The 127,510-nt window shown below is 42.4% G+C and overlaps 6 protein-coding genes and 1 long non-coding RNA gene across 10 annotated transcripts; 4 read left to right on the forward strand and 3 right to left on the reverse strand.

Annotated features, from left to right (window-relative positions):
* Positions 1-36,311: 36,311 nt before the first annotated feature.
* Positions 36,312-37,761, reverse strand: LOC111610918 (protein turtle-like). The gene is made up of 5 exons (XM_023346019.1): positions 37,672-37,761; positions 37,303-37,338; positions 36,851-37,129; positions 36,526-36,771; positions 36,312-36,434 (listed from the first exon to the last, which is right to left on the reverse strand). Exons 1-5 carry the CDS (start codon positions 37,697-37,699, stop codon positions 36,340-36,342), a joined length of 684 nt encoding a protein of 227 aa, XP_023201787.1. The 5' UTR covers positions 37,700-37,761; the 3' UTR covers positions 36,312-36,339.
* Positions 37,762-40,527: 2,766 nt separating this feature from the next.
* Positions 40,528-48,864, forward strand: LOC111610877 (protein turtle-like). Its single transcript, XM_023345924.1, has 8 exons — positions 40,528-40,616; positions 40,950-40,985; positions 41,159-41,437; positions 41,517-41,762; positions 41,854-41,901; positions 41,976-42,130; positions 42,227-42,322; positions 48,587-48,864. The coding sequence occupies exons 1-8, from the start codon at positions 40,589-40,591 to the stop codon at positions 48,590-48,592; spliced, it is 894 nt and encodes a 297-aa protein (XP_023201692.1). The 5' UTR covers positions 40,528-40,588; the 3' UTR covers positions 48,593-48,864.
* Positions 48,865-63,719: 14,855 nt separating this feature from the next.
* On the forward strand, positions 63,720-77,789 carry LOC102226858 (Fc receptor-like protein 2). Of its 2 annotated transcripts, none has more exons than XM_023346500.1 (6): positions 63,720-63,785; positions 63,967-64,002; positions 75,306-75,575; positions 75,655-75,900; positions 77,099-77,254; positions 77,344-77,789. In XM_023346500.1, the coding sequence occupies exons 1-6, from the start codon at positions 63,758-63,760 to the stop codon at positions 77,430-77,432; spliced, it is 825 nt and encodes a 274-aa protein (XP_023202268.1). In that variant the 5' UTR covers positions 63,720-63,757; the 3' UTR covers positions 77,433-77,789. The 2 variants fall into 2 exon arrangements, with proteins under 2 accessions (XP_023202268.1, XP_023202269.1); XM_023346501.1 differs by having other exon boundaries at positions 77,347-77,789.
* Positions 77,790-81,368: 3,579 nt separating this feature from the next.
* On the reverse strand, positions 81,369-92,621 carry LOC102226597 (nephronectin-like). The gene is made up of 13 exons (XM_023347150.1): positions 92,189-92,621; positions 90,815-90,915; positions 88,838-88,930; positions 88,252-88,371; positions 87,677-87,796; positions 87,471-87,602; positions 86,568-86,642; positions 85,071-85,715; positions 84,322-84,405; positions 82,891-82,989; positions 82,633-82,819; positions 82,457-82,541; positions 81,369-82,155 (listed from the first exon to the last, which is right to left on the reverse strand). Exons 1-13 carry the CDS (start codon positions 92,329-92,331, stop codon positions 82,069-82,071), a joined length of 1,971 nt encoding a protein of 656 aa, XP_023202918.1. The 5' UTR covers positions 92,332-92,621; the 3' UTR covers positions 81,369-82,068.
* A 15-nt stretch (positions 92,622-92,636) lies between these two features.
* Positions 92,637-104,814, forward strand: LOC102226340 (atrial natriuretic peptide receptor 1-like). The gene is made up of 24 exons (XM_014473839.2): positions 92,637-92,670; positions 94,438-94,538; positions 94,814-94,925; positions 95,386-95,518; positions 95,595-95,727; positions 95,967-96,068; positions 97,060-97,162; positions 97,249-97,394; positions 97,486-97,558; positions 97,831-97,975; positions 98,851-98,937; positions 99,009-99,152; positions 99,228-99,349; positions 100,152-100,290; positions 100,809-100,857; positions 100,942-101,043; positions 101,135-101,254; positions 101,446-101,539; positions 102,085-102,172; positions 102,681-102,820; positions 103,268-103,420; positions 103,491-103,589; positions 104,193-104,284; positions 104,355-104,814. The coding sequence occupies exons 1-24, from the start codon at positions 92,637-92,639 to the stop codon at positions 104,502-104,504; spliced, it is 2,661 nt and encodes an 886-aa protein (XP_014329325.2). The 3' UTR covers positions 104,505-104,814.
* A 6,978-nt stretch (positions 104,815-111,792) lies between these two features.
* LOC111611019 lies at positions 111,793-113,574 on the reverse strand. Its single transcript, XR_002753861.1, has 3 exons — positions 113,477-113,574; positions 112,677-112,862; positions 111,793-112,038 (listed from the first exon to the last, which is right to left on the reverse strand). It is a non-coding gene; the product is annotated as an uncharacterized LOC111611019 (long non-coding RNA).
* Positions 113,575-114,242: 668 nt separating this feature from the next.
* On the forward strand, positions 114,243-121,644 carry LOC102226089 (E3 ubiquitin-protein ligase Topors-like). 3 transcript variants are annotated; one of them, XM_023346585.1, is made up of 4 exons: positions 114,243-114,457; positions 115,421-117,822; positions 117,992-118,120; positions 119,599-121,644. In XM_023346585.1, exons 1-4 carry the CDS (start codon positions 114,383-114,385, stop codon positions 121,232-121,234), a joined length of 4,242 nt encoding a protein of 1,413 aa, XP_023202353.1. In that variant the 5' UTR covers positions 114,243-114,382; the 3' UTR covers positions 121,235-121,644. The 3 variants fall into 3 exon arrangements, with proteins under 3 accessions (XP_023202353.1, XP_023202354.1, XP_023202355.1); XM_023346586.1 differs by having other exon boundaries at positions 117,995-118,120; XM_023346587.1 differs by lacking the exon at positions 114,243-114,457 and adding an exon at positions 114,468-114,839.
* The last annotated feature ends 5,866 nt before the right edge of the window (positions 121,645-127,510 follow it).

Raw genomic sequence — 127,510 nt, forward strand, 5'->3', positions numbered from 1 at the left:
TTGAACAGGGTGATGCTGGTGCTAATCACATCATTAGCGCCTTTTCACATTAGCTGCCTCGCATGCTGTCATGGCTGCATCTCTGAAGTTTAACTCAACATGGAGATTTTACTCAAAACTGACGAGAAGAAGATCAACAGAGTCTCCAAACTTCTGGACCGACTCTCAGATCCTCTTTTTGTATTCCTCCTTCGTTGCTCCAGATTTCAGGATCTTCTGTCTCTGGTATCTTCCAAGGTTCCTGTTCCATCATCACCACCCATCTTCCTGCTAAATTATTATTTTTTTACCCCTCCAGGGGTCTTTTGTGGCTCTAGTGTCCCTTATATGATAGTAGGCTGACAGGAAACGGGGGAAGACATGCGGCAAATGTTGTCGGGTCCGGGAGTCGAACCCGCGACGGCCGCGTTGAGGACTCAAGGCCTCTAAATACGGGTCGCGCTAACCGCTACGCCACCACAGCACGCCCCTTCCTGTGGCCTTTTTGAACTGATTAAAAACTATCTAGTTTGTTTTTCTCTCAGACTTTCCTTCCACACTCTGGTTGGGTTAGTTTTAGTTTTTGACTACACTTCTGGAATCTGTCAGTAACTGAAAATACCCCCAAGCAGACTTGCTACCGCTGTTGCTGTGGCCAGTCAGATATATGAGAAAAGTTGTTTGGAGTTTGATTTGAGGTACCGTATTTTCCGCACTATAAGGCGCACCGCATTATAAGGCGCATAGAATAGACGCTACAGTAGAGGCTGCGGTTACGTTATGCATCCATTAGATGGAGCTGCGCTAAAGGGAATGTCAACAAAACAGTCAGAGAGGTCAGTCAAACTTTATTAATAGATTACAAACCAGCGTTCTGAAAACTCCGTTCATTCCCAAAATGAACAAACAGCTGTTTTATTATTTTCCCCGAGGTAAAATCAGTGACGTGGTATTTTGGTGACACAGTTTATCTTTTAACAACAGCAAGGTATAACATATAGTGGAGGGGAACTTTTCCTCGATTCAATAAACATGTAAAAAACAGTCTGATACTGTTACGGTAAATCAAATCACAATATATATCCACTTCCACTATAACCATTGATTGGTTCATGTTAAATTCTCTGGCTGCTGCTCTGTTCCCGTGTTTTACTGCGTGACTGATCGCCTTGAGCTTAAACTCTGCGTCGTAACGTGTCTCTTAATAGGAGCCATTTTGGGGTCTTTATACAAAACCCAGCGTGCACCGCGCGCTTCTTCTTCTACGGGGGGAAATGAAGTCGGCGGCTGCTTACCGTAGTTGCGATACCTGTTGCTGCTCAATATTGGTCCATATATAAGGCGCACCGGATTATAAGGCGCACTGTCGGCTTTAGAGAAAATTGAAGGTTTTTAGGTGCAACTTATAGTGCAGAAAATACGGTAATAATGAGCCAATCAATGAATGTGATCAGCTGTCAAATGGTTTCGGTGCCGAACTCTGACTTGGTGCTGCCAGTTCTACCCCAGAAGTTGGTCCTAAAATCCTGAGAACAGCCGGACTGAGTCGTGTCGGACCTACTAATGGCGAATTAATCTGTTAGGGGTGAACCGGGACCGAACTGGGACAGAACCGGGACCGAATCGGGACAGAACCGGTTAGCAACATTCTAGTGGAAAAGCGTCTTTAGGAAGCCAAAACCATCGGCACCAGTCTGAGTTACTGGTGATCTTTGTACTCTAGTGGAAGTTTCCCAGTTAGACCTTTTGCCCTAAAGACACAACTGGCCATTTTATTACTGCATTTAAAGACAGGAAACAATATTTACTGTCATAAATTTACATAGTTTAAATCTGGTTCTGATTTTTGGTCCATAAGTAACAATGGAGTTCATGAGGTTTAAATCAGTCACTGCTAAATGAAAGAAAGACTCATTACTATACAGAACAACTATTGTTAAGACTCTACATTCATTAAAACATTTTATCTGACATTATGAAGAAAACCTGATAAACAGCAGCAAGTTTTTAAAACTGAACTTTTGATCCTGACAGATTTTAAAAACCTGCAAGAGAAGAAAAAGTTTTAAACAACTGTAATATTTTTAAACAGTGAGTCACTAAAGATGTGATGGAAACTGATCTGAAACTAAGATCACAAGATTCTTGACCATCTTTAGAGATGAAACTTTTCACCACAAAGTAGAAAATAACAGGAAACCACTAAGACCAGACCACAGAGAGGCCCAACCAGTCTGAGCTGCTGGAAGTAACAAGGTAAAGTTTCACTTCTCACTTCACATCAGAGCAGCTATGAGTCAGTAGAAAAGGAATAAAAATAAATTTAAACTCTGGTTGTTCTGCAGGTGAAGACACGACTAAATGTTTCTGAATTATTTATTCTATTTGCTTTTTGCAGCTCAACTTTACAATCAGCCATAACATTATTAAGCCTCTCACTAAATCCAAAACAAGTTACTTTTTAAAACAACTACAGTGTTTCTAGCAAAGATCAGAAGTTTGTAAATAAACTGAAATCTTTCACTGCTTGTATTGTTTCTTTGGGTTTTAATGTTTATTTTAATAAGAACTGTGCAGATTTATCCCAGATTAAAATAAATGCTCCATGTTGCAAACATAATGTTCCCTGATCTAAAAAGATCAAGGAACATTTTCCGTGCCTTGATCTGACCCCAGCCTGGGGTCTTTCTGTCTGCATGTTCTCCCTGTGCATGCTGGGTTCTCTCCGGTTCTCTGGCTTCCTCCCAAAAACATGACTGTCAGGTTAATTGGTCTCTAAATTCTCCCTAGGTGTGTGTGTGTGTGTGTGTGGTTGTTTGTCCTATCTGTCTCTGTGTTCCCTGTGACAGACTGTCTACCTGTCCAGGTGACCCCGCCTCTTACCCAAAACGTTAGCTGGAGAGGCAGCAGCTCCTCCTGACCCCAGCAGGGACAAGGTGTTAGAAAATGGATGGATCTACTGAACACGTGTGAATATGTTGAATTTTCTGTATTCAACAATTCATAACAAAACACTTAACAGCCAAATATCTCCAGCAATGACTTTGGAAAGCAAAAATATCTTTACTGTTATCTTTACATTTAAAAGATTCTGTTTTGTTTTACATTTTAGCAGCATGAATGTCTAAACAGTGACCAGTTCCTCCATTTTGGATGTTGAAGTTACGACACAGAGGACGACTGTCTCCATTCTCACAGTTTGCTGCTTGTATCCTGAACATTTGAAGCCTGATGTGACTTTGACTGAATTCCCTTCATAGAGAGGCGCAGGCTGCAGCAGAGCTTTGGGACCGGACTCAGGTCAACCTACCAGACCTGAGATGAAGATGTTATCATGTGACTGATGTTTTTCTGTCTCATATCAGTTTTTGTTATTTTGTTCTTAGAAGTGTAGCCGGGGCATTTTGTCCCGGAAGTATAGTGTTGTGCATTCTTCCTTTTGGCCATATTTGGAAGATGCCGTGACAGAGCGCAGCTGGTTCGTTAGCCAGACAGGTAATCAGCAGTTGCATTTAAAAGCAGGTAGATCGCTGAGGAGATCAGATGGAGGTTGACGGAGACGCGTTAAGCAGAGGTGTGGCAGGCGCAACAGCGACTCGATATTTATGGTTAAAAAGTTGAAATTAAGAACTGAAAGAGAGGAAGATGAACATAAAGAAGTAAGATTATCTCGGACTCATGGAAGTCGGCGTTGAGGAAATGTTCAAGATGCTATCGGGAAAACCCGTGGATTGGTGAAAGAGCTTTGGACAAAGACTACGACTGGTAGACACAGCTGTGCTGTGATTGGAGCAGAGTGGGAAAATAGTATAGATACGGAGAGTGATGGAGCAGTGAATCATCCAGTAGTGAAAGGATGAGTCCAAAAAAAGGAAATTCTTCAGCGAAGGCTGGTGTAGGAAAGAGGGGGAGAGTGGTGAACAACTGGGATGAGTCTGAAGAAGAAATGGAGGGAGAAATAAAGGAGTTCAAAGTAATTGTAGAGTTAACGAGGAGAAGGCATTGCAAACGACAAGTCCAGTTAAACTATCCACGATTCTGAAGAATCAAGTGGGGGACAAAAGTTCTAAGAGATGGAAACTTAATGATAAGTTGTAATACAGAAGAACAAAAAGACAGAACATGTAGGATGAAAGAAGTAGGAAAGTATAAAGTGACAAGCGTCACAAGAAGGAAGTAAATGGAGGAAGGGAGTGATTCAGGGATCCTGACTGAGGTTTCAATTGAGGAAGTCAAATCAAATCTCAGAGGAGGAAGAGTTAGAGATGTAAGAAGGTTTCAGACCTTTAAAAATGGAGAGAAAATGAAGAGTGAAAGTGTTTAGTTTGATGAAGAAAGACTTCCAGAGAGTCTATTTAGGATATTTAACCTACAATGTAAGAGAGTATATATCCCACCACCGATTAGATGCTTTAAATGTCAAAGATTTGGCCAAACAGCACAGACATGGAAAGGAAAGAGAAAATGTTCAGAGGATCATGAATATGATCAGTGCAACAAGAGCAGGCAGCCAAAATGTTGTAGTTGTGGTGGCAGCCACAGTGTGTGTGGCATATGGGGCTGTGAAGTAATGAAGAGGGAGGTTCAGGTTCAACAAGTCAGAATACACAACAACATATCCTATGCAGAGGCTGTTAAAGTGGAAAAGCAAAGAACCGATGCTGGGGTGGAAAACAGGACAAACACAGAGTTAAACCAAACTAAAGAAAATAAAGTGCATGTGGATTTAAAACAGCTAGTGATATTCATTGCAGGGGTAATAAATGCAACAATGGAAATTAAATCAAAAACAGAAAGAATTCAAGTAATTGTGAAAGCAGCAGGAAATCATCTCAACATTAATGAATTAAAATGGGAGGAAGTGAGGGATGATCTCAGCCAATCAGGAGGCAGCATGGAGAGGATAGTTACACTATGGTCTTGCTTCTTCAATGGAATGCAAGAAGTTTGATAGCAAATGGACAGGAATTAAAACATTTTATTGATAAATTAGAAGAAGCTCCAGAGGTTATTTGTATTCAAGAAACTTGGTTAAAACCCCAATTAGAATTTAAAATCTTAAATTATTCTGCTATTAGATTTGATCGGATTGAAGGTAATGGTGGGGGATGTGCCACCTTTATTAGGGAGGGGCTGTCGTCAGATTAGTGTACGAGAAAATACAGAATGTTATTAAATCTGTTGAAAATTGGGCTTATAGCTGGGGAGTTAAATTCTCAGTAGGTAAAACAAAGACTGTTGTATTCAGTAGGAAGAAAATTGAGGAAATTGATTTAAAATGTATGGAGAAAAAATAGAAAAAGTAAGTAAATTTGGTTTTTTAGGAATCATGATTGATTCCAAGTTTTTATGGGGTGAGCATGTAAAGTGTATTGAAGGGAAATGTAAAAAAGTTATAAATATAATGAGGTGTTTAACAGGATTTGTCATGTTCTGTTAGAATAATTATCTAAGTTCATTTACTTGTGAGTTAATTTGAAAGGTTATGTTTTCATATTATTATTTTGTCTGATGTTACTTGACTTCTTTTCTTCTGTGAAATACTATTAACCATTTGTTAGGTGAAATGTATATATTATCATATATTTGTTGTTTCCTTTATAACAATAGTGTTTCATATTTGATGTTCCTTGATTGTTTTCTTTTCTCTAAACATAAAGACTGTTTCTGTATGTTTTGATCTACTTTATCTCCGTCTTCACAAGAGGGCCTCCCTGAAGAGAAGCAGTGATAACCGAGCTCACAGGGTTTATTGCTCACCAGAACTTCTTCTTCCTTTGAACGGTTAGATAGCTGAAGAATCGTCGCCTTGAAGATATACGACCTGTTCTTTTTTTACTCTGTGTCTTAATGCAAGATAACATGTGTTTAGTTAGTGATTGTCATTTAGCACTGCAACTAAAATGCGTTGACCCCACCCCTTTAGAGTTGCAGTGCTCTCTGTGATAGGGTCTCTGAAAGTAATAAAAAGAGAGGAGCGGACAAAATGTGTTTCAGAGCGGTCGGAGATTTGTAACTGTAAACACATCTCTGTCCGTTCTCCTCGCGAGATCAAAAAGAATCTAACTCTCTTGTCTTTTCTGTGTTGTTCAACTTGTCTTTAATAGGTGTCAAACCTGACATTTACTTGGTCCTTCGATTGCCGGTCGCCAATATACCAGAAGGATTCCTGCAGGCATGGTCGACCCCAGTACAGACCGTGCGCACGGCAAGTTTCCTAGTGGAAACTTATCAGATCCTGTTCAAGGGCTGGAGCTCGACCTGCCTGCTGGGATCTGACGGTTGACGGTGCTCCAGGGAAAGACAACGGGGGTGAGTGATTCTTGTTTAAAAAGTGGCGAGTGACTGAGGGTCATTGCGCGCACAGAAAACCCTGTCAATTCTAGACTCTAACAGGTAACAAATAGAGCACGAAATCCGTGGAGGACGGCGGAGTCCATCCGTGGTTAGGTGGACGGAGCCTGGTGCCTTCCTGTTCAGGGAGACGGGGCCCGACGAATACCCGTTGCAAAAAAGGACGGCGGAGTCCTGCGAGAACAGACGCTTAAATTCCACGACAAAATAAAAAATAAAAAAAAAAGTGTGTGACTGTGCGAGTGATTGGAGGTAGAAATACCACTTGGTATTTTACCTCATATAAAACAGTAGGACTGTAACCAGCAAACCTCTTGAGGATGCAGAGGTAAGAACCCCCACTCGAAAGAGTTGAAGCGTGGGTTACCTCAACAGGTTATTTCAATTGCTGGCCTACTGAACAGAACCCCAGTTTTTAGGACTCCCTAGGCGTCGACAAACTGGGCCAAATTTTCATAAAAATGGGGAAAGGGATAAGAAAAAATAAGCCGACAGACAGTTTAACATCAAATGACTGGAAATATGTCAAAACCCAGGATCCTGGTAAAATAAAACATTTGGATAATTGGATAACAAACTATAACTTTGACGGCCGTCTTAACTCACAAAAACTTTACTGCAGGATAATATCAAACAAAAAACAAAATCAAATCCAAAGCAAATGCGCGAACAGGGGTATGACGATGTGAATTTTTGGTTAGAATTAGCGCTAAAAAGAGAAAATGGGCAGAATAAATCTAAAAAAAAGGAGTGTAGAACAGAATAAAGAAAGGAATGTGATGTACTACAGCAACGAGGATAATGAAACTGGGTCAAGGAGGCAGATAACGCAGCAACAAGCAGCGGGTGGGGGTGGAGAACTAGATGGTGATTCTACAAAAAAAAAAAAAAAAACACAGAGAGGGTAAAACCGGGAGGGCAGAGTAGAAGTTTATACCCAGCTCTGCCATCGCCCCCTGAATATGAGGACAGCGATAGTGACAGGCCTATCACTAGATCAAAAGGAGAAAAGTTTGCATGGTCTAGAACATTAGGGGAGAGCTTGGTGCAGGGGGCCACTGCTTCCATCGCGCCTTCTCTCCCTCCCCCATTTTGTCCTTCAGTAGGGAAAGATAGTCCGCCAAATACATCTGAACTGTATCCAATGATACAAGTGGCAAATCCTAATGCAGGGGCAGAGGGGGCAGCAAGAACAATTCAAAAATATAAACGCAGAGCAAACTACACTGAGATAAGCAGGATCAAACAGAAGGAGGAAGAAACTTTTGATGATTTTAGAACAAGAATTATGACCACATTTAAGATGCACAGTGGACTGGTGGAAAATGATGATGAAAATGGTCCATATAAACAACAGTTAATAAATGCATTACATGCAGGGTCAAAAGACGCAATAAGATCATGGGTGACTAAACATTGGGGACTGGAACCTTGGATGAATACATTAATCATGCTATTCATGCCGAGAAAGTAGTAAAAGAGAAGAAAAAGGTTCCAGGGGTTTTCCTCCAGACTGAGGAACAAGTTTTTTATCAAGGGGGTCGGGGCAGAGGAGAATTTAGAGGCAGAGGTCAGACCCGCAGGGGGCAAAAGAGGGGAATGGGAAGAGGAAACTATAGGCAGAGCTATTCAGGATGCTGGTGTTGTGGGAAGGATGGGCATTTAGCTAGAGACTGCACAGAAAGAAACTCAGACCAGTCAGCATGACTAGGATCAGAGGGGTTGGGGAGTAAAGAGGCTCAATTAAATCTTCAGGATTTACTATCTATGGACAGTATAAGACCAGAAATAACTCTTCTTATAAATAGTAAACCTGTAGTTTTCCTTTGCGACACTGGTGCATGCAGAACAACATGTAGAGAAAGCATTCCGGGGCTAAAGCACAATGGGGATCATGTCCTTGTGAGATCAGCTGGCGGGAAACTAACTCAAGCTAATGAATCAGAGCCAGTCTGGCTTAGGGATCCACAGGGACAGGCCTGTCAGTTGTCAATTTTAATACTCCCAGAATGTCCGGTGAACTTGCTAGGGAGAGATGGCCTTTTGCAGCTTTTTGCAGCTTTGATCCCAGCCACTGATGGCCACATAGCCGTTAAAAGGCGGTCAGAAGTAAAAGAGGAAGATTTCTTTGTCGTCCAGGGATATGGGGAACCATATTATCACTATTCATTGGATGTGCCTAACAGGCCTCCACACAACATTGCACAGACTCTTCTGGCTGAGGGGCGTAAAGCCATCTCTGCCCCGCAGGATCAAAGATCTCCTGAGAGTCTTCACATCAGTCTTTGGGTTAAAACAACTCCGGGGCCTGATAAGAACTATGAAGCCAGGCTCAACAAGGTCACCCCAGCCAAGATAACAGTGACCTATCTGTACACTGACACAAAACACACCTCGGTGGCAGCAGTGAGCCTCCCAGAGGAATTAAAGTTTTTGAACAGAACATGGACACCTCCACATGTGTCCCTGTTTAAACATAAAAGGGAACAGTGGGATAAATTGGGCAGGGTCGTTGAGGAAGGAGAAGCTGCCACTGATTGGGTGGCAACCTCCGCAAATGTGGCAACTAGTGCGTCTACTGGGTTAACTAGAAAAGCACTTTTTTGGACACCATGAGTTCAAAAGGGGCAGCGTTTGCACTCTAGACAACACTGACATCTGTTGCTTACAGAAGAAGAGGAAGTTCTCTTAAAGGACATTCCTGATAAATTATGGTCCAAAGGACCCACGGATGTGGGCCTCGTGAAAGGAGCCTTGCCAGTGCAAGTCCGACCTAAAACTGAATATAGGCCAAAGGTGAAACAGTACCCTTTAAAAAAAAAAAAAAAAAAAAGGGGATGCGCAGGAGGGTATAAAACCAGTAATTAAAGACCTTATTGAGGCAGGAGTCGTAGTGCAGTGTGAAGATTCTCCGTGCAACACTCCTATTTTTCCTGTCAAAAAACAGCCCCCTTCTGTCGGATGGTTCAGGATTTACAAGCAGTAAACAATGCTGTAATCCAGAGGGCACCATGTGTACCTGACCCACACACATTATTGAATTCCCTTAGATCAGATGCAAAGGTATTCACTGTTGTAGACATCAGCAATGCCTTTTTCTCAGTACCTGTTGATAAGGAGAGTCAATTTTGGTTTGCTTTTACTTTTGAAGGGAACAGGTACACATATGCCAGACTGCCCCAGGGCTACTGTGAAGGCCCTACAATCTACTCTCAAGTGATGAGTGCCAGTATGTCAACATTTCAACCCCCAGGAGGGAGCCAAGTGTGGTATGGAAACCTGTAAGCAAGACACCTTAGCGCTTTTAAAACATTTAGCTGAAGAAGGTCATAAGGTCAATAAAAATAAACTCCAGCTATGTAAAGAACAAGTAAAATATTTGGGTCATGATTTGAGTGCAGGGGGACAAACCATAATGGAGGATAGAAAAAAAACAATTCTCCAAGTGTCAGGATCTGTGTTTTTCTGTGTATTTATTTAGAGTTTTCTGTGTCCTTAAGTCTCTTCGTTGTCCTGTCCTCCCCTTGATTGTTCCCAGGTGTGTCTCGTCTCTGTGATTACCCTCCCGTGTATTTAACTCCACCTGTGTTCCTTGTTCCTCGTCGGGTCCTCGTCAATGTTAGCTTCTGTTTCGTCAGTGTTTCCATGTGCCTGCTGCTCGTTGTTTGGACTGTTTTCTTCATTAAAATCACCATACTCATCATTCCTGGGTCCGCTGCATCTGCCTCACCACTCCACCGCACCGTTTCATGACAGAAGGACCCGACCAAACCGAACGGTGAGGCTGCCCAAGAATGGACCCAGCTGGAGTGAGGTTCCCTCCAAAAAAGCAGAGCGGAAGGAGGCGGAGATCCGGCAGGGAGGAGAGGGAGCTAGCTGAAGCCCTCGCCGACCTGCAGCGGGAGCTTTTCCGGGGGACAAGACTGGTGTTGGCACCCCCCGGATTCGGCCCCCGTCGATACCTCCATCCGGGAAGTCAGCGACCTGAGCCGCCGGTGAACCCGGCCCCTCGTCGCCTTCCAGATCTGTCACCTCCGCTGTCAGCCCGGAGACGGCGACGTGAGCCGCCGGCAGACCCGGCCCCTCGTCGCTTTCCGGAGCCGCCACCTCCGCTGCCTGCCCGGAGACAGCGACGTGAGCCGCCGGTGGAGCCGGCCCCTCGTCGCTTTCCGGAGCCGGCACCTCCGCTGTCTGCCCGGAGACAGCGACGTGAGCCGCCGGCAGACCCGGCCCCTCGTCGCTTTCCGGAGCCGCCACCTCCACGGTCAGCCCGGAGACAGCGACGTGAGCCGCCGGTGGACCCGGCCCCTCGTCGCCTTCCGGAGCTGTCACCTCCGCTGCCAGTTCCAAGGCTTCGCTGCGGCTCGCCCCCGCAGCCGGTTCCCAGGCTTCGCTGCGGCTCGCCCCCGCAGCCGGTTCCCAGGCTTCGCTGCGGCTCGCCCCCGCAGCCGGTTCCCAGGCTCCGCTCCGGCTCGCCCCCGCAACCGGCCCCGAGGCTCCGCTCCGGCTCACCTCCAGCCGGCGCACCCGAGGCCGAATCAGCCGGCGTTGCAGCCGGCGCACCCGAGGCCGAATCAGCCGGCGTTGCAGCCGGCGCACCCGAGGCCGAATCAGCCGGCGTTCCAGCCGGCGCACCCGAGGCCGAATCAGCCGGCGTTCCAGCCGGCGCACCCGAGGCCGAATCAGCCGGCGTTCCAGCCGGCGCACCCGAGGCCGAATCAGCCGGCGTTCCAGCCGGCGCACCTTCCGAGACTCCCAGCGTTCCTTCCGAGACTCCCAGTGTTCCTTCCGAGACTCCCAGCGTTCCTCCTGAGACTCCCAGTGTTCCTTCCGAGACTCCCAGCGTTCCTCCTGAGACCCTGACCTCCAGCGTTCCTCCTGAGACCCTGACCTCCAGCGTTCCTCCTGAGACCCTGACCTCCAGCGTTCCTCCTGAGACCCTGACCTCCAGCGTTCCACCCGAGACCCTGACCTCCAGCGTTCCACCCGAGACCCTGACCTTCTGCGTTCCACCCGAGACCCTGACCTTCTGCGTTCCACCCGAGACCCTGACCTTCTGCGTTCCACCCGAGACCCTGACCTTCTGCGTTCCACCCGAGACCCTGACCCCCAGTGTTCCACCCGAGACCCTGACCCCCAGTGTTCCACCCGAGACCCTGACCCCCAGTGTTCCACCCGAGACCCTGACCCCCAGTGTTCCACCCGAGACCCTGACCCCCTGTGTTCCGATTGAGACCCCCTGTGCTCTGACCGAGACCCCGACTCTCTGTGCTCCACCAGAGACCCTGCCTCGGGGGGCTCGTCGTCGCCGTCTGTGGGCGGCCCCAGGGACTCATCATTCCCGCCTCCAGCGCCGCCGACGGCCGTCGGACCGCCTCCGTGGTTCCCGCCTCCAGCGCCGCGGACGGCCGCCGGACCGCCTCCGTGGTTCCCGCCTCCAGCGCCGCGGACGGCCGCCGGACCGCCTCCGTGGTTCCCGCCTCCAGCGCCGCGGACAGCCGCCGGACCGCCTCCGTGGTTCCCGCCGCCGCGGACGACCGCCGGACCACTTCCGTGGTTCCCGCCTCCTTTGCCTCCGCCCACCCTGTGGGTAGTTTTTTGTTGTTTTTGGACTCTTGGCCCTCCCTGTGTTTCCGCCCACAACGGTGGGTTGTTTTGTGTTTTTCTGGACTCTGGCCCCCCGTCCAGCGCCCCTCCACCCACCCTTGTTGTGTTTTTGTTTTGTGGGCGTCTGGTAGCCGCCCTTGAGGGGGGGGTACTGTCAGGATCTGTGTTTTTCTGTGTTTAGTTAGAGTTTTCTGTGTCCTTAAGTCTCTTCGTTGTCCTGTCCTCCCCTTGATTGTTCCCAGGTGTGTCTCGTCTCTGTGATTACCCTCCCGTGTATTTAACTCCACCTGTGTTCTTTGTTCCTCGTCGGGTCCTCGTCAATGTTAGCTTCTGTTTCGTCAGTGTTTCCATGTGCCTGCTGCTCGTTGTTTGGACTGTTTTCTTCATTAAAATCACCATACTCATCATTCCTGGGTCCGCTGCATCTGCCTCACCACTCCACCGCACCGTTTCATGACACCAAGCCCCCAAACCACAAACAAAAAACAGATGATGTCCTTTTTAGGACTAACTAACTATTGTCGGACTTGGGTGCCCAATTATGCAGAACTTGTGGCTCCTTTAAGCAAATTGATGTATGAAAAAGATCTTAAAATGTCCTCTCCGCTGAGTTGGACGGATGAAGCAGAAGAGGCCCTTTGCAGAATAAAACAGGCCCTTGTGTCAAGCACCGCACTGTCTCTACCAAACTATAAAAAACCTTTTGTTCAAATGGTAGATTGTAGAGGTCATTTTATGACTTCTGTACTGGTTCAACAACATGGTGATAAAATGAGACCAGTAGCATATTTCTCTTCTAAACTAGATAGTGTGGCGTGTGTTTGTAGATCTTGAATAAGTCCTGTTGTCCACCCTCGGGCTTCAACTTGAAGTGTTTCTGTTATATAATTGTTTAGTTTTTGTTTTGTTTAGATTTTTTTCCCATTCTGTCTCATCCTGATGTAATGATTATTGTTTAAGGTATTTTAGGCTGCACCTACCAGCTATCGCAGATGTTCCCACATCTGTACATAAACACCTGGTTCAGCTCAGCTAAAGCTTTTTGTAGGATGGTGTGATGGCTGCAGTTACAGCCACACAAATGTGGTAATATTCACTCTCACCACACGCAATAAGTTCATTTCACTTATATTTGGATTTCTTTAAGTTTAGGATTTAATTTACAGAATAACTGGTTTTGTTTAGAAAGCAACACATCACAGTGTATTCTAGAATAAGTGCGCACATTTTAGTTTATATTGTTGTGTTTTGCTTGATTTAATCTTTGTTTTGCTTCTGAGTTTAAGTGCTGGCTGCCCAATCCTTAGGAGAGCAGAGAGGTGGAGAAGGGGTGGAGCAAGCCAGCTGAGACTGCAAATTGGTTCACACCATTACTCATCATCCAGAGGGGGGGAATGGGATTTGCTATGTTAGTTTCAGTTAGGTTTCTGTGTATTTTCCCCTTTGTGTTTTGTATGTGGCCTGATCAGCCAGTATTTAAGTCCCTTTTTGTCTCTGTTTGGGAGGTCTGTTTTTTGAGTTAGTCTGAGTTGATGTCTGTTACTTTGACCTCTTTTATGGGCCCAAATTTTGTCATTTTTTCTATTATTTACCCAAGTTTTGTTTTGGGTTAAATAAAAAACAATTATTTTTGACTTTGAACCGGTGCCTGGCTGTTCCTTAACTGCTCGGTCCATCACAGATGGGAGAAGGAGTTTTTATGAATGTTTACAAATGACTACTAGAAATGGCTTTTTTGAGGTTTTCTTTGTGTTTTTAGACAGTTTCCTAACTTGTCTCAGAAACAATCAAGTATACGAACAGTCAAAACTTTTGTATGCTCTTTTCTAAGCTGAAACTAAAGTTTAAAGTGCTTTCCTCTGCCTTTTGAGTTGTGATCATGTACTTGCATGTACTTACTGTGCATTTATCTGTAGTTTTGTTGCACATTGTTTTTGTTTTTCTCATTTCTTGATGTTTCGCAGTTATGAAGGGCTACGAACTCATTGCAAGAAATTTTAAGGGTTATTTATGAGGTATATGTAGCGATAAGTGAAGCACTGCCGTGGAATGAAGGCACACCAACCTCACAATATGTAACGTAGTGTGAGAAACGCTGACCATCACTATTTACTTGATACATTTTATTGCATTGTAAAGGACCTAATTATGTGTGTATTCATGAAATGGCCATATTCAGCCTTGTTATGTTGTCAGAGGGGTTGGGTTGTTTAACATTTAATCACAGACATACTCGACGAGGTTTTTTGTTGATACTGATTTGTTGTTCTCCTTAAGTTCTGACCTTTGGTTCAGGAAAACATGCTAAAAGTTAATTGACAGAATTAATCATTTAAAATCCATCACAGAATTGATTAATTGGGTCACAATAAAGATACATCTCAGTAAATTAGAATGTCTTTCAAATTTTTTATAGAGACAAATTGTTTAATGTGTTTTTAGGAGCTGAACAAGCTTGCACTTTTAATGAAATGGCGAGTAAATATGTTATTTTTGTTTTTATTTTGTGTTTTCATCAGGGAACGACTGTTGTATTGTGTAGTATGTATGGAACCAAGGCCTCTACTTCGTGTGACTCCAGCAACAATCACAAAACAAGGTTTATTAGAAGTAATGACTAAGACTAATCTTAATAGCACCTGTGTGATTTATGATTCAATATTTCCCCTTACAGCAGCAGATGGAAAGAAACCTTTTGTTTCTAAAAAGATAGCTCTGGGTAACTTCTCATGTGTAAATATAACAGGGTCTGGGAAAAGATTGGGAAATCTTTCCGACACCATGTGTTCTAATGTAATCACTGTAAACAATGACTTTAGCCCTGTTTCTCGTGCAGATGTTGTTGGTGGTGCGGTGAACAAAAACGTAGACAGAATTAATTGCATCCATTACAAAGTACAAAAACTGGGCAACTGGACACAGGCTGGTTTCGAGGCGGTTCATGAGCAGCTGGCCGCTACCTCACTGATGGCTTTCCAAAACCGCATAGCTCTTGACATGCTGCTAGCTGAAAAAGGGGGGGTGTGTGCTATCTTTGGAGAAAGGTGCTGCACATTTCTGCCAAACACAGCAGCTGATGGGAGCCTGACGAAGGCCATTGCGGGTCTCCGTACCTTTAATGGCAAAATGGCAGAACTCTCTGGTGTGAATACTTCCATGTGGGATGCATGGATGGATGTTTTGGGAAAATACCGAACCCTTGTGTCCTCTGTCTTAGTATCAATTGCAGTCTTTGCTGCAAGTTTAACCTTGTGTGGATGTTGTTGTATTCCTTGCCTGCGTTCCTTGTTTAACCGTCTCATTACCACAGCAATCTTTCCCATGGAAGACCAGAAGGCACAGATGTATCCATTGTTAGCAAAACATCCTGAGCCTGACGAAGAATACACTGATGACGAATCTCTTAACCTGTATCCAGACCCTAACCTGTGGGCTGAATATGATCCCTGAGTGTTAGCATGTTTGCGTTCCTAAAAATGAACTCCCGGCTGAAAATCGTTTGAAGTGGCTGCCTTTGGAGGGATATGAGAATTGGAACAAATATGTGATAAACAGGCGGGAATGTTAGGTGAAATGTATATATTATCATATATTTGTTGTTTCCTTTATAACAATAGTGTTTCATATTTGATGTTCCTTGATTGTTTTCTTTTCCCTAAACATAAAGACTGTTTCTGTATGTTTTGATCTACTTTATCTCCGTCTTCACAAGAGGGCCTCCCTGAAGAGAAGCAGTGATAACCGTGCTCACGGGGTTCATTGCTCACCAGGACTACTTCTTCCTTTGAGCTGTTAGATAGCTGAAGAATCGTCGCCTTGAAGATATACGACCTGTTCTGTTTTTACTCTGTGTTCTAATGCAAGATAACATGTGTTTAGTTAGTGATTGTCATTAGCACTGCAACTAAAATGCTTTGTCCCCACCCCTTAGAGTTGCAGTGCTCTCTGTGATAGGGACTCTGAAAGTAATAAAAAGAGAGAAGCGGACAAAATGTGTTTCAGAGCGGTTGGAGATTTGTAACTGTAAACACATCTCTGTCCGTTCTCCTCGCGAGTACAAAAGAATCTAACTCTCTTGTCTTTTCTGTGTTGTTCAACTTGTCTTTAATAGGTGTCAAACCTGACACCATTTGTAGGATGTTTGCCTGGAGGCTAGAGAAGTTTGCACATTCCTGTGGTATCAGCTTCCATCTGTAATTGATTAGTTGTGGTCAGCCATGCCCTTTTAAGGGCATGCCCACAGAAGGTCCCAGGACACCCTGTAGAAAAAGGTCATTGGTCAAATTCTTTGTGTGACTGTGAAAAAGCCCAACCTCCTTCCTTGTATTTTCTAATAAAACCAAATGCAGAGAAAGATCTGGCAGAGTTGATCCCAGACAGTGTTTTACAGCGATTCGTCGCGTCTGCTTTCAAATCTCTCTCTTTCTGCAGAAAGACAATCACGACTGGTCTGAATCTTTGCTAGATAGGAATTAAAATAAACCTATCATGTTCTGTGTTGTCTGTGTATTTAATTAGAGTTTTCTGTGTCCCCGAGTCTTTGTGTTGTCCTGTCTTCCCCTTGATTGTTTCCCAGGTGCGTCTCGTTTCTGTGATTACCCTCCCGTGTATTTAATGTCTCCTGTGTCCCAGCGTCTCTGTCGGGTCCTCGTCTCGTTTGGAGTCTTGTCTAATGTGTTCCGAGTCCTTCGTGTTAACCATTTGTTTTAACGGTTGCTACCGGCATCGAGCCCTGGTTTCTGCTCAGCCGTGCTGCCCGTTGTATTGGTCCAATGTTGGACTGTGTTGTTCTGGACATTATTCATTAAAATCATTCATTTATCGCATTCCTGGGTCTACAGCGTCTGCCTCACCACCTCTCACCACCCGCACTTCATGACAGGATTAGATTGGGGCACAAATAAAAGTAGTTTAAAAAAGATTTATGCTGCTTTGATTAGATCAGTGTTGGATTACAGATGTGTAGTTTACAGGCAGGCTGCAAAAACAGTGATTAGTAAATTAGAAGTAATTCAGAATCAAGCTTTGAGATTATGCTGTGGAGCTTTGAAGACATCTCCATCTTTGGCAGTGCAGGTGGAAATGGGGGAGTTTCCTTTATATTTAAGACAAAAGCAAATTATACTGAATTATTGGGTGAGTTTGCAGGGACATAAGGAGGAGAATAATCCAGCAGTAAGAAACCTGAGACCTTGCTGGGAGAGTGGAGAAGCTAAAATAGACTGTTCTGCATGGGCAGCAGATAAATGTGTTACGGAAATAGGGATACAGGGAAAGAGGTACTGTGCTGCGGTGACTTATCCAAGTACATCTTTTTATTGTTTCTATATGTCAATGTTGATCTAGAAGTTTATAACAAAATGCAGGTTAATAAAGACAATAACTGGGTAAGTTTGTAAATGATAGAATTAAGAATATGTATAAATCCTTTATAATTATATATACAGATGGTTCAAAAGATTTAGTTTCAAATAAAACAGGATTTGTTTATGTTATTCCTGAACTAGATATATTTATGAAACAAAGAACATTTTTCTGTTTATACAGTGGAAATGTTAGCGATGCTGATGGATAACAGTGGGTAGAGCAAAATAAAACTGGAAAAGTTCTTATATGTTCAGATTAATTATCTTCACTAATGTCTATTTTAAATATATCATCTGAAAGTCGTATGGAGTTGGTATATAAAATTTATGAAGTTATATTTAGAATGACACAAACTCAAATAGAGATTAGGTTTATGTGGATAGCAGCTCATAAAGATATAGAAGGAATGAAATGGCAGATCATTTAGCTAAGATGTCCTTAAAACAAAGTATAATTATGGACATAAAGTATTGTAAGTCTGAGATAAAATCAATTATTAAGAGCAAAATTAAATCTGAATGGCAACAATTATGGGAAGAAGGAACTAAAGGTCGTCATTTATTTCATATACAAACTAAAGTAGGGAATATGGAAATAATAGGAGAAAATCAAAAAGAGCAAGTAGTTATGACAAGATTGCGGCTCGGACACTGGATTAAATAAAACTTTACATTTGATGGGTAAACATCCAACAGGTAGATGTGAGTGTGGTATAGATATGGAAACAGTAGAACATGTAATAATTCATTGTGGAAAATATAAAGCAAGTAGAGAGAAGCTAAAACAAGAAATTAGGAAATATGATATAGAGACATTAAAACTTAAGATATTAATTAAACATAAAATAAATAAAGCAGTTATTAAATTTTTGAAGGTAACAGGATTATATGTAAGAATTTAGATTGGGGGAGATGCTCTGGTCCAAACTCCAGCACAGTAGATGGCGATAAGACATCTTAACGTTGGATGTCACCCGCCAATAAAAATCACAAAGAAGAAGAAGGAGAAGGAGATCAGATCCCAGGCTGATTCCTGGAGAAGAACCTCGCTGCAGCAAACAGAAAGGGGCGGGGACGGACCTTTCCGTCAGTCCCATACCTTATTTGGAAATGGGACTATTGCATTCCGGAAATGAAGGGGGCGCTATTTTCATAATCACTAGTATAAATACCTTAAGACGCGGAGTAAGAGGAACAGAAGAAGAAAGAAAGAAGTTTGAGAGGTTCTTCCACTGGTGTTCGGTACACGATCAACAATGCAAAACTCACAAAGTCAACAAAAGGTATTTTTACCTTCTTAAATTTTTTCACATAGTAAATCAATACGCTTTTCTAGATTAGGTTGAAAATATAATTAAGAGCTAGTGAAATTCGTAATTCATACAGGGGAAGGCTAATTTTAGCATGTAGCATAGCTAGTTATTATCCCGCAGGGCACCATTAGATAAAAATAGAAAAGTAGTATTAAAAAAAGAGGTAATTATTTAATGCTAGCTTTGGACAAAACGTTTGGCTCCTGCTTCCTCTTTTAATTTTGCCCGGGATCTTCGACGAGTGACGTTCTCAGTGGGCGACGTGCAGCGACCGCGTGCTGGTAAAACGAAACAACAACAAAGTGTGTTGACGTCACAGATCACAGAGTTTAATCTCATACAAAGCAATGAACAACAAAGCTGCAGAGGAACAGAGATATGCATTTTTCATAAGAATAAAGACACACAAGAGAAGACAAACGAACACAAAGACAGACAAAGGCGCCCACGTGGAGAAAAGATGAAAAAAACTCTTTCGCTGGCTTGCTGACCTGTATTTTTAAATGTAAGAGGCGTTTCCCTATTTAATATATGCAAAAAAGCGTTCTGTTGTTTTGACCAATCAGGGACCTGTTTCGGCCCCCCAGAAAACCCCGGAAACTCCCCTTCTTACAGCTCAGCTTCTAAGGTGATCTGTTTTTTGTCCAAACGAAAGGGGGAACCACTCCGTGTCCCTCTCTGCCTGATACGGGAGAGGCGCCAAGAAGTCTCCAACCCCTTTCGGACTGTAAATTTTATTGCTGTGTCTGTCAAAAGGGGGAGGAAAAAAGGGCCCTACTTTGTCTGCTGAATTCCCAAATGCTCAACAGAAACTGTTCCAAATTAAAATGTTGGCTATACCTTTACACATGTCGTGGATTAGCTGTATTAAACACCAAAAAATAATCATTTTTCTTAACAGTAGATAACATGTATAATTGAGAAATGTATTTTATGCTCAAACTGTTTTTTATTTTCATTATACAGATCCACGTATCTATTTGCAACATGAACATAAATATTGCTGTTCCCTTTGCTCATACAAGCTACAGAACCATTTAGCACAAACTGCTATGGTTCAACATAACGGTATGTATAACTACACTTGAAAAATATAAAATATGTTTTACATACTTACCAGTTTTCTAGTGTTTCTCTTTTATTTTTAAAGGTTAATCTTTTTAAATATGTTTTGTACACCAATGTTAAATTTCTGGAAAGTCTAATATATTTTATAAACTAACAGCAGCCATTATAGGTGGGTGTAGTACCCAGATGTGATACCCTAATGACGAGTAGCACTACTTCAATATAGTTTTAGTAAGTAACTGCAATAAACTACACTAGTAAGAGTAACAAAGTATTTGGTGAAATGGCTATTATTAACTACTGTTTTACTGATCATAATGTGCAATGTGATTTTTTATTTTGTTTGTTTTTTTGTTTTTTTCAGATGCCTCTGAATGTTCTTGAAGCTGTTCTCCAGGAGGTGATACCAGCGCAGGGAGACTCAGGTTACCTCACCTTGGCATTGACCTGCAAGTGCTTTGAAGCCGTTGAGTCTGAGCCAGTTTTCAGGAAGAAGACTCACTTTGCTTGGCTGGATGGTAAGGACCTTTGACTTTTTTCACCTAAAACATGTGAAATTAGATTTTAACTACATGAAATCGATTTTTCATTAACAGGTGAGATCAACTGGGGCAAATTTTCAAAAACATTCAAGGCAGAAAACCGGATTCCTTTTGCACTTGTAACGTGTTTTTCCTGCCACCGGTGATATAAAGACTGTGGGCTTCACCGGCAATGGAAGACGAGGAGAGTACCCTGGTTACTACTGTGATGGCCGACCTGGACACTGCACTGGCTGTCAATACTGAATGCAAGGAGAATATTAGTTGCTTTCCTCAGTCTTTCACACATTTCAGTTGTCACACATTGTTCGTTTTTTTTGTGACATGCCATTTTAAATCATTTCTGCTAAATAATATTTGCCTTTTGACGTGTGCAGTCATCCTTTTTAATAATGTGTTCTTTCAATATTATTTACATTTTTGAATGTTCCTTTTGTTGTAGCTCAGTTGATTTGCATTATTTAGTTTTCACAGAAATGGTGCCGTTTCCACACAAAGTTACATTGTGGCTGTAATTTGTTGGAGAGAGTAGAACCAATAAAGTAGTTGTAAATATATTGTAACAGCGTTATTTAACAATAGGATAACCTTGTTTTAAAAATTTTAAATGCAAGCAAAGCTAATAACTTGCAATATTTTATATGTGTAAATACAATGTTTCCTGACATACAGCTAAGTTGTTTATGTTTTAACAGTCAGAATCAACTGTTGGGTTTTTTGTAATAAAGTAAGCACATACAGAAACATGTTGTTCGGTTACAAAGTCATAATACAAACATAAGACTAAAGGTATCCTGAGCCGGACTTTATGAAGAGAGATGAGCCCGGCGCCGTTAGACTGAGATGGAGACACATGATCAGGTGATTGGCTGAGCAGGTGAGATGAAGACAGTTATAGTTAGAATTTACACACTGGTTTAATTTATGTAACCAGTGACTTTATTCAAAAAGGTTTTCATATAGAAAAAAGATTATTCTCTCTGGCGGTTACCAGCGCAGTGTCTACTGCCGGGGTCCGAGCCCCAAAGATTATTTCTTGTCAAATAAACTTTCTAAAACCTACTTTCTCTCTGTGTGAGTCTTTCCAGATTGAAGCTACATTTAAAGTTTTAATTAATCTCTTTGGGTTTTGCAACAATTGGATATTTAAGGGCTTTATTTTATGAATCGATTGCAATTGATAGAATTGATATGGAATTTATAAATGGAATAGTGGGACACCAGTCAGTTTACTGGTTGAACTGGAGTCCTTATAGCAAAAGTTTCCAATGAGACATTATGGTAAACAATGATAATTGCTGAGCCAGGTCACCTGCAACCAAAAATATTCTAGTTTTCTGAACTTCACTTGTTAGAAGTTCAGAAGTCCTTTGGTTTGTTTGTAAATTATATTCACAATGTGAATAATAAGAAAAATATTTGGCAAATAAACAACAAAAGTGCGCTGTGAATGGACGTACTAAGTTGGCCAAAATTGTTGACTAAATGTTTTACCGACCAAACCTCTTTTCCATCTAGTTCTTATTTAATAAGCCAGAGGCTATTATATTTTAGATTGTAACTTATTTATTTTAAGAGTACCATTCACAACATCAAAATATATTATTTGAACTTCATTTGTTTATATCTGTTTTCTTAATCTGCGATGGACAGGCGATCTGTCCAGGGTCAGCAGCCCTCATGACCCACTATAGGGATCAATCATGATAATTAATGGATGGATAAATGTGCTCTTAATGTAATGTACATTTGTCTCCAAAATATTGATTTGATTCATGTTTTATTACTTTTGTTTGAGATAGATTGGGTGTAAGGATAGATAAATACATCTCCATAATGTTTCCTTATTGCTTATTCTAGATTGTTTGTTACTAATATAATTTTAAATAAAGATTTAATAAAGATTTGAAAATAAAAAAGTGACTTACCACGTGACAGACATACCACGTGACATATCACGTTTTGTAGCCATTTCTTTACTATTTAATTTGTATTTTTAATGTTGAAAGTCTTCTTGGGTGTTTTAAAAGGCGTTGTCAAATAAAATACGTTATTATTAGTATAATTATTATAACACGGTCGGTACAGGAAATAGTGTCACTAGCGCCCCCTTCATTTCCGGAATGAAATAGTCCCATTTCCATATAAGGTATAAGACTGACAGTGGTCCGTCCCCGCCCCATTCTGTTTGCTGCAGCGAGGTGGACTTGGATTCCTGCAGAGGTTTGTTTAGCATTGAGCATCAGGTGAGTTTAGAATTATTTCTGATTCCTCCACTTGATTATTGTAGGAGAGAAACTTCTAGAGCGAGTGACGTACAGAGCACCACTGACTGGTTTAAAGAAGGTAAAGACAGTTTCTCATAATTATCTAACTACTTAAGGTGCTTGTCTAATTTGATGTCTTTGTGTAGGTTGGTCTGCTTCAGTTTCAGTTTCCTTTTAGTTTAGAATTTCTTTCTTTTTTTGGGATAGTTATTATTTATTAAAAGTATTTTCTTTTTGCTAGTTTTGTTGAAGGAAGGGGAGTTTTTATTGTCTTTTTAAATAATATTAATTATTAATTAATTATAATTATTTTTAAACAATAAAAAGGACCTATGCTGTCCCTGTGTCCCAAGCTATTATTCAGATTGAGGAGACTAGTGGAAGGGAAGTTTTTCTTTCCTTTGCTGTTTCACCAGGGCTTTTTGTGTGAGTGTGTTTTTGCTGGGGAACATTTGGTGCATTTAGTTGTATTTGTGTTTTCTTTATTATTATTTATCCCCCAAACAGTCTAACTTTATTTAATTGGGTTTTAACTATGTCTCTTTACTTGAGGTTTCCAGGGCCAGCATAGACTTTTACTTTTAATATGGTCATTTTTGTATAATAAAATAAACTGACTATCTTTGTCCAAAGGAACTTGTGAATCCAATAAACTGTATTTAATTTGCAACAGTGCCTCTGATCATTTTTACAAATGTATCTGTGTGATCTGGTAAAAAGAGGATTTAAGGTTCTCCACACATAACAGAAACTGTACCCCCAAGGTCACAGAAGGAAAAAATCTTTGTCCCTGTTACTTGTTTTTGTTGGTATTACATGTTCATCCACTAGGGGCACTGTTATGCAAGGAGTATATGTTTTTGCATTTGTACTCTTCTTCTGCTCTGGTTGTCTGTTCGGTTGTGATACTTGGCAGAAGAAATTGGTGCAAACAAACAAGTTATTTTTACTGACTAACATTGGTAGCAGAGGATGGTTAGTAACTACAGAGTTTGAAGGAGGAAAGCTTTACTAAAGCTGGAAGAATGAAGTCAACATTTGGACGAGAGTTACAGATTTGGAGAAGAAAAACCAAGCGCTTGCTGTCGCCCTGGGACTGTCTGGAAGAGCGCGGGACACGGCGATGGAAATTCCGGTAGACGATCTGAATAAAGACCCTGGAATGACCACATTGTTGGCTAAACTAGATGACTTGTTCCTAAAAGAGGAAAAGGACAGGATCTATGAGGCGTACTCGGATTTTGACCAAGTCATAAAAGAAGTTAACATGTCGATGGCGGACTATATTATTGATTTTGAGCAGCGTTACTCGCGCATGAAAAAATACAACATGGCGCTACCTGACGCAGTTTTGGCTTTTAAGCTTTTGGACACCGCGTGTTTGGATATAACAGACAGACAGTTGGCTTTAACGGCTCAGATGTAACATTTGCTTCTATGAAGTCCGCTTTGAAGAGAATATTTGGCCAGAAAAGAGGTGCAGCAGCAGAAGCCATTAGCCAGGAGTTTGTGTTTGCAACGGCGGCAAAAAGGCAAATACTGGCGGCAAAGTCCCCATCAGGAAACTACGCAGCCCGGTACAAACCCGCTGGATAAGAACGGACACGATCAAAATGTGCAGTGTGTCAAAGTAGCTACGTTTCACTGGGTTAAAAACTGTCCGCACAAAGCTGATAGTGTTAAAATTGCTGAGGATGCAAAAGACGTGGAAGAGTGCAATTTAACTCTATTCACCAAAGAATCACCAACAGATGCAGAAATATTCATGACAGAATGTTTTGGCTCGGCAATAATAGACACTGCTTGCACCAGGACAGTTTGTGGACAAGAGTGGCTGGACAACTACAGTACTGTACTACACAAGAAAAGTGTGAATATTATGAAAGAGACAGAAACACAAAGTCACAGGCCCTTCAAGTTTGGAGATGGAAAAATCGTCAATTCCATAAAAAAGGTAAAGATACCTGCTAAAATCGGCAACACAAAGTGTAACATAGAAACTGAAGTAGTACCTGCTAACATCCCGCTGCTTCTGAGTAAAGCCTCATTAAAAAGGGCAGGGACTGTTTTTACATGGAAAGGGACAGTGCAGTGATGTTTAACCAGCCTGTCAAACTGGACTTTACTAGTTCAGGTCATTACTGTGTGGACATTGTGGACAGTGACAATAGAAACTTTATTCACTCTGATACGCTATTAGAAGCTACTGAGGAAGAAATACTGACTGCAACAGACAAGATGAACATAAGTGAAAAGATGAAAGTTCTGGAGAAACTTCATGAGCAGTTTGGACACACCTCTGCTGATAAAATACAGAGACTTTTGACTAATTCTGGCAACAAGGACACAGAATGTGACAGCCTGCTGGAAAAGGTCGTGAACCAGTGTGAAGTGTGTCAAAAACATTGTAAGACCAAACCAAAACCTGCTGTCGGCTTACCGTTGGCATCTACATACAATGAAACAGTTGCTGTAGATCTGCACGAACTTGAACCTGGAGTTTGGTACCTACACATTATTGACCAGTTCACCCATTTCAGTGCTGGTAGTGTCTTAACCACCAAGAGGCGGTTCTGAAATAGTCAAACGTTTTATCCATGATTGGATCAGTGTGCATGGCCCACCACAAAAGTTGTTCAGTGATAATGGTGGTGAGTTTAATAACGAGGAAGTGAGAGACATGGCCGAGAACTTTAATATTGAAGTTAAGACAACACCTGCCTACAGTCCGTGGAGCAATGGACTGTTAGAGAGCCATAATCAAACTCTGACGGAGATCCTACTGAAAGCCAAAGCAAGTACTGGATGTGACTGGAGCACTGCCATGGACTGGGCCCTGATGGCAAAGAACTCTTTGCAAAGTGTCCATGGATACAGCCCACATCAGCTGGTGTTCGGGCAGAATCCCAACCTGCCCTCTGTATTAATAGACAAAGTTCCAGCTCTAGAGGCACCACCAAGAGTGAATGGGTTGCCAAGCACATTTCAGCCCTGCATGCTGCAAGAAAAGCTTTTACAGAAGCAGAATGTTCAGAAAAGATACGCAGAACACTAAAGAAACAGCTGCAGCCCATAGACGAGCGATATGAAACTGGAGACAAAGTCTTTTACAAAAGAGTGGATTGTCCAGAATGGAAAGGACCAGGAGTGGTGATTGGTCAAGATGGTGGACTCGTTTTTGTTAGACACGGAGGAACCTGTGTCAGAGTGCATCAACTCAGATTGACAAAAGTTACTCAATAGAATGAAGCACCTCAGATTATCTGCAATGAGGAGAACATTCAAGGACAACATACAGTGGACATCATTGAAGAGAATGGAGGAGGGGACACTATTGCAGTAAATCCTGAGAATTATCCTTTGCCTGCTCCTGAAAATGCAGAGGCCACGAGACAGCACACTGGGAACACCATCATAAAGACAGGTCAAATTGTGACATTCAGAAATGAAGAGGGTGTCTCACGAAAAGCCAAAGTGTTGGGCCGTGCCGGCAAAGCAACTGGGAAATACAAGAACTGGTTTAACTTGGAGCTGCTTGAGCCTGCAGGAGTGGCTGACAACAGTGAATCAGCTGATCTGTCACAGTTGGAGGATCTTCACGTCCAGGCAGCTGATGAGGATACGGATATGCATGAGGATGTTTTTGTGAGTAAGGACATGTCGTTTGATGAAGCAAAGGAAAATGAAATAAAAAGCTGGAAACAGAACCAAGTGTTTGAAGAAATTGAGGACAAAGGACAAAAGTGTGTCTCCACTCGTTAGGAGTGCACTCTGAAAGAGACTGAAAATGAAATAATACCAAAAGGAAGATTTGTTGTACGAGGATTTGAGGAGCTACAAGTTTACAAAAGGACTCTCCAACCTGTGCCTCAGAGTCACTGAGACTCCTGGTGGCAGTTATATGTCAAAAACAATTTTTACAAGGTATGAACTGTCCAGAGACATTTTCATCAAACCTCCCCCAGAGGCTAATAGAACAGGTGTGCTTTGGAAACTGAGAAAATGTGTGTATGGTTTAGCTGATGCTTCACTGTATTGGTATAACAGGGTAAAAACCATCATGATTGAAGCAGGAGGCATCATGTCTAAGGTTGACCCTGCAGTTTTCTATTGGCTGGATGAGCACAAAAATGTAACTGGTGTACTTGCTTGTCATGTTGATGATTTTATATGGGGTGGATCACATATGTTTTCAGAGTCAGTCATACCTCACCTGAGGTCAAAGTTTAATGTCGGCCGTGAAGCACACAATAGCTTTTCCTATGTGGGGGTAGATCTCGTTACTAAAGGTAAGAAGGTACAAATACACCAAGAAACATACATTCAGCACCTGCAGTCCATACACCTCTCACCCTCACGAGCAGCAGAGTCAGCTTCACCTCTCACTGAAAAGGAGACAGAGCAGCTCAGATCGAAGATAGGACAACTTCTGTGGGTGGCGAGACAGAGCAGGCCTGATGTCATGTTTGATGCTAGCGATTTAGCATCTCGTCTCAAACATGCTACAGTACAGACCATTAATGAAGCAAACAGAGTTGTGTGTAAGCTCAAGGCCAAGTCAGTTGAATTGAATTTTCAACACCTTGGGGAAGACAGTAACTTAAAGATGGTGTTGGAGCTATTTATTCTTTATTTCTTTATGTATTTGAATTTTGTTAGTTTATTTTTAAATTTCTAGTTTTTGTATTATTTGCAGGTTAATAATTGTCAATTCTATTTATCTTTTGTTTTTATTATTTGTTCTTATTTATTTGTTTTCTAAAGACAGGAAGTGAGGTGGATCAATCCACTTTCTGTAAGTGTAGGGGCCTGGTAAAGGACCAGCAGGCATTTGGGTTTGGGGCCTTTGGTTTTTACCAGAGCACCAGAAGTAGACAGGAGAACAAAGGAAAGTTTGAACGTTATAAGTGTTTTGCTGAAAAGGAAAATAAAAGCAACCAAGATAATCAACAAGTTTGGACATTAAACTTCTTGTGCCTGCGTGAAGAATCTGGACCCCAGTACCTCATAGTGGCGGATGGAACTTTTTATTGGATGTTTGGTTTGACAAACAATTGCCACTACAGCAAGTAAAAACCTCCCCATGGATCAAGTAAAGAACCAACTCGTGGACTAAAAGGAATAATCCCTCATCAATGGACATGTTGGATGTATGGATCTCAAGGATTACCGTCAAACAAAAGGTTTTGGATCGTCGTTGAAATCAAACGTCAGGCCTGGATCGACACGTCACTCATTCATTAAGCTGGTATGTGGCAATATTGTTCAAGCCGTAAAGGAAAACGGTGAAACTACTGGAGTTTAAAGACATTATTTCACTGCAAAGACTGATGAGATGAGTTTGATGTGACAAGTTGACGCTTAATTGGATAAAGACGTGTGCCGACGCCCATCATGGAAATGTTTGTTCACACGAATCAACCTCTTTAAACAAAGAGACACGTTTGTGATTTGTCCTGTGGATTCCTTGTGGATTATGCTGCTTTTAAATGTTTGAAATAATTCAAAGAATCGCTAAAAATGTCCGATGTAAAGAGCAAAGAGGATGACACTCAGATGTCGCAAGAGAAAAGAAACATCAAATTCACACCAAAGGGTTTGGAGTTTTATGTAAAAACATGTCAAGAAAAACGAAGTTTAAAGTGTAAACAAGCTTCAAAATTAGTGGAGAAAATTTCCGCATTAATGACGTCACAAGAAAATGTTAAAGTTTCTTCTGACTTTGTCAAGTTTATTAAATGCTATCAAGATGCAACCGATTTACATGAATCCTTTTTAAGCTTGCCATTACCAGAAGAAGAAGTGAAAAGGCAATCTGTGTATTTTCAGTCCAAGGTGACGACATTCTCTGATTTTATGGACAATGTAAAGGTTTGGTTGCATGAAGCAGGAGATTCATATACTGAACAGAAAAATAATGTTGATGATGATCAGGTTGCAGATCTGGATGAAATAAATCCTGAAGACAGTGTCTCTAATATTTCAAGTGTAAAGCCACGTTCAAAAACATCTTCACAGCAGTCTCGGACTTCATCTACCTCTTCTGCTCGCATTAAAGCTGCGGCTGAAAAGGCAGCGCTCATGGAGAGATTGGCCGCGTTGGACAAAAAACATCTGATCCAAGCTCAAGAGGAAAAATTAGACTTGGAAACAGAGTTGGCAGCAACTAATGCAAAACTTAATGTTTTGAACATAAACTCAGTTGCTAGTTCTCAACGATCTGATGGAATGAACTCTTATTTTGAAAGAGCCCAAGTAAAGGACACGCCTCTGCTAAATCCTGGCGCTGATGAGTTTGTTCCGAAAGAAAGAGCAAATTTTTCATCTGACTCTCCTGTCGTCAGACCTAAACAGAGGCAGAAACAACTTCAAATGGATCAGATGAGAGTAAAAGTTGATTCTTCAACTCAAGCAACACAGCAATTTCAATCTCCCTCTTTGACTGAGAACTGTCAGAATGATATTGTGAACATCATGCAGAGACAAAATGACATAACTGCCTTACTTGTAAAACAAAACTTATCGTCTGTTCTCCCATCCAGAAACATCCCTGTGTTTGATGGGGACCCCCTGCAGTACAGATCATTTATGAACGCCTTTGAAAACGGAGTGGAAGCTAAAACTGACAACTGGAACGACTGTTTGCACTTCTTAGAGCAGTTCACTAGGGGGCAGCCTAAAGATCTGGTGCATAGTTGTCAGCACTTACCTCCTGATCAAGGTTATTCCAAAGCCAAATATCTTCTTGAAGAACATTTTGGAAACGAAAATAAAATTGCTTCTGCATATATGGAGAAAATTATGAGTTGGACACCAATAAAAGGTGATGATGTGAAAAGTCTTCAATCATTCTCTCTTTTCCTTCAAGGATGTTCAAATTTAACACAACAAATTGTTTATATGAAAGAATTGGACTTACCTGCAAATATGAGAACGATCGTCCTGAAACTTCCATACAAACTGAGGGAAAAATGGAGAGTTACTGCTTATGAGCTGCAGGAACAAAATGGCCACCGAGCATTGTTTACTGATCTGGTTGCTTTTATAATAAAAGAAGTAAAAATAGCATCAGATCCAGTGTTTGGCAACATCCAAGACCCACAAACTGGGGGCAACTCTAAAGTTTCAAGTTCCAGCAAGCAAAGGAAAAAAGGAAGCAGTTTTGCCACTAATGTCAGCACAATTCCAGAAGCCAGAACTCACTCAACTGAAAACAAGATCAAGTCTACTGTTCTTCACAGCTGCTTGTTTTGTTTACAAAAAAATCATCTATTGGAAAACTGTATGCAGTTTAAAGCTAAAATGCATCGGGACAAGTTGACCTTCATTAAACAAAAGGGGATTTGTTTCGGTTGTCTGAAAGTTGGTCACACAAGCAAAGACTGCAGGAGTCGTTTGGATTGCAATGTGTGTCACCAAAAGCATCCAGAGGTTCTTCACATAGAGCAAAAGGAGCCAGGAGCCTCTTCAGAACAAACCCAACAGACAACAAGGTCTCATGTCAACTTTTCAACTGCAACCACTCAGACATGTGGGCATATTGGGGCCGGTCATAATGATGATGCTGTTTTTTCTATTGTTGCAGTTAAAGTTAAAAGTCAAAAGAGCAACAAAGTTGTACAAATATATGCATTTCTTGATCCAGGAAGTTCAGGTACGTTCTGTACAGAAACTCTGGCAAAAAGTCTGAACTTAAAGGACAAATATTCTGCTGAGAACAATGAATCAAAATAAGATTGTTAATGTACAAGTTTTGTCTGGTTTGGAAGTCTCTGAATTGAAAACAAATGACTTCATAGTGTTGCCAGATGTTTTGACTCAAAGTACCATGCCAGTTTCTACATTGAATATTCCCCAACAAAAGGACATTGATCAGTGGCCTCATCTTAAACCTGTTAAGCTTCATAACATCAATGCAGATGTGGAACTACTGATAGGAACTGATGCTTCAAATGTTTTAGAGCCCTGGGAGGTGATAAACAGTGTGGATGGTGGGCCTTATGCTGTAAAAACTAAAGTTGGCTGGGTCATAAATGGTCCTCTACGCATTGGAAGCAACAGCAGAAATAAAAATGTCTGCACTGCTGTAACAGCCAACAGGATCTCTGTTGAGCATCTTAAAGAAATGCTGGTTAAACAGTACAATCATGATTTTAACGAAAGATCCTCAGAGGAGAAAACTGAAATGTCCAGAGAGGATCTGCATTTCATGAACATTGTTAATAACTCAACAAAACTTGTTGAAAGTCATTATCATATTGACTTACCTTTCAGGAGTGAAAGTCCCAGCTTGCCAAATAACATCTGTGTTGCAGAGCAGCGCCTCCAGCGTCTCAGGAGGAGATTTGAAAAGGATGCTCAGTACAAGGAGGAATATACTGCCTGTGTAAACAACATGCTGCAACAAGGACATGCTGAAGCCGTACCAGCAGATGAGCTACAGAAAGGTGATGGACAACTGTGGTACATTCCTCATCATGGAGTGCATCATCCCACAAAAGGCAAGTTAAGAGTTGTATTTGATTGTGGATCAACTTATAAAGGAGCATCACTGAACTGTTAGCTTCTACAAGGACCTGACCTCACAAACTCTCTGGTTGGAGATCAGATTTAGAAAAGAACCTGTTGCACTAATGGCCGACATTGATGCCATGTTTCACCAAGTTTATGTCTCTGAAAAACATGTCAACTTTCTCCGTTTCCTGTGGTGGCATCATGGTGACACTTCAAAACCTGCACAGGAGTTCAGGATGTTGGTTCATTTATTTGGAGCAGTGTCTTCACCCAGCTGTGCAAATTATGCTCTGCAAAGAACTGCTGATGATAACGCACAACAGTTTCCAGCTGAAGTGGTTGATACAATCAAAAATAACTTTTATGTGGATGACTGTTTAAAATCTGTTCCCACAGAAGAAGATGCAGTGCAGATGGTGAAGAGGCTGACAGAGCTCTGCTCTAAAGGAGGATTCATGCTTTCAAAATGGGTCAGCAACAGTCGCACAGTGCTCATGTCAATCCCAGAGGAAAGGAGAGCAAAAGAAATTAAGGATCTGGATTTGGACAAAGATCAACTTCCAGTTGAGAGAGTACTGGGTTTACAGTGGAGCATTGAAACAGATGAGTTCAAGTTCAGAACGTCTGTACAGGACCGCCCACACACCAGAAGGGGCATTTTGTCTGTGGTTAGCTCACTGTATGATCCTTTGGGAATCCTGGCTCCCTTCAGTTTGCCAGCTAAACTGTTGCTACAAGAACTTTGTCGACAAAATTTGAAGTGGGATGAAGTTATTCCCCACTCCATTTCTAAGAAGTGGCTTGATTGGCTGAAGGATCTCCAGCTGATATCCAGTTTTAAAGTGGACCGTTGCATCAAACCAAGCTGCATCAGAAAACCAGACAAAGCACAACTTCATCATTTCTCTGACGCAAGTCAAGATGGCTATGGAACAGTGTCATATTTAAAACTGGAAAAGAATAACATCTCACATGTTACTTTCATTTTAGGAAAAGCAAGAGTTGCTCCTATGAAGCAAACGACAATCCCCAGGTTGGAATTGACAGCTGCTGTTCTGGCTGTCCGAGTGAATAAATTGCTGCAAATACAGTTGAAAAAACCTGTTTTCTGGACTGATAGTACAACTGTACTAAAATACATCTCCAGTGAAACCAGAAGATTTCACACCTTTGTTGCAAACAGGATCTCTGTCATCCGAGAGGCAACAAATGTGAATCAGTGGAGATATGTTTCCTCCAAGGAGAATCCTGCAGATGATGCATCCAGAGGCATGAAAGCTGAGGAGTTCCTCAAATGCAGGAGATGGATAAATGGGCCTGAATTTCTCCACAGATCAGAAGAGGAATGGCCTAAACTGGAGGTGGATCACCATGTAATTCCTGCAGATGACCCAGAGGTCAAAAGGGACCTAACAGTGAGTGTTATTGTGAATGAATCACAAAATGCTACAAACTATCTGATTCATTATTTTTCAGCTTGGACAAAGCTTAAAACCTCTGTTGCTTGGTTTTTAAAGTTGAAAAACATCCTGATGTTGCTGCAACAGAAAAGGAAAGAGTTTGCTGCTGCAGACCTGAATAAAATGATCCAGAAAACCAAAAGAAAGAACTGGAAAAGCAGATGGAAAGGTTCAAGACCACGCTGAAGAAAGAAAATCTGACTCCTGAAGACTTGGCCAAAGCAGAACTATCTATTATTCAGTTTGCACAACAACAGAAATTTACAACTGAAATAGCTTTAATCACTAGTGGCCTTAAAACAGTATCCAAGAGAAGTTCTCTATACAAACTTGACCCAGTATTGGATGCTGGGGTCCTCAGAGTGGGTGGCAGGTTGAATAAAACAGCCATGCCTGTAGAAGCAAAGCATCCTGTAATTTTGACAAAGGATATGTATATGTCTACCCTCATTTTACACCATATTCATCAACAGTTGGGACATGCAGGAAGAGCTCATATGCTGTCAAGGTTAAGACAAAAATACTGGATAATAAATGCTAATTCAGCTGCTAGAAAAATAATTTCTCATTGTGTTGTTTGCAGACGTAACAGAGGAAAGTTTATTGAACAAAAGATGGCAGATCTGCCAGAAGAAAGAGTTCTGCCAGCCACCGCTCCTTTCACAAATGTTGGAGTGGATTATTTTGGTCCTATAAGTGTTAAAAGAGGACAAAGTCTCCTGAAAAGGTATGGAGTTCTGTTCACTTGTTTCACCAGCCGTGCAGTACATCTGGAAATTGCATACACCCTCGATACAGATTCCTGTATAAATGCAGTTCGCAGGTTCATCTGTAGAAGAGGCCCAGTTTCCACCATCAGATCTGATAATGCCACAAATTTTGTTGGTGCAAATCGAGAGCTGAAAGAGAGTTTGGCTGAACTGAACCATGCTAAAATTCAACATGCTTTTGTGCAGGATGGAATCAAATGGAACTTTAACATCCCAGCAGCCTCTCACCAAGGTGGAGTTTGGGAGCGTCTGATTCGTTCCATAAGAAGCATTTTAGTCTCAGTTCTTAAAGAACAAGTTTTGGATGATGAAGGACTTCAAACAATTTTTTGTGAAGTTGAAGCCATATTAAACAACAGACCTATTACCAAAGTTTCAGATGACTCAAATGATCTTGAGTCACTCACACCCAACCATTTGTTGTTGCTGAAAAACAAACCAGTTTTGCCACCAGGACTGTTCAACCAAAAGGATCTGTATGTCAGGAAAAGGTGGAAACAGGTACAATACATGGCAGAGCTGTTCTGGAAAAGATGGCTTTCTGAGTACTTACCTCTGATGCAGGAAAGACAAAAATGGACAAGAACTAAAAGATGTCTCACTCCTGGAGATGTTGTCTTAATTGCAGACTCTACAGCCCCAAGAGGATCATGAATGATGGCCAAAGTCTTGAGTGTAAACCAGGACGCAAAAGGCTTGGTGCGTTCTGTGCGATTACAAACCAAGACCAGTGTTTTGGAAAGACCTGTGACCAAACTTCTTTTGCTGCTGGAAGCATCACCCTGAGGAATTAAGGAGATGTTTGAGGGAATAGCTCCTTTTTCCTTTTAAGTAATTGTGACAGTATTCACAATTAGGGGCCGGAGTGTTGGAGCTATTTATTCTTTATTTCTTTATGCATTTGAATTTTGTTAATTTATTTTTACATTTCTAGTTTTTGTATTATTTGCAGGTTAATAATTGTCAATTCTATTTATCTTTTGTTTTTATTATTTGTTCTTATTTATTTGATTTCTAAGACAGGAAGTGAGGTGGATCAATCCACTTTCTATAAGTGTAGGGGCCTGGTAAAGACAAGCAGGCATTTGGGTTTGGGGCCTTTGGTTTTTACCAGAGCAACAGAGCAACAGAGCGACAGAAGTAGACAGGAGTAACAAAGGAAAGTTTGAACGTTATAAGTGTTTTGCTGAAAAGGAAAATAAAAGCAACCAAGATAATCAACAAGTTTGGACATTAAACTTCTTGTGCCTGCGTGAAGAATCTGGACCCCAGTACCTCATAGTGGCGGATGGAACTTTTTATTGGATGTTTGGTTTGACAAACAATCGCCACTACAGATGGTTACATTCACTGATGCATCCTTTGGAAATCTTTCAGATGGGGTACTCAAGGTGGGCACTTCATCGTTTTGATGGGTGACAATGTTCTCTCCCATTTCATGGCAGTCAAAGAGAATTAAGAGAATTGTCAGAAGCACACTGGCAGGTGAAACACTCGCTATGTCTGAGGGGATTGATAATGCCATTTTTCTTTCCACACTCTTTTCTGAACTCAGTGCTGGTAGTACTGCTTGTCCTCCACCTATAATCTGTGTGACTGATCATTTCTCTCTTGTAGATGCACTTAAGTCAACTAAGTTTGTTACAGAGAAAAGGTTACGCCTGGAAATCAGTTCAATTAAAGAGCTGATTCAAACTAAGAAAGTTCATCCAGTGTTGTGGTCTCAAACAAAAGACCAACTCACAGACTGTTTAACAAAGAAGGGATCATCCACAACCTCAATCCTTAAGGCTCTTTATGAAGGACATTGGATTCTTCAATAAATTCATTCACAAGATGTTTCACGTTCCATCATGTTAAAACTGTTCTAACAAAATCCTTAACGGCTGTGCTTTGTGATGAGTCTTAAAATATATGTAATATTTTTTTATTCTTCTAAGAAAAGTGGGAGATTGTTACTTCTTTGTTTTTGTTGGCATTACATGTTCATCCACTAGGGGCACTGTTATGCAAGGAGTACATGTTTTTGCGTTTGTACTCTTCTTCGGCTCTTGGTTGTCTGTTCGGTTGTGGTACTTGGCGGAATAAATTGGTGCAAACAAACAAGTTATTTTTACTGACTAACAGTTCCAAGTTGTAAAAGAATCAAATTTAGAGTTTCTACTGTTGAAGTTTCTCTGCCAGCGCTGGGTTCAGATCCAATATGGCCGCCCTGCCTCAGCATGTAGAGAACAAACTGAACTGTGCGTCTGATCAGATCCAGACTGAATCAGTGAGGATGATTGTTCACTGCTGGACGGAGACGACATTCCCAGATCTGGGATCAGAACCAAACATGGCTGACCAACCCAACTGGACCAGAACCAAACATGGCTGACCAACCCAACTGGACCAGAACCAAACATGGCTGACCAACCCGACTGGACCAGAACCAAACATGGCTGACCAACAGCAGCACTGGACTTCACAAGATGGAGGAGAGGAAAAACATTGTTCTACTGTAACAAATACAAAATGTATTTATATACAGGAACAAATGTATAGTGATCAACATTAAAGGTTTAATTTAATTATTAACTATTTCCTTAAACTTTATTCTCAACATGACATTAAAGAGACTTTAAATGTAAACCAGATTCTAATTAAGAAACATTTTCTGATCAATCTGAAAATCTAACAGAAACAAAAACACATGAACATAATCACCATTTCCTGTTCCTGGTTTGGTTTTCTTCTGTTTCCTCTGGAACATCCTGATGTTTCTGGAAGTGATGTCATCCTCTCCTCTTCCTCCTTCATCACCTGAAATAAATCCAAAGTTACCAGGACGTTTTTCAGGAAGATCTGAAAAGTTTCACTGAATGAAATCAAGAGATTTAACCAAGAGGTTTGTCTCACCTTTAGGTTTGTTATGAAGTCGTTTCACCAGTAAAACCACAACAACCAGCAACACCAGGATAACCAAACCACTAACAGATCCAACAATGGGAAGTCTGGAGGAAGAACCTGGACCAGGTGTGACTGTAGAGTCAGAGATGTTGGTGAGTTTCTCTAGAAAGAAGAAGCTGCTAAATAACCGTCTGCTGTAAACATCAAGACTCAGAGCTGAAGGAGAAGCTGCTCACCTGAGGAAGAGGAGGAGGAGGAAGGTGGAGAGGAGGAGGAGGAAGGTGGAGAGGTGGTTGGAGGTTTCTCTAGAATAAAGAGGTTTGATTAAATATATCACCAGATTGTGGATTCTCAGACATTATCAATGAGATTTACTGTTAGAGGATGACCTCTGACCTTTGACAGAGATCCTGCTGGATGGAGACTCTCCATGACCTTTGACATTACATTTATAGAGGCCTTCATCAGATTTCTTCACTGAGTTGAGAATCTTGTTGCCAGTAGTTTCATCACCAATGAAGGAGCCATCTTTATAGAAAGCAGCTGGGAGGTTGTGGGTTTGATTCTTTGCTCTGCAGCTCAGAGTGACGTCATCTCCCTCCATCACAGGGAGGACAGGACTCTGCAGGATCACTGATCCACCTCAACACAGAGACAAACTACAGCATTTCATCCATTTCCACACAGCTTCAGCAACACTAACTCCACAGTCTGATCTTACCAGAGACAGAGAGCTGGATGCTGCTGCTGCTGCTGGAGGATCCAGACATGGACTCACACCAGTACAGACCAGTATCTGATGGATACAGGTAACTGATGGTGCAGGTAGAAACAGCTAAGTTACCAAATCCATCTCCACATCGGTTCCTGATCTCTCTGCTTGTGTTTCTCCTCACAGTCCATCCATCAGATCTGTTTTCATCCTCACAGGTCAGAATCACAGGTTCATATAGAAAGAACTGAGATCTGCTGGGACTCACAGTCAGACGAACCGGGAGGACTGGAAAGATACAATTATTATGATTTCACTTCTTAATAATAATAAATAACATTATATTCAGTAATTATCCAAATGAACTTTTTTCCACTATTTATAAATTCAGATGTAACCTTTAATCCAAACTACATCTCTGAATATTAAAAATCATTTTAATGTAACATAAATTTCCCAACCTGGATCTGTTGAGCAGCTCAGCAAGAAGATCAGAACTAGAGAGAAATAAAAAGATGTTTATTAGAAATTAAAGCTCTGAAACTGTGTAATTCAGACTATTTTTATTTTGAAAAGCTTTACTTTAGTATTGACCTGCTTTTATTTCTAACATTATAACTGATTGTTTTGTTCAGTTGTTTATTGAAACAGCTGATTCACTAAATTCATCTCCTGGCCCTTTATTAGACACCAGATCCATTTTATACACAGAAACATAAAGTCCACAGTAATTCTATTATCAGATGATCATTTAGTCAAATGTTTCCAGTGTCAGTCAGACAGAGAGAAATGCTGATCCAGCAGAAAGAGACTAAAACTGCTCTACTTACAGATCAGACAGTGAGATGTGCCTTCCATTGTTCTTCTCAGTGATCTGACCTGACGATGTTTCACTGAAGCTGAGAAGCTGAAGCTGAGCCCGCCTTCTTCCTGCTGCTAGTCCGTCTGCTGCTCTATGGAGACACTGAGAGAGGAGGGGCTGCAGGTTACTGACACTTTCATCACTCATGGTTCCTTCACAAACTTCACTTTTCTTCCACTCTAATAGACCAAAGCAGTGTTTCTGCTGCTCAGGCCTCCTGACCAGCATGTTGGACATTTAGTGTCTCTGTCCACAACAGCTGGTTCTAATGACTGCAGAAGCTCCTCTGCAGCAGAATCAGGCAGTAGCCTGATCATCAGCCACTGATTCAGTTCAGCTCTGTGACAGAAGGGGAACATAAAACCTGCAGGACAAAAGGACCTGAGGACCCAAATGACAGAAACACTGAATGAATCTGGACTAAAGGAACATGGAGGAGCTTCAGCTGACAAACTGAGGAAGACTATGGAGAAGGTGATGGAGGTGATGAAGAAGAAAATGCTGAAGGCTGCTGATGCAGTAGAGATTAGGGAAGAGACGCAGACAGGCGCCCCCTAGTGGTAGCAACTGGAAGAAGATTATAATTGAAAATCATTTTATAATAATTATTATGATGATATTAAACCTTCTGGGCTGGTTCCACTCAGGACCACAGAACCCACAGCAAGCTTACTGGTTTCTCATTGGTTTGTTTTTGACTTTTTCTCAAATAAGTTTCTAAAAAACACAATTTCTCATCTTGGACTCGCTGATAACTGAAATATGTACATTGTAAATGTTTTTATTATAGTTGATAATGTTGCTTCTCATGTCTCCTTTATTTCCTTTTTCCTGTAATTGATAGAGATGCAAATATATTATTATGGTAAAGACATAAATCATAACTCTAACCCTGCTCTCCTCAACGCTGGAGCTTCACTCAGGGACCGTCAACAAATGTCCGACCCAAACTCTGCTGACAAACTAATGTTAATAAAACCTTTGTGACCAACTGACACTAAAAGTGCTAATTCATGCTGTTACATGAGACACACTGTCCTCTATGAAACTTGAGTCATATTCAATATTTTAAAAAATTTTAATATTAATAATGTTTTCTTCAATAGCATCCAAGTCTTTTGCCCCATTGACTCAAAACCACAGTGAAATTATAATACTAGTCTGAATAGATGCTGTACACTTATTTTTATTACATTTTAAACCTTTTTATACCTTTTAGAAACATTTTTTTGTCAAAATTTAGTATTTTTCTTCAACAGCTTCTGGGCCATGTAACATATTGACTCAAAATGATTATGAAATTATTCTGCTAGTCTGTATAGATGAGATGCATTGATTACTATTTGATTTGAGTCCTTTTTATATATATTTTTAGGTATTTTTTATATTTTAAAAATATGTTTTCCCTTCAATAACTTCCAAGTTATGTAACTTATTGACTGTGAAATTATTCTACTAGACTGGAGAGATGAGACGCTCATTTTAATCCATTTTAATCTGACCAGGACCAGAACCAAACATGGCTGACCAACAGCAGCACTGGACTTCACAAGATGGAGGAGAGGAAAACATTGTTCTACTGTAACAAATACAAAATGTACCCTCCTCCTCCTCACCATGGAGTCTGAACAACATGGAGGCTCTGAGAGTCATTATTAGCCTGAGGGCAGCCAGACTAGTTTATTTTACTACATTATTATATTTAGAGAAATATTATTGCTGAGGGGAACAAACAGGCCTTCTGACATACAGATTAAAAATAAAAATAAAAATGAAAAATTTTTGAAAAAAAAAATTAAAAAGGGCAGGGGCCCAGGGTCAGATTACCAGGGTCCTGCTCTCGGCCTCCCAGGGTCTCACATTGCACCAGCCCTATTGGCTCATCCCACATGGGAGCCCACATCTCCACTTTGGGCTGAGCCTGGCCAGATGCCAAGATGCCCAACCTCCAGGCCCGGCTCCAGAGTGACCTGGTGACCTGCATCCATTGATTGTCCTCTTCATAAAGAGTCTCTGGGCTGCTCTTCGTCTGGTTCTTGACAAAGAACCAGATATATATTAAAATAAAATACTATTTTATTTATATTATAAATAAAAGCAGGTCAATACAACAGTAACAGAGTAACACAGTTTCAGAGCACTTTATACTCGTTATGGTTTTTAGAAACTTATTTGAGAAAAAGTCAAAAACAAACCAATGAGAAACCAGTAAGCTTGCTGTGGGTTCTGTGGTCCTGAGTGGAACCAGCCCAGAAGGTTTATTATCATCATAATAATTATTATAAAATGATTTTCAATTATAATCTTCTTCCAGTTGCTACCACTAGGGGGCGCCTGTCTGCGTCTCTTCCCTAATCTCTACTGCATCAGCAGCCTTCAGCATTTTCTTCTTCATCACCTCCATCACCTTCTCCATAGTCTTCCTCAGTTTGTCAGCTGAAGCTCCTCCATGTTCCTTTAGTCCAGATTCATTCAGTGTTTCTGTCATTTGGGTCCTCAGGTCCTTTTGTCCTGCAGGTTTTATGTTCCCCTTCTGTCACAGAGCTGAACTGAATCAGTGGCTGATGATCAGGCTACTGCCTGATTCTGCTGCAGAGGAGCTTCTGCAGTCATTAGAACCAGCTGTTGTGGACAGAGACACTAAATGTCCAACATGCTGGTCAGGAGGCCTGAGCAGCAGAAACACTGCTTTGGTCTATTAGAGTGGAAGAAAAGTGAAGTTTGTGAAGGAACCATGAGTGATGAAAGTGTCAGTAACCTGCAGCCCCTCCTCTCTCAGTGTCTCCATAGAGCAGCAGACGGACTAGCAGCAGGAAGAAGGCGGGCTCAGCTTCAGCTTCTCAGCTTCAGTGAAACATCGTCAGGTCAGATCACTGAGAAGAACAATGGAAGGCACATCTCACTGTCTGATCTGTAAGTAGAGCAGTTTTAGTCTCTTTCTGCTGGATCAGCATTTCTCTCTGTCTGACTGACACTGGAAACATTTGACTAAATGATCATCTGATAATAGAATTACTGTGGACTTTATGTTTCTGTGTATAAAATGGATCTGGTGTCTAATAAAGGGCCAGGAGATGAATTTAGTGAATCAGCTGTTTCAATAAACAACTGAACAAAACAATCAGTTATAATGTTAGAAATAAAAGCAGGTCAATACTAAAGTAAAGCTTTTCAAAATAAAAATAGTCTGAATTACACAGTTTCAGAGCTTTAATTTCTAATAAACATCTTTTTATTTCTCTCTAGTTCTGATCTTCTTGCTGAGCTGCTCAACAGATCCAGGTTGGGAAATTTATGTTACATTAAAATGATTTTTAATATTCAGAGATGTAGTTTGGATTAAAGGTTACATCTGAATTTAAAAATAGTGGAAAAAAGTTCATTTGGATAATTACTGAATATAATGTTATTTATTATTATTAAGAAGTGAAATCATAATAATTGTATCTTTCCAGTCCTCCCAGTTCGTCTGACTGTGAGTCCCAGCAGATCTCAGTTCTTTCTATATGAACCTGTGATTCTGACCTGTGAGGATGAAAACAGATCTGATGGATGGACTGTGAGGAGAAACACAAGCAGAGAGATCAGGAACCGATGTGGAGATGGATTTGGTAACTTAGCTGGTTCTACCTGCAGCATCAGTTACCTGTATCCATCAGATACTGGTCTGTACTGGTGTGAGTCCATGTCTGGATCCTCCAGCAGCAGCAGCAGCATCCAGCTCTCTGTCTCTGGTAAGATCAGACTGTGGAGTTAGTGTTGCTGAAGCTGTGTGGAAATGGATGAAATGCTGTAGTTTGTCTCTGTGTTGAGGTGGATCAGTGATCCTGCAGAGTCCTGTCCTCCCTGTGATGGAGGGAGATGACGTCACTCTGAGCTGCAGAGCAAAGAATCAAACCCACAACCTCCCAGCTGCTTTCTATAAAGATGGCTCCTTCATTGGTGATGAAACTACTGGCAACAAGATTCTCAACTCAGTGAAGAAATCTGATGAAGGCCTCTATAAATGTAATGTCAAAGGTCATGGAGAGTCTCCATCCAGCAGGATCTCTGTCAAAGGTCAGAGGTCATCCTCTAACAGTGAATCTCATTGATAATGTCTGAGAATCCACAATCTGGTGATATATTTAATCAAACCTCTTTATTCTAGAGAAACCTCCAACCACCTCTCCACCTTCCTCCTCCTCCTCTTCCTCAGGTGAGCAGCTTCTCCTTCAGCTCTGAGTCTTGATGTTTACAGCAGACGGTTATTTAGCAGCTTCTTCTTTCTAGAGAAACTCAGCAACATCTCTGACTCTACAGTCACACCTGGTCCAGGTTCTTCCTCCGTCTCTCTCCCAGTGTTGCTTCCCAGTGCATCTCTTTGTGTTTTGGTTTTCCTGTTTTTACTGGTTCAACTGGTCGTATATTTGTACAGCAAACCTAAGGTGAGACAAACCTCTTGGTTAAATCTCTTGATTTCATTCAGTGAAACTTTTCAGATCTTCCTGAAAAACTTCCTGGTACCTTTGGATTTATTTCAGGTGATGAAGGAGGAAGAGGAGAGGATGACATCACTTCCAGAAACATCAGGATGTTCCAGAGGAAACAGAAGAAAAGCAAACCAGGAACAGGAAATGGTGATTATGTTCATGTGTTTTTGTTTCTGTTAGATTTTCAGATTGATCAGAAAATGTTTCCTAATGAGGATTTCCTGGCCTCCATCTTAGATTCTGTTCATGTTATTTTTTAGAGTCTGAAGAAACAAGTAATAATGAATTCAAAACTCAAATGGGGATTATTTTACAGATGTTCATGCATTTAATATATCTGTCTACATAAACAGCATCAGGTTTTATCTCCTCTCAGCAGCTAATAACCAAATAATGAATAAAAATGTTTTATGTCGACATGTTTAAACTGAGCAGAGAAACTGATCAGCTTCTCGTCTCTATCAGCCTGAATCTCATTTCATCACAGGAACAGAAACTATCAGTTTCTAAAATTAGGATCAGAATAAATAAGCAGAGAAACGATCAGAAACCAGCCGACATCAGCAGGAAGCTGAACTTCTGACAGGAAACCAGAAATCAAACAGAAAAAGTTGAGTTTAAAGTTTCCTGCCATGATGGACAGATTTAACAGATTCATCTGGAAACAATTAGATTCATGTTAAACAGAAACAAGACAACCAGGCAATGCTGGAGATGACAACTACAATGAGGAAGTCATTCATAAAACATAATGTGTTTTATATTATTACTGCCTTTTATTCAGTCAGTGTCTCATTTTTCAGAGCTGCTTTAATTCTTGCTTCATTTTTCTGCTGTAAACTTTTCAACTTTTCAGTTTCTTGTTTTTGGGTCTGAAGTTTTGATTGAACAAGTTTTATAACAAATCTAATAAAGTAGAAATGAAGTTGACTTCACAGAAACACGTCATGCTGCAGAGTGACGATGCAAACCACCGACCACTTCTGCTTCTGTTCTCAGAGCAGAGCTTCTGGGACTTTGACTGGACCGTTTGGGTCTGAAAAAACTCCAAATAAGGAGAGAAAAACGGCTGGTGATAAAAATAATTGATGTTCATGTGGTGGGCGGGTTGCAGGCGGCCTGTGAAGGCGGCCAGTGTTTACTGGTTACTGGTGGAAATGTGTTGCAGACCGCCATGTTTTCTGCTTTCACAGCCTTTTCCTTCAGGGCGGTTCTAACCTGTTCAGAACCTTCAGCGCCCCCTGGTGCTGAACAGAGGTAGTGTGGTTGCTGTTAGAGAGTCCAAAGTGTAAAGAAATATATATTTAATCTCTGTGATGTTGGAAATAATCAGTTATTGGCCCAAGTTTTCACACCGGTGCATTCCTGTTTAATAGGATCTAAAACTGCAGCTAAGAAGCAGCATAGATAGATAGATAGATAGATAGATAGATAGATAGATAGATAGATAGATAGATAGATAGATAGATAGATAGATAGATAGATAGATAGATAGATAGATAGATAGATAGATAGATAGATAGATAGATAGATAGATAGATAGATAGATAGATAGATAGATCTTTATTGTCATTGTCACAAGAACAACGAAATTTAAAAGGTGCCATCAGTCAGTGCATAAGCTTAAAAACAAAAAATAACTGTCTCACAATTAACACACAATGTAAGAATTAACAAATAACTGGAAAAAAAAAACAACAAACAAATAAACAAGAACAGCCACATTCTCACATCCATCATTCATGATGATTAATGGTTGTTTTTGATTGCGTTTAGTTTTGTTATTGCTGTCGGGTAGAAACTGTCTCTGAGACGGTTGGTTCTGGTTCTGGTTGCTCTGTATCTTCTGCCTGAAGGCAGCAGTGTGAACAGAGAAGGTCCGGGGTGAGAAGTGTCCTTTGTGATGTGTTGTGCTTTTCTTAGACAGCGGTCGCTGTGCAGGTCCTCCAGTGAGGGGAGAGGGCAGCCAATGATTTTTTGGGCTGTATTCACAACCCTTTGGAGAGCTTTCCTTTGAGCCGCAGTGCTGCTGTTATACCAGACGCAGATACAGTAGGTCAGTATGCTCTCTATGGAGCACTTGTAGAAGGACACCAGCAGCTTCTCCTTGATGCTGTTCCTCCTGAGAACCCTCAGGAAGTTCAGTCTTTGCTGGGCCTTTTTTATCAGCTCCAAGGTGTTCATGTTCCATGTGAGGCCCTGCTCAATGTGGACCCCCAGGAAACGGAAATCAGCTACCCTCTCCACACATTTTCCCCCAATGGTTAGTGGCGTAATGTCCGTTTTATTCCTCCTGTAATCTATTATGAGTTCTTTTGTCTTTGAGTTGTTGAGGAGCAGATTGTTCTCCCTGCACCACTGCAACAGCTGCTCCACCTCCCCCCTGTAGGCGGACTCGTCGCCTCCTGAGATGAGCCCCACCACTGTGGTGTCATCAGCAAACTTGATGATGGTGTTGCTGTGGTGGGCAGAGGTGCAGTCGTATGTGTACAGACAATAGAGCAGGGGGCTCAGCACACAGCCCTGTGGAGAGCCAGTACTAAGGCTGAGGGCAGTGGATGTATGTTTTCCCACCCTAACTCTCTGCTGTCGGTTGGTCAGGAAGCTCAGAATCCACATGCAGGTGGAGTGAGGGAGGCCCAGGTCCCCCAGTTTGTCCACCAGTCTGTGAGGGAGGATGGTATTAAAAGCAGAGCTGTAGTCTACAAAGAGCATCCGCACATAGCTCCCCTGCTGCTCCAGATGTGACAGAGCAGCATGGAGGGCTGTGATCACAGCGTCCTCTGTGGATCTGTTGGCTCTGTAGGCGAACTGGTGGTGGTCAAAGCCAGGAGGGAGAAGTGCTGTGATGTGACCCCGGACCAGTTTTTCAAAACACTTCGTCACCACAGGGGTTAGTGCCACTGGCCGGTAGTCGTTGAGGCAGGAGATGTGAGGTTTCTTGGGTATGGGGACTATGGTGGAAGATTTCAGGCAGGATGGGACTGTAGACAGGGCTAGGGACTGGTTGAAGATCCTGGTGAAGACTCCAGCCAGCTGATCGGCGCAGTCTTTCAGGACACGTCCAGGGACGCCATCAGGTCCAGCAGCCTTCCTTGGGTTGACAGCCCGCAGTGTGCGCCTCACCTCGTGCTCCTCTACAACGAGGGGTGTGGTGTTGTGGGTCGCTTGGTGTAGTGTGGCTGCCTCTGTTGGCTTCACCTCAAAGCGGGCAAAGAAGAGGTTCAGCTCCTCTGCCAGCGTGGCGTCGCCTTCCACAGCTGTGAGGTTGGTCCTGTAGTTGGTGAGATGCTGGATTCCCTGCCACACCTGCCTGCTGTTGTTGCTGTCAAGGTAGCCCTCTATCCTCCTCCTGTAGTCGGACTTAGCCATTCTGATGCCGCTCTTCAAGTTAGCTCAGGCTGTACTGTAGACGGTCCTGTCCCCAGACCTGAAGGCGGCATTCCTGGTCTTTAGCAGTCGCTGGACCTCCTGAGTCATCCAGGGCTTCTGGTTTGGGAAGACCCGGATGCGTTTATCCACAGCTACATTGTCAATACCGTTCTTGATATAGCACAGTACACTCTCCGTAAAAACCTCCAGGTCCTGATGTTCAAAAACATCCCAGTTTGTCGAAACAGTCCTGCAGCTGCTGTGTCGCATCCTGGGGCCAGGATTTGATGGTTTTGGTGATGGTTGGAGCAGTTCTCCTGAGGGGGGCATAAGCAGGAATTAAATGCAGCGACAGGTGATCCGACTGACCCAGGTGAGGAAGTGGTCTAGCCCTGTAGCCTAGCTTGATGTTGGAGTAGACTTTGTCCAGAGTGTTAGCCTCTCTTATAGCACACTTTACATGCTGGTGGAACTTGGGGAGCGCCGTCTTCAAGTCTGCATGGTTGAAGTGCCTCGCTATGATGTGCACAGCATCTGGATAGATGCTAATGCTGCCATGCAAAAGCTGTTTTAGCATTAGCATCCGGTGGGATGTAAACAGCGGTTACCATGACTACGGTGAACTCTCTGGGGAGGTATATTGGTCTGCATCTAACAGTCACAAACTCCAGGTCTGGGCAGCAATGGCTGATGACAGTCGCTGTGTTAGTAACCAGGTGTTGTTCAGGTACACACAGAGCCTCCTCCTCTGCTCTTACCGGAGTCTTTCATTCTGTCATGGCACTGTACTGTGTAGCCTGCTAGCTCGATGGCAGAGTCCGCTACGTCTGGATGCAGCCAGGTCTCCGTGATCAGAAGAATACAGCTGTCCTTCACTGCGCTGTGAGATGCAGCCTGTAGTCTCAGTTCATCCATCTTGTTTGCAAGGGATCTGGCGTTGGAGAGAAACAGGCTGGGGAGCGGTGGTTTGTGTGGTTGCCTCCGTAGCCTAGCTAGCAGGCTGGCTCTGCAGCCCCGCTTCTGCCTTCTCTCTCTACGCCGCCGTCGCTTCCTCCCTGCTGGGATGGTAATCCACGGCGCCCCGGGGCTCCTCGCTATGTCCCCGGAATATTGAACAAGCGTTGAAAATCAGCTGTAACATCTCGTTCGTAGCGGGAACCGATCGTCAGGAGATCGTCCCGACTGTATATTTTGTTTGTCCGACATGACGGAACACAAATCAACACGTTCACAAGCAGCCAAACATAACATAGCACCGACCGAGAGAGCAATGGGCCGCTGCAACTGCGTGCGCCGCCATCTTGGGGAAAAAAAAACAGTCTTAGTGACTGAACTGATCAGACCGATCAGAAATCAATCAGTTTTATCACTGATTCTGTTTTCTTGTCTGTTTGCTCTTTTCTAACAACCTGTGTTATAAAACCACAAATTCATTTTGGTTTTCTGTCAAAATGACTGAATATTATTATCATTTTAACATTATGATGGTAGAAAATATTATAAATGTTAAAATAATCAGACTGTTACTGTTGGATTGTTCCTTTAGAGCGCTGTTCTAGTTTGATAGAAAGGCCTTTAATAGACCGTTGCAGCGATGAGGTGATTAGAGAAACGACTGATAAAGAAACAAACATATTTTAACTAAACATATTTAGTTAAAACATATTTTAACTAAAATATGTTTGTTAAAACATATTTTAACAAACATATTTTAACTAAACATATTTTAACAAAATGCATATTAGCATGTAGCAAACTCCCTCCATTGAAGGACGACATTTACTGATCATTTCTAGGTTTGATAGAAATTAACCCTCTTAGCTTGAAGTAACGTTTATAACGTAAATAACTTTAGTTTCCTCATATAATTAAACAAATGAGCAATTTAATTCAAACATCTTTTAAACAAATATTTATTTACATCATAAAAATACCTTGTGTCTCTATGAAGTGTTTATATGTTAATGAATTTGAATCTGTTTTGTTCTTAAATCCCCTCATGGAGACTTACTAACATCTTCTGACAACCAGCCCAACTTATAATAACATTGACTAAGTTTGCTGTTGGTACACTTTACCTAAAAACCAAAAGAACATACTGACTACACAACCATGCTCCAAGAGTTGCTCCCAACATGGTGAATTGTTTTGTTAGCTTTAAAATGATCTGCAGCTTTTGCTCCTTGGTCCTAATGATGCATCTGTTCACTAATGTTCACTAACTAATACAGTTCACTTCTAGTGGCTGATAAGGTTCCAATGCTAAAGCTATAAATGATCAATGCAAAACATCCGTATGGGTTAAAAAGATCATATCAGTCAGATTAAGGAAAATATCATCAAACTCAAAGCAATAAAACATATTATCTTCTCTAACAGGTAATTTCTCCTGTTCATGGATCCTGAACTGTATGAACAGAATGATTGAAATATATTATGAAATATTGAATTTGCAGAATCCTGGTACTATGAACATTAATGAACTTCTCTTCTTCTGCAGCTCCTGGATTAACAGGAACAACTGATGTTTGTCTGTAGGAAACAATTTCCCTGCAAAAAAAAGTTGTTTTTTTTACATTGTTGTTTTTAGAGCAGGCAAACGATAGAGTACTTATTAAAATAAAAGTTGTTCATTTCCATTATATTGGTTTAAAATGTTTTATTGTACAGTGAGTCCAGGTTCAGCAGACGGCTGAAGGAATCTGACCTTCAAACTCAGAACCTGTTTTGCTCCAAGGCAAAACTTTATGGAGGTTAAATTTAGTCGGTTAAAGAAAGTCAGACTAAAACTAAAACTTCAGGAATCCCTTCAGGTCGTCAAGTTTCTCGTTTGTTCAGATCTTGTTAGTCATTTATATAATATGATTACTAATTATTGATTCTTTTGTGTCTACATGCAATCTAATCATTCAGTTCACAATTTAAGTTTTATTACCAGGATCAGTCAGATTAAGTTTAATAGCAGTGATGCTAAAGAGGCTAGCTTAGCTGCAGCTAAATGATTGAGCTTCAGTGATTGGATGTTTTCTTCTTCTGCAGCTCTGAGGCGGCGCTGCTTCACTACTGTTCTGTACGCCACCATGACAGAAGAAGAAGAAAAACTTTGATGCTGAAACTCCTGGAGACAGAAAATGTTGTTGATGTGAAACTGGATCCACTGACAACAGGAAGAAAACATCAGTTCTGTTACTCAGAGAGCTTTCTTTAATAAACTGGAAACATTAGAAAGTTGTTCATTCAGAACAATCTGATTTATGATTCTTACAATAAATTAATGCAGGAGAATAAAATCAACTCCAGAAAAATGTTCACCTGTCCATCTGAATATGTTTGAGTTTTTTCTCTGTAAGCCTCATGAATGTATTTAATGTTTCATTCTCAGTTTTCAGTCTCATGTTTTCAGAAACTGTTTTTATTTGAAATGTCTGAATGTTAAAACCTCAGCAGCTCCATTGTTTCTCTGCAGCTTCAGCCTGTTGAACCTGCAGCTCTGCAGCTTGTTGCTAACAAACATGATGATCCTGTCTGTCTGTCTGTCTGTCTGCCTGTCTGTCTGTCTGCCTGTCTGTCTGTCTGTCTGCCTGTCTGTCTGCCTGCCTGTCTGTCTGCCTGCCTGTCTGTCTGTCTGCGGTAAAAACATTAAAGAGATTACCTTTATGTTTTTAATGCTTTTATGTAGAAATGCTTAGAAATAAATCTAATAATGCGATAAACTGCAGTTAACGTTAAATTCAGTGTTTGTGCATTTATTGCATTACATTATTTCTAACTGGGTGTTTTAATGACCAGTACAAAGTAATTCTCAGAGATTGCTTGCACTGAAATCTTTAAAGAATGAAACATGGACATCATAAACCAAAAGAAAATTTTTTTTTATCAACGAGTCAGTAATAAACTAAAGAAAGAAGCAGAAGGAGGTCAAAAGACTGTTTGGCTGGGGCGTGCTGTGGTGGCGCAGGGGTTAAGCACAACCCACATATGGAGGCCTTGGTCCTCGACGCGGCTGTCGCGGGTTCGATTCCCGGCCTGGCGACCTTTGCCGCATGTCTTCCCCCTTCTCTCATTGCCCTCTTTCCTGTCAATTCACTGTCAAATTGAGGTCACTAGAGCCAATTAAAAAAAAAAAGACTCTTTGGCTTCACTTCCCTTCTTGTCCGTCTGAAACTTTCTTTACTTTTTGCTCCACCAACATCATGAGTAACACGTTAACAACCTCAAACCAGCAAAAAGCAAATAACTTCAATTATGCGTAAAATCTTTACAAAATTTAGTTTAGGCTTTTAAATCACCGGCCGCTAATTGTTAATGTCTTTGGAACGAATACTTAAACTCTTAGCTAAGATGCCTAAACTCATTTTAAAGACAAACTATTCAAATAGTGTGACCCATCTTATAATGTCCATAACAAAAACCTTAAATGTATCCATCTTCAGGTTCCTGAAGGACACGGCTCTGTCACAGGTTGGTCTTGGTTTTCACTTTAACCTGACGGACGAATCCTTTGCTGTCAGGAAAGTTTTAATTGACCTTTCCAAGAGGCCAGGAGTTTCTTGGTGAGGCGTCATCAACTATTAGCACCACATCACCAACATGCACGTTTCTTCCATCACTGTCGTTCTTGGAGTTGTCAGGTTTTCTTTACACCATCGTTTCCAGAAGACATCCAAAATATACCGGATCTGTCTCCATCTGCGATTACCATACTGGTCATCTTAGTTGAAGACTCCAGGTGGCAGATCAGGTTGGACTTTGAGTAGAAGCAGATGATGAGGTGTCAGCACTTGTAAATCATTCAGACCCGAAGAAGCTGCTGTTCTGGGCCTCCTGTTGGTGACTGCTTCAGCCTCACACAGTAAAGTATGGAGCCCATCTTCATCCAACATCTGCTCCGTAACAGTGGTGTTCAGAACCGTTTCTCACGTCTGCAGCGTCTTCATCATCTTGCTTGTGTTCGACTCACTGATAGATTTCTTTAACTCCAACTCAGCTGATGGAAAGTTTGTTCTCCTGTCAGAAAGCAGCTCTTTAACTCGTCCTCTCCTGGCTGTAAATCTCCTTACAGCGTTGAGACAAGCATCTGTGTCGAGTGATGGTGCAACTTCTAAATGTGCTGCTCGTATAGCGAGACGTGGAAAAATGACCTCATATCTTTTGATTTGTCCTCTTCTCCTTTTCACCATCCAGCTGTGGATGTCAGGTTGGACCCGACATTTTGGCAGGTCTGCCATCAGTTGGTTGCCAGGTGTACGATGTGATCTTCTGCTTAGCACACCTGGACCATGCAAAGATAGTCTGCTGGCTCAGACAATCAGACGGAGACTTTCTGATGGCCCCGTTTGCTCCATGGATCCAGAATCTCTGACGTAATTCAGCCAACATGTGATTCCTCCCTGTGTGACCCGTCATGTTATGAACGTCTCCATCAGTCTAGTGACGTGGGAATCATGCTGCTTAGGATCATGTGGCAAAGCTGCCCGACTCACTGAGCTGCTAGTTACTGCTGAGAATGAAGGAGCAAAGACACGCCTCCTGGTTCTGATTGGCTGGTCTTGTTTCTGATTGGGTGGCCTTGTTTCTGATTGGGTGGTCTTGTTTCTGATTGGCTGGCTATGCTTCAGGAGCAGCATATGTTTATAAATGGTATTAGGGGCACAAGGAAGAGGTGGGGGGACTTGATTTTCTCAGATTATCTCTCTCATTTTCTACTTTCAATATGTAGTGAAATATTTAACAAATATGAACCTAAAAAATTACATACTGTAGCTTTAATGCTTATATTAAATGCCTCCTTACGATGATTGAGCAGGGGTAAATCCAGGTAGTTCTTAAAGAGGGCTAAAAGGGGGCCACTGATGATCTTGGGCTGTTACACCAAAATAAGGTTTAAAGTATAAAATATGTAAAAAAAAAAATGTTTAAAAAATACAAGTGCAGTGCACAGTGGCGCTGTTGGTAGCTCTGTTGCCTTGCATCAAGAAGGTCCAGGTTCAATTCCCGGCTCATGGAACAACTTATCAACGACTTGGTAATAAACTAAAGAGAGAAGGAGACGGAGGTCAAACTCTGCATGGAGTTTGCATGTTCTCCCTGTGCATGGTGGGTTCTCTCAGGGTTCTCCGGCTTCCTCCCACAGCCCAAAAACATGTCAGGTTAATTGGTCTGTATAAATTCTCCCAAGGTGTGTGTGTGTGTGAGAAGGGGTGTGCATGGTTGTTGGTCCTGTCTGTCTGTGTGTTGCCCTGTGATGGACTGGCGACCTGTCCAGGTGACCCCACCTCTCACCTGTTCACAGCTGGTAATAGGCACCAGCACCTCTCCTGATCCCGATGGCATAAGGGTGTAAGAAGATGGATGGATGGATGGATGGACGGATGGATGGGTGGAGTGTAAAGCGTGAAAGTGCTCAGTGGTTCTTTACAGTGATGTTGAGCTGAACTCTTAATGCTGAACTGGTTCACCAGCCCTGATAAAAGCTTACAGCCTCGGCTAAATTCATGGAATAATGATTTAACATTCTTTGACCTGCAGTTGGTTAAAATGCAGGACTGCAGCAATCTGCATTATCTCTGCATTATCTCTGCATTATCAGCTAATAAAAAGTTCAACCGCAGTTTGCATAAACTCTAAAGGCACAAAACATTTCCAGATTTTCTGTGGTCAAAAGCTCCAAATTTTAGACTGGAAGTAAAAATTGTGAAAATTTTTCCAGTTTGTGTTTGAATAGAAGAGAAAGTGATGATGGAGAGGATGATGAAGATGATAATGCTCAGGAGGTTCAGGCTGGTCCTGGATCAGAGTTTTAATGTTCAACCTGCTGCTGGTCTGACTGCAGCCATAAAAATTCCCACCATTTCTCTGCTCCTTAAACACATCAGTCCTCCAGATGTCTGTCCCAGGTTCTGTGTCCAAGTTGGACACCAGGCTGTTAGAGAAACAGGCTTCATACTACTCTGGATTCTTCTTCTCCCTCTGGACCCTCTGGACCCCATGAACGCTATGGACCCCATGGTCCCTATGATCCCTCTGGATCCTCTGGTCCCTTTGAATCCCATGGTCCTTATGGACCCCATGGTCCCTATGAACGCTGTGGTCTCTCTGGACCCTCTGGTTGGTCTGATCTGTCTGGTCCCTCTGGTTCCCCTGGACCCCATGGTCCCTTTGGACGCTGTGGTCCCTCTGGACCCTCTGGTCCCTTTGGACGCTGTGGTCCCTCTGGACCCTCTGGTTGGTCTGATCTGTCTGGTCCCTCTGGTTCCCCTGGACCCCATGGTCCCTTTGGACGCTGTGGTCCCTCTGGACCCCATGGTCCCTTTGGACGCTGTGGTCCCTCTGGACCCCATGGTCCCTTTGGACGCTGTGGGACCACAGGTCTCTTTGGACCCCATGGTCCCTCTGGACCCCATGGTCCCTATGATCCCTCTGGATCCTCTGGTCCCTCTGGATCCCATGGTCCCTATGAATGCTGTGGTCCCTTTGGACCCTCTGGTTGGTCTGATCTGTCTGGTCCCTCTGGTCCCTTTGGACTTCATGGTCCTGATGGATGCCATGGTCCCTATGAACGCTGTGGTCCCTTTGGACCCCAGGGTCCCTCTGGACCACATGGTCCCTATGATCCCTCTGGATCCTCTGGTCCCTCTGGATCCCATGGTCCCTATGAATGCTGTGGTCCCTTTGGACCCTCTGGTTGGTCTGATCTGTCTGGTCCCTCTGGTCCCTTTGGACTTCATGGTCCTGATGGATGCCATGGTCCCTATGAACGCTGTGGTCCCTTTGGACCCCAGGGTCCCTTTGGATCCCATGGTCCCTTTGGACTCTGTGGTTCCTCTGGACCCTCTGGTTGGTCTGATCTGTCTGGACCCTCTGGACGTCATGGTCCCTATGTACGCTGTGGTCCCTTTGGACCCCAGGGTCCCTCTGGACCACATGGTCCCTATGATCCCTCTGGATCCTCTGGTCCCTTTGGATCCCATGGTCCCTTTGGAGCCCATGGTCCCTTTGGACTCTGTGGTTCCTCTGGACCCTCTGGTTGGTCTGATCTGTCTGGACCCTTTGGTCCTCATGGACGTCATGGTCCCTATGTAAGCTGTGGTCTCTTTGGACGCTCTGGTCCCTCTGGTTCTCCTGGTCCCTCTGGTCCGTCTGCTCCCTCTGGTCCATTTGGATCCCATGGTCCTTATGGACCCCATGGTCCTCATGGTCCCTATGTAAGCTGTGGTCTCTTTGGACGCTGTGGTCCCTCTGGACCCTCTTATCCATCTGATCCGTCTGGTTCCCCTGGTCACTCTCATCACTCTGGACCCTACGAATGCTATGGTCCACCTGGCCCCTGTGGTCCGTCTGGTCCACATGGTCCCTGTGGTCCGTCTGGTCGCTTTTGTCCCTCTTGTCCGTCTGGTTCCCCTGGTCACTCTCATCACTCTGGACCCTATGAATGCTATGGTCCACCTGGTCCCTGTGGTCCATCTGGTCCACATGGTCCCTGTGGTCCGTCTGGTCGCTTTTGTCCCTCTTGCCCATCTGGTTCCTCTTGTCCGTCTGTTTTCTGTTGTCCGTCTGGTTCCTCTTGTCCGTCTGGTTTCTGTTTAGTTCTAGGAAAACAAGGAAAAACATCCTCCGTTGGACAAACAGCAGCAGCTCTGAGGGTCACATCCTCTCTGTCTGTGTCTCCTGGTGGTGGACGACTCTCAGACTGAAGACGGTCCAGCAGGTTGAGGACGTGGACCAACCAGGGAGCAGAGACTCACCAAAGGCATTGTGGGTAATGCAGTTCTAGAGACTCACCTGATTTCCAATGGCGCCAAAAAAAAAGTACAAGACCTGCAGCAACAACTTGAGCCAGAAGCAGTAGAACCAGTAGAACTGTGGCCCAGACTGGAAGTGGTTCTGTGGAGACAAATGAAGACGGATGAGTTATAATAACAGAATATTTTCATAATCAGATGATTTTTATAGAATAGAAGTACTTTATTCATCCCAGCAGGGAAATTACTTCGCAGTTACAGCATAGAGACAAGACACAATAACAACTACCACTGAGTAGTAGTTGTAGATAAAATAAAAAATAAAATATAAAATGCTATAAATTGTAAAATATAAAATGCTGTTAATATAAAAAGCAACTTAGAGCAGTCCTTGCAAAGATTCAAAAAATGCAGATATGTATCTGTAAATATATGTACAGCAGTGTGCCACAGTGCAGCTGTGCAAAATCGGACTGATTAGTGCAGAACAATGATTTAGCTTTTATTGTACAGTGAGATGGCATGTGTCTATTAAATCTGAGCTTCATTAACAGACAGGAAACCTGGTTGACTCAGAGTTTGACCACAAGAGATCTGATTGGTGGAGCCAAACCAGAACATGATCTGGATCAGTCCTAACTGCTTCTGATTGGTTGATATTGATAGAAGGTCAGGATGAGGAGCTGATAGAACCAGAACCGGTTCTGGATCAATTCGTCTCCTTTACTGCATCGCTGTTTATGCTGATAACTGATTCCTCTCTCGTCTTCTGATTGGTCTAAATGCTGCTGCCGTCTTCTGATTGGTCCACTCAGACATGAGGACGTCTCTCCTGTCCTCCATCAGCTTCCTGTTCATCACAGAATTTATTTTAAATCTTCATGTCTCCTAAAAACCTCAAAGCTCCTCTGGTTCTTACAGCCGGACCTTCCTTTGGTCAGACCAGCTGCTGCTGGTTTGGACCAGAACCAGGAGGAAACTACAGAACCAGGAGGAAACTACAGAACCAGGAGGAAACTACAGAACCAGAACCAGGAGGATCAGTGATTAGAACCAAATGATCCACCCGTCAGAATATTATTGATTCATCAGCTCTGGTCACTGGAGGTCAGGGGTCACGATGTCATCAGCATACCTGACCTTCCTAATAACGTATGGGCATCATTAGATAAATAAAGGTAAAAGATTTAATACAATTTAATTAATCATAATTAATAGGAATTAATAATCATAGTTAAAGGTCATAATTAATCAAAATTGTTGAAATACATGACCTTTAACCTCTAGTCTGATCTGACTGAAGATCATCATCATCTGATCTGAGATCCAGAACAGGAAGCTGCTGGTTCTGACCCAGAGACACTCCTCACCTGGAGGAGGAGGCGGAGTGGGCGGAGCAGGAGGAGGAAGAACATCCAGGTTGACGGTCAGGATGGTTTTCTTCTCACTGTTTGCGTGAACGATTTGACACTCGAACATCCCGCTGTCGGTAATCGATGCGTTCTCCAGAATCAAAGACGCGTCTCCGTTGTACATCTGATTGGTCAGCAGATCCACCCGGTTCTTGAAGGACGGATGCTGGTTTGCTGGATCGATCTGCTTGTTTCTGTACAGCAGGACGTATCGTGACCCCAGATCCAGTCTCCTCCACTCTGCCACTGTCAGACGCCCCTTATCAGGATCTTTACATGGCAGAACGACTTCATGTCCAGCTGTAGCTGTGATGATGGTCTGACCTTTAGGAGGGGAAGCACAGAGCAGAGAGGTCAGAGGTCAAAGAGTGATCAGTGTAGGTCTGTGTGATGGAGGTCAGCTCCATCAATCTGAAGATTCATCCAACAGCAGAAACATCAAAAGACTGGATCAGGGTCAAAGGTCATGGTCAGTATAAACATTCAGAAAAATAAAAACATTAATACATTACCATAAATTTAAATGACTAAAAATAAATATCAATCAAATTTTATTAGTATAGCACATTTCAGCAGCAAGACATTTCAAAGTGCTTTACATCATAACAAACACAGAAACACAAAGCAATATAGAATCAATAATCAAAACACAGCATTAAGTCAAGTTCCATCAATAAATTTGTAATTGATTACATTTCAAATACAATTCTAAACAGGTGGGTTTTTAGTCTAGATTTAAAAGACGTCAGTGTTTCAGCTGTTTTACAGTTTTCTGGAAGTTTGTTCCAAATTTGTGGTGCATAGATGCTGAAAGCTGCTTCTCCTCGTTTGGTTCTGGTTCTGGGGATGCAGAGCAGAACCAGAACCAGAACCTGAGAGGTCTGGAAGGTTGATACAACAACAGCAGATCTTTAATGTATTGTGGTGCTAAGCCGTTCAGTGATTTATAAACTAACAACAGTATTTTAAAGTCTATTCTTTGAGCTACAGGGAGCCAGTGGAGGGACTTTAAAACTGGTGTTATGTGCTCTATCTTCCTGGTTTTAGTCAGAACGCCAGCAGCAGCATTCTGGATCAGCTGCAGCTGTTTGATTGATTTGTTGGACAGACCTGTGAAGACGCTGTTGCAATAATCAATACGACTGAAGATGAAGGCATGGATGAGTTTCTCTAGATCTGGCTGAGACATTAGTCCTTTAATCCTGGAGATGTTCTTCAGGTGATAGAAGGCCGACTTTGTAACTGTCTTTATGTGGCTCTGGAGGTTCAGGTCAGAGTCCATCACTACTCCCAGGTTTCGGGCTGATCGCTGGTTTTCAGTTGTAATAACTAAAGCTGTGCATTGACTCTAGATCTATAACTCTAGATCTATAACTCTAGATCTGTAACTCTAGATCTATGACTCTAGATCTATAACTCTAGATCTATAACTCTAGATCGTTCCTCTTTAGGTTCAAAAATAATAACTTCAGTTTTGTTTCTGTTCAGCTGGAGAAAGTTTTGGCACATCCACACATTTATCTGTTCTAAGCATCTGTTCAGTGATTGGATGGGGTCAAAGGTCACCTGGTGACATCGTAATGTAGAGCTGTGTGTCATCTGCATAGTTATGGTAGCTAATATTATTTCCTGTTATAACCTGAGCTAGTGGGAGCATATAAATATTGAATAAAAGGGGTCCTAGGATTGAACCTTGGGGTACCCCACATGTGACCTTTGACCTCTTTGATGAAAAGTTTCCAATTGAAACAAAGAAATCCCTGTTCTTTATGTGGGATTCAATCCAGTTAAGCACTGGACCGGAGAGTCCGACCCAACTCTCCAGTCGATTCAGTAATATGTCATGGTCAACAGTGTCAAAAGCTGCACTGAGGTCCAACAGAACCAGCACTGTGGTTCTGCCACAGTCTGTATTTATATGGATGTCATTGAACACTTTGACTAGGCCAGTCTCTGTGCTGTGGTAACCATGGAAACCAGACTGGAAGGAGTCAAAGCGGTTGGTTATCGTTAGGAAGCTAGTTAATTCTTTAAACAGCTTTTTCAATAACTTTGCTGATGAATCAGAGGTCAGAGGTCAGAGGTCGGCCTGTAATTCTGCATTAGTGATTTGTCCAGATTGTTCTTTTTTATCAGTGGTTTAATTACTGCTGTTTTCAAAGCCTGGGGGAAAACGCCTGATGAGAGCGATGAGTTACTATCTGGATCAGATCAGTAGCAATAACAGGCAGGACTTTCTTAAAGAAATGTTCTAGAGTTATAGATCTAGAACATCCAGACAGCAGGAACTGGAGCTTAGTTGACTTATAATTTCCTGTAGGGTTTTATAATTAAGTAGTTGAAATTGGGTCATTTTTCCTGTATTTGTTTTGTTTGGGCTCAGCATTGGTACTGACTTTATAGTGGATGTTCAGATTAATCCTCTGATTTTATTAATTTTCTCTGAAAAGAAGCTGAAAACTGGTTGCAGGCGGCAATACATTGGAATTCAGGCGGTAACGTCACAGGAGGGTTTGTGATTCTGTCAACTGTTGCAAATAAAGCTGGAGCATTGTTAATGTTTTTGTTTATGACATCTGCAAAGAAAGCCTCTCTTGCATGTTTTAGTGTTAAATGATAGTTACGTAGTCTTTCTTTATAGATGTCACAATGAACGTGGAGTTGAGTTTTACGCCATTTTCGTTCTGCCCTACGGCAGAGTTGTCTTGCAGATCTAACTGTTTGTGCATTTCTCCATGGAGATTTCTTTTTATCAGACACAACCTTCATTTTAATGGAATCAATAATATCTGAGACTTTAGACTGAAAATCATTTACCAACTTATCTACATCATTACAGCTTAAGGGTGAGGAAGAAGAGTAGATTTGATTAAAAGTTTCTGCTGTGTTTTCAGTGAGAGAACGTTTTGTGATGGTTGCTGTTTGTCCAAGTGGGTAAAAAGATAAAGAACTTTCAAAGATAACAGGAAGTGATGCGACAGGCGACATCAGTTACAGAGACATTGGAAATATTCACACCCTTACTGATAACCAGGTCCAGTGTGTGTCCTTGAGTGTGTGTTGCTTGTTTGACATGTTGTGTTAGACCAAAAGTCTCTAAAATATTAGCGAGCTTTTTTGCCCCTCTGTCTTGGGGGTTGTCAACATGAATGTTGAAATCACCAACAATTATTAAACAATCATAATCAATACATATGAGAGATAGAAGCTCATTCAAGTCAGTAAAGAAATTTTCCACAAAAGTTGGAGTTTTGTATAAAGTTACTGTCAAAGTTCGTTTGTGGCCTTTAACCTCAATTCCAAGATACTCAAAAGAGGTGAAGTGACCCAAAGAGATTTTACTGCAATTTATGGTATTCTTAAATATTGAAGCCACGCCTCCTCCTTTTTTGTGTTTTCTATTCTCACTGAAGAAATTGTTGTTAGGAGGCGCAGATTCAATTAGTACGATCGATTCATTATTATCATTCAACCATGTTTCTGTCAGAAACATAACATGGATATTATGCTGAGTGATGAAATCATTAATTAATAGAGCTTTAGCACAGAGAGATCTGGGATTTTAAAGAGTTTAAGTGACTTGGAGGCCAGAAGTCACTAAAACTATGAATAAAAAATAATTGTGTTTATAATAAAAACTCTCTAGGATTAATTTTTCTGCCTTCCTCTCAATAAGGAAAATGTTTGGATCAAAACATTTGATCCAAACATTTGATCAAAACAGCCATAAAAGCTTCATGAAAATCCAGCCACCCAGTTATTAATATCTCACCTGTTTATTAAAGGAACTGAATAAATTAATAAAAAATCTGAAACTATCAAGCAGAGTTTCTGAGGCTCATTGAGGCTCTCAGCTGGATAATAAGAGTCACGATATTTAATTTCTCTTCAGGATGAATAAAAGATTCATTCAAAAGTCTACACACGTTGGCAGACTTCTGGGTATTTAAACTTATTTACATTAATATGTATTTATGGAGGCAACAGGTGGACCAGCAGCTGCTCGGTTTCCCGCAAATTGGGATTTATAACGGAAAGGTGCTCAGCCACATGCGTAAACACTGATTTATACATACAGATTTTTTGGGCTCTGCACTTTTCTAAATTTGCCCGTATGCCAAGTTTTAATGTGAAAACTGTGCCGTCTTTTATGCATGAGGCCCCAGAGCAGTTCTGTACACCAGGAAACTGTCTGATGGATGAAAACAGTCCAGGTCATTTGGTAACTCTGTACTTCGAAAGGGAACATTCATGTTCACTTGACTTGTGTTTCCTATGGAAGTCCATTTCTGCCACTCTGGTCATCATTAAGCAGTACTTCATTAGTAGTTTTACAGTTTCTGCAAGTTTTGGAAGAATCCCGTAATATCAAAAAGAAAGCCAAAGAACCATTTTTGGCGATGGAAAATAAGGCTCATTATTTTTTACTGCATTTAAAATGTAATTTAGTAGCATCAAAGGGAGGCCCTCTGTGTTTGAGAGAGTGAACTGATGCCATGTTACTATAGAGACAGATTTGTGAGGCAGCTGCACTGATACATACAACTTGTCTTACTTTATGTGTGTGAAAGTATTATAACTGCTGTGGAGCATTTCACTGACGGAGCAGAATTGTTTCTGAAGTTTAGGTTAATAGTTGATGCATTGAACACGGACGGCCACAGAGGGCGCAGTCACGGCTGGACCTGGTTGAACCGCGCGCGCCTCCTGTGACTCAAACTGCAGTGCATTCATACCAACCCTCTGTGAGGACTCATGTTTCTGTGAAGACTCTTCATCACGGTATGAGTCGAGTTTAAAAGCCACCGCGTTTGCTCTGCTTGTGAACCAAAACAAATACAACACAAATATATACAGTGAAAAGAAAATGTCAAGCTATTGTTGTGGCCATTTATGTTAAATTTTGTAAATTGTTATTTCTATCTGTTTAGTTTTCCTTTGGGCAGTTAGAATATATTTAAGTTAGTTTAGAACCAAAATCCACAGTTAACTCTATATTCGGAATTGTTTAGATTACTTTGATAACTTTTAGACCCTCCCATTAATTTAAGTGATTAAGAACACACCGGGTGTTTGGTGGAGGACTATAATTTTGACAAATGTCTGGTGTGCTGAAGGGAGGTTTTTGTAAAATGTTTTTTTTCTTAAATGTCTTTCTAGGTTCCAAAACCAAAATTTTCCAACAAAGTCCGTGATGGCGACAGGTGGTTTGGTTCTTAAACACACCTTTTGAACTTGAAACGTCAGATTAACTTTTGTTTTCATATAAGTTATAAAAGATTTTTAGTAATTGTTCCGTCTATATTTTTTCAAGAAATAAAATATCTATATTTTTTCTAACAATCAAGTTGGAAGTACATTTTAGGCTTGGGTGACATTCATCCAGCTGGGAAGGGAAGATTTCACCACCAGCATGTTACACTTTGAAAACCAGTGCTAGAGTACTAGCCACCATATTGTGAGTGGCATGTTCTCCTATGAAACCAAACCAAATATGCTTGAAAACTGGATTTTATCATTTCAACACTTTGTTTTCAAATACTTTTATTGTATCGTTCTAAAACACGATGTGCTTGAAATGGATTAAATATGATCATTGATCAATATTACGGCAGATCACACAGCTAAACAGAACAACTTAAGTCTTGAACAGCTTTGATTTTTTAATGCCACTCACAATATGGCGGGAGCTACAATAAAAGTCGTTATTGATTCAGAGCCGAATAGATTCATTGAGAACGTTCTCTCTGTATGTGAATCACTAGGTTTTCCAGCTGAATCTCACCTGCAGCAGCGACAAACTGCCAGAAAACCACAGACAGCAGGAACAGAGACGCAGGAAGAGAAGAAGCCATTTCCTGGTTGCGTCGATCTCTCCGTCCGAAATTAGATTCCCACATTCCCGTTTCTAAGTGGAAAATGTTTCCAGAAACACCAAAAAAACTGACGTTTAACTGAAAACACAACAGTCAGTTAGAAATACTGAGAAAGTGTGATAAATGAAATAAAGACAAATAAAACTAAACAGAAAGTGGAAACAGAAACCGGTGATTATGTGCTTGGTAAATAAACTATCTGTTCAGTGACTTGGTGCAGCGCTGCGGTGTGTTTTCTCACTTTAGCTTCAATGCTAGTTAACACACACAGAGGCTTTACGTTACAGTTTTAACATATATTTATTCCAGATACATTTGATATTTTTCATACCTAATGCAACTCGACAAAGGTGGTGAACGAATTCAACATAAAGAAAGGAGAATATTACACAAGCTTAGTTTATGCACTTTAGCTAATGCTAACATTAGCTAGCACGATATGCTAACGGGGATAGCGGCAGACAAGATATGACTGTCCTCATAAATTGTGTAAGATTTCTTCTTTGGACTCTTTAGTAGCTGTTAACGGTGTAATTTTGTGAAGATTACTCACCATTCTGTGTTTCCTCTTCACCACCTGGACCTGGAAGCCTCCATCATCCATGAAGGCAAAGCCGCCCGAGGTGATCAACTGGAGGAGGATGGAGATTCCCGGGTTCAGACTTCCAGAGGAGGTGAAGCAACAAACGTTTCCACTGGATTAAACTGTGTCCATCTTAGAGCCATGGCGGACATGATGTTCGGCCAACCGGGTGACCCGTCAGCTCTCCAGTCCGTGAAGCAACAACAAAAAACCGCAAAAATAGTAATTATTTACAGCAGAGAGAGTCCATGGTGTAAACGAAGACTCCGCTGTTATCTGGTTTTAAAACTAGACAAGTTTCTCTAAGTTGGTTAGACGCAATAGAGGCTGTTATTTTTTCATAATATTGGATGATTTTCCTGTCAAATTCACTTTTTTAAATTCAATTAAGAATAAGAGTAATAACATTAAGAGTATTGGCAGTATTGTGGTTTTCTTTGGCAGCAGCAGGAATCTGTGCAGGACAATAACAGAGATAAATAAGAAACAAAAATGTTTAAAATGAATGTTTGTAAATATTGCATTTTATGTATTTATATCAGATGCCAGACCAGATAATCTGCTGGCTCCAGATTATCCAGATTATCCAGTGCAGATTGTAATGCTGGTCAGAGTCCTGGGAACCTTCAGACTCCAGACTGAAGGTTCTGGAGTCCAGCACGGTGTTTGTGGTGGACTGGACTCGTGTTTCTGCGTTTGGAAAGAGAAACTTGCAGCTTGTTTCTCATGTTTTGCTCAGACGGCGGCTGATTGCAGATGATCGTTTTCCTGCTGCAGAGTTTTAAAAATGCTGATTCTGCTGCACCAGCGGATCATAAATGTTATGATTTTTCCCACAGAGACGAGCAGGAAGTCGGTTTAAGTCTCATTTCTTTAGACATCCGACCCAGAATGTCGCTGACGTATAAACATGAAGCTGAAGGTGATTGAAACCAACCCTGAGTCAGACTGTGGAGGAAACATCAATGTGTGGAAACTTTGACTAAAGTGTTTTTGAGCAGCAGATAAACAGTTTTTGTTGTTTTCTGTTGGCTGAGTGATGCTGTGTTGACTTATTGTGATCAGATTTTCACTGTTTGGTCTCATGTTGTTGTTTCAGTCACCAGTAAATGAAACCTGCAGCTGAAGCGTCTTTTCACCCTGAGCAGCTTCAGGTGTTGTTTTTTTCCGACCGCAGGTTGAAGTGTTGAACGCTGACAGAAAGTGTGTGACCTTCACTTCCTGTTGCCCACATTCAGACACAAACAGGAAGAACTTCTTCTGCTTATAAAATACATATTTTATTATTTAATTAACAGGAGAAAAAACTCAATCAATCTAAAATAAAAGTTCTGCTTTTGGTGTTTCATTTAAAACCTTTTTTTTTCTTTTTTTTTTTAAGGTCACTGAATGCAGCATAAACTTGTTCAGATTAAACCTTTGTTTTCAGATTATTTTAATCTAAGGTTTGGTCTCATAGGTTTTCTGTTGCTTCTATAGAAAAACGAGGTGCTGTTTCAGCATCACCAGTGGAGTCAGAGGAAACCAGTGGAGGAAGTGGGAGGTTTCTGGTTTCTGAGACTCTCATCGTTCTGAACTCGATTTCACTGTAAGTCAAGATGCAAATGGTTTTTCTGCGTCTGCTGTGTGAGTAAAACCTGCTTTCAATGTCTGGATTATAGTTTTTATTGATAAAACAGATTAAATTAACAGATTTATTGAACTGATTAGGCAGGAAGTTGGTGATCAAAGTGTCAAAATGTATAAAATTACTTTATTAATAATGTTTCAATTGTCTAATAAAACTAATCTTGTTGTTTCTCTGTAGTTTTGACGTCTCTGCTGTGCAGCTCGACACATCAAGGTCAGTAAACTTTAGAGAAAATTTACTTCCTGGTTGCTACGGTGACACAAAGCATCAGGAGAACGGCCTCACAGACTGCATGTGGGTTAAAATCACATCATATTAGTGATGATTTATTCATGGCAGTGATGTAAACTAAAAGAGGAGGTTTTCTTTTGCCTGAATATGATGAAGTTTAATTTGCTTTCTTGTGTCTAAAAGTGGTTTTTGTGTCTCTTCTGCTCTGAAACGGACCTGAACCAGGACCATAAACAGGATGAGAGTCCTGGTCAGGTTACAGCGGCGCCACCACGAGCGTCGACTCAGAGAAAATGTCAGCTTCACAGTTTGATTATATTTAGCAGCATTCTAAAATCATTTGTTTTGATGTAATGTGTAACCAGTTGGTGTCAACAGAAACCAACTGGAGTTGAGATGGCAGCTTGTCTTCAGGCTCTGAGCCAAAAGCAAATGTTCTGGATTTACCGTGAAATGTTAGGTAGTATGCAAAAATGAACACATTGTTAGAAGACTAAACGGTGAGATTTCTATGTAATATGTAAAAGTTAATGAACTACGAAAAGGATGCAAAGTTAAACGGAATGAAATGGTAAGAAAAGCTTAGAATTCTGAGTATTGAAAGGCACAGAACAATGAACACCTTCGTAAAACATCAAATCAATAAAGTAAATCAGGATTAAAGGCAGTACACTCAAAATACACTGGCATGATTAAACTAGGATTAAAAGTAAGTAAAAATGTTTTCTGATCAAACTTTAATCATTGTAATGAAATCAAATCACTGCAGCCTCTCTATAGCGAGACCTATCAACGTCAAATCAGTTTCTGCGTGTGTCCAGATGTAGAGCCGGCGCGGTCGCTGGGAAACCCCGACAGTGCCTGGAAGGCTTCAGTGTGGGATCTCGGCTGTAACTCGGTCCAACAATCGTGGAAGGCGCCCACAGTCTCACACCAAGGCACACCCAGAAAGGATTGGACTTCATTCTGCAAGAAAAAACACAACAAAAGCGAAATCAATGGATTATATAAAGAACATTAAAGTAAAGGAAAATTTTCTTTTGTCACTGGATACTAGTACTGCCCTTAAACTCTGGCAATCTGGAATTTCACGGTTCTTTGACGTCTCCGGGAAAACATCTGATAGGCAGGTGGATTTCCATCACTACTGCTGCCTTTCTCTATGGTTGAGGTGATGCACCGCACCGCCAATGACCTCAGACAGGGGACACAGCAGCAACCACAGGTGATCAGGAGGGCAAAGAAAGTCGCTGCAGAGACCAGTAGAGAGATAATAATGCCCTTGTACTTCCCGAACATGTTTGTGAACCATTGATCCAAAGGGTTGGTCACGCCAGACTGCTCGTGCATGGTTTTACTCAGGGCTTTCAGTCCTTCCAACGCCTTGGTCACCTTGCCATCAGGAGAGGTATGATTTGGAACGAAAACACAGCACAAATCGCCAAAAATCGCACAGACCCCCCCTTTTTCAGCTAGTATCATGTCTATTGCTATCCGATTCTGGACAGCCATCAATGAGGTGGGGGCTAATTGTCCAGCCAACCCTTCAACTGCATCTCTAGTCAAATTTGTGAGCAAGAGCGTGTTGTAATGAATATAATTGATCCTGTCTACGTTTTTGTTGGGTGTTATAAGTAGAAGAAGACTTTCAAAACCTGCTGCAACCTGGTCCGCTAGTTTGTATCGGTCTGGTACCCCTCGTGGAACACCAATGCTGTCCATATATGTGGGTGAGTTTGCCTGCAAGTCAAAGGCGCTGCGCTTTTTACGTGAGGACATACTGTCCTCCACCGGTTGTTTTTCTCCCATCATGATCACATGTGCTCTAAGTCGGACCATGGCACAGACCCCTCTCATGGTTGGCTCAAGTCTCGCAAATAGTTTGCTTCCTCCGCAAAGGTAGAATAACCCATCTCTCGCCCATGTACCTATTAAATGTCCTGGGAGAGTGGTTTTACACCAGCTCGCCTCCATCTGGCCTACACGGACATTACCTTTTGTTAAATTGAAGCAGACATACTTATCTTTGTCTGGGATAGCTGGCACCACCCGGGTTCTATTGTTGACTGGAGGAAATAACGCTGTTAAGTTTTCACATCCGGAGGGTTGTTTCATTTTAGTCATGCTAAGCATACAGTTAAAGCCCCAAACATCAGATTGAATCAAAGGGGCAGGTTCAGTGTACATTTTAGGTCGCCCTGCTGCACAGGCCACGCAGTTAGACATATGGTGTTCTCGAACTGTTGCTGTTAACCAGTCTAACCATAAATTGGTGCCTGTATAACCGGTAGCTAGCATTAGCAGGTCAGCAGGGGTCGATTTAGAGTAGTCAAAAGTAATTACATTGCCATTTTGCTTATCTAGAAATCCTGAATCATTAATTTCAGGGGAGGAGTCTGGTGGAGTCAGGAGACTAATTAAGATGACTTTTAGGGGGTCCCTTCCGCTTGCTTCAACCCCCAGTACAATGTACATCCGGTATGGATTGCCGTCGTATACTGACTTGTGTACGTCATGCAAGGCCAAAATGAGTGGGTTATCTGTGTGTGAATGAAGTCTGGAAAAGGAAACCTTATTTACCTGAGCACTGGGCAAATGGGAGTGTGTTGGAGTCCACCACTCCCCTGTGTAATGAGTGACCCCGTCCCAGCTAGGACAAAGTTGACAGCGAGGACACCACCCATTTCCGCAAGCTTCGTAGCACCTGTTAATGTTAGGGCTCATACACAGGTACACCTCCCAGCTTTTCCATCCCAATGGATTACCCCCGCAGTCAATAATGTCACACAGGTCAAATTTAAATGCAGTGTCAGAGCCCTTGTAGTAATTCAGTGTCAGTACAGGTTGTTGGTTGTTTGAGCTGCGTTTGCTGCCGTCAGTCGCATGTTGTGAAGGGATGTCTCTAGGTACTATACGGTGTGATGTCAGGGTCGTCTGTGTGTTATTCATCCCATGTACCCGTATGTACTCTAAGCTAAAAACCATCCATGTTATCACCAGACTTATGGTGCCCAACACTGCTGCAGTGTACCAAGGGTGTGTCTGTAGCACCTGGCGCATGGATATGCGAGCGGGTGGAGGCATGTTAGGTGTGTGTTACCGTTGCTGGTTCTGGGGCGGCTGCACACTGTGACCAATGGTACCAGGTGTCACCTTTGGTTTTAAGTTTTACTGCGTGGGCTGTTCTCTCCAGCACCTGGTAAGGTCCAGTGAACCTAGGTTCCGTCCACTTTCTTCTGATGACTTTTAGCCACACCCACTGGGTAGTGGGCTCTGTGAGAGTCCCTCTCTCTGTGCGTTCTCCTTGGATCCTACACCACTCTTTCTTTAAAGTCTGTAACTGAGAAAAATAGTCTTTCCTCGTTAGAGGTTGTAGGTCACCTGGATCCTGTGTTGGCGGTCGGGGTCCTGGGAAGCTTTGTCCAGTGGTGATCTCGTACGGCGTCAATCCTGTCCCGGAGTTGACCGAGCACCTGATGGACATCAAAGCCAGAGGTAATGCATCAACCCAGTTTAATTTGGTCTGTGCACAGATTTTAGCCAATTTCGTTTTCAGGTTTTGGTTCATTCTCTCCACCTTTCCTTGAGATTGCGGATGATAGACTGTTCCAAACCTGTGTTTGAGGCCGAGATGGGCCTCAACTGTTTGCAGATCCTTATTTTTAAAATGGGTTCCATTGTCTGACCTGATTCTCTCTGGGAATCCATGTCTGGGAATGTAGTGGTTGATCAGGCATTTTATGACAGTTTTACTGTCTTCTCTCGCTGCTGGCCACGCCTCTGGCCAACCTGTGAAAGCATCAACACACACCAGCAAATATCTTTTCCCTTGCACCGTGTTTATCATGTCAGTGAAATCCAACACAACCTCTTTCCCTGGACATGTCAGTGGAGGAAACCTTCCCTGTGGGGGATTCATAGTTTTCTTAGGATTGAACTGTCCACACATTTCACAATTTTGCACAAAATGTTCCACCATGTCGATCATGTAAGGGTGCCACCATTCTTTGAGGTTGTGCAACATCTGTTTAATTCCCACATGTCCAACCCCATGAGCTTCCTCAAACAGCTCCTGTTTCCTCCCAGGAGGCAGAATTAACCTGCCGTCTGGGCCCCTCCAGCATCCATTTGTTTCAGAGGCCCCTCTGTGTTTCCACATGTTTTTCTCCTCTGGAGACGCCCCCTTTTGACATCTTTTCACCTCTTCCAGAGTCAGCTTGTCTCTTAATTCCTCCTCAGAGGAACACACCATCATGAAGTCTTTGTATCCTGCAGCCACTTTTGCTGCTCTGTCGGCTGCCTGGTTCCCTTTAGCAACCAATGTGTCTGATAGGTCATGACCTTTACATTTTATGACTGCTACTCTTGCTGGTAACAGTAATGCTTCTGCCAATTCTTTTATCTCACGCTCATGTTTTATGGGCTGCCCACTTGCAGTCAAAAATCCTCCTCTCATCCATTGGCAAAGTTCCACATGGACTGTTCCCGCCACATAGGCTGAATCTGTGTATATGTTTGCCTGTAACCCTTGTGCGAGCTTTAACGCTTCCGCCACTGCTTTTATTTCTGCCCTCTGTGCAGATGCTGTTCCTTCCAGTCTTTCTGCTTTTCTTGTGAGAAAGCCTGCTTTTGTGCTTTCTACTACTGCAAAACCAGCTCTTAGTTCTTGTGTTTGGTGTCTGTAACAACACCCATCTGTGAAGAACTGTCTCACCTCTGGTCCAATCAAGGGAGTTGCTTCCAGGTCTGGTCTTACCTTTTCTGACTTTGCCACCAACTCTGCACACTCGTGTGGTTCTCCGTCTGCAAAACAGTCTGCCATATTTATGCCTTCATGAGTGAATGAAATGTTTGGAGCTTCCAGAACTTTGGAAAGCCTTTGTTGTCTCAACGCCGTCATGGTGAAACTCTGTGAGTTTACATATGCCACCACGCTGTGTGTAGTTAACACTTGCAGTGTATGTCCCATGACAATATGTGCGGTTTTTTGTATGAGTTTGGCTATCCCAGCTGCATGTTGCGTACATGGGGGATGCCTTTTTTCCATATTGTCCATCATTACAGATAAGTACATCAGTACTTTTCTCTCTCCCCCTTTTTTCTGGAACAAAACTCCGTTAACAGCCATTTTTGTTACAGAAACATCAAGAAAAAACGGCAAGGTGTAATCTGGGAGGGAGAGTTCCGCTGCCAATGCCATGTTTTGCTTTAATGAGATAAAAGCTTGTTCCGCCTCAGTTGTCCAAATGAGGGGATTGTTCAGATTTCGCATGCCTTGTTCTTTAACCAAGGCTCGAAGCGGCTGGGTCAGGTCAGTGTAGGAGGGAATGTAGCTCCTGCTGTAGCCAGTTAACCCCAGAAAAGAGAGCATGTCTTTAACTCTGGAGGGTTTAGGATGTTGCAGAATGGACTGCTTGTGGGAAGGAGACATGCTAGTTGTGCCTGCAGAAATTATCCTGCCCAGAAAAGAAACCTGTTTTCTTGCAATCTGCAATTTATTTTTACTAACCTTGAAACCCGCCTGATGTAGGTGCTGCAAAACCAGAGAGGTCGCTTTAACGCAGGTCTCCGCGGTGGGGGCAGCCAGCAAAAGGTCGTCCACATATTGGATGAGGGTCGTTTGTGGAGGGAGAGGACAGTCCTGCAAAACATCCTTCAAAACCTGGTTAAACAGCCCTGGAGACAGGGCAAAACCTTGTGGCAGCCTGGTGTAACGCCACTGTTCTCCCCTGAAAGTGAATGAAAAGTAGTCCCTGCAGCTTTCAGCTAGTGGGACACAGAAAAATGCATTTGCCAAATCAATACAGCTATACCACTGCTGGCTGGGAGTCAAAGCAGCAATGGAGACATATGGATTAGGAACTGCCACCGTTTTTGTTTTCAGAACTGCATTTACTGCTCTCAGGTCATGAGCCATTCTGTATTTGCCAGTACCTTTTTTCTGCACTGGCAAAATGGGTGTGTTCCAGTCAGACTGTGAGGGTTCCAGCACTCCAGCCTCAATCAGTCCTGTTATTGTCTCTGCGATGCCCTGTTCAGCTGCGGGTTTGTGTGGATACTGAGGAATCCAGAGGGGTCTCTCAGAGTCCACCTGAAATGAAATAGGAGAACAGCAGACAAGCCCCACATCTGTAGGCGACTCTGCCCAGAGAGATGTGGGCATGGATGTGATTAATTGAGCCGCTAAAGGGTGGTCTGATTTTTCCCTACCGTGATGTCTGGACACCTGTTCATGATGTAGCTCCACCTGTTCAGAGCTTGAAAAACTGATTCTATATGTGTCAAGAGAGGGTGAGAATGACAAACCTGGTGCTGCGGTGACAACCCAGTCTGTTGCTGCGAGAGACTGCTTAACCATGCCGCCCAGCTCTTTAGCTTGATGCTCAGGGTGCAGAGAGAGAGAGATGTGAGGCACAGCTTCTTCAGACATTTCATACCATTTTAATTGTTCTTCTGTGAGACAGACAGCAGCAGCCACACCACCAGGAGCCACAAAAATATCTGAAGTTTTTACCTCCCAAGTTTTTTCCTCCACAGAGGAAAGGAAGGCTTCCTGGTACCATTCTGTGTTTTCCCTGTCGTAGAAGAGGGTGAGATGGGGCGGGTCAGCCGGCGAGACATAGGGACGCAGAGCCAGGATCCAGGGCTTCCAGGTCATGAACGTTGACAATAGGCTGCTGGAGGGTAAGTTCGTTAAGAGGCCCCAATATATGTCTGCATACTCAGAAACAACTGGCTGCATGAGAAATTGTCCATCCGTGTGAAAGTTTGCACAAGGGAGGGACGTGCCATCGGGAAATGAAACAATTAATCCATTCACAGAACACATAATTGTTGCTCCCAGTTTTATCAGTAAGTCTCTTCCTAGCAAATTGACGGGAGTTGTGGGAGAGCTGACAAAAGAATGTTGCAGGTGCTGATTGCCCAGTGTGAAGGTCAGAGGCTTAGTGAAAGGCAGACTTTGTTCTGTCCCTGAGAACCCAGTTAAAGATACAGTTTGTGACGTCAAACTAAGGGGAGAAACAAAGTTCAATGTGCTGTGTGTAGCACCTGTGTCCACCAGGAAGTGTGTTTCTCTCCCCTCCAGTGTTGCTGACAGCATGGGGTCTGCAGTTCCCATGCTGTGCTGTGGGTCTCCAGGGGTGTGTCAGTAGTTACCCTGAGTGGGGTCCGCATTCCACTGAGAGTATTGTCCGGGTCCCTGTGGTGCGGGAATGACACCTGGGTTGTGGGGTATCATACCTGGTTGGCCTTGTGGAGGAACAGCTGGCTCTTTCACCCAGCAGTCGTAGGCCCAATGTCCAGTACTCCCACAGTTGTAGCACACATCACGTCTCCCAGCCTGTGACCATGCACCCCTCACTCCGCGGCCCCGTCCCATGCCTCTCCGTCCACGGCCAGCCCCTCGCCACCCTCCTCCACGAGGGGGTCCTCCGTATCTGTTTTGGGGATACATATAAGGATAGACAGAGGGAGGAAGAGGTCCTCCCATATATTGATTAGTATTTTGCATGTAATTTGGGGTCACAGTCTGTGTGGGTGACACCTGTGGGGATGGTCCTGATACTGCAGCTGCTACCATCATCTGATCCTTTCTCTTTTTCCCTACGTTTTGTTTTGCCTCCTGAAGTTGAAGTTTCAATAGTTGGTTTTCTAGATCCTTAGTGTCAGACTGTTTTTTCTTCAGCTCATCCTGTGCCCTGAGCAGGTGATGAAGAAGATGTCTCTCCCATCTCACATGTTCGCACCCCATAAGATCAGGATTATTTTTTATTGAGTCAACAACTTGTTCAGGGACACCTCTTAAGATTGCTTCCCTAAACATTTCAGTTAGGTTGGTATGTGGGCCTTTAGGATTAATTGTTGTTTGTTTGAGCCAGGTTTCAGCAGATTTATTTATGTATTCTTTCGGATCGATGGTGTAGTCCCACTCGAATTTAGTAATAGGGACAGTGGTGGCTAATGGAAACTCTTTTTTTATTGCTCGAGCCAAAGGTGTCATGACCTGATGCACAGCAGTTGAATTATTTACATTTTGTGTCCCTGCTGCGTGTTCTACCTCTTTCATAACCATGCCTGACATGCATCTGCTCATTATTGCTCTGAAATCACCCATAGCCAGTGTCATCCCTGAAGTCAGCAGCTCTAACTCTGCCAGCCAAAGACTCCCACCAGCTGTAATGCTGGGCAGTTTATCGACTATTGCATCCCTGTCACCTAGAGGAAAGGGAACATATTTCTGACCCTCAGTACTGTTTTTCAAAAGAGGATAAGCCCCTGTGTTGCTCCCAACCAGGGCGTGCTGTCCTTCTGCTGTGTGAAGGCCTAAGCTACGCATGCTCTCTAGAGGGCACGAGATGTGATAGACCTCTCTCAGTTCATCAGTTTTATCTGTAAGGTTCTCCTCTGAAACCCACGTTCCATTTGCATCCATTTTAATTTGAACGTTTTTGGCTGAATTAGATTTTATCTCTCCTCTCTCCATCTGTTCTGCTCTGTCACACAGGTTCTGCAACCTCTGAGCAGATCTGACAAAGGTGTCATTTAACTGAGACCAAGCCATGGGATTTGGTGTGGACGGGGTCTGATCTAATATTGTCCACTGTGGAGTTCTGGCACCGCTCAGGCCTCCTGGTGTGCTTTGTGGAGGAGCTGCCGCTCCCTCCACCGCCAAAGTACCCTCTGTGATGTTGATTATCGGATATATTCCCTTCGCAGAGTGAGCTCCGTTCTCCGCATACGGAGGTGGAGATAATGCCTGTTTACTTGATTTGTGTTCAGAGTCGGTGGCAGCGTCCTGTTTTTTCTGTTCAAAGGCATGAGATATTCCCTGCCATGAAACTAGTATTTTTTCTCTCAGCCTGACCTCTCTCTCTGCTTTTTCTCTATCTTTTTTGCGGCCTATTTTATTGAAAACTCCTGCCTCTCCTTCTCTTTCCATAGTTTCAATTAATGCTTCCTTTGCGTCATTTATTCCGTCCAGCAAGTATTTTCCCAAAGGCTGCCTGTTTAGCAGGTCGCCTCCTTTCTCCCGCACCAGGGATCCCAAGCCTGTTTTCAGCTTTTCTTTTTCTCTCTTATTTTGATATTCGTCATGTTCTGCCAAATAGGTTATTAGCGCTTCTATTTGCTCACTGAGCGCAATCCATGGCCCGATGCCCCACTTTGGATCATATTTCTCCATGTCGACCTCCTGCGCCATATTCAAACCCAGAAATCACCTCTCCTCTTTCCTGCCTTTTTTTACTGCCTCGCACTGCGGCGAGGAAATCACACACAGCAGAAAGATTTTGCTCGCGCGGCGGCGAGAAAATCAAAGACCACAGATGAGATAAAGAAACTTCCCACAGATTATAATCCCCGAATGTTTACCATGGTTTTAAAAGACATTGCAATAAACGAAGGAGAGTACATTTAAACACGCAAAGTCTGCTCAGCGGCAGACGTTTACATACACACAGCTGACAGACACACACACGGCTGACAGATACAAAGAAATGGATCCACGCTTTTCAGCTCCTATGATGTCCTCTTTTTTCACTTATTTTCTTCACTTATTTCTCTACAGAGGAACAGATCGCGATCAATCTTTATCTTATTCTCTTATCTTTTTCCTATGGTGGACCCCTCTCAACACTTTTGTGTTTTTTGAGCAAGTCACAGATTGGCTAACGCGTTCTTTTAGGGGGCAGCACTCCCCAAGGATAGAACCGACAAAACCTAGTCTTTCCTTTTCCCGCGTCCAGGAAAAGTCGGAGACGACCAGTTCTCACTACAGAGCCAATCGACCTTTTACTTTGACTATTAACTGTTTAAGTAACCTTAACCTTTTCTCCTATGAATAACTCGAAAGCCTTTAGACAAACAAATCAAAAGCAGTACGAACAACAGCTGACAATCGAACAATGGTTGACCACTTCAGACAACTCAGTAACACACAATATAACAGCAATCGATAGCTGGAATTCAGAGGTTTAAGAAGAATGCAACACCATCCACTGCTGATTTCTGGAATTTAGACAGTCCAACAGAAACAATGCTATGGTGTTTATTAAGGAAAATTTTCCTCACCTTATATTTGGGCCCAACACCAGAACACTGCCTCCGTCAGGCTGCGCCGGAACGGCCTGTTCAATCTCTGCTCGTGTCTCAGCACAAAACCATCCTCTGCTACCAATTGTTGAAAATGGATCAAAAATGTACCGCACACAGAGCAGAAAATCAGCCAGTACAAGTAATCAGACTTTACTTATTTTATTCTTTTTTAGCGCTAAAAAAGGAGACGCTTACCCTTACAGACTAGGTGTGAATGTGACCGAGTCTATACATCATCTGATCAAAAACGGGAAGATTCGTTTACTATACTACGGATGCACCTGGTGGTCATCTGATGCCTTACGTCATTTTATCAACTAAGTTTCTATTTCCTGGGAGACGGGAGTCTCTAAGTTTCTATTTCCTGGGAGACGGGAGTCTGAGGAGTTTCTATAGATGTTACAATTACAAAGGGCTTTTGTGTGAGAATATTAGTGTGTGAAAGCATGTGAATGTATTTGAGCTTGATAAGCGCCTCAACACGTCGAGGCATCATGGATCGGAAGTGAGAGACAGGAAGTGACTGTTTCTGTTTCCCAAGTTGTTTCTGTCAATATAGTCATGACTTGTACTTGTTCAAGTTAAGCTAATATGTCTGTGGAAGCAGCGGTGTTCACTAAAATGTGAACTAGTTATCTTAACCAACCCACATCTTCTCCTTTCTGATGTGTTTGTTGGTTTGATCATGATCAACGTCAACCGAATTTACACAGCATGATTTATACCACTAAGACGAAGCAGCAAGACCTTTTACACTGGAGCAGATTTAAAACACCTAAAAGTCTAACTTGCCCGTTTTTTGAACATGCTAGGCTACATGATGTTTGGGGCGTTTTCTGCACAGCTACTAATGATTAAATGTGAGCCTTCTCCATAATGCAGTATTGACTGCCTCTTACTAATCTTTCCTATTTATGAAATATATGAATGTTAATATTCTCATCTCGAAATCCAGAAAGACACAGAAAGCTGTCAGTCCTTATGACTGACAGCTGTATCGCTGTATCTTTCCTCATTAAAAGGTTTACAATAAAATGAAAAGTTTGGTTTGCATCCTTGTCTGTTTGTGCTGCCGGCTGTGCAGCACCACTTGCAAACGGTCAATAGTCCATAATTCAGAAGCAATAAACTTCTGAGTCCTGAAGTTCGGCTTTAAGCATTGATCAGACTTTCCCTTCCTTCCTTCGCAGCTCGTCTTGTTGTGGATTTCAGCTCCTCTCAGCTTTTTGAAGGAACCCGAGTGGCTCTGAAATGTGAGGCGGACGACGCCTCTGAAGGCTGGACCGTGAAGAGAAACACAACCAAACGGCTGTCAACGTGTGGAGAGGGCTGGGGGAAACGGACCAACTCCTCCTGCACCATCGAATTCCTCTTCGTACAGGATACTGGTCTGTACTGGTGTGAGTCCATGTCTGGATCCTCCAGCAGCAGCAGCAGCAGCATCCAGCTCTCTGTCTCTGGTAAGATCAGACTGTGGAGTTAGTGTTGCTGAAGCTGTGTGGAAATGGATGAAATGCTGTAGTTTGTCTCTGTGTTGAGGTGGATCAGTGATCCTGCAGAGTCCTGTCCTCCCTGTGATGGAGGGAGATGACGTCACTCTGAGCTGCAGAGCAAAGAATCCAACCCACAACCTCCCAGCTGCTTTCTATAAAGATGGCGTCTTCATCGGCAACGAGTCTTCAGGCAACCTGACCCTCCACCATGTTTCCAGCTCTGATGAAGGCCTCTATAAATGTAACATCAAAGGTCATGGAGAGTCTCTGTCCAGCAGGATCTCTGTCAAAGGTGAGAAAATACAAACAAAACACAGAAACATGAAAAACTACTGAGAGAAAAGAGATGAGGTGATGTTCTCAGTGAATAATGACAGTTTTCTTCTTGAAAATGTCACATTTTAAGTTTTTCTTGATAATCTAGAAGTCGTTGTGTTTCATAAGCCATACCTGAACTGGTGGATCCTTCAGGGTCCTCTGGATACCACAGACAGACCTGCTGATGTAGACAACACACGTTGTGATGTAGAACTGGAAGTGGAGCTGAGCCTCATCCTAAGAACTGAACTCTTCAATCAGACGGTTGAGAAGAAGTCAGGATGAAGGTTACTAACTGGAATCTACACCAATGTAACATTATGATGGTAAATGGCCTGAATCTGAGCTTTATCAAGTTCAGAGGACTCCAAAGCACTTCACACTACATTCAGTCAGTCACACACTAGTGGTGATGAGCTACTGGTTAGTAGCCACAGCTGCCCTGATGCAGTCTGACTGAGGCCAGGCTGCACCGGCCCACTGACCAGCAGCCAGGCGGGTGAAGTGTTTTGTCCAAAGACACAACAACAGAGATGGACGGAGCAAAGCACTGATGCTGGGATGAACTCCTACTACTGTCATCAACGGTTTAGTGACTGAGAGCAAATATCACTTCTTTGTGCCGGTTTGTTAAGACATTGCCCTGAAAGTTGAGGTTTGAAACTGTTAAAATAATCAACATGGAGGTTGTAACGTGTTTGCTGAGGCCCAAACTGTTTGGTGGATGACTGAACCTGTAAACATCAGAACCTCTCAGCAGCTGCTGTGGGTTTTCCTGCTCTGCTGCAGTCGGGGCAGAACGAGTTCAGGCCAGCATGTAGCAATACTGAATTATTCTGACTCTTTTATTCCTTTAGTTTGATCAAGGTCTTCTCACTTGTTAGGATTTCCATCTAAGCCACTAATATGCGCAACATTGTCCAACATTGCACTGCCACACGTTAATAATCTCATGATTTAAAGAGATGTGGACAGTAGTTTCCCAAAGTGGTTCAATGAAGTCGCCGTTTTGAACCATTGATGAGGTCATGGGGGTCATACAGGCGAAGGCTGGCCTGCAGCGTCCAACCCAACCAATGAGCTGCTGTCTCTCAGATTCTAGATGAAGATCCTTCTCCATGTTGCCTCTCAGCTCCTGGTGAACGTTAATTTAAAAAGTGTTTTATTTACAGCTAAACCTCCAGTCACCCCGCCGTCCTCCGGAGCCGCGCCCTCCGCCTCGGGCCCAGTACAGCTCACATACACAGTGCTGCGCCACCTGGTGGTGTTCTGTCCATACTTCATCTCCACCATCATCCTGGTGTCGTTATATCAACCCAGACCATTAGGTAACTCTTTATCTCTAATCAAAGATAAAACTCCTGACTCACAATAACATCTGAATTGACTCTTTTAACACTTTCTATGTCTTTGACAGCAGAAAACAACCTGGAAAATTCTCCACCCACAGAGTCTGAGCAGGGAACAGAGGTCAAGGTCGAAATTACCACAAATAATTACGTGTAAATGCAGAGATAATGTTCCTATCAGACTGTGTCAGTTTCATATTCAGTTTATTAAGCTTTCATAGATATTGAAGAACGACGGAGTCCCAGAGTGAAATTCAGTGAAAGAGGTGAACAGAACCTGGTACCAGAAGCCCATTAAAATGCTGTTTACATCGTTTTAAACTGTGTGATTGTGAGTGGGAATAAAAATAGCAGCAGGTATGTTGTTCCATATAACACAGTAGGAGTGTAACAGGTAAACCTTTATGGATGCAACTCAACTAAAACCCAAATGTTTAGAATTGTTTTTGAAAAGTGATCGATTACAAATTTATTGATAGAACCTGAATTAATGTGGTGTTTTGATTGTTGATTCTATGTTTCTTTGTGTTTCTGTGTTTGTAATGATGTAAAGCTCTTTGAAATGCCTTGCTGATGAAATTTGCTATACAAATAAAATTAGATTGAATTTTGAAGCCTCCCTTTGTTCTGAAGGGGAAACTTTGTTCCTTCTAACATATCAGAGATTGTAAATATAAAAGGCAGATTTATATTTAAAGGAGAAAACCTCAGAAGGATAGTTTCTTAATTAACTGTATTATGAGAATAACACAATATCATCTGCATAGAGCAGCGGTGGTCCTGGTGCTGGAGGTCCGGTGTCCTGCAGCTCTTAGACGTCTCCCTGGTCCAACACACTTGAATCCAACAGCTGCATCACTTCCTAAGTGCCGTCAGGTTCTCCAGGTTCTGCTAACGACCTCAGGATTTGACTCAGATGTGTTGAAGTAGAGAAATATTTAAAAGTTGCAGGACAGCAGGCTGGATCTGAGAACCCTGATCTACAGGATGTGAATGTTTTACACCTTAATGAATCTCAGAAACAAGTTAACTATGTCTAGCATAAAAAACATTTACCACGTTATTGATATTATGAGAATAAAAATGTTTTTAAGATGCATTCCTCTAATTTATTTTATGAAATTAGCAAATTAGTCTCCCTTAAAAAGAAAATCCACAGGCGACGGATTTTACAGAATAGTAATTAAAACTTAATCAGAAAGATGTGAATTTTTATTACATATTGATTTTACCTGCATCATGTCTAAATAAAACATTTCAACAAGCTCTTTACAAACTGGATATATTTGAAGTTGTGTCTTACAACACAATGTGTTTAAGCTCCTAAATTATTTATGTTGAATTATATTAATATCTAAAATACCCTGGAGTCATGTGCAAGAGATCTACAGTACAGAAGAAGAAAAGCAGCTGGAGAAAAATAATCATGATTATTTGTTTAGAACATTTCAGCAACAGCAGTTCAGCGTTTTACACCAGAAAACACAAAAATAAAGTCAGAAAAACATCAAACAGTCACCAAATGAAAACCAGCAGCAAACATTACATTTTAACGAGTTAATCATCCAGACACATCAAATATGTTGAGAATGTTTCAGTTATTATGGTTCAAAAGCAGGCAGGATTCTGATTCAAACATTTACTAAGCAGGTTATTGCAACTAAAGGAATACAGATTTTTATGGGAGCCATTTGTAAAGTTACATAATTAAACATTAAAAGCAATAATTTGGCTTATTTAACAAAAAAAAATATGAATATTTTGTTCTGACCAGAAGTTTAGTCACCAAGTTACATATTTAGCTTCAGATAAGTATTGATGAAGTTCTTTGTAATTGCCAAAAATTCAACTCCAAACTAAATATTTAGTGTTTTAAAGTTTGGTGACGTTATGTAAACTGAGTGAACACGTGACCCACTGACAGCCAATGAGCATGCAGCTTCTCAGACAGAAGTTGTTTTGCTTTATTTTGACACATTTACACATCTACTCAGTTATTTACACTCATTTACATGTTCTGCTCTCGGTTCAAATGACCAGCAGAGGTAAAACTCGGAGCTGGTTCCGGTGACCCAGACAGCAGGCAGAAGGCCGAGCAGAGTGTAATTTTCAGGGAAGCCATCGGAGACGGTTCCTGAGGGAGAACCCAGCAGAACAGCAGACAGCAGGGGCAGAAAGGCGCCGCTCGCAAAATCAAACACAGTCCGGATAGTTCGGCTTATTGGTCCGTTTAATGAACAAAACCAGCTTCCCCAAACATTCATGACCAACGACCCGTGGCGACGAGGTCCAATAATTAAACAAACCGAACCGAACCCGCCCGGTACCGGCTGCCCACCGGCTTCCTGCCATTTAACATAGAATCACCTCCCGCGTCACGTAAAAACCACCAGAATCATCGAGAAAAGGTCCAAAAAGCCAAACCGGTACCGCTGCTGATAGAGAGAGCAGCGACCTCCTCTCAGACCCGGCTCGTCATGACCCTGGGGCCGAAAGCAGACACGTCTTCCGCTGGGTCGGCTGGCGCTGCCGCCCCCTGGTGGCCAGGAGGAGAAAAACCAGGCCAACAAAACAAGGTTAAACTTCTCTTTATTTACCATTTTATTATTAAATCACACATATTTTTAAAACATTTACAGAGCATTATTTAGTATTTTACATTTCTCTTCAACTAGTTAACAACATTTATACTTTTTACACAATATCTGATACGTTTTTGTATCAGAAAAAAAGAAAAAAGAAAAAGCAGTTCCTTTCATTGAAATGTGAAAAGTTGTAATTCAGGCTAATTAATAATTGTTCCAGTAAAGGCAGGTCGAATCAGGTGGGTCTTTAGATTTAAATAAAACAGTCACAGATGGAACAGAAGTTCAAACATCTGGTTAATAAAAAAGAACTTATTGAATTGTTTTACAGAAACGATCAGATTTTTAATGACTACCTCCACGATGTAACTCCCATCATCCGCCACCAGGTGGAGCTACAACGTGTCTGCTGATCTCCACCCGGAGTTCAGACTTTTTCCAAGTCCGAGTTAAGTCAAGTCTTTAATAATTCATATGATCATTTTACACAGCTTTAATAATTTTACTTAAAGTGTTTTTACATTTTAGCACCAAAATGTTTTCGTAGAAAGAAAAACTGCTGTAATGCGTGGAGCCTGCAGCAGGGGGCGCTACTGAATGTTTACCAGAAAACTTTAAACATTAATATGAAATCAGAAACCCTCCTCATCTTGTTGGTCTACTGTTTATCCTCCTCATATGACGTCACGTGATCGTCAGCAGAAAGCAGAGAAGAAGAGGAGCCTTTTAGTAATTACAGGAGGGAACCGGCTGTAAATCACAGGCTGAGTCCATAAACCCAGGAATCCAGATGTGTTCTGGTTCTGTTCAGCAGATGTTTGACATGAATCATCAGGAAGTCCCGCCCTCCTGCTGCGTCACAACCACCAGCTGCATTTACCCTCTGAATCCCTGGTAGTTTCATCTGTTTAACAAAATATTTATTAATAAATCATAAATATAAGCTTTAAACCAGCAAGAACCCAAAACTCAATCAATTTAATATTTATATCTGTTTTTTTAACTATATAAACATTAAATAAAGATATTGTATCAGTTATTCATCAGGTAAATGAATAAAAATTAAAATTTGACTCATCTATCATCACAATTCAATAAATAACTAAATTATCAAAATAATATTAGTTACACAACCAGCCAATCACCTTGTTTTAGCAGCGTTAGCCCCGCCCACCCAGGTAAAGCAGACAAATAATATAAAAACAGGATTATAAAATGATTGTAAACATGCTGATGTAAAATATTTTTATCATGATGAATTCAAAACTTGTTTCATGATTTTTGCTTCAATTTGTTTATTAGAAATTATAAAAATGTTGATTAGGGATAAATGTTTGCATTTGTATTGCATTTACTAATTTAATTAGTAAACACCATTTATTTAGCTATTATTATATAAAATACATAAATTTGAGGTAAAATATGAATATAAACCACCAGATTTGCTCAGATTTATATTCACTGTGAGAGAAAATCTGATTAAAAAGAGAAACAGGTTTATTGCTTCACAAACAGCTTTTATTTACATAAACATTGAATATTACAGTAAACTTTTATGAATAAACATGATTTAATGCAGATTATTTAACAATGTTTTACCATCTGGGTTGAAAACTGTAAACATCAATAATCTGTAATTATTAATTTATTGGGATTATCAGCAGATTATTTCATTTCTAAGTTATAAATCTGGTCTGCTGTTTGGAAATATGTTTAAATAAATAAAATGTATCGATGGGAGCTCAGTCACAGTAACTCATCATATTTCATCCCAACAGGAACCAGAACCAAAACAGGGCGGGACTTAAAATCACCATGGAAACAGCAGAGGCAGTGAGGCGTTAAGGCGGAGTCTGTTCAGGTTTTACTCCACCTGTAAACGGCTTCATCACCTGAGGCAGTAAGAAAACGCCTCGGCCTCAACGACCGCTGGCGGCTCCTCCCCACAGCTTCCTGCTGACCTCAGGTCACTCTGAGGTCACTCTGAGGTCAGACAGAGTGACCTCAGGTCATTCTGAGGTCACTCTGAGGTCACTCTGAGGTCACTCTGAGGTCAGATGGAGGCGACATTTTAAAAGTAACGCAAACAACCAAACCAAAACAAAACAATCTGATCTGAGCATCGAGGTCTGCAGCCAGAGATGGAAAAGTTTTTAACCAGTTAGAAAATAGCAGACCGCCCCTTTAAATGAGATCCCAGTGATGATGTCATCGACACGAACCGCGTCTCAGTGTGACATCATCAACCGCCATCTGACCTTGTCGACCGGGCCTTCGCTCGGCCTTCAACAGCACCTGCACACATCATCATCATCATCACCATCATTACCATCATCATCATCATCATCGTCATCATCACCATCATCACCATCATTACCATCATCATCATCATCATCATCGTCATCATCATCATCGTCATCATCACCATCATCACCATCATTACCATCATCATTACCATCATCATCATCATCATCATCATCATCATCATCATCATCATCATCGTCATCATCATCATCGTCATCATCACCATCATCACCATCATTACCATCATCATCATCATCATCATCATCATCATCATCACCATCATGTAACTTACTTTGTCCACTGACTCCGTCTCCAAGGTAACCTGTGTCTGCCTCCAGCCGTGCCCACCTGTCCGGCTCCAGAGGGCGGAGCCATACCTGAAACAGCCAATCAGGATCAAGGTTTCACCCAGCTCTCTGCAGCAGCAGCAATCTGGTTAGAGGTCAGAGGTCATGGCCGCTGCGGTACCTTTGGTCCCGTCCTTTCTTGCGGACGAACAGCTGCAGGACTCCCACCTGACGCCCCGTCAGCCAATGGGAGAAGGAGAAGCAGGCGTCGCCATGGTTCCACAGAGGGAGAATCTGGACGGCCAACCGGGCGCCTCGGACGCCGCGCTGGCCCTCCTTCAGCTCCGGGACCGACAGGTACCGCCCACCTGGGCCGGGAGTCAGAATCATTCTGGGTTCATGACGCCTCACAGAGCCGCTGGTCTCCAGGTGTCGTTACCTGTAGGAGCCTCCACTACTTCCCAGGACAGATCGCCGTCTCGCTCAGAGATCCAGGCGCAGACGCCACGACTGAAGCTGCAGCGCAGATCACCGGCCGCTGCAACAGAGCAACTGATTCAGAGCAACGTCAGAGTCAGAGCAACATCAGAGTCAGAGCAACATCAGAGTCAGAGCAACGTCAGAGTCAGAGCAACATCAGAGTCAGAGCAACGATACAGTCAGAGCAACGACACAGTCAGAGCAACATCAGAGTCAGAGCAACGATACAGTCAGAGCAACGTCAGAGTCAGAGCAACATCAGAGTCAGAGCAACGACACAGTCAGAGCAACATCAGAGTCAGAGCAACGACACAGTCAGAGCAACGACAGAGTCAGAGCAACATCACAGTCAGAGCAACGACACAGTCAGAGCAACGACACAGTCAGAGCAACGACACAGTCAGAGCAACATCAGAGTCAGAGCAACTACAGAGTCAGAGCAACTACAGAGTCAGAGCAACGACAGAGTCAGAGCAACTACAGAGTCAGAGCAACGTCAGAGTCAGAGCAACTACAGAGTCAGAGCAACGACAGAGTCAGAGCAACTACAGAGTCAGAGCAACGACAGAGTCAGAGCAACTACAGAGTCAGAGCAACGTCAGAGTCAGATTGGTTTCTGTTTAGTTTCTGTAGAGAACCGTTTAAGGTAAAAACAGTTTCCTCACTGTGTGGAAACTGTACAAATATGTACTAATAACATTAAATATGTACAAATCTGAAAAGCAGAGTAATTTTTATTTGATTCATGTTTGGTGTTGTAGAAGGTTGAGTTGGTCTCTGGGCTGCAGAACCATTTCTGGATCTATTCAGTTTGGTTCGGTTCAGTCCAACTGCAGCTTGTTTGTCTAGAAAGTCCAGGATGTTAATCGAACCAAAACGATCAAACTCTGTAAACCTCAGTCTGGGTTCTGTTGAAGGAGCTCAAATGCTAAATGGACCAGAGACCGCTCCAACATCAGGAAGTGGACTACAGCACAGGGCATTCTGGGTAAATAAAACAAATGCGACAGTCTATCGCTAGCAGAAGAAAAATCTCATGGTCTTTTACCAAAGACAAAATAAAAATCCTAAAAATGTTAAAATGACACCAATACATTTTTGGCTGTTTGCTCAGAGCCAGCGGCTTTGTTCAGTCTTCAGTTAATGATCAATCGATTTCTAAATTAGTTGAAGAATAGTCAACAACTGGTTTAATAATAATCTGATTGTTTCAGTTTAATGAATGGTGCAAATTTTTCATCTGATTAATCGTCAGAATAATTGATTCCTAAAATGATCATTAGCTGTGGTTCTCCTCTGTGTCTCCAGTTGTTCTAATATTTAGTTAAATATTTAGTTAAACTGAGTTTTATGTTCTGCTGTTTTTCAACAGAAACCCAGGAACCGGTACCGGGGTCGTCCTGAGCGTCCTGGGCCGTGGTTCCCAGCTCGATGTCAAACTCCCAGACGTGGTTTCGTCCAGGTTGCCGAGGAACTGAAGCACAACGACAGACGACAGTTAGCCAACGGTAGCTCTGACTGATTTATCTACTAAAACTAATTTAACTGAAACTAAACATTCAGATGAAATGTAAACATTTAAAGCTGCATTATGTAACTTTGATTAAAAAAGAGTTTTTGTTTTTTTACATAATTTTATAAAATGTTAATTATTTTGTGACAGATAATCTGTGAATAAAGTCAAGCTACTCTTCAAGAATCAACCAATCAGAGCCAGGAGGAGGGTTTTAGTGCTGCCAATCACTCTCGTGTTCATCCCCTGCTCCTTTCTCTCTGCTATGCTACAGCTAGCTAACCACAGCAGAACCTGATACAAATGCTAAGGCTAGTTAGCGTAGCCATTAATGACAGCGAATGAATGGTTTTCCTGTAACAGTAAGTTGTTTCTCTACTATTAGTACATTTTGCAGCAGGTACACAAGGTTGATTGACAGCACTAAGCCCTCCTCCTGGCTCTGATTGGTTGTTTTTCACAGATTATCTGTCTCATTCCAAACTGTCACAACATGGTGACAGTTTTAATAAATATGGAAAAAAATTATATTTATGTCAACCAAATCAATAATTAATTAATATATTTGGAAATTAAACTGTTAGTCTAGAAACAAACTGCTACAGGAAGCAGCAGCGCCGCCTCACTGTGAACGTCTCCTCTCTGCCGCTGCGTCACGTCCTTGTTGATCCGGTTGTTCAGCGTTGTCGTCACCATGGCGCTGGTGGTGGAGGGCAGCGTCGTGGTTGCTATAGCAACCGTAGGCGCAGCAGCAGTCGTAGCGGCGGAAGCTGGGACGGTAGGTGGAGCTGTTGGGACAGTCGTTGCAAGCTGTGTGGTTTGGGATCCGGTTGTCATAGCAACGATAGAGGTAGCCATTGAGGTGGTTGCTATGACAGTGGTCGTCAAGGCAGCGGTAGTTTGGTAAGCGGTGGAGGAGACGGTGGTGGAAGCAGAGGTGGAGGTGATGGTGGGTGTGGTTGTAGTGGGAACAGTGGTTGTAGTGGGAACAGTGGTTGTAGTGGGAACAATGGTTGTAGTGGGAACAGTGGTTGTAGTGGGAACAATGGTTGTAGTGGGAACGGTGGTTGTAGTGGGAACGGTGGTTGTAGTGGGAACAGTGGTTGTAGTGGGAACAGTGGTTGTAGTGGGAACGGTGGTTGTAGTGGGAACAGTGGTTGTAGTGGGAACAGTGGTTGTAATGGGAACAGTGGTTGTAGTGGGAACAGATGTGGTGGTGATGGAAATTGTAGTTCTGGGTCTGTGTGGCTCTAAAGTCACTTTAAGAATCCCTGGAGAAAAAACAACAGAAACCTGTAAGCCAGAGTTATTATTATTATTATTATTATTATTATTATTATTATTATTATTATTATTATTATTATTATTATTATTATTATTATTGTTGTTGTTATTTGTTCAGTTCAGTTTTTTGTGAAAATTCACTCTAAATCCACAAATTCTTGCATTGTTGAACGAATTAGCCATGCTATGCTAACTCCCACCTGCAGGTGGCAGTGTTTCTGCTACTGCACCATGTGTCAGCCTCTCTTCATGCCACGTTATAGTTGATACAGTAACAAAACGTCACATTTACAGCCAAATATAAGGAAAGCAGCAGCCGTCTGTTCTTTTTTGTTACCTGTTAAAACAGTCATGATCTGATGATGATGATGATGATGATGATGATGATGATGATGATGATTAAAACTCCTTAAATCTGATGGTTTAGTTTAAATCTTTACTGTTCTGTTTCCCCTGCTGGTTCTATGAAGAAATGTTTCCAAACATGATCAAGTCCAAACATCTGGTTCTGTTCAGCCGCCCACACAATAATTTATATCTTCACAGAACATATTGGGTCAGAACCGCCATCTCACTAAACCCAAACCCGTCAGCTGATGAACAGAACTCAGCAAACAGCCTGAAGTTCCTCATGTTTCAGTCCTGCCTCATAAAATGGATCATTTCCAAATAAAACTGCAGGTTTTGAGTTTTTTCAGAGATTTATTTGCATAAATTTCTTCTTCACTGATTTCTTGAAAGGTTTAACCAGTTAACAGGTCGTTAACCTTTAACTGGTTAAAGGTTTAGTGGTCGGGTTCTGATGAATCAGAACCAGAGTCGGGTTTTTGTGTCGTTACCTTTGCAGCTGCCATCTTTACAGCGACACTTTGGAGAGGAAGGATTCAGGGAGCAGAACGACCGAGAGTCTTTATCTGGACAGAAACAGAGGAAACGTCTTTATAACGTTATTATCTATATCTGATATTATTATATATTATATATTATCTATATCTGATATTATTATATATTATCTATATCTGATATTATTATATATTATCTATATTATCTATATCTGATATTATTATATATTATCTATATTATCTATATCTGACATTATTATATATTATCTATATCTGATATTATTGTATATTATCTATATTATCTATATCTGATATTATTATATATTATATATATTATCAATGTTTTCCTGACTCTGCAGAGGAGAAAAAGAGTCAGAATCTGATTCTGATCCTTTGAGGTAAAATAAACATCAGATGTTTAAACCAAAAATGAACAAATCAGCAAATTAAACTGTGAGGAGCAGGAAATGAGATTTTAATTTCAGGAGAATAAATTAGTTTTATTTTGTCTTAAAAATATTCCTGAAACTGAAATCATGATATTAGAAGCCCTGGCTGCGCTGACATCACTGGGATTTATGGAAACACAAGGAGCCAATTGGTGGAAAAATATGCTGATTTTCCAACAATTCATTCATCAAAAACCAGAAATGTGATTAATCGATTAAACTGATTGATCGCCCAGCTGTAGGATGAGGGAGAGAAAGTCGTCTGCTGTGTTTTTTGGTTTGGTCGTTTCTAACCAGGTGATTTCTGGAGATGGATGAATGTAATGGAGTTTCTTTAGTAAAGGGAGTTAAAGACAAATACACACTGCAGTTTTATCTCTGCTTCATGTTGCTCTGTCAGATGAACTAATGACTGTTTGTGGTTTAAGGTGTGAAACTCGCTGCTCCTCACCGATGCAGGCGTAGCGCCCGCCGATGAACGTCAGCTTGAAGCCCAGCTGGCATTTACAGAAGAAGCTCCCGAACGTGTTGACGCACTTCCTGCGGCGCGGACAGGCGGCGCCCAGCGCGCACTCATCGACGTCTGAGGAGAGGCGAACCGGCGGTGAGGAAACAGAAACCAAACCGGGTCCGACCCGCCCAGAACCGAACACTGACCCACGCAGGAGCGGCGGTCCGGGCCCAGCCGTAACCCTGGAGACGGACAGGTGCACCGCACCTCGCCCTTCATCACCTCACAGCCGTACTGGCAGTTGGCATGGAAACAGGTCCGCACATCTGAGAGCACGACATGAAAACGATTCAGTCAAGGAATCAGGAAACGTAGAGCTGAAACGATTAATCACGATTAATCGGTTAGTAAAATGTCCAACAGGCCTGTTGCAAAAGCAATTAATCAATTAATCATATAAATAAAAATGAGCTCAATAATTTCTATTTGCATGATTTCTCATCTTTTCTACAGAAAACTGGATGATAAAAGTCTCCAGTCTTTAATTTTTTAGCAGCAGCCTTTGCTACAAATGATCAACGTTCAGTAACAGAAAGCTGCTAATCCACTTCAGGCTACAAAATGAATTATTTATTTACATCTTTTAATGTATTTCTAATATTATACTAAAAAAGGTAACTGAAAAATTATCAGAATGTGCAATTTTTTGTCTGATTAACCAATTAATCATCAGAGTAATTGATTAATCGATAAATAAAATGGTTATCTGAAGGTCTCTCACTCCTGCAGCTGCCGTCCGGCTGCAGGGCGAAGCCGTCCAGGCAGAAGCACTTGAAGCTGCCGGCCGTGTTCATGCAGCGGTGCTTACAGGGCCGCGGCTTCACTCCGCACTCGTTCAGGTCTGAAACACACCCACAGGTCAGAGGTCAGGGGTCAAATATCAGCCTGAGAGCTCCTCTTTTCTCTCCTTTCACTCCTCACGTCGGTCTGTTGGATTAACCTCTGACCTCCGGCCCTGTCGATGACCAGGAGGATTGAAACGTGTGTCTGCAGGTCGAGCCTCGTCCTCAGCAAAACGTTACATTAACCAGTTGGTGCTTAAAGTCAGGATGTGAGTCACATTGAAGCCTCTAATCAGCAGATGGTGTTTCTGTCTGTGTGTGTGTGTGGGCGTGTGTGTGGGTGTGTGTGGGCGTGTGTGTGTGTGTGTGGGGCTGTGTGTGGGCGTGTGTCTTTGGGTGATGCAGGTACAACACGCCCTCACAGGTCAAACAGCCACTGCAGGAATGCGTCTGTCTGTCTGTCTGCTGAAGGAAACCAAACGTCCCCAACACTTCAAACCCACGTTCACCTGGACGCTTCGTTACCTTGGTTACAGGTTTTTCCGGTGTATCCTGGGTGACATTTGCATTTGTCCGGTTCGACACAGTCTCCGTGTTTGCAGCCCTGCTGACAGTCAGCTACACACACACACAAACACACACACACACGCACACACACACACACACACACACACACAGAGACAGAGAGACGTGTTAATGAACATGCGTCGGGTTGGTCATGTATGAACACGTCCAGCGGCTGACGCCGGATCGTTTTCCAGCGTCTAATCTCCGCTGTTCTTCATGTTTTCGCTCATTAGCAGCGAAACCCAAACAGATTCCAGGAAATCCTTGGGTCTCGTTTCCAGGTCTCAGGGCGGTCGCGGGTCTCAGGGCGGTCCCGGGTCTCAGGGCGGTCGCGGGTCTCAGAGCGGTCGCAGGTCTCACATAAACCACCTGTCAGTCGGCATGAGGTTTGTTTGGGTTTGTGCTGACAGACATCCTGCTTCTGTTCAGCCAGACTGGCTGCTGCTCTGAACTCAGACCAACACCTAGAATATCATCCATCCATCGTCTACATTCGCTTCTCTCTGCAGGTGGAGGAAGGTTACACCCTGGACCACCTGTCCAATAACAACCTGAGGACCAGTTAGAGACCATTTAACCCAGCAGTGATGGATCTGAACTGTGGGAGGAAGCCGGAGTACCCAGAGAGAGAACAAGCTGACTCCATGCAGAAGGTGACAATCTTACTGTCACTTCCCAGTTACTGCAAGCAGGATGCAATAGTTAATGTAGATAATCTATGATTTTATAACTGTCCTAGAGTCTAGAAAGTCAATAATCTGTAAAAAGCCTGATGCTGAATCTTTTTCTGAAAAGTCGCTAAATTAAGTGGCTGATTTTCAGACCTTTGTGGAGGGAAATAAAAACAGTTTTCATGTTGATTTATCGGTGCAGATCTATAACTTTCATATCTGCTTGGCAGGTTTGGGATCTTTGAGTCTGATATGAACTGGGAGGAATTTGAGCCGACGGTTTGAATCCGTAGAGGTTTGGGATCCACAGACACCAACGAATAGCTGAAGTTTGCAAATGTTTGATCCATTCTGAAAAAGCCAATAACTGAATGTTTTAATGACCCAAACAACTAATATGCCGTAATATTCATTAATGCGTTCAGTGGAAAATGAACATGAATCGTTCCTGCAGCAGATCAGAGCTTCAGGTCTGAAGTTTAACAGTTTTCTTTTCCTCTTCAGAGGTTCAGATAATCAGCACAAAAGAAAAGAAACGGCGTTTCTGGATTGGGTGTTTAACAAACAGCCAGTTTCAAGTTGTGTTGAGGTATTACTTTAAAACATATTTTAGATATGATCTCTGGAACAATTCATGAATCGGCAGGTTTTACGACAGTCTGAACCGACAGTAACCCGGAGATTTCAGAACCAACAGAAATAAATGTTCCTTAATTAAAAGTATCTTAAACATTTGATCAGATCTTAGTTGGTTTTTCCTGCTGGTCATGATGCGATCGATCATCTGTCTTCTGTTTTACTGCAACAACTCCATGTCTAAAGTTTTACTGTTTACCTTTAAGCTTTAACTAGGCCATTTCCTCTGGTTACTCGTTCTTCCTCCAGATCACTGAGGTCTGATCCAATCTAAAGACAAACTTCTGTTTATGAGCTCATAATTCACTATTAATCAGTGTTTTACTGCCTTCCTGGATTTACTTTGCTCTATTTTATGCTTTTAATTTGCTTTATAAATAAATCTTACTTCTTTCATTTACTAATAATCTAATTTATTGCTAACTGTTGGTCATTTGCAAACACAACTCTGGTTTATCTCTTCAGTTTAGGATCCTCTTTATGCCTGAATGATTTCATAAATCAGATTATATGAAAATAATCTGAGTGTTTGTCATAAATCATTCAGATAAACTCCGCTGCCTGGTTTTGGTCTCATGTTGGCTCTGAATCATCCTGAACTTCCTGTTGGAGTTTTGTCTGTCCTCACGTTGACACCGGTCCCGCTCCGTCCGCCTCCAGCCCCAGCAGCACTCCACGCCGTTGCCATAGCGACAGAGGCCGTCGGACAGCACCGCCTGGTCGGTCCAGCTGCAAACACAGACACACACCAGTCAGCAGCAGCGTGTTTGCGTTTCCTGCAGCTGGATTCATTAAAACGCTCTGATTAATTTCCTGCAGCGGGGTGAGTGTCTAGTCAAAGCCCGCCCCCCTCCGGCCCGGTTCCGCTCGGAGTGTTTGGTTAGCGTCAGCTCGGCTAGTCGAGACCGGCAGAGGAGCATCCTGACATCTCCAGTTTCCTGGAGCCTGTCCCGACATGAGGAGGCGGCGCCGCCGCGGCCTCTGCATACTTTCCGTCTCTGTTTGGTTTTCCAGAAACTTTCTGCTTACAGAAACTTTCTCTGCTCCAACTTTTCCACATCTTCCATCAAAACAGCAAAAATCAAACTGTTTTATTGGGTTATAATTAAAAGCTGGATTACAAAGCGAAAGAAAATTATTATACTGACGGTTAATCGGTTAAAATGATACATTCTTCAGATTTTCCATTTAAACTCTCCAGCGTTTTTAAATACATTTCAAAAACGGAAATTGACAATTAATTTTCATTTTAAATAAGAAGCAATATATTCATCTGCAGCTAAAGAAACAAAATATCAACATGTGAAAATCTCAGACCTTAGATCAATACAAAGATTGATCTGGAGATTAAAAATCTGCTTTTTAGAAGATTTTACTTTTATTTTTACAGAATTTGAATCATGTGGAGCTGAAATTATGCCACTAGAGAACATTTATATATTTATCATCTTAAATGTAAAATATAACATGAAAAGCTCAGAACTTTCTGCTCGACTCACCATCAGTCCAACAAATCATCATTTTTACCAATAATCAATCAACAGCTGGATGCTTCATAGATTTATTTTCTTGAACAGTGAAGCTAAAACTGGAGGAGTTCTGATCATGTTTACAGATAAAAAAGGTTTTTTATTATTTTAAATGCAAAATGTTTCTTTTTGCAGTTTTGTCTTGATTCCTGCTCTGACTGTGTTGATCTGTTTACTTCAGTTATCAGTAATCAGATTACTAAATTAGTAAACCATTATTTCAAAAATCGATTAACACGACTAATTGTGATTAATCAAGATATAATTAACTTATTTTATGATGCTTTTAAATGTTTAAGCAACAAAAAATATTTATTGTCAAACATTTTTAAAAACTAAATTATTTTACATTTAGCTGATACAGTTATTACTGTTCAGTAATAATAATAATAATAATAATAATAATAATAATAATAATAATAATAATAATAATAATAATAATAATAATAATTAAAGCCACCAGAATGACCCACCTGTTGTAGTCCAGACTCTGTCCCTGGATCACCATCCAGAACCCGGACAGCAGAACCAGAACCAGAACCAGCATCCTCCTTCCTGTGGTTACAGAACTGGGAGGTTTTCCAGTCCCAGTGCTCCCAGTGCTCCCAGTGTTCATCCAGGGAGAATCCAGTTTCCTGCCATGCTGTGAATCTCTATCCGGTCAGATGAACCTCCTCCTCTGCAACAAACCCAGTTTAACCATTAAAACCAGTCAGAACCCAGCTCCATTCCTCCTCCGTCACTAACTGCTCTGTGCCGCTGAGCGCGCGCCCAGGTAGTCTCTCCTCGCGCCGCCTCTGATTGGTCGGTTGTTGGTACCGGTGAGAGTCGCGTGCCGCTCCGGGTTCTAACAAAGGAACTGGTTTGTTTTTGTTGTTTCCTCCCGGAAACGCGCCGCTGCCTCCCGAACCCGAACCGAACATGCGCGGCCTGAAACCCGAACCCAGAGAGGGCGGTACCGGGAACCCTGGAGCCATCAGAACCCACCGCCCCGGGCCGCAGGACTCACTGAGCTGATCCAGAACCGCAGCCCGCTCTGTAATTCTGGAGAACCAACCCGAACCAGAACCTTTCATCCGTCTTTATAGGTGATATTTATGAAACCCAGACCGACTTTAATCTGGTTCTAATCAGCACCTTTTGGGTCTCTTTTACTAGAAACAGGGTCCAGTTCATTCAGAACCCAAAAACAAAATGTTTCACTGCTGATGGAACTAAAACGATTATTTCAGTAATCAACGATTCTGACGATTAATCGGATAAAAACCTGCCAGATCAGACTTTCTGTTTCACCTCTTAATCCTTTTTATGCAATTTTAGAAACACGCAAGATGCAAATAAACAAATATTTTCATTTTTTAAATAAACTTTTTGCCTGAAGAGCCTAAAGTTTGATCATTTTGATGCATCAGCAGCCAAATGAATCATCACCAATCTGTGGATTAATTATTGATTAACTGATTAATAATTAGATAGCAAAAAGGGCTTAACATGAGATTTATTTAAGAATATGAACCAGGTTAAACTCTGACATGTGATGAGTATAGAACATATTTATAGAAAAAGGAGAAAGTTTTTATAAATCTTACGTGTTTCTGTTCAGTTTTGACTCGGTTACATTTGCTCATGTTTCAGCAAATGATTTTTCCATTTAAAGATGAACCTGTCTACTGTCGCCATGTGCATTATCACAGTCATCAGCAGAACGTTTTAGATAAATAACTTTTAACGAGTGTTTAGTAGTTGCTGAAATGATTAATTGATTTTTGAAATAATTACCAACTAATTTAGTAATCGGAACAGCTCACTTTAAACCAGGAGAAACGGTCCAGATGAAGACAGAAACAGAGTTAATGTTAATACAAAGACAAAAATAGAGAAATTAATTCTGTTAAGAGACAATAAAAGATTAATATTGGGTTTGGATCGATGTGCATCCAGGAACGAGAAACGGAGGAACCAGGAGAACTTTCTACGAAAAACAGAGTTTAGAGGGATCACAAACTAAATGAAGAATCATTGAAGGATCTAAAATTACCTTTACCAAAAGGTTTTAACAAACATCATATAAATAAATAAAAAATCCCATAAAAACATAAAATCTATTTTCATTTTATAGGCTGATGTAGAAGCTCAGTTTCCATAAAAATAAAAACGGATAAACTTCTTTAAAACTGGCCTTTTTAGGAAAGAATCAGAAAATTATTTAAAAATTTTAATATTTCCTCTAAAATTGTTGTTAATAGATGAACTTCTGCTGTTTTTGTGTTTTAAACTGAGATTATTCAACAGTTTTGCTGCTCAGATCCAATAATTTTCTAATTTACTCCCTGCTGCCGCCTCCAGTCTGACATTCATGTTACATTTTCAGAAATTTAAATCAAAAACTTTTCCAAAATCCCGAATGAAAACTCAGAAGATGATTTTATGGATGTTTAATCTCTGCAGAAATGTTTCCAATGCTCGTTCTTCTCATCTTAAGGCCATTCAAGCTTATTCAGGAGCTACCAATCAGTTTTATTTTCATAAAATTTAAAGTTTTATGTGTTAATTTCTGGATTTCATGTCAAGAACAGGAGCGAACAAGAGGAATATTTTAATTTCCTCTCATTCCTTTAGAAACGGAGTAAAACCCGTCATGCAGTGACAGTTTCCACCAGCAGAGGGCGGTGTGGGTTCATCTGTTCGGGTTGAGTTTCCTCCTCTTCCTCCTCTTCCTCAGCCTCAGGAGCTCAGAAGCTGCAGGTTTCTGTCAGCAGCAGCAGCAACATGAAGGAACAACTCAGGTTCTGGTTCTGGTTCTGGTTCTGGTTCCTCCTGTGGGTAAGCAGCCGGTTTAGAGGGAAATATGATTTTATTCTTATTATTACATGTAGTTGGAAACTCTTCATTTCCAAGATGTTTCTGTTTTTTAGAGATAAATCTGAACAGATCAGTGATTATTGTGTTTATTGGCTGAAAATGTTTATTTAAAAAATTAAAACCAGTTTAACATCCATCTTCATTTAAAGCCATTAAAATAATATTTATTTTGTTTTGTGCTGCAGCAATTTTTGTGTTTGTGACTCTGGTGAGTTTTTGTGTCGCGTTTCTTCCAGGTTTGTGTTTTCCGAGTCCAACCCGGGTTCTGCTGGCACGACCTGGACAACAGCGAGTACGACTGCTGGCCTCTGGACCGACCCAACGAGTACAACATGATCGACTGCGGAGGTCAGAGTTCAATCCGTCTGCACAGCTGCACTAAATATAGAAATATTAAATTAATAGTTTAGCTGCAGGCGCCTCCATGTTTACTGTCAGCCATGTTAAATAAAATAAAATAATAATTTTTTGTTGCTAACTTACATTATAGATGATTTTATTATTATTCTAATTTAAGTGAAAAACATTTAAACAGTGCAGAACAAAAAACTGAGTTTAGAAATAATTGAACAAAATCAATTATTGATTAGTTTTTAAGTTTATCCCTTATATTTGGAGAATCTTCTGCAGTTTCATCAGAACATTTATTATCATTCATATTTATCTGAACAGAACAAATGAAGCATTTAAAGATTATTTTCACAGAAACTGAGTTAATGTTATAAACATATTGATCAGTTTTATAAACATGTTGATCAGTTTTATAAACACATTGATCGGTTTTATAAACATGTTTCCTGACCTCCAGGTCTGCTGATGTCTTGGGTTCTTCGGCCTCCAGAACTGGTAAAAACCGGTCAGGTTTTCACCGTCGTTTACTCCGTCTCGGCCCGGGAATCCTTCTACCACTGGGCCGTCCAGAACCGCGTCTTCTCCCAAAGGTCAGCCGGTTCCACCGGGTCCAGAACCGATGGGTGGTTCTGGACCCGGTTCCTAACCTGGTGGTTCTGTCTTCAGTTCCATAACGGACGCTGCTTCGGCCCGACGGTTCTGTGAACAGCAAGACTGTCCGACCAGTTGGACCGAGGCGAACGGAGAGAACTGCTGCATCCATCATGCCAACATCCACTCCTGTCCCATGGGATACATGGTTGGTACCAGGAGGTTCTGTTGGTACCAGGAGGTTCTGTTGGTACCAGGAGGTTCTATTGGTACCATGATAAAATATTTCACATGCATATTAAATAAAAAAATTTCCTCCATCTTTGTTTTTTTTCTAAAACTAGAGGAGAATTTATAAAATATTCTCCTGTTTTCTGATCTGTGGACAAATAAAGAGAAAGTTTTTAAACTTTGATGTGAAACTAAGCTGCTGGTTTCTGTCCTCAGACTGAGAGCATCTGTGGCCCCTGGATTCCTGATGATGGTAAAATCTTCACTCACACCATTTCCACCACTGGGAAGATGACCCAGACCAACTGGACCGCCAAGGCGAGCCGGACCTGAGCATCACACGTCAAAACATTCAAAACCCAGAAAACAAGATAAACGATTAATAATGACAGAGCAAAGTGGAAGAAGTGTCACAAATTAACTTAAAAAATTCAGTTTTATTTGTTCTGACAAAACTAGCAGTAAAATTTAAATATTTAAAGAAAAACTGACACTTTATGTTAAAGTTTTTCGTTTTATAACAAAATTTCCATCAAACTTTTAAAAAGTAAAAATGTTTGTTTATGTCACCACATGCTGATGAAACACTAGTTTACATTTCAGGAGTTTTTTGGCTGGATGATAAATAAGTTTATTAAATGTTTGGTTTTTGAATAATTACAGCAAATATACAACAAAAACATTCCTTGGGTTTCCATTTTTCAGAGTGATGTCAGCATGTCCACGGCGGCCATCTTGTTTTTCACAGCGTCTACGTTGAATTCAGGTCGACTGCATCAAAATATATAAAAAAATATATTTCTTTTTATGAGGATAAAGTTATGATGTTACAAGAATACAATATAAACATAAATATGAGGATAAAGTCATGATATTAGGATAATTAAATAATAATTTCATGAGAAGTCCAAGACAAAAAAATTACAAAATATTTATTATCCAAGTTTTTCTCATTAAAAAACTTTTCTGTTGTAATTTTAAGACATTTTTCTGCTAATATTATAATAATATTCCTGTAATTAAACTAAGATTCTGGCCCTAATGACTCCATCAGATAACATCGGATGTCTGAAATAAAGCCACTTTTTGAAAATATTTTCTGTCATTTGTAATTTATATTTTAGAAAAGAAAGCAAGAAAAAAAACAGATTAGAATCAAAAATTAAATATAATATGGTAAAAATCTTAAATTAGATTTTTAAGCTGTAGCAGGAACATATTTAAAGATGGAACCTCTTGATTCCAGGTAGTTTGATCATAAATTATTATTTTAACCTCATTATTTTGATCCCTGCGCGTCGTCTTGCAGGTGGTTCTGTTCCATCCGGGCCTGACCTCGCTGATCGCTCACATCAGGGTGGGAACCATGCAGGCGGCGCTGGAGGCGAAGAGCACCGTCCTGCCGGCTGTAGGTCCGTCTGTCAACAACAACAACAACAACGCTCTGATGGTCCAACGGATCTGAAACTGAAGTTAACTGGAGTTTGTTTTCCTCCAGTTTGTGGAGATAAAACCTGTGAGGACGGAGAGGACTGCTCCACCTGCCCGGCCGACTGCGGCGAATGTCCCATGAGTCCCGGCACCAAGGTGGCCATCGGCCTGCCGCTCGGCCTGCTCTGCCTCTCCTTCATCCTGACGGCTGTGGTGAGAAATGAAAACAAAATGATTCATTCACTCAGGATCCACAGAATTCACTCAGGATCCACAGAAATCACTCAGGAATCTGTTTCTGCAGTGGCTGAGGTATCAGAAAGAGAAGCTGCTGTGGGACGAGAGCTGGATCATCGACTTCTCCACAATAAAACAAGGTAGCAGTGGTCTGAGCATGATGGGCGGCGAGGTGACCCGGGTCATGACTGGTTCTGAACGTGACCCGGGTCATGACTGGATCTGAACGTGACCCGGGTCATGACTGGATCTGAACGTGACCCGGGTCATGACTGGATCTGAACGTGACCCGGGTCATGACTGGATCTGAACGTGACCCGGGTCATGACTGGATCTGACCGTGACCCGGGTCATGACTGGATCTGAACGTGACCCGGGTCATGACTGGATCTGACCGGATGTTTGATCGTAGATCCGGAGGCTCACCTGACCATGGGGAGCATCATGAGCGTCCCGGCCGGACACGCCGACAGCAACGTCAGCTGTGTGACGGCCATCAGCTCCTGCACCGCGCCGCCAGCCAGCCGGAGGGCGCCGTTCACCTGCACCGGCATTTAGTACGCACGCAGCAAACTGAGGGTCCGGGGGCCAAAAGCGGCCCGCCGTAGCTGCTTATGAGGCCCTCTAGCCTCCAGAGGGAAACATAAATAAAACCTTAAAGATAAAACCATTTTATCTGTATTCTACTGAACTGCATCAATCAGTCCCTCCAGTATTTTTTCGAACGTACAAAATATTTCTCTAATGTATAATTGTGAGTTTTTTGCTAATTTTCCGTAAAATCTTTGTTAAACAGATACTAACCCCCACCTGCAGGTGGCAGTATTTCATACTTCTACTCAGTTTTACTTGATATTAACTTATAGTTTGTGATTTTGTTACTTACATGAATTATCATCAGTTTAGTCCTTAAAATACCTAAATTTTCACTTTACTTTATGTTTTGATCTGTTTGTTGTTGTAATTTTTAAATATGAAATGATTAATAATTTGGTCAGTTACTCAGGACTCGGGTCGACTTTTTACCAAATATCTTTTCTCTCTTACTTTAGTAATTTCTTGGACCTTTTACTTTTATTTGATTAAAAATATGTTGAAGTGGCAGTACTTTTACTTTAATATAATTTTTGATTACTCTGCCCACCTCAGGTGATGAGTAACAAAAATAAATGACATAAAAAATTTGTGCAATTATTGAAAATTGCTTGCTAATTTATTTCTAGAGAATCAGTCATTTTTATCTCGAAAATAAATCACATAAAACAATCATTGAATTCTGGAGGGACAGATGAAAATATGGTCAGTATTTAAAGCAGTACTTATTGAATGTAAACACGGCCATTTATTATCATAAAAACCGTTTAACGGTTAAATCGATACATTCTGGCCCTTTAAGAACATCCATGACTTAAATTTTAAATTTCCTCTGCAGCGACGGCAGAACGGTGGCCATCAAAAAGATCCAAACCAAAACCTTCTCTCTGTCCAAAACCATCCGGCAGGAAGTCAAACAAGTTCGGTAAGAAACGGACAGGAAGTGAATAACTTACCCTGAGCTGAAAACATCTGTGACTCTGTCTCTGTGTTCAGGGAACTCGATCATCCTAACCTGTGTAAGTTCATCGGCGGATGCGTCGACGTGCCCAACGTTGCCATAGTAACAGAGTACTGCCCAAAGGGAAGTCTCCATGACGTCCTGCTGAACGAGGAGATCCCCCTGAACTGGGGCTTCAGGTGAGCTCCACCTGAGCAGCAGCAGCTGCAGCGTGTTGATGGCGTGACGATGACTCTCCCTCCTTTGGCCGCCAGGTTTTCCTTCGCCACAGACATCGCCAGAGGAATGTCGTACCTCCACCAGCACAAGATCTGTCATGGCCGACTCAAGTCCCTGAACTGTGTGTTGGACGACCGCTGGGTGTGCAAGATAACAGGTCAACACAGCAGCTGCTGTCTGAGCGTCCAGCAGGCTCGTTATGTAAACTAATATCTAAACATGGACGCTTCCAAAACAAGCTGAAATCATCATTTTATTTAGCTCTGATTAAACCTTTATATTTTGGATGTAAGCTACAGTAAATATTGTGTTGATGTGAATCAAGTAGAAACAAAAATAAACTTTCTGTTTGGTAAAGTCAAAAACAAAACAAGCCAGCTGGCTGTGTTCACACCGACACGTTGACCCGTTTTAAAAGGACAACAACTCATTTTACTATCAACCCAATTTTTACCGTCGCACTTAAATAATTCAGAAATAATTCAGCCAGAAATAAATTCACCCATTTTTTCAGATATACAGATGTAATTCATTCACTAGCTAACTTGTTGACTGACCAGCTAACTGACTAGTTAGTTTACTAGCTAACTAACTAGCCAACTCACTAACTGACCAGCTAATTGACTAGCTAACTGATTAGATTGCTGACTAGCTAGCTAACTGACTAGCATTCACTGCAATTCCTATCTAATTCTATAGCTGACTGACTAAATAACTAGTTAACTGACTAACAGTCACAGCTGTAAGAAATGTGAATCTTCTGTCCATCAGTTCTTCCCTGTGAAGAGGGTTTCAGAGGGTATCTGGGGGTTTCCGGGGGTATCTGGGGGTTTCAGAGGGTTTCAGGGGTTTTCAGGGGGTTTCAGGGGTATCTGGGGGTATCATGGGGTTTCAGAGGGTATCTGGGGGTTTCTGGGGGTTTCAGAGTTTCTCAGGGTTTATTCTGCCTCCGGTTCCAGACTTCGGGTTGAGGAGCTACCGGAGGGACGACGGGGCCGAGCCGCTGTCCTCCTACCAGCGGCGGCTCCTGGACGTCTACATGCCGCCCGAGTTCCAGACCTCCAGCATGGAGCCCACACTCGCTGGAGACGTGTTCAGGTTTATAATGGTTCCCATTATGACCAGTTAGACCAGCTGTCACAACAAGAAATAACAGCTGGAAATCAGGCTGGGTGGTAAAATGATTTTATTGATTTATTGAATTTTTGCTTTTTGAATATTGAATAACGTCATAATATTTGGAGAATAAAGTATAAAAAGTCCAACATGTAGAATAACAAAAAATTTTTATCTGAGCTTTTTTTCATTAAAATTGTTTACAATAATTTTAAGACAGATTTCTAGTCAAATTAATTCTTTATTCTATTAATATTATGAATATTTTCTCATAGCCTGACCATAAAACTCCATAGTACAACTCAGAATGACTGAAACTCCACTTTTTGAAACTATTTTATTTAATTTCTCTTTTAGTGAACAAATAGATTAAAATCAGATCTGGTAGAAATCTGAGATTTTATTTTGAAATAAATCCTCCCAGCCTGAAAATGTTTGACTTTAAATCCTAGTTTTGCTAACAGGAACCTTTTAGCTCACCTGTGGTTTTGTCCTCCCAGTTACTCCATCATTCTTCTGGAAATAGCGACTCGCAGCGACCCGGTCCCAGTAAGCTGCGGCTCTTTCTCCTCTCTGATTATCTCTGATCGGTTTAAAAGAAAGTAAATAATGAAAGTAACTTTAACTCTGCAGCCTGAAGAGTCTGCCCTGGAGAGCGCCTGGTGTCCGCCGCTACCTGAGCTGATCTCCAGTAAAGCTGACAACACCTGTCCCTGCCCTGCTGACTACGCTGAGGTGTGAACTCACAGAAACCTTCACTTTATCAACTACAGGTTAATATCAGCTCTCTGAGCGTCTCTCTCCTGATCTGCTGGTTTTCTTGAAGCTGATCCGTCGCTGTCGCTCCCACAACCCGATCCACCGACCCACTTTTGATCAAGTCAAGAAGTTTGTTCACCGGATCAACCCGATCAAAGTCAGCCCAGTGGACATGATGATGAACCTGGTAAAGAACAGAATGTGTTCAAATTCACTGGAATCAAACGATTCTTCTGAGAAATGAAGCAGAGGCTGAACGTCAGTCAGTCAGTCCGTCAGGATTTTTGTGATTGTGGAAAGACTAAAACTGGAGGCTCTGATTGGTGAGTAAAGGATTGTGTTTCCTGTCTGCTGATCTGAAGAAAGTTTCTGTTTCAGATGGAGAAGTACAGCAAACACCTGGAGGTCCTGGTGGCTGAGAGGACTCAGGATCTGATGCTGGAGAAACAGAAAACCGACCGGCTGCTTTACAGTAAGATCCTCAAAAACACAGCAGAGTTCACCTGGAAGTGATCGGCTTCCTGTGGATCAATCATCAATGATCCATCCTCCAGTTAGGAGCTGAACTCCTGAACCTGAAGTTTATCAGTCTGAACTTTTCCAGGCAGTGAGGGAAGCCGTTCAGGTTTCCTTGTTTTACAGATCGGATGTCCAGGCCACCGTGCATGGACGTCCTCCATCTGTTCTCCATCTGTCCTCTATCTGTTCTCCATCTGTCCTCCATCTGTCCTCTATCTGTCCTCCATCTGTCCTCTATCTGTCCTCCATCTGTCCTCTATCTGTTCTCCATCTGTCCTCCATCTGTCCTCTATCTGTCCTCCATCTGTCCTCCATCTGTCCTCTATCTGTCCTCCATCTGTCCTCCATCTGTCCTCCATCTGTCCTCCATCTGTCCTCCATCTGTCCTCTATCTGTCCTCCATCTGTCCTCCATCTGTCCTCCATCTGTCCTCTATCTGTCCTCTATCTGTCCTCCATCTGTCCTCCAGCTGTCTGAAGGTGTCTGTGTCTCCTGCAGGTATGCTTCCTAAGCAGGTAGCTGATGATCTACGTCAGGGGAAGCCATTACAGGCTCAGAGCTACGTCAGCGCCACCGTCTTCTTCAGGTATCTTTTCTCCTTCAGATCAGCAGTTGATCTTCCATTAAACTTTTTCATGCACATTTCAAAGTGTCGCGTTGCAGAACTTATTCAGCAAACGTGTTTGAAAACACAACAGTCTCATCACCTGGTGGGTCTGTGCCTTACCAGAGGCACAACACTCTGATAAGTTTCAAAGTCCGGGCCTGCAGGTCAGAACCGGGTCAGAAGCTGCAGTCAATGCTCCACTAAAGTCTGTTGCTGTTAGCTGGACTTTCTTTTTCTTGGCTTCCTTTGTCTCATGATCTGATGCTGTCGGCTCTGAATAAATTTAAAACCCATCCACAGACGGCGGCAGCCATCTTTACTGCTGTGTGTACGTTCTTCTTCTGCGCTTTCTGTGTCCGGTTCACACAGAGGTCAGACTGCGGTCGCATTTAACTAGCAGTATGAAAGAAATGTGATTTCAGCTAAAATCTGGGTTGATCTTAGAGATGTGTGATCTCAGCCTGATGCTGTTTCCGGTCGGTTGCAGTGACATCGTCGGGTTCACCCAGCTGTCCAGCAGCAGCACTCCCTATCAGGTGGTCGACTTCCTCAACAAGCTCTACACAACCTTCGATGACATCATCGACAACCACGACGTCTACAAGGTGGAAACCATCGGAGATGCCTGTGAGAGCAGAAACACACCCTGACGATCCTCCATGCACCTTTCAGAGCTAGCCTGTGAGCTAACTCTGTGAGCTAACTCTGAGAGCTAACTCTGAGAGCTAACTCTGAGAGCTAGCCTGTGAGCTAACCCTGTGAGCTAACTCTGAGAGCTAACTCTGAGAGCTAACTCTGAGAGCTAGCCTGTGAGCTAACTCTGAGAGCTAACTCTGAGAGCTAACTCTGAGAGCTAACTCTGAGAGCTAGCCTGTGAGCTAACTCTGAGAGCTAGCCTGTGATCTAACCCTGTGAGCTAGCCTGTGAGCTAACTCTGAGAGCTAACTCTGAGAGCTAACTCTGAGAGCTAACTCTGAGAGCTAGCCTGTGAGCTAACTCTGAGAGCTAACTCTGAGAGCTAACTCTGAGAGCTAGCCTGTGAGTTAACTCTGTGTTTTGGCGCCCCCTGTGCAGACATGGTGGTGTCCGGCGTCCCCCAGGAGAACGGGATCCTGCACGCCTCAGAGATCGCCAGCATGGCTCTGGATCTGGTCGCCGTCTGTCGCACCTTCAGGATTCCCCACAAACCCAGCATGCAGCTGCAGATCCGGGCTGGGATTCACTCCGGTACGCATGCAGACGGCTGGGAAGCTGAAACTGATCATGATTTGTTCTCTGAGCGTCTCCCTGTGTTCAGGTCCGGTGGTGGCCGGAGTCGTTGGGACCAAGATGCCTCGGTACTGTCTGTTCGGAGACACGGTCAACACGTCGTCCAGGATGGAGTCCACCAGCCTGGGTAACAACCACCAAACTGCACGAGCAGATCAGGTTTTATAGGCTGCATTCACACCAGCCCTGGTTAGTTCGCTTTAATCCAACTCCGGTCCGTTCATCCAGAAAGTCCGGTTCGTTTGGGGAGGTGTGAAATCTGGTCCGCTACAAACCTCAGTCAGGGTTTGGTTGATGTGAACTCTGGTGTGATTTGAATGCATATGCGAACGCTAAGCAGACCAGAAACCGCTCCAAAAACAGGAAGTTGACTACAGAGCATGGCATTCTGGGTAAATACAACCAAAACAAACGTGTTAGCCTAGCGGGAGAAATGACTCGTGGTCTTTAGGCAAAGACTAAAGAGAAATCCTCCAACCGCTAAAATATGATGCCTCCATTTTTGTTTCCTGTTGGTGAAGAAGGAAGTTGCGCTCAGTGTCTTCAGTGGTTCTTGGTGCAGCGCCACCACAGGCCAGGAGGGGAACAGCTTGCTCACAGGGTTTGGTGGGTTTGATGCGGTGCAGAGAGAAAGAACCACAGCAGTTTGAAAACACGGTGAATCTCAGGCAGGTGTAGCCCTGAATTAGGTGGTGTGGCCCTTTAAGAAGCTGCCTCTGTGTCCGTCCAGCCCTGAAGATCCAGTGCAGCTCCAGCGCCTTCTACCTGCTGGAGGAGATCGGCGGCTACGTGTTGGAGTGCAGAGGAACGCTCCAGGTCAAGGTGAGCCCTCCACCAGAATCCACTTACTGGGAGCACTGGAGGCCGCCCAGTAACAGCCTGTGTCCTGCAGGGGAAGGGAGACATGGTGACGTACTGGCTGGAGGGGAAGAAGACGACTGAGCCGGACGGCAGGGCGGCCAAACCGAACACGGAACCAGAGACGGATCCGTTCCCGGTGCCGGGGTTCGTCAGCGACGACCTGCTGATGGATCCGGCCTGATCCAGAACTTCACTGCAGACGGTCCGAGTTTAAAACCGGCAGGTTCTGTTCACAGGCCGTGAAACAGAGACGAGAGGAAAAGTCTAGAATCTCATGTGAATTTATTAAGTTAATTTGTCTGTTTATTAGGGCAAAACATTATGACCAGGATAAAAAATAAAATCCAGAGAATAAAGTCATAAAATTACCAGGAAATAATAAACCACAAAATAACTTCATTCCTCATTTTACTGCAGATCAAAGTTTCCATAATAATATAACTTTATTATTATTATTATTATTATTATTATTATTATTATTATTATTATATTCTGGCTTATTTTCTCAAACGACTTTATTCTCGTAATATTTTGATTTTATTCTTGTATTTTTTATTTTTAGCCTGGTCTGAATTTTCTCTTTAGTTTATTAATATTTTCAATCATTAGAAAATTATTTATTTAGATATTTTATTATTATTATTAGTTGAATTTATTTTATAGTACATAAATGTCATATAAAAGTCAATAATATATTATTTATTGCTTCAATCATAAGTTTCATATTATTATTAAAAATGAGAAAAATAATGAATGTTTATGTATTTCAGTATCTCAGATTATTATTGTTTTAAAGCTTTTAAAACAATAATGAACAATTATAATCTAATTCTTATAATTTCTTGCTTATAGCTAACTAGATTATCTCAGAGCAATAAGAATAAAATAATAAAAGCAGAAATGTGTTTTTATGTTTTATGTGTTACAAATAAAATAAAGTTATTCAGTAAAGAAGTAAAGAATTTTTCTGTGTTTTTATCTCAAACCAAGTAAATTAAATAAATGAATTAAATTAGCAGAACTATTAAGCAGAACTTAAAGGAGGCGGCCATGTTGGATCCAGAACCAATGGACAGAACCAGAACCTACGGACAGAACCAGAACCTATGGACAGAACCAGGACCAACAAACAGAACCAGAACCTACAGACAGAACCAGAACCTACGGACAGAACCAGAACCTATGGACAGAACCAGAACCAAAGAACAGAACCAGAACCTTCATTTGGTTCTCAGAACTTCAAATTGAACCGACACTAAAACATTAAATCAGTTAATAAATTAAATTTCTGTCTGTTTGTCTCTTAAAACCATAAAACTAAATTCTGTCATAAAACGGTGTGTTGAGGTGATGGTGAGGCAGACGCTGTAGACCCAGGCAGGATGAATAAATGATTTTAATAATGAATGTCCCAAACAAAGTCCACACAACCAGGCAGCACGACTGAGCAGAAGCCAGGGCTCAACGCTGGTAGCAACTGGTAAATTCAATGGACAAGACGAAGGACTAAACGCACATCAGACACTGACAAGACAAGGACCCGACAGAGACGCAGACACACAGGTGGCATTAAATACATGGAGGGTAATCACAGAACGAGACACACCTGGGAACAATCAAGGGGAGGACAGGACAACGAAGAGACTCAAGGACGCAGAAAACAATAAATAAATACACAGAAAAACACGGAACATGACAAATTCTCTCTGTTCCCACATCACCATCCGCCCGCCGCCGTGCTTCATGCAGTTCCTCATTAATCTCCTCTAGGAGGCGATGGAGGAGAAAATAAATTTATAAAATAGTTTAAATAAAATCCTAACTGAACAAAAACAGAATAGATTCTTCATTATTATTTATTAATCCAGATACAGATAATAGAAAAACTGCAGAACAGCTTCAGGTCGTTAAGACCTCTGAGGTCTGGACTTTGACTAGGCCATTGCAGCTCGTTGAATCTGATTAGATTATTTTGCTGATGATCCAGTTTGGTCCGAACTTCTGCTGGACTGATGGAGGAACAATTTGGTAAAGAGATGAAACGGTTAATCAGATTAATCAGATTAATCAGATTAAATAATCATCTTAAGTTTACAGACACTAAATTAATCCTTTCTGATGAAAGAACTCAGAGCAGGAATTAAATCATAATTATATATCTATATCATATATGTATTATATATCTATATTATACATGTATTATATATCTATATTATATATGTATTATATATCTATAATCTATATTTTGTATTTAACCTGGTGGTGTCCAAGGTTTGTCCTGAATGTGTTACTTCCTGTCTGGTCGTATTAACTTCCTGTTCCATGTTCCTCTCAGCCTCTGATGAGCCTCAGTGGATCCAAGTGAACTGAACCAGGTGAACTGAACCAGGTGAACTGAACCAGGTGAACTGAACCAGTCAGGATGTCGGACCTCCAGAACCGACTTTAGGAACCACTGAGATGAGATTAAAAACCTTCTGTTTCTGTAGATCTTAGTTTTAGCTTCACCAGATTCCAATTCTGTAAATAAAATCTCTGATATCCAGTTATTAGTCAGTTAATCCATGAAATAATCCCCAGATTAATCCCACACTCTGTTGATGTTCAGCAGAAAATGAAGAACTTTTCTCATGTTGATATTTTATCATCATTTACTACAGACGATCAAACATTCACTGGAGGAATTGTGTTTTTGCATTTTAGGCAATAAAATGTTCATTTTCTTATTTAAAATAGAATTTATTCATTTATTTGTGTCTTTATTGTCTCTGGTTCGTTAATGAAATGAGTTTCTCAGGATTAAAACGAGCTGCTTGGTGAATGATGAACGGATGAATCCAGAGGATGATTCAGATGATCAGAACCGATGCGACCCATTCCCATAAACCACACAAAGAGGCTGATTAACATGCAGAACCCCAAACACAGCCAGCGTTTAATTACAGATAACACAACGTGTGTGTGTTTGAAGTGTTTCTGATTGAATGGGTGCTCAACTCTCTCTCCAGCTCCGCCTGCTGCTCGCTCGCCCATTCAGGCCAACATTTACACATCTGAGGAGCCGCATCAAAGAGGCCGTGTGTGTGTGTGTGTGTGTGTGCGTGTGTGTGTGCGTGTGTGTGTGTGTGTGTGTGTGTGTGCGTGTGTGTGTGTGTGTGTGTGTGTGTGTGTGTGTGTGTGTGTGAAGCAGCTGTCTACAGAGGCTCTAACCCCCCCCTGTCCTCAGGTCGTCTGCAGATGTTTTGGTTTCTGAAACGTCTTCAGGTGTTTTAATCAATAATAAAAACACCTGAACCAATCAGCTGACAGGATTCAGAAAAAGGTTGATATTTGAGAAACGTTTCCAGGTTTTCTCTCTGTGTGGCTTTAGATCCGTGGTTCAGGTTTTTCTTTAACTTGTTTTATTTTCCATGTTGAACAGACAGAATTTTATTTAATGATCTGAAACCTTGTAGGATTTTAGCTTTCTGAATAAAATGACATCGAGCTGCAGACAGGAAGTTCCTCCATTGGTTCTGGATTCTGGGAGTTTTATGGTGAACAGAATCTATTTCCATGTAATTACCAGAAGAATCTCCGGCTGGCATCATGATTTTATCATCTTCAGCAGGAAAACAGACCTGGATTATCCTGGAGCCCTCTGGTGACTCTCAGAGGGGCTAACAGATGATTTCCTGCAGAGATGCTGCAGAAAAACAGGATATTTTAAAAACAACGTAACAGCGCCCCCTGCTGGAAAACTGTGGTTTTAATCCATAATGTTTCCAGACACACGATGTCTTCAGAGTCAGAGAAGAAATGATGAACATAAACGACCTCAAAGCTTTCTGCTGCGTCTCACCATAACTAAATATTCACTTCCTGTTATTCGTCTCCATGGAAACAACATCTGGAGTCTCATTCATAAAGGATAAAGGAGGATTCATAATAAAAGTTACGATCAAAAAGTAAAAATGACAGGAAAAACAAAAACAAGTTCCTGATGAGGGTCAGTTTATTTAAATGCCTCAACTGATCATCACTTATCATTTAAATGTATTTTATATAGAAAAATAAATGAAATATATATAAAGATATATGAGTAATATATGACAGAATATATTCAAAATATGGACACATGTAATCCTGATAGTAACTAGTTACATTTACTCAGTTACTGAGTTATTGTTTAGTAACTTTTTATTTTAATCTTTTATAGGTATTCTACTCTGTACTTTTTACCTTTTGTTGAGTTTATTATGAAATATTTCTTCTCTTGAGTAAAATTTCAGGATTTTCTTCCCACTGAAAGAAAAACAAAATGTTTTAACCAAAAATCCACCAGACTCTCAGACACACCTGCAGTTTCTGTTCAAGTTTTTTATTGAAAGAAACTGATTTGTTTCTTTTGCCTGTTTTTGTTTTTGTCAGTTATATAAATTATTGCAATTTTTGTCTTTAAAATACCAAAGTTTCCATTTAACTTTATATTTTGATGTAATTTTTAAATCTTAAATGATTTCCAGACTCAGAATCCTGATCCGATGTCAGAATCACCTCCACTGGTTTGTTCCAGTGAGGAGAAGCAGCAGCTCAGAGCTGTTTGCCTGACCTTTGACCCTCTGACCAGGGCACACGTCCAGCCGGGCCATGCGCTCGTCTCCTCCTCCAATCAGGCTCCAGCTCCAGCTCCTCTCTGCAGCAGACGGATCGGCGTCCGCCTGACGGAGGACAGCAGCCTTCATCCTCCTCCTCATCCTCCAGCTGCTGTCTTCTTCTTCTGCTGTCCTGAAACGGTTCGGCCTCAGGTTCAGGTGATCGTCTCTGCAGCTCCAACACAGGAAGGAAGGTGAGAAAACTGGCTCCTTGTTTCCCAGTGAAACTAGAGGAAGGATCATCAGAAACGTTCTCAGTTGTTTCTGCGCCTTCCTGTTGTTTGTTTCTCTATTTTCTGCACCATCTTTAAATTTGTCGGTTTGTTTTCGCTGCTCCATCTTCACGGCTCCTGCAGATTAATTTAATGTTGCTCAGAGTTTCAGTGATGCTCAGCTGGAGGGTTCAGTAAACGGGCTCTTTAATTAGTGTCAATACATAAACATTCATGTAAACTTTAAAATGAAATTATCATGTTGTTTATTGATGCAACACAAGCAATAAGACAGAGCATGACTCTTTATGCTCAGATTAAACTTTAGCTCAAACCTTCCAGAAATCTAAGAAACTAATGTTTCTGATCTCTGAAATCTGTTTTAATGGAAATCAGACGATGATGAGTGAAAAGTCGGATTCTGACTGAGAGTTTCTGAAATCCTGTCCTGATTCCTGCAGCTGAAACTTTTCCTCAGGTCATCATCGCTCCTCTGATGTTTCCTCTCTGGCTTTTCTCTTCCTGTTGAAGTGATTTCTGTTTCAACAAATTATTTCACACTATTGAAAATACAAAGTTCCAGGAAATCACTTCAGATTCATTTTTCTGTCTCTTCATTTTTCCTACAGAAGTTTGAGTTTGTTGATTTCTAACCTGTCATGTTGGTTTTATTTGAATATGATGATTGTTTCTTAATTCTAAATCATTTTAATACAGTTTACACTTTAGAAATGAGGGATTTTATTATTGTGTTTCCAGAAATGATTTTCAGATGATTGTCTGGTTTTCTGAAGGTCGTTTAACTTTATACGAGTTTCCATTTGGAAAAAAGATTTTAAATAATTCAAACAGTTCTGTAGTCAACACTTGATGACATTCTAATGAACAGTCGGTAAACTAGCTTACCATGCTATATTAGCATGCATTAACTAGCCATAATTTAGCTAACATGATCTGCCTCCAGCAGCATTACTCAACTGGCTCAACAAGCAAACTAAGCAGCTGGTGGGGCCCCCAGATCCTGAGGGCCCCATAAATGCTGAAAATCAATCACTGGTAATTTGTTGTTATTTATGAACAAAAAAAACTCAAATATCAGAATTAAACTCATGACATCAGACTGTATCTATGGCAACGCAACAATCACACTGGGAAGATTATTGTTGCTGTGTTTGTTTCAAACAGTTGCTGGTTGATTCAGTTGCAGGTTGATTCAGTTGCAGGTTGATTCAGTTGCAGGTTGATTCAGTTGCTGGTTGATTCAGTTGCAGATTGCCGCGTTGCTGCCAGACTCTGGTTCTCATCTCTCGGGTCTCCAGGTTTCAGATGCTGATGAAGCTGCTCCTTCGTTCCAGCTGCTGAATACTGAGCTCAACATCAGCTCAGGTTCGTTGGACAGAAGTATCAACGACTCTGTGAGTGTGATGAAGATCAGAACCAGAACCAGAACCAGAACCAGAGAGGTCTGCAGGTTGATCCAGCAGCAGCAGGATTTAAAGTCTCTTCTCTCAGTGGGCGGAGTCTCTGTCCTCAGGACTTCCTGTTTCCTCAGTCAATCTCTTCCTGATGAATCTTCAGATCAGTTTTTCTTTGATTTGTTGTGTTTTTGTTGGTTTTTTCACGTGAACTTTATGTTCTATTTCAGCGGCTTTTATGACCCTCAGAGCAGAGGAGACTGCTGGACGGCGCCCCCTACAGAGAGGGCAGGGTTTCCATCCTTTAATTGATCATCCTTCCACCGTTTCCTGATAAATATTAAATCCAGGATGAAGTGCAACATTATCATCAAGTTTTTTCCACTGAGTTCTGTTCAGTGTGAATTTAAATCTGTGTTGTTGCTGTTTTTATTTTATGCTTAACGAAATAATTCAAACACAAAATCAATAGAAAGATTTTAATGAACAGACATGGAACTGTTTACATTAACTTATTATGTTTTACTTATATCATTAAAATCATTAATTATGTTTCATATAAAGATGAACCCAAAGAACAAATCTAACATTTTTGCTGACATGTTTCCATCTCTGCCCTAAATCATCACTGAGTCCAACATCCTGACTAAAGTTTGTTTTCATTTATTCTTGCAAACTTTGGGTCACAAACATCTTTAACGGTTTTCAGCCACTCGACTCCTCAGTCTGTCAGTCTTCTGTTAAAAATAAAAAACCTTGGAGATAATAATTAAATATCCTCAAACATCGCAGTTTAACTGAAATATTTCCTCCAAATAATCGATTTCTGTTTTTATGAAGACATTTTTACTGAAAACAGTTTTTATTCTGTTTAACTTTGTTGTCCTTCTGGATGATAACAAACTTATAGACAAACAAAGATTCACAGATCTGAGCGGCTGCAGACCATCGAGTCGGTGAACCTCTGGATCCAAACTGAACCAGGAATTTAAAACGTTTCTGTTTTCCTCAGATAAACTGAATTATTTTAAAGTTTCAGTTTAAACTGAATTATTTTAAAGTTTCAGTTTAAACTGAATTATTTTAAAGTTTCAGTTTAAACTGAATTATTTTAAAGTTTCAGTTTAAACTGAATTATTTTAAAGTTTCAGTTTAAACTGAATTATTTTAAAGTTTCAGTTTAAACTGAATTATTTTAAAGTTTCAGTTTAAACTGAATTATTTTAAAGTTTCAGTTTAAACTGAATTATTTTAAAGTTTCTGTTTTCCTCAGGTAAACCGAATCATCTCTTGGTTTCTCAGGAGTTCTGTTCAGACCTGGATTCGTTGTCGGTTCTGATCCAGAAACCTGCTGGACTCTCAGCTGTTCTCAGGCTGCGGTTCTCCAGAACATCTCCTCCGGGTCCACTGGGCGCTGCCAAAATAAACTGGCAGCCATGGTTTCCAGAATAATCCTGTTAAAAACATTAGCATAAATGTAAAGAGGTTAACTTACCAGAGTAAATAAATACAACAGTGTAAAATTTAAACATTTACAAGTCGTCCTGTAACTTTGTACAAATTTTAAGTGTGATTTTAAAAGTTTTTTTTTAATAAGACAGTTTTATCACATTTCTGCTGAGTTGTTTCCATTATTTTATACTTTGTTCCAGATTTATAAATAATGGAAAATAACGATATTGGATCTTCTTCCTGTTGCTCAACTCAACCTAGAAATATTACTCAGCCTGTCACAACTGGCAATAAATCAATAATTTGCATGATAAATTAAAACTAACTCAATAATTTCCATTTGCATGATTTATTGTTGTGAAAAACTAATTTGTTTACAGAGACTTCATGATTCATTTTATTTGTTGTTTTGTTTGTTTATTTTGGATATTTAAATGTTTTCCAGGTCCAGTTTTAAATGTTCACTAGAATTTAAAGTTTATTGATCTCTGAGATTTTGTTCTTGTATTATTATTATTGCTTTATTACCATTATGTTACTTGAAAATGGTCTCAAAACAACAACATTATTGTTCATCTCATTAACTTCTGGGACAATTTTTCATCCAGTCATTACCATGACAGGCGTAAACAGAACCCACCTGTTGGTTCAGTCCAGCGGCTGGTAGTTTCTGGTCCAGAACCAGAACGTCTCCCAGCACCAGCCTGCAGCGGCGCCGTCAGTCCTCCTGCAGCAGGCCGGTCCTTTTCTCCAGCAGCCAATAAGCTGCGATCCTGCTGGCGTAGATCACATAAGACCAGGACAGAACCACCAGACCCAGCAGGACCTGCAGGACAGAGACGGGTCAGGAGAGTCCAGAGACTTGAAGCATGTTTAATCCAGACTGTAACAAGATTTTACCCCAGATCAGTTATGATGTCAGCAGTTTTCACTCATCTTACAAGTTTTAGGTTCTGATCCAGGATTTATTTAATCACATGTAATTATTGTAAAACAAACAATCTATTGTTTTTATTCATGTTGTTCGTGTTTACGATTAAAATAGTGGACATTTGCTCTAAAACAGGAAGGTTCTTCTAGAGAGTATAAGTATCGCAGACTGTAAATTAGAGCAGATTAAAGATACTCAAGTTAGAGAAAAACGGTGGAATCGCCCTTTAGCCATTTCCAAATCGTAAGATAACTTCCGCTTCATCCTCATCTCAAACGATGCTACAACTCATAACTGTACATGGAAACAGTAAACAATAATTAATTAGCACATCCATATTCTGAGATGTTTTAGGAATTTCTTCTCCTTTTCCACATGGATTTCTTGATATTTTCTTCTCTCTCAGTGATCATTTGAAATGTGAAATAGTTCACTGTGTCCCAGATATAAACAGGAAACCCTTCAACTCTAAAGCAAACATCATCTGAAAGCAGGTTAAGCTGTTTCACCGCAGAATAAATCCTGTCCACGGTCCTCCGGCTGAGAGGCGCCATGTTCCGCTGGCTCTGTTTACTCAGACGCTCCCGCTTCTTCTTCGGCTGAGTTCAAACACCGTTTCAGCCGCCAGGACGCCATCTTGTGTCAAAGAGGGTAAACTGTAAGTTAAAGATTTGTTAAAGCTTTCGCTTCTTAAATATTTTCCCTATGACATTATTATTATTTTGCATTAAAACATTGACCGTTAAACTGGCTTATAAATGCGCCGGTGCTCTGCGAAAACTGCCTTTTGGGGACAGTTACAGAAGAGTACATCCGTTACTATGGTAACCAAAGAAAGGGGTCGGAAGAAGATGTCTCACTTTGAGCCAGTTTTACTTGAAGAATAAAATAAAATTGACTGACTATTTAGGATAAATAATTCAAATACTACAAAATAAGATGAAAGTATTTTGGTGTAGACTGGGTCTAAGAAAACTGAAATATTTTTTAAACTTATTCTGAAACATATAAAAATCAATGGCGCCATTAGGCCAAGAAAGAGTTTTGTTGACATCACGTTGTCGCCAAAACTTTATTAGGAAAGAACAAATAAACATAAAATCCCATGTAGAGTTATTTAACAATAAAAAAGTAGTAACACAAACAGCCAATGGTTGAATTACATAATATTACACAAGTTTAATAAATTTCTTGTATTAGTGAGCTCTCCTCACACTTTGACGATCTTTGACTCGAGGGAAGGAGCAGACGTCTGTTGGTTTCCCATCATGCCCCGCTCCTTGGGTTGTAGCTTGAGTTAGGACAACAGCCGACCCAGAGCCTGATGTTTTGGTTCCGAACTTTGCACAGGTTCTGAACGGATCTGGATCTGGACCTTTGAGCTGGGGACGCCGGTTCCTCTCTGCTGACGGTGGATGCCGCTGCCGGCGCGGAGAAGAAGGAAGAAAGGCCCGGATGAGGAGGAGCGAGCTGCGGGTTTTTCAGCTGAGGTCTGTGGAGCTAACAGAGTTAGCATGGTAACAGAGTGTCAGGAAGGCAGGGAATAAAATAACGTTTTTAAATACGTAATGACTCCGATTCGAGTTATATGTACCAGTAGAGATGAACTTTAATTAGTCTAAAAATAGTGACGTATTGTTTACGGCTTTATCTTTAAGTATTTACAGGTTATTTTGATTGTAGCTCATTAGCTTTAGGCTAACAGGAGTTGGTTCGTTCAGTTTGTGTTTAATATTCATAACAATCTTGAATCTGAGAGATTCTGACCCTAAAGGGGAATGTAGATTTTACAAATGTGAGTTAGGATGTGTGATTGTGTTCCTCCGAGGAGAGAAGACGCGGTGGTTCTGTTCTGGTTCTGGTTCTGATCAGGTCAGTGCACAGAGAGAACATTACACACAGTAGACAAATATACAACCAAAACATACACACGAAACCTTACATACCCGCAAACCTTTATAAAATGAAAAGTATAAGTTAAAATCTAGGAATGCACCGTTGTGAAAGTTTGGGCCGATATTGATATCCAATAATAATATTTACTAATATTTTACACACTAATATTTCACTGCCTTTACCACACAGCTACCTTCTTTATGTCACTTAACCTCCCCACAGTCCTGCGCTGCATCACGCTCACATAACCAATCTGTAAGTGATTATTGTAAATTATTATCATATTGATACTGATATGTTAAGAAATGACTAACACCGGCCGATACTGATGTTGATCCACTATAGATCTGTTGCGGCGTGACGTTATGCCGCTATAGATGGCAAAATGAATCACATTTGCAAATCTTCCGGATGTAAACAATAACATTAAACGTGTCTCTGTCATGCATCCCTATTAAAAACAGATAAATACTTTAAAATGCTAGTGAGGGAGTTTTCCCAGTGTGGATGAAATGTTCTGCGTTTCTGATGCTGAGCCTCTGTGTCTCCGTCTTCAGGTGATGGCGCCGACTCGGATGAAGCTGCGCCGGCGGGACACGGCGCCTGCAGCCGCTCCAGCAGGAGGCGCTCTGGAGGGAGACGCAGACAGAACCAGAGAGAGCCGGCGGAGCAGCAGGAGGAAGAACGCCAGCAAGGCCTCGGCCCCCGCAGCCCCCGCCTCGTCTCCTCCCTCCACCTCGTCCGGCGCCGCGAGGCCCGCCGTGGCAGCCGAGGCGTCCCCCGACTCCAAGTGTCCCATCTGCCTGGACCGCTTCAATAACCTGGCGTACCTGGACCACTGCCTGCACCGCTTCTGCTTCCCCTGCATCCAGGAGTGGTCGCACAACAAGGCGGAGTGTCCGCTCTGCAAGCAGCCCTTCGCCTCCATCTTGCACTCGGTGCGCGCCGAGGACGACTTCAAGGAGTACACGCTGCAGCCGCCGCCACGCGCCGCCAACCAGCTCACCGCTAGCACCTTCCTCACCACCGTGGCTGCCATGACGGCGGACGGCGCGCAGCACCACCTTCGGCTGATGCTGAGGCGGCACCTGGTGGCGGCCGACAGGGACGCCGTGCGGCGGCGGCGCAGGCGTGAGCGGGCGGCGAGCGGTCGCAGGTCGACCGACCGCGTCGGGGAGTGGGAGTTTTTCATGCACTCTCCACCGCTGCCCGTCTCGCCGTACCACCTGGACATGTCGGAGCTCATCATGGACAACATGCGGGTGGAGGAGGTCGCCGAGGAGATGATGAGGAGAGACGAGGAGCGGCGGCAGGCGCTGAGCGAGGAGCTGGCCGGCCTGCGGGGCGCGGCGGCCCCCAGCGCCCGCGCGTCACGCCGCCTCATGTGCCGCCTGGCGGTCCGGCAGCGGCTGCAGCGGGAGGGCGGCACCGTCCAGATGAGGGAGAGGGAGGTCACGGCGTTCCGCAAGGCGCTCTACCAGAGCGGGATCTGGGTGCGGGGCGTCAGCGGTAACCAGGGGCGACCTCGTAGCGTCGCTCCAGAGACGTTCCGTCAGGGGACCGGCCACCTGAACCGGCTGACCAGCTGGCTGCGGCGGGAGCTGGCGGTGCTGCTCGGCCCGCACGCCCCGCTCAGCGACGTGGTGCTGCGCACCGTCACCGCCCGCGTCCTGCGCAGCGGCCTGGAGGACGCCGCCGCCATAGAAGAAGACCTGCGGCCGTTCCTATTGGCCCGCACAGAGCACTTTGTGCACGAGCTGGTGAGCTTCGCCCGCTCCTCGCTTAGCATGGAGAACTACGACCAGCTGGCGGTGTACGAGCCGCCCGCCGCCGCCATGGAGCTGGAGCCGCTCAGCAGCCCCTCCGACGGCAGCTCCGTCATCGCCATCTCTGAGGATGAGGAAGAGGAGGGAGGAGGAAGAGCAGAGGCAGCGACAGGAAGTCACGATGATGTAATACAAACAGGAAGCAGTCTCAGCCTGTCCGGCTGGGACGATGAGACGCCAGGACCGTCGTACACCTCGGCAGAGCCGCCACATTCACTCACCACGCCGCCGCCGCCGCTCAGCCCGGCACCTCAGCAGCCGGCCAATCAGGAGGGAGCAGAGCCGCGCGGCGAGGAGGAGGAGTGTCTGATCGTCGGATACAAGAAGCCGATCGCTGAGAGAACTCCAGAGCTGGTGCAGCTGTCCTCCGACAGCGAGGAAGACGAGGGAGAGAAGAAGAAGAAAGAGGAGCAGGAAGTGGAAGTTGGCTCAGCAACGGTCGATAAGACTCCGCCCCCTCCCGCTCCCTACCTACCCATAATCCCTCCCTCCACGTCAGGAGCCTTCAGGGCGGAGCAGCAGAAGGAGGCGAACTCCCGGCGGCGGTCCGGTTCCTGGTCAGAGAGTTCTGGACGGAGCAGGAAGTCGGTCTGCTCCCTCAGCCCAGCGACGCCGGAGCGCCGCCGGAGGGACAGGAAGCAGCAAGGCGAACGCCGGAGAAAGAAGAAGAAGCAGCGTGGGCGGGACCAGAGCAGAGAGCCTCATGGGAAGAGCGGCACTTTCTGCAACCCCAACCGCTCCATCTTCCCCCCCATGATGTCCCGCTGCTCGCCGTCGCCATTCGACTCCAGCGCTGACTCCGCCTCCTCGCCGCCGCCGAGCCCGCCGGACTCCGGCTGGGAGCTCCGCTTCAGCCAGGTGTCCCCCCTCACCTCCTCCGCCTCCTCGCCCTCCCGCTCCTTCTCCCCGTTCTGCTCCTCCCCGGGAACGCCGCCCTCCCCCTCTTGCTCCCCCAAGCGCCCGCATCACGTGGAGAAACCCGGCGGGAAGAGGAAGTACAAGAGCCGCCACCTGAACAGCAGCAAGGACCTGACATGGAGGCCGAGCCGCGGCCGGCAGCGCGACAGGGAGCGCAGGAAGAGGCTCCGCAGGGAGGCGGAGAGGCGGGACAACGGCCTGAAGACAGGAAGCAGGTCAGAAACACTTCCTGTTGGAGGAGGAGGAGGAGTTTATGGTGTTGTTGGATTCGTCCATCCCTTTCTTCCTTCCTTCCTTTCCGGTGTTTTTCCATCTTTTCTGTCCATTTTCAGCTGGTTTTCGGTCCCAGCAGTAAAATCGTTTCTGAATCTTTGTTCTGACCAGCAGGAGGTCCAGAGACGACCGCAGTCCCAGCGTGGAGATCATCTACGAGGGAACCATCGACTCCGGCGCCGCGCAGCCGTCCGCTCACAAGCGCCGCCGGAGACGCCACCGCAGGGCGCAGGTCACCAGGTGAGGTCACATGACAGGAAGCAGGTGAAGTTCTGACCCGTGTTAAAAGAGCTTCTGATCAGAGGAACCATGTTGGTTTCAACAGAACTCAGTCCAACCATTTCTCCTGACCTCTCACACTTTTCATGTCATAATAAACGTTTTCTAAAAATAAACAATTTTCAAATAGAAAAGCTCAAAGGAAGTTTCTAAAACTAAACTTTAAATGCTTTACATGCTGCCAGAAAATGAAATTATTATTTCACAGGTGGTTTCCTCGACATTAAAGTCAACAGATGGAACTGAAGCACAGCTAGATGGAACAGGATGTTAGAAAAGCATCATATAAACTGCAGTCTCTAAAAAAGTCTTATAAAATCTTAAATAAATGAAAATTTGAGCACTGGATTGCCTTAAAGTATATTTTTTTGATTTTCTTGGCCCGATATGGCAGCCTGTTGGAGGAGACGGGCAGCCAATCAGAAAGTGAATCGTTAACAGGAGTACACAGAATCAAACAAACGAACAACACACTCAGAACAGAAATGAAGCCACAAATCCACAAACAATTTATAATATCTTTTCATTTAAGATAAAGAAAAACCTTCCTAGCCTGTAAGTTGTTCCTACAGACGATTAACGAGCCGATCGTTGGCAGCCATCTTGTTTTGCTCTTTGCATCACAGCCTCAAACATCCTGGGACGTTTCAGTCTCCAGAGTCATGAATTTCTGATTAATGGAGGCTTTTGAGGAAAGTTCTTGTTTTGTTGCTGAGAATAAAAACAGAATAGAAAACATTGGACCCAAACGGGTCAACCCGCTTTGTCTCAGAGAACCTCAGAGAACAGAGTCAGCTGACCGGGAGAGAATAACCAAGAAAACGGTTATAGGGGGCGGAGCCCTGTGAGATCAGTTCCTTAATGTGTGTGTGTGTGTGTGTGTGTGTGTGTTGATATAGAAAACCAGCTTTTAGATAAAAGCAGGAACCTTCTGTTCCAACTGATTAACCAGACGACCTTTGACCTAATCAATACATTTTAACACATCAATAAAAATCAGTCTGATTAAAAAATTATAAAAACTTACAAAAGAAAAAGTCTAAACTTGTTAACAAAATGATAAAAGTGATTTATTCTCCTTGTTTTAGGAAGGTTCTGTGACTGTGTGTCACAGCAATTACAGTCCCACAGAAACAAACATCCTCATGACAAACGTTCCTTTAGTCAAAGTGTGATTAGTGTCACTAAACTGAACACAGGATTTTCAGATTTATTCAATTTATTGATGTTTTCATTGAACAAAGTAAATAGTTTAGGAGGTTTGAACATTATTTTTAATTTTTTGTGACAAAAATAAATCTGAATTATTATCATGACAAGAAATTTATCACGATAAAAGACGAGCGATACGATAAGTTCTCTGTCTCAGAGGAGTTTAAACTTTGGACCGATAATGAATAAAGTTTTTACCCCCCGTCTGACGGTGTTTTCTGCCTCAGCTCTCCGGTCATCATCACCCTGGACAGCGACAGTAGCCATGACGACGGCCAGAAGAAGACCAACAGCGGCAGCAGCAGCCCCCTCAGCAGCCAGCAGACCATCGACTTCTCCGACCTCCCGTTGGCTCCCTCCGCCGGAGTGGGCGGGGCCGTGGAGGTGGGGGAGCTTCCCGCCGACATCCTGGACCGGGGGTCCGACGGGTCGGAGTCGGAGGCGCCGGTTCAGTCCGGAGCGGCGCGCCGAGGCGACGGCGACTACGTGGACGTCGAGAACATGGAGGACACCGTGTCTCTGCTGGACACGTCTGACGACCAGCAACCGGAGGCCGACGCCAAGAAACTGGGCCACAGAGAAGACCCGTCTGACCGGTACCTGCTGGAGGCCATCCTGGACGACCTGAACCGGATCGCTCCACCAAGACAGAACCTATCCCAGGACGGCGGCTTCCTGTCGAAGAACAGAGAACGGACGCCACAGGAAGTCATCCGGCTGGAGGAGAGGACAGGTTCCGGTCCAACATCTGTCACCAGCTGTCAGCAGAACTCGGACTCCGTCCCGCCTCCGCTGGAGAGGATGGAGGGTCGGGAAGTCCCACCTCTCCTCCGGCGGGCCAGTCCGGTCGGGTCGTACAGCAGGAACACGCCGCCGCCTCTCAAACACAAGGATGCTGGGAGTCCGCCGCGCGGCGCCGCCGGCCCGCCAGACGTTGGGCCACGTTGTTCCTCCGACCCAAATACGACTGGCAGGAACTCACCGGGTCTCATCCCACTCACCATTCCTCCCATAGCAACCATCCAGAACCAGTTCGGCGTGTCGCCGACTGCCAGCGGCGCCGCGCTCGCCTCCTCCTCCCCCAGGCTCCCGGTCCGGTCCGGTTCTGATCGGCTCCCCAGCCTGAGGTTTGGTTCTTTTCCCTCCATGGAGTCGTTCCCCAGCAGCGAAAGCTTGAAGCTGAATTTACCTTTGACCCCTGCAACCTCCTCACATTCCTCGGATCTCCACCCGGCTCACCGGAGGAACCCGGTCAGCCCGACCCGTCGGGTCGGTGCCGGTGGTTTCCGTCCGTCTGGCTGGGACTTCTTCTCAGGTCTGAACTCTCTCAGCGCTGCTGCTTTCCGACCGGACCGGCCGCCAGCAGGGGGCGTCCGTCCTGACCTCACCGCTGCTGCAAGAGGTCAGGAGGTCAGCGTCTCTGACTCCGCTTCCAACCACAAGGCCTTAGCTCCGCCTCCATCACAACACGCCCTCTGCTTCATCCAATCAGAGCACAGTTCTCAGTCCAAGTCCCATTCTGAACCCATTCACCTCTCAGAGTCCGACTCGGCATCAAAGAACCGGAACAATCCGAGCTCCACCGTCCCGCCGGGCTCACAGGTCCAGAACCAACAGCAGAGTTCGCAGGCTACGCCACCCAGCACACACCCACATGACTCCGCCCACCACCCACATGACTCCACCCGACTCTCAGACACCTTTGACTCCGCCCACAGACGATCTTCCAGCCGACTCTCTGACCCCGCCCACCTCCTCTCTGGCTCCGCCCCTAAATCTTCCCACAGGACCTTTGAACCTCCGTCAGACAATCAGCCGTTGGGTCGGCCGTCTGATCGGCTCTCTGGAGAAATTCCTCCCTGATTCTGGGGAAAATTTACAGAAATAAATACAGAAAGTTTGTTTTTATTTTTTATTGTTTCTGTTTTTTGTCTGTTGTTGGACTGAAAAGTGACCAGGTTGTTTTTAAATGTCAGGACTGCTTTTTACTTTAAATTCCGGGACTACGACCCAGTTATCGTGTTCTGATCCAAATATATTTATGCTTTTTAATTTTTTTATCCTAAAGAAATGTGTGGAAGCTGTTCAGGAAACATCTGGAGAAACGACCAGATGTTTGTTTGATTCAGGTTGAGAGCTGCTGTTCGCTGAATGGATGAGTTCAGAGACTCTGAGCCACAGGAACTGGTTCTGGTTCTGGTTCTGGTGGACATCCGGGCCGTTCTTCACTGGTTCTGTAAGGAGACCTGAATAAAAGGTTGATCTGAAAATCATCCTGTTTCAGTTCATTGCTGCAGCATCATACTGCCACCACCATGCCTCACAGTTTGTCCTGATGTGTTTTCTGCAAAGATCTCAGCTTTTTATAATGCAAAGTTGCCATGAACTTTGACCTTTAACCTGCAAACTGAGGCCAGATGGGACTCTGCGGTTGTTTGGAGGCTAAATGACCTTTGAACTCTTCCCAGATAGTGCTGAGCGATGCAACTTAAAAATAAAATCTATAATTTTTGTATAAATGCTCACCAATAAATTAACGGTTTAATGTTTTAATGAAACAAACTTTTTCTCTTACCATGCAGACAGTCTCCAGCCTTTTTGAGTATTTTTTTGTTTGTTTTAGAAAATCTTCCAGCAAAAAATGTTGAAATTTCTATAAAAAAACTTAACCAAGTTTGATAAATACATTTACTCCAGTCTTGTAGATTTTTAGTTAGACGTTTCTGGATGATTATAGCTACTAACTATGAAATTAAAATTAAAACATGGCTAATAAAAGAAAAATGATTTGTGTCTTTCCATTAAAGAAGAATTAAATTGTATTTTCTCATTTTAAAAATGACAGTAATCACTGGAGGACCAAATTTGTAGCATTCTGTGTCCACAGAGTTGTTCCAGTGGCCACAAATGGCCCCCAAACCACACTTTGGACACCTCTGATTCAGATCCTATTGTTGTGACTTTATTCTTGAAATTCAAAATAAAAAAATCTTAACCTGACCATAATATTCTGTCATAAAATTAAGATGAATTTAAAGTTAAAATAGCAGCAAAAACAAACAAAATGGCGGCTCTGGATGATGGGATCATTGGTAAAAAAAAAATTAAAAAAGAAATCTTCAAGAACAAACATAACATCGATTAATCGTCCTATCGTTGATAGATCCAGTAAATCAGCTGCAGTTGGTGCTTCTCGCCAGCAGGTGGCGCATGACGCCCCGCCGCCTCCTCCCGGCCCTGTGCGGCCCTCAGGAGCAGGAAGCTGAGCGGATAATGAGCCTCGGGGGAGCGGCGGATCGGAGGCCCCGCTGCACTAATTAAGCCTATCAGGCTGCGATTAACTGGCTGTTAAACACACACAGTCTGCGGCGGATCAGCGCCGAGGCCCGAACCGCAGCCAGTTACCAGCCTGAGGACCGAGGCTCAGCGGGAAAAGCTTTTCTTCCTGTTCACCAAAAATAACCAGGAGCAAATTTTCCTATTTGTGGTTTTAATGGTTTGTTGATGCATCTGTGACTCTTAATGGAGAACTGGCAGCTCCACCAGAACTTACTGGGTTTATCCAAACAGTAAAACAGAACCTAGAACATGATGCACGAATTCAAAGTGAAGAAAATATGAAGGTCTTTCAGTCCACTGCCTGATTTTCTTTTTTAACTGAATCTATAAAGCATTTCAATACAGTTTTAACAACGTTTTAGCACCGATGGGATTATTACTGATGAGTTTTCTTCATATTTTATTATTATTTTGCCTCCTAGCAAGAAAATCCTGGATTTAAATCCTAGATTATAGTTTACTCTCTCGTTCCCCTCTGGTCCAAAAATATTCACTTAATTTCAGACTCTAATGGCCTAAAGTATTATAAATTAGAGTTTGGGCCAGAATTTAACATTATGTATCAAAATAAATTTGTACATCCCTTTATTTTTGGCTTCTTCCATCATTTTTCTTCCAGTCGTATGATTTCTAAATCTTCCTGCGGAACCGGGTTTTACTCTGCTGAGAAAAAACTACAAATCCCACAATGCATGAAATAAATAAGCCGGTTTGAGATGAATTAATCAGCAGACATGCAGATGTTCCTCCTCTGCTTCTGAAAACAGATTTAAAACCGAATGAAGTTAAAAACATCTTTGTTTCAGCTGCCAGCATCGTTTACATTTGAAAACTTTAATTAGTCGCCTACAACACCTGTTAGCGTTAGCTGTTATAAAGCTTTAATGTGTAAAAAACAGATTCCTTGACTGAAAATCAGCAGCTCAAGTTGAAAAAGTTAATTTTATTTGCTTATGATGTTAAATATATGTTATTGTTGTAATTCCTGTTGATCTTAAATTCTGAATTGTAAAAATGATTAACTTCATGTCCTGATCTGAGGACGAACAGTCGGCCTTGCAAATGCATCCGCTCCCTTCCATCCGCCACATTTTGGGTTAGCATCGATTGCTAATGTGATTTTATCCATGACAATCACAAAACTTAAATCTACTTTAATTGGCTTTGACAGAACGAGGGGAGCATGCAGGAAGGATCAGGATTTTTCTTTTCCTCTGAGCTATTTTGTTTGTTTCCATTAGGGTTGTATGATACATCGCAAATATATCATCATCACAATATCAGCATGCGCAATATTCATATCCCAAAGAACTGACTGGAGATCAATCATTTTTGGCTAATATATCTTACAAATTCTTAAGTTTTATTTTAATGTGATATTTAGCCATCTAACGGCACACAAACAGCACTCACAAAAAGAAAGGATGTTAAAAAGACAGGAAAAAGAAAACAGGAATATATCCATTGTTATTTACCAAGGTTATCGGAAGATTTTCAGATATAGTTGTGAGTTTCTGTTGTAAAAGCGACCCGATCAGCGACCCGGTTCTGGTTCCCTTCAGTTGTCCAGCCTTAGGACAACAGAGACGGTTTGGTGAGGATGGAGCTGCTGGCGTCGGTCAGATCAATCTGTCTGACCGGAGGCAGAGAAACGTCACAGCAGCAAGGACCAGACATCCTGCTGCTGCAGGTTGGATGTTAGATGTTGGATGTTAGATGTTGGATGTTAGATGTTAGATGTTGGATGTTAGATGTTGGATGTTAGATGTTGGATGTTAGATGTTGGATGTTAGATGTTAGATGTTAGATGTTAGATGTTGGATGTTGGATGTTAGATGTTAGATGTTAGATGTTGGATGTTAGATGTTAGATGTTAGATGTTGGATGTTAGATGTTGGATGTTAGATGTTAGATGTTGGATGTTAGATGTTAGATGTTAGATGTTAGATGTTAGATGTTAGATGTTAGATGTTGGATGTTAGATGTTAGATGTTAGATGTTGGATGTTGGATGTTAGATGTTAGATGTTAGATGTTAGATGTTAGATGTTGGATGTTAGATGTTAGATGTTGGATGTTAGATGTTGGATGTTAGATGTTGGATTGGATGTTAGATGTGATGTTAGATGTTGGATGTTAGATGTTGGATGTTAGATGTTAGATGTTAGATGTTAGATGTTAGATGTTGGATGTTAGATGTTAGATGTTAGATGTTGGATGTTAGATGTTGGATGTTAGATGTTAGATGTTGGATGTTAGATGTTGGATGTTAGATGTTAGATGTTGGATGTTAGATGTTGGATGTTAGATGTTGGATGTTAGATGTTGGATGTTAGATGTTAGATGTTGGATGTTAGATGTTGGATGTTAGATGTTGGATGTTGGATGTTAGATGTTGGATGTTAGATGTTTGGGTTTGGACCCGTCTGCCCAGTGAGAGTCCAAACAGAAAACCAAACCGCTGCCATCCGTACCGTTCAGATAAAAATCTGAAACCTGATGTGTTTGTATTTAGCTTCTTTACTCCGATGCTCCTAAATAAAACCCAGTGGAAGCAACTGTCTTCAGTCACCTGGTTAGTAAAGTTAAAAAGTCCATTTGTGTTTAATTTATCCTCCATGTTCCCAGAAGGCCTCAGAGTTTCTCTGATCTACAGAGCAGGAAAACGATCTGATCCGATTTCTTCACCTCGTTCTGATCGAACCAGTTCTGATTGTTTTTCACCATCAATTTGTTCCACTTCCATGTGTGGAACCAAATTAAACCTGATAGTTTTAAAATCAGTCTGAACAGGCAATTCATCCGACTGTTAGCTCATTGACGTGAGACATGAGTTATGATTCTGGCCAGAAGAAATCAGACGGTAAATCTGGACGTGAACAACTGAATAATGAAAGGATGAAACCACATCCCGTCCCCATCGCTCTGTTTTAGCTTTTACAGTAAATACGACTTTTACTCGGCAACACTTTTTACCAGAATGGTTTTTTATATCAAGTTATTAAATTTTAGTTGCTAAAATGGACAAAAACATTTACAGGCCAAGAAAATAGAAAATAGAAAATAGAAACAGTCGTCCTCCAAAATATATTCATCAGAGATTTTTCTTTTAAAATGTGTGGAAAACCTTTATTTTATAATAATTTACTTTCCTGCAAGTTTTTAACTACGTTGTTATTTAGATTACATCAGTTTGAACTGATTAGATTAGATTAGATTAGATTAGATTAGATTAGATTAGATTAGATTAGTTGTCTTTGCGCAGTAAGCAGTACAACAGGATTAATTGTGCACCTCTGGTTTTTATGAACAGTCAAGATTAATGAGACCAGACAGAAGTATGAAAAAAAACAAAAACCCAGATTTTAAATTATATTCTTGTCTTTAAACTTTCCTGAATAATAATAAGTTGCACAGTAAGTTTGTTTATGAGCCAACAAAAAAAACTAAATGTTTTATAATTTCTGTTTTTTTGTTGTTTTTCTTTTTTTTGGCTTGTGTAGCGACAAGTTTAGACACCTCTGACACCACCGTTCATGTGTTAGAATGGCCTACTCAAAGTAAAGACCTAAATCCAATTGAGAACTGATTGGTTTCCTTCCACTCTGATTGAGGTTGATCTATTATTTATTAAAATTGCTCCTTGGGGATGAAAAAAGTTATTTAAATTGAATTAATTTGGATATTCTGGAAAGAAAAACATCCATAAATGTAGATCTGTTGGTTTTTAAAGCTGCTGGAGACGCTGAGGTTGAAAAAGACATGAGAAAGATTACATTTAAATCTTAGAAATCATCTAATTTTCATTTCTATCCACAGTTATACAAGTTCAGGTTGGATCCTGACGGTACTTTGTGTTTCTGGAAGCTGAAACTGGTGGATCCAGAGGAGATCTGCCGTCGCTGACGTCAGGCCTGCGGGAAGCCCCGCCCCTCGGCTCATCAGGCCACGCCCACATTCTAGAACACTGCTGGTGGGCCCCATTGTTAGCGCAGTTGCCTGGCAACACGGCGCACCGTCGTCAGGGACAACCAGCCTCTGTCTTTCTTTCTTTCTCTGTCAGATAGCAACACCATTACAGAGATGACAAGCCCACGCTCACACACACACACAAACACACACACACACACACACACACACTCTCTGAGCTTCCATCTTGAGGCAGGAAAATTTCACACAAACACAGGAAAACATATTGTTCATTTTCATGCCTGCTGCCTCCTCCTGCTCACACACATCATTACTCACTGCAACGCATGATGCAATCATCAGACATCCCTCCACTCTGCCTGTGTGTGTGTGTGTGTGTGTGTCACACACTCGCCCCTCATCTTTGAAATGCTTTATTATAATTCAGCACATGAAGAGGTCACACAGACAGATTACAGGAGGAGGAGGAGGAGGAGGAGGAGGCTCCTTCCTCCTCCTCCAGAGGATGTTTGGGTTCAGATGATCCCACAAAGAGCCGATTTCCTCATGACTCCCACAAAGATAAACAAATATCTGTAAACATTTCCTCCACATCTTCAGGTGCAGCATGAGAACGAATGTGGGAGAGAAAAACGCAGTTCGGACTCCAACACAAAGAGCTGCTGTTCACGATGCTTTCAGCTCCACTGGAAACATCTGCAGGTCAGTTTAGACACCTGAGGCCTTCGCTGGATCTCTTCAGAAAAATGTTCTGCTTCCTTCCTGTTGCTTCTGCAGTCAGAACTAATTTATGGAAATGTTTTCACACCCAAACCGACCCGGTTCCAGAGAAAAGCTCCCTGTTTTAATCAGTCAACCAGTGTAGGACCTG

This window comes from Xiphophorus maculatus, chromosome 14 (assembly GCF_002775205.1).
Source record: "Xiphophorus maculatus strain JP 163 A chromosome 14, X_maculatus-5.0-male, whole genome shotgun sequence".
Lineage (NCBI taxonomy): Eukaryota > Metazoa > Chordata > Actinopteri > Cyprinodontiformes > Poeciliidae > Xiphophorus > Xiphophorus maculatus.

What these genes read in the sequence shown, in the direction of transcription:
- LOC111610918 (XM_023346019.1), bottom strand. Translation starts at nt 37,699, where the DNA reads ATGGAAGGCACATCTCACTGTCTGATCT. An exon ending in CACATCTCACTGTCTGATCT is followed by an intron (nt 37,339 to 37,671) that starts GTAAGTAGAGCA and finishes ATTTCTCTCTAG; the next exon opens with TTCTGATCTTCTTGCTGAGC. An exon ending in CAGCAGGATCTCTGTCAAAG is followed by an intron (nt 36,435 to 36,525) that starts GTCAGAGGTCAT and finishes TCTTTATTCTAG; the next exon opens with AGAAACCTCCAACCACCTCT.
- LOC111610877 (XM_023345924.1), top strand. Translation starts at nt 40,589, where the DNA reads ATGGAAGGCACATCTCACTGTCTGATCT. An exon ending in GAGCTGCTCAACAGATCCAG is followed by an intron (nt 40,986 to 41,158) that starts GTTGGGAAATTT and finishes GTATCTTTCCAG; the next exon opens with TCCTCCCAGTTCGTCTGACT. An exon ending in CAGCAGGATCTCTGTCAAAG is followed by an intron (nt 41,763 to 41,853) that starts GTCAGAGGTCAT and finishes TCTTTATTCTAG; the next exon opens with AGAAACCTCCAACCACCTCT.
- LOC102226858 (XM_023346500.1), top strand. Translation starts at nt 63,758, where the DNA reads ATGCAAATGGTTTTTCTGCGTCTGCTGT. An exon ending in CATCCAGCTCTCTGTCTCTG is followed by an intron (nt 75,576 to 75,654) that starts GTAAGATCAGAC and finishes CTCTGTGTTGAG; the next exon opens with GTGGATCAGTGATCCTGCAG. An exon ending in CAGCAGGATCTCTGTCAAAG is followed by an intron (nt 75,901 to 77,098) that starts GTGAGAAAATAC and finishes TTTTATTTACAG; the next exon opens with CTAAACCTCCAGTCACCCCG.
- LOC102226597 (XM_023347150.1), bottom strand. Translation starts at nt 92,331, where the DNA reads ATGAACACTGGGAGCACTGGGAGCACTGGGACTGGAAAACCTCCCAGT. An exon ending in CGGAAAAACCTGTAACCAAG is followed by an intron (nt 88,372 to 88,837) that starts GTAACGAAGCGT and finishes GGTGTGTTTCAG; the next exon opens with ACCTGAACGAGTGCGGAGTG. An exon ending in GGACGCTCAGGACGACCCCG is followed by an intron (nt 82,990 to 84,321) that starts GTACCGGTTCCT and finishes GCTCTGTTGCAG; the next exon opens with CGGCCGGTGATCTGCGCTGC.
- LOC102226340 (XM_014473839.2), top strand. Translation starts at nt 92,637, where the DNA reads ATGCGCGGCCTGAAACCCGAACCCAGAGAGGGCG. An exon ending in AGCGCCACCGTCTTCTTCAG is followed by an intron (nt 102,173 to 102,680) that starts GTATCTTTTCTC and finishes GGTCGGTTGCAG; the next exon opens with TGACATCGTCGGGTTCACCC. An exon ending in GGAAACCATCGGAGATGCCT is followed by an intron (nt 102,821 to 103,267) that starts GTGAGAGCAGAA and finishes CCCCCTGTGCAG; the next exon opens with ACATGGTGGTGTCCGGCGTC.
- LOC102226089 (XM_023346585.1), top strand. Translation starts at nt 114,383, where the DNA reads ATGCCGCTGCCGGCGCGGAGAAGAAGGAAGAAAGGCCCGGATGAGGAG. An exon ending in CTGCGGGTTTTTCAGCTGAG is followed by an intron (nt 114,458 to 115,420) that starts GTCTGTGGAGCT and finishes CTCCGTCTTCAG; the next exon opens with GTGATGGCGCCGACTCGGAT. An exon ending in CGCAGGGCGCAGGTCACCAG is followed by an intron (nt 118,121 to 119,598) that starts GTGAGGTCACAT and finishes TTTCTGCCTCAG; the next exon opens with CTCTCCGGTCATCATCACCC.